A 106963-nucleotide genomic window follows, 5' to 3' on the forward strand; every position below is an offset into this window, starting at 1 on the left:
TGTCTTGGCTGGAGGATCCATTACCTCCCTTGTCCAAAATCGACTCTCAAGAGAGCCATTTCACCGGAGAGATGCACTCTTGCGTCGCCCTCAGACGGGCCGTCTTTTGCATCATTGTTCCTTGGGTAGTTTTCAAAGTCTTCTGGTTAGAGCTTTTGCTGCTAACCAATGTTGTGCTAGTTTGTAGAACCCCCCCCCCCCCCCCCCCCCCCCCCCCCCCGTTGTCTTTGCCCGTCTGGTCCGTAAAAGGCCATTTCACAGTTAAATCCCAAGCAGCAGTCTTGTTTAGGGACGAGGCGAGAGACATCGAATGCTCTGTAGGGGGCCATTCACTCCAGCCAGATGCTAGACCATGAGTTTCCTTGCTTTCGGAAGCTTTTCAATCTCCTTTTTGCGTTGTGCCTCACTTTGCTTATTTTAAACTGCGCTTCATGCAACACGTTCTGATTAGCAGGAAACACTGCACTAGCTCAGATTGACCAGCTCTTTATGGCATGCAGCTAACACGACTATCCCAGTGCGAAAACTGGTCGTTTGAAGCATATAGTTGTTGCAGCAGTAGGACAAAGGATAGCTTGGAGAAAGCTGGAAAGATGATGAGCGGCGGAAGCTTGGAATATGACACTTGTGAGTGACCCCATGTACTACTTACATTTGATCGAGAGCATCTGATGTTAGCTGTATCAGTGACAGCATGGCTGGCTGGGGTAAAGGCCGCTTGTTGCCCCTCAGGGCCCCAGGACTGTCCCTTGACCTTTGGACATTTGGATCATGAACTGTAGGCCCAGGAGAGGCTTGAGCATCCACATAATGGATGCCAAGATACAAGTCAACGAGGAAAGAGTATCCTGCATTTACTTACAAGTGATTTACAAGGTTTTCATGTGAACAGGCATTTTGTTAGAGAAATACTCTGTGGAGGATACTTTTTCCATGACTTGCTTTCTGACGCAGCTTTGCTTTTCCTCTCTCTGTCCCCTGTCCTCTTTTCCTCACAGGCTGTTTTTGTCCGGCAGTTCAGCCTCTGGACTCCGGGGAAAGTAGACGGTTGCCTTGTGCTCCTCATAGCGGTCGATGTGCTTGAGGTGGACCACCATGTGCAGGGCGTAGGCCAGGACCAGCAGCAGGATGAGAGACGTCACCAAACCCATGAGGATGGCCGGCGTCAGGAAAGTGGCGCAGTCGCTGGCCGACGCAAACTTGTCCGACTGTACGTTGAAGGCTTGGATCTGAACGAGAAGTCGGAAAAGATGAGATCAGGCTGAATGAAAAAAGGACAAGTGGCTCTTACTGGGTTTAGCACGCGCAGGTTGAGACGGCCTAGCAGATGGCCGAGCACACTGAGTACAGACAGGCCAACAGACTGCCAAGCATACGCTAAAACAGACTGATGGCACACTAAAGGAAATGGCTGGCAAACACGGACATGCACCAAAGTACAAAATGGGATGGGGAAAAAAAATCCTCTTGAAATATGACTATTTCTGATATTAACGAGGCCAGGCCATGAAAAGTCTTAAAACTCACAATGCTGATTTATTCCAATTGATAGTTACACAAATCTACAATACAATACCATATATCAACACCTCACATTTCTGGAGATAATTACATTTTATCTTTTCATGGGACAACACTGAAGAAATGACGATGTACAGCTTATATAACAGTACACATTTATTCCCTCAAAATATTGACACTGGGAATTTTCACTTCAGGGTGGACTCACTTTTGTTGCCATTGGTTTAGCTGAGTTATTTTAAGGGGACAATAAATGTACACCGCTATATAAGCTGTACGCTGATTATGAAATGAAGTGTCATTTCTTCAGTGTTGTTCCATGAAAAGATACAATTAAATATCTAAAGAAATTCGAAGGGTGTACTCACTTTTGTGAAATAGTGTAGATCAGGTGCCACCAACATGGTGCCCATGGGCACCAGGTAGCACCTAAGGACCATGCACTTGAGTAGCCCATGGGCCTTTTCTAAGAATAGCTCAATGTGTTGTGTGTGTGTGTGTGTTGTTCTAAGAAACCTGTAACCTTTATCAAATGTCATTTTTTTTATGCCATTCGCTTTAAATCACATTTGCATTAGTGTAAATTATTTCATATTAATTTATACAAATTTGATACTTATAAAGCGCATATCAAACTGGTAGAAGCACACTGTAAAAACGTATGAAGAATTAACAGTGAATTTCTGTAAAATTGTAACATAAAAAAAACTTTAAATACAAACCAATGAAGTATTGTGTAATTTACTTTAATATGTTGTAAAACTCTGAACCAAACACAACTGTTGATTTGACAGTATGAAAATGTTGAAAAGATCACTTTTTTGGGAGAATTTACAAATTACTGTCATTTAAACAAAGATAAACTGCAAAAAAAATAAAAAATAACATTGATACAGTCAAAATTAGATTGTAAGAGTGTTTGAATAACACTTTTTTGTCTGCAGGCTCTTAAGGACAATTTTTTTTAAACCCTGTATTTTTTACAAAAAAAATCTGGCAGCTGTGGTTGCCAGAATTATTTTTGTAAAAATGTTGTTTGTTTGTTTTTGCAGTGAAAAGAAAAAAATGCTGACTTTCCTGTCATTTGAAAAAGCTTCTCTTATTTAACTTTTCTCAACACAAGTATTGCTACCAGGATCGGCGAGACCAGTCCCCGCTTTACTAAGTACGGCAGGTGAGAAACTAATTGTTATCACTGGCAGACACTGGTGGAAGCCTGTGATGACAACACCTGCGCACCCTTATGAGACTGTACCTGGAAATCGGTGAAAGTGATGTGCCAGTTGGCGGACGTGTCCGTGTGGGAGCTGGGCACCAGTAGAGTGTCATATTTGTGCAGACTGCTGACGTGTTGGCAGTGGTAGGACGACGTGGCGGGAGCGTAAACCTCGCTGGCGTTGAACGTGGCCTCCTGAGTCCAGTTGTAGTGGATGTGCACACTGTCCAGGGTGAACCAGTTTTGACCTGCTGCCTCGTAGAAGGTGTTTGACATTTGAAGCCTGAGGAAGAAGGCATACTTAAGATATATTTCAGAAACTCAACTCAGGGAAAGGAACAACATAGTTTTGTTTTGGATTCTGCTAGGCTCATGTGACGCCATTTGAAGTTATTAGTAGGAAACATGCTACATTAATGGCAATGCCATGGAATTTGGACTCAAGCCTTCCTGTGTAGAGTTTGTAAGTTCTCTCAGTACAGTGGGTTCACTGGAGACTCAAAAGTCATCCATAGCTGTGAATATGAGTTTGAGTGTACTGTGTATTTGTCTATATTGTACTGTATATGCCCTGAGATTGACTGCTGATCTAGGTGAATCCCACCTCTCTGGGATAGACTTAAACTCACCCAAGCTTGAACATTGCTTATTGTGCCATTGGAACTGAATGGATAATTTTGGGGTAAAAAATTTAGAATAACGGGTATGTGGAAAGATTTTTGATTGGGTGAAATATATCAAATTGAACGCCAAGGTGATTGAGTAAGGTGAACATTTTGAATCGGAACGATACAAGCCCCAACAACTTGAACCCCCAACCTCGGAAATGAGTAAGGAATATTGTTGGTGAAAAATGTGGAATTTTTGCTATGTGGGAATTGGGGAAATATTTAAAATTGATCCCAAGGTGAATTGATTGAGCTCAACATTTAGGTATGGGAGTGAATTGTTGAGCATCCCTCTGGAAATGAATAAGGAATTTTTGGATGGAAAAAAAGCATGGAAATGTGGTATAACTGAATATTTGGAATGAGGAAAGTAGAAGCACATCTGGTGTGATTTTTTGCAACACATTGAAATTACAATGGTGAGAATCGGTCGAAAAATGTGGAAGTAGTAGCACGTCAAAAAGTGTGAGGAAAAAAATAGCATTCTCTCTCTCTCTCTCTCTGTATATATATATATATATATATATATATATATATATATATATATATATATATATAGTATTTGTTGTATTTACAATTGTTGTCATTTTTAACGTCAGAATGATAAATTCACTTCAAGGGAGAAAAAGTTTAATAAAAAGAATAAAAAGTGTACCTGATTACTAGACCTCGCAAGTCTTCCACATCACCAAACTTTAATGAAAGCCTGTAGAAGAACAACAATCAAATGTCAATTCAGTTTTGTAGTCAAACAACATTATCAAGGAAAGCTCTCACCTCAGGGAGGCGCTACAGGTGTGTCATCGCAAGGATGAAACGGGTAAAAAAAATTCCCCACCCATGATCCATCTTAAACTCACACACACGCACTGACCCCACAGATTAACCCCTGACCTTAAACCCTGCTTCCTTTATCCACTTTCTGTGCAACATCCAATCCGTTTAAAACACTGTGCAAAAAAATAAAAATAAAAATAAAAAAATAAAATAAAATAAAATAAAAATAAAACACTGTGCAATATCCATATATTGTGCAATACTATTAAGCCAACATTTCGATTCTTTATCTTCATGCATTTTTATTCATCCTTTGTTGCATTTTATTTTATACACTTGTTTGCACTGGAGAAGGAGTTGATTTTAATCTCATTGTACGCATATAGCGACAACAAAATATATATTTTTAATCTAGTTAAAAGTAACCTTTAACCACATTAGGCATTTCTTCCCCCCGTTGAACGGAGCAGCAGTGCAAGAGTAAAAAATAATTATTCTTTACCAAGAAACTGTTACAGGCTGATAATGTATTTATTTAACAACGTGTGCTAACAAGGTCCTTATGTGCTTATTTGCAGATAAAAACAAAAAAAGAAATGCCACAAGTTGTGGCTACTTACGTGGCCTTCTCCTTGGTGCAGACTGAGCCTTTGGTGTCCACAGGTGAGTTGGCACTGAACACTTTCTCAGTTAGATCAATGAAGGTGTGATTCCTGTAGCGGATGGCCAGGCGCTTTGCCTTGAACAAAATGCAGGTCTTCCCATTGTAGGACACACTCAAGGGGCCGTACGGGCCCATAAGCGACTGCAGTAGCTTCCGCTTGCTGTGAGACATCCCTGCATGATGCCAAGTGAAAGGCTGGGTGAAGAAAGAAGAAATAATGCCTTAGAAGACACTCATTTCATAGTGTTTGTCTTGGCTGCCCCGTTAGGTATACGTTGAATTTTATTTTCCTTTTTTTTTTTTTTGTCAGAGTTTTGACATCTACGTGCTACCATGTCAATGTAATCTGCAGGGCCTTTAGAGTCAGTTGTGCTAGCCAATGTAACTTCGACTGAATCGGCAAGGGCAGTGTTTTTTGTTTCATTTCATTCAATCAGAATTTGAATCCCACTTGCAGGGTCAGGTGGCCAACAATGACCATTAGTTTTCCATCCTCTGATTGGTTGGTCAGAACAAGCCAAGTTCCACTAGAAAACCCATCTTTAGCCATTTGCATACATTCATATTAAACAGATATACTGTTCTGACATGTTATTAGATGAATTTGGTCATGCTAGAATACGAGTCATATCAGTCAGAAATTAATCATAGCAACTGAAACTCGCCTTCTGACCGTTTGAACGTGTCCCTCGGGGAGTCCTGTGGGGGTTGCTTTGGGAGTATGGGGTACCGAGCCCCCTGATACGGGCTATTCGGTCCCGGTACGACCGATGTCAGAGTTGGGTCCGCATTGCCGGCAGTAAGTCGAATTTCTTTCCTGTGAGGGTTGGACTCCGCCAAGGTTGCCCTTTATCACCGATTCGGTTCATAACTTTTATGGACAGAATTTCTAGGCGTAGCCGAAGCGTTGAGGGGGTCCGGTTTGGTGGCCTCAACATTGCATCTCTGCTTTTTGCAGATGATGTGGTGCTGTTGGCTTCTTCAAGCCGTGATCTCCAGCTCTCGCTGGAGCGGTTCGCAGCCGAGTGTGAAGCGGTTGGGATGAAGATCAGAGACCATGGTCCTCAGTCGGAAAAAAGGGTGGAGAGCCCTCTCCGGGTCGGGGATGAGATCCTGCCCCAAGTGGAGGAGTTCAAGTATCTTGGGGTCTTGTTCACGAGTGAGGGTAGGTTAGAGCGGGAGATCGACAGGCGGATCGGTGTATCGGTCCATTGAGGTGAAGAAGGAGCTGAGCCGAAAGGCAAAGCTCTCGATTTACCGGTCGATCTATGTTCCTGCCCTCAACTATGGTCACGAGCTGTGGGTCGTGACCGAAAGAACAAGATCCCGGATACAAGCGGCCGAAATGAGTTTCCTCCGCAGGGTAGCCGGGCTCTCCCTTAGAGATAGGGTGAGAAGCTCGGTCATCCGGGAGGGACTCAGCGTCGAGCCGCTACTCCTCCGTGTTGAGAGGAACCAGTTGAGGTGGCTCGGGCATCTGGTTCGGATGCCTCTTGGACGCCTCCCTGGGGAGGTGTTCCGGGCATGTCCTACCGGCGGGAAGCCCCGGGGACGACCCAGGACATGCTGGAGAGACTTCGTCTCTCGGCTGGCCTGGGAACGCCTTGGGATCCCGTCGGAGGAGCTGGCTGAAGTGGCTGGGGAGAGGGAAGTCTGGGCTTCCCTGCTAAAGCTGCTGCCCCCGCGATCCGACCCCGGATAAGCGGAATTGAAGACGGAACGGAACGGTAACTGAAACTCTGTTTAGTTTTGTCCTGGCTGGTTGGTCATCCTCTGTGACTTAATATCTAATTAGCTATTTGCTAGCTTTTATTTTTGCAAAGTAGTGGTGTAAAATGGACAAAAAGAGTGACACATTGGCAAGAAGCTTCTTCATAAGGCCTCTGCTTGGTTTAGTATGCATCAGGAATACTTTTCCACTGTGTGGAAAGCATGAAAAGTTGACTGACTCATGGTTCTTATTTTCATTTTATTTATTTATTTATTTATTTAAAATGGAGAAATACATTTCATTCATGATTTAAACTGTATTCTTTGGGGAGATTTTCCAAATGAAAGAAATTATGCTGAGCTTCAAAAAATAAATAAATAAATACAATAAAATACAAAAATGCAACGCATTATGCCTCGTACAATATTGTTAGCCCTTGTGAATGACGAGCAGAAATGCTGTCCCACTACACTTTATCCACTAGAGGGCGACAGTAACTGAAACATTCGTGGACTGAACAAGCACAATACTAATACAACTTTTACCCAATTGGAGAAAATTGGTAGACTAGTACTTAAACTAGTTGATTGAATTAATAAAAACTGGTCATTTTTGTTACATTACAATTGACATTGCCATTAAGTTCAATTAATCCTTTGAGAGTTTAATAATTGTCGCCCTAGCTCTAAAAAGTTTGTAATTAATTGACTGTTATAATTAGGGTCTAATTTGATTTCAACAGATGCTTCACTATAACCGCAAAGTGAGAGTGTTCCAATTAGAGTTGGATATGAGTCAGTCAGGAGCAGATGTGTGCTGTGAGGATTCACTGAGAAAAACATGATGTACAGTGCAGCAGCCTATACACCAGGATCTCCTCCATCGTTTTAATCTCTTTGCTCTGAGCCTACATCACATTGGAAGGCATTTGTGCTAATCCAGCACTCTTGTACAAGATATTTACTGCGACTTTTCTGTCATCATTTATGAATTACAGGGTCACGAAGGATAGTCATATGGTCCATATTGTTTTTCATGCCTGGAATAGTCACCTTTGTGAATGCATGATTTGAAAAGAAAAAGGAGCTCCACAGCATCCTTTAATCTATATAAAACAGATTTAAGCGCGGCATCAGTAGCATAGGGCCACACAGATGCGTCATTCAGAATGGTGCTGTGTGTGCGTGTGTGGCACACAAAGACGTTCGTCTGGTGAATGTGACACCAAGGAATATTCTCACATCCAAGGTCACGCACAGTGGGCAGAGTGCTTCGTTTGGTTTTCATGCACATACCAAGACGTGGCCGCACAGATGAAGACAAAACAGCAGAGAGCCAGCAAGCGAGAGGCACAAATGGTGTGGGTGTGTACCTGCAGGATTCTCCGGAGTGGGTTTTCATCTTCAGGCGTCAAAAAAACCTCTTCACTTCCTAAGCCATATTCTCCATCCTGACCTGAAAACACATTTGGCAGGGAAAGGTTACATCAGCATACACATTAAGCTGATCCCAACGCTGCTGTGCAGATTGCAACGTAATCATAAAAGTTCAGTTCAGCCCCCTTTCTCACAAACACACACGCATGCGACTGACACAGATGCACAAATAGATCCTGCCTACACCTCCGTGTTCAAGCTCCTCTCTATTTCCAGTTGTTTTGCGTCATCCCTGTGACTCATCAGCGTTGTTGTTTTTTTAAGCAACACCATTATTTACAAACATCCACATTTGGTTGCATCACTAGATCATCTAAATTGGAGCAGTGTTTATCTGTCTTTTTGTTAAGCCATCTAAATATAAACACGCATCCACCAGATTTGGGGTGCATAAAATAACATGCATCCCACTTCGGTTTGCATTACAGACAGTGAAGCAAAGATGTGTGTTAGGAGCCAAATGCATTTGTCAGCATGGCCGGCTTGATTGAATCAGGCCGTCCATCACGCCATGTTTGTCACTCACTTACTTGATGTGACTCTTGTGGCTTGTTTGGGGTTCTCTCTGCTGTGGAGAAAAAGACAAGACAACATGAGATTCTGAGCGCACGGCAAGAAATGACACAATAAATATTAATTTAAAATGATATTCTGTAATCAGGCATGTGCACAGATAGCCCCCGTAGTTGTGCTCCAGCACCAGCCATTTTACCCTGGAGCAATGTCTTGTAATCAATTTCTATAAGAATAAAATATACCCACTCTGTCATCAAGTTCCCACAAAAGTGCCTGGATATCAGATGAGTACTTTATTTGTATTATTGTGGCAATAGCTGCTCTGCAGTGCACACATGGGTGTGTAGACTTTTTAAATCCACTGTAGGGCTGGATTGGAGAAAACACTGAGTACTGACAAAAATGTCATTCAGTAACTCGCTAGGGCAATTCACAACTTTATATGACAGAAAAAAGGCCTATGTAACAGAATAAGTGTGACTAGACAAACAAAGAGTGGTTAAAACAGTACCATAGCAACTGACAACATCATCATCATAAGTTATCTTTACTTATGTAGCGCTTTCAAAGGGACATAGCAACTGCATCGCAACCACAAATTAAGAATGACTAGGCAAATACATCGTCATCATCATCATCATCACCAGGGACATAACTCCATAGCAACTACAAATATCATCACAATGGACATGGTAACTGCATGCCAACATCATCATCCTAAGGGAATTAAATAAGAGTGACTAGACAAAAAAGAGTAGCTAAAACAGTACCATAGCAACTGACAACATCATCATCTTAAGTTATCTTTACTTATGTAGCGCTTTCAAAGGGTCATAGCAACTGCATAGCGATTACAAATTAAGAATGACTAGGCAAATACATCATCATCATTAGGGACATATAAACTCCATAGCAACTACAAATAGCATCACAATGGACATCGTAACTGCATAGTAACTGCCAACATAATTATCCTAAGGGAGTGAAATAAGAGTGACTAGACAAAATAAGAGTGGCAAATACATCATCATAAAGGACATAGCAACTGCATGGCAACTACAAATATCACAACAGATATAGCAAATGCATAGTAACTGATCATCACCATAATGATCATCATCATATGGGATATAGCAACTGCACGACAACTACAAATATCAAAACAGGTATAGCAACTGCATAGTAACTGATAATTTCAACATCATAACAACACAATGACCCCACGATCCAACCCAAAGCACAGTCATAACATAATTTTGGCAGCGGGTACGCTTTTTTAGACTTGCCCCCATTAATGTCTGAGCACATGCTTGTCCATAATGTTTACGTGTTTTAGCAGGAATCTCAGTCATATAAAGTAGCTGGGCAAACAAAGAAATGTCTAAGTATTGTAATAAAGTGATTTGTGGTAATGATCAAACACGTTGACAACATCGCAAGACCATTTTATGTTTTCTGTACATATAAACTCAGATTATGACATATGACCCTTTCTTTCGGAAAGTCAATATTGCTTTGCATGGAAGCATTTGAGTCTCTGGTGGACTGCTAATTACTGATGTGGTACTGACCCATATATTGCTGCGGGGGCATAGCAGAAATGCGTTTCCTTCACGTGTGTGTCCCAAGCCAGCAGCTGCTCTCAGGCAGTCCTACACTGCCTCAGTCAAGCTAATCCTGTTCCTTTTAACGGTCCAATCAAAGACGTCACACAGAGGAAATTGGCTTACTGGGCGGCACTGGATGGGCTCGGTCTTCTTGTCTATATGCTTTGCTTGAACTCTGTGGTCTTTGCTGGTCTGTAGGTGATCATCAAGGACGCTCGCTAATCCCCACACATTAGCTTGGTGATAATTGACCTCTTAAAGACCTTTCGCAGGTAGCAGGACGTGTCAGCAACACTTCTTTATCAGTTGAAATGTTTATTCAGCTCACCGAATGACAGTAATTAAGAAACCATAGTTGTGCATAAACGCTGTGGGATCAAATGAGAGACATTGCTGGAATCAACGCATGTTGGAATAAATATTCATAACGAGTTCAAGCACTGAAAAGTCAGTCATGGTCACCTGATGTCAAAGAGTATTATCATGTTTAGCTTTATCTAGAGGTGCAACAATTAATTGTAAAATCGACAACAAATCAATCAGCAAATTTATCAACAACAGTTTTTTTTATATCCATTAATCACTTAGAGATCTCATTTTACATAAAATGTTTCCAAATGTTTGGAATTTCAGCCTTACAGAAGTAAATATCCAAAAATTTCTGTAGCCCTCCATGGAAAAAGATGGATTATCTTTGTAGTTGACCAAATAAGACATTTGCAAATGTCTGATTTTACTTTGGAACAGTTGTGTCATGGTCCCTGGAGAAGTGGGTATACTATCAATTTTCACTATTTTTTATTTTTTTTTAAGTAGTCCAGTAAAACGTCCTCTTTTAGAAATGGTGACATGTAAGAATTAAAAATCTGGCATTTGTACTTGCTCACAATAATAAAATTATCATGACTTGTTCAGAACAATTTGGTAACACAAGCAGCCAAATTATATGTCATAAAATAAATCACAATATTTAGTGAACAATGAACAAAAATAGTGAAGGACTGATCAGGGTGTATCTGGGCGGATTTAGAAGTGGGTTTACTCAATACTGACTGAAAAAGAAGTGGGTATACTCCATATACCCGTGTATACCCTGGACTACACCATTGCTTTGGAAGAACAATGATCAACATTCTTGCCTATTTTCTGACATGTTATGGTCCAAAAAAGTGTTAATTGAGTTTGATAATTGCATTTTTTAAATTATGTTTATACAATTATTCAATTATTAAAACAAATGATACAAAAAAAAATATTATACAATAATTGTTTGCTACAGCCTTAGTTTTGTCTCATATGGTGATTTTTACACTAATAGACAGAGCGATATAAGCTTAGTCCATTTACCAATTACCATTTGCCTGGTGCGCTCTTGGAAAATTAAATATATGTGACATCCATTTGTTTTTTTGTCTTTTTTAAATTCTGCTAAATGATGTAGTTTTGGCCACATTCATGGAGAAGAAAATCTTTTGACGTCAGTGAGATGTTTTTTCATTTCATTTCATTTTATAGTTGGTGGGTTTTGCCCAAAGGTTGTTGTTTTTTTCCTGGCTCTTGCATCCAAGTGCTGAGCACAATGACTCAGACACAGTTGACTATTCAGTGTTGTGCTTCACGGATAGGGAGTGTTAGAATTTACCTATAGAGCAGATAAACAGGATTGGGCTTGATGATTTAATTTGCTACATAGCGTGTGATTTGATGACAACACTTGTATTAATTTTCTTTGCATAACAATAGTACTTTTTCCTTTTTTTTTACTGCTATTTAGAACATTTCCTTGACAAAGGCCCCAATTCCATCTGAGGAAAATCAGCCCCAAAGCACGAGGTAGGGTGTTTTTTTGTTGTGTTTTGTTTTTCGCCTAACATCTGACCATGACTCATTTTCCACAAGCGTTTAGGAGATTTCAAGTATGTTTTTGCAAAAATTTCCAAACCAAGGCTGTCCATCTGAAAGAACTGCAAACAGTATCGCAGGGTGCCAAATGTATTCGTGTAAGAGTCTCAGCGGTCTGGGACAGGTATCCGCCCATCTGGTGCAGTTCCCACCTGGGCAATGTTATGTAGTTCGGTGCCAGGTGGATTAGGATTAGTGGTGAACACAGGCCAGGTTGACTGGAGTCTGACCACGGAGAGACAACGGCCACAAGCAAAATGAAGAGATTAACGAAGATTAATGAGTATCCTGGACTGTACGAATGCTAGCTGACCATTTCAAGCAACAATTCAACGGGAAAACAAGCAAAACGTTGCCAGTGCATACATGGCCATGTCATGTACCTTCCCTCCCCAAAGCTTCTTCTCCCCAACCTACATTCACTGGTTTGCCATTAACTCCCTAAGCAGTAGACTCACAATTCAATACAAATACGTGTAGCGTTTTCCCTTAAAATTGCATTAAAATAATGGCAGTTTTCTATTCTCATATTTTTCTCATTTCCAATTTCTAGTGCCTGATCGTAAAACAGCCACCTTACTGTACTGATAGCTTAAAATATAACATGCTTACACGCTAACCCAGGCTGACTTGCATTTCAGCTGCTGCTGAATTAATTCAAAATGAGAACTTACTATCACAAATTTAGGCCCTATATTTTGACTAGGAACGGTGATGATTTAATGCTAGTTGCTAAAACTGGTGTAGAAATGCAGTCCAAAATATTGCTTGTTTCAAGTCAGCCTTAACTTCACTAATCAGGTACTGTAGGTTCCCACTTTGAAGAAAAACAAGCTGAACCATGCCAAGCCAAGGGCTTGATGATGGCTTAGCTGCAGATTGGAGTAGCTCGTCTCAGTCAAATATCAGCTACAGAGAGGAAAAGAAAAGGGAAAAAAAAGGGAAGAACGAAAACAAAATAAAACGTAGCTCTCTCCATCCGTCACACCTAGCCAGGCCTCAGCTGGCCAAAAGGGACCAGAGGAGTGCACAAGTGCTAGCTAAAGCCCTGCCGTTTGTTCTCGTGCCAGTTTTGCGAGGTCAGCAACCCAGGACTGCTGCTGCCGCGTCATTGGCCGAGCCTGTCACACGGTGCCTAAGTGCTGAACATGCCCTTTTATATAATGGACACCACCCCTTTGGCTCACCTCACTCCCTCTTGAATATGTCTCTGAAATTTGAACACGCCCGCCAATGTGCCACCTGATGTCATGAGGATGTTATGATTTGAGCACAAAGGACTCTGGGGGACGAGAGAACATATCTGTCACATAAACGTTCACGTTGTTGCTTTTTGTATTTGAGCAGGAATTTATGACGCGCTGAGAGAAACCTCAGCTAAGGACCCTCGGCATACTGATGAAAGTGTCATTCAGTAACTCTCGCTTAGGACAATGCACAATTCTAAGACAGGAAAAAAAGGCCTAAAACTAGACAACCTCAGAGTGGCTTGCACAGTACCATAGCAACTGCATTGCAACAGACATCATCATCATCGTAAGCGAAATAGCAACTGCAGAGCATCTATGAAATAAGAGTGACAAATACATCATCATGATCATACATGACATAGTAACTGCATAGCAACTACAAATATCATCGCAACGGATATAGAACTGCATAGTACCTGAAAACACCATCATCATAAGGGACGTTAGCAAGTGCAAATATCACAACAGACATATCAACAACGTCAACATCATAACTACACAATGACCCCATGATCCAACCCAAAACAGAATTCATAACATAATTTTGGCAATGGGTGTTTTGGGGACTTGGGCACCATCAATGTCTGAGCAACAATTTATGAAACAGTACAAACATGCATAAAACTTCATAAGTGCTGGACAATTAGCTGACATTTGTCACACACATAACGACCAGAGGGCAAACATAGACTACATTTTTAACAATCCACGAATTATCTATTGCAGTGGTTCTCTAACGTTTTTCCACCATGTAAAAAACATGAAAATGAAGTAACATAAGAATAGGAGTTTATCAAAAGGAGTGGAATTACCCCTAAAAAGTGTATTGTAAGATACTGTAAAATTATGAACAGTTTGAACATTAACACTGCACATAAATATTTTCAGCTATCTGATGATCAATTGTGTGCCAGTACTGTATTTGGTGCAATACAACGCACGCTAGTATCAAGTTCTCTGCATCATTTGTCCATCATTTGATGATGCAGAGTCTTCATTTGTGATTCGGGTCTGATTCAACTCCCTGCTGAAAGTCCTGTACTGGTCATTTAATGAATTTAATACCTATGTCATATTAACAGCTCTACTTTAAAGCAAATGACTACATGAATGTGTCATATAAGCACTCATAATATGAGTTGCACTAAAATTATATGGGGCCACATGGTAGAATATGAGACTAGCATGTCTGAGTGGGTTTTAGTCCCTGCTTTGAGCCCTCTATGTGGAGTTGGCATATGTTCACTCTGTTGAATTTTGAACTCAACATTCCATAGAAATGCATGTTAGGATAATTGAATACCAAATTGAACATGTTTTCCATCCATCTGCGATAATGGTAAGGTAACCATCATATAGGCATAAAACAAAGTCTTGTAGCTACAGGTGTATCTTTCCTCTCAATGAAACAATGATGGATGACTAAAGTGCAGAACCACATTATGGGAGGTTCAATTCTGGGCAATAACTATGAAATCACAAGTATTTCCTCCTCTTAAATAGATCAATCAAGACCTGAAATGCCGTGTTGAACATTTCTTGGTATGGGCTGAATGCTGCCTCACTCCATCATTGAATTGTTCATTTATTTTTATTTTAATACCAGGAAGAAAGTTTGGATCAAATCTCTTTTTCTGTACAGTGTTCCTTCGCGGTTCACTTTCCGCGGCCTCGCTGTATCGTGGATTTTTTAGTGCAATTTTGCATGCTTTTTTTTTTTTTTTTTTACAGTAATGTACCTTTTTTATGAAGGTTTGAACATTGAGAATGTTTGAACAAGAGAGAAATGTGAGAACATGTAAACGCCTCGATTAGTAAAGTGTATAAACTATGTGGTGAGGGGTTTTAGAGCCTTAAAACATTTATAATAAATGTAAAACATAACGCTAACTACTTTGGGGATTTCATTTATTGCGGGTATTTTTCAACAACCCGGCTACAGAAGCTCGCTCTTGGGACACGGAATGTCACCTCTCTGGCGGCGAAGGAGCCCGAGCTGGTGTGTGAGGCAGAGAAATTCCAACTAGATATAGTCGGACTCTCCTCCACACACGGCTTGGGCTCCGGTACCAATCCTCTCGAGAGGGGTTGGATTCTCTTCCACTCTGGCGCAGAGCAGGTGTGGACATACTTATTGCCCCCCCAGCTTGGCGCCTGCACGTTGGGGTTTACCCCCGGTAGACGAGAAGGTAGCCTCCCTCCGCCTGCGGGTGAGGGAACGGGTCCTGACTGTTTGTGCATATGCACCAAACAGCCGTTCAGAGTACCCACCCTTTTTGGAGTCCTTGGAGGGTGTGCTGGAGAGCGCTCCCCCTGGGGACTCCCTCGTTCTGCTGGGGGACTTCAACGCTCACGTGGGCAATGACAGTGGGGCGTGATTGAGAGGAACCCTGATCAGAAACCGAGAGGTGTTCTGTTATTGGACTTGCCCATAACAAACACCATGTTCAAACATAAGGGTGTCCGTATGTGCACTTGGCATCAGGACACCCTAGGCCGCAGTTCGATGATCGACTTTGTAGTCGTGTCATCGGATTTGAGGCCGCATTGTTTTGGACACTCGGGTGAAGAGAGGGGCGGAGCTGTCAACTGATCACCACCTGATTGCGGGGGAAGATGCTGGTCAGACCTGGTAAAACCAAACGTATTATGAAAGTTTGCTGGGAACATCTGGCAGAACCCCCTGTCAGAAAGAATTGCAATGCCCACCTCCGGCAGAACTTCTCCCTTGTACCGGGTCCGAGTGGACCATGTTTTGCGCCTCCATTGTCGAGGTGGCTGATTGGAGCTGTGGCTGTAAGGTGGTAAGGGGGACCGGAGGGTGTGCTCCAACTATAGAGGGATCACACTCCTCAGCCTCCCTGGTAAGGTCTATTCAGGGGCGCTGGAGAGGAGGGTCTGTCATCCGGGAGGGACTCAGGGTCGAGCCGCTGCTCCTCCGCGTGGAGAGGAGCCAGTTGAGGTGGCTCGGGCATCTGGTCGGATGTCTCCTGGACGCCTCCATGGAGAGGTGTTCCGGGCATGTCCCACAGGCGGGAGGCCCCGGGGACGACCCAGGACATTCATTAGTCATTAGTTTCTGGATCAATAGAATAATAAATTTGATTGACAGATTATTTCAACTATTAGCTGTTGCTTTTTTTTACTCTTATGTTTCCACTAATCACAGATTGATCTGATGCAAATCCAAGATTTTTCACATGTAATCTGTTGCTCTATTTAGGTCAGTGTGCCAGTGTTTGAAAGGATAATTTCTAGGATATATTTAAGCACATGTTGACACTCCCACCCCCCCACAACCTGACTAGACAGCAAAATATGGTTTAACACTTAATCTTGACGCAACGCCACTTTGTTGCCCTCCTTAGCAACAAGGGCATGCGAGAGTAAGTCTGCATTTGCAGGTCAGATGTCACACAAAAGTCCTTTGGATGTTCAGTTTCTTCTGGGGGATTTGCTGTCATATAATTGGCTTGTAATTCAAGAAATCAGGACATTCCAACATGCCCGAGAAATGCAATGGATCCAACATTATCCATCATGTTGCCACATTTTGTTTAGTAACACTTTCTTTAGTAATACTTAAGGATTGCGTTTAGAAAATAAAAGCAGCAATTTTTAAATACACGGAGAAAAGCTCAAAATCTGCATAAAATGTTTTATGTGTTATTACTTTTGTCATTCTTAACATACTGAATTATATTTGAAAAATGTGCATCTGTATGTTCTACCACCTTTAATCTGCAATATCTGCATATATTTATACTTTTAATGCCATGACTTTCTCTCTTGCTTCTCTTTCAGCCAATCAGATGCTATTTGGGAGTTTTTAGAAAAAGCGAGGCGCACAAGGCTGCTCTTACATAACAACGTGGTGAGTGTGTCAGAGCTGAAAATGATGCTGCAACTTGGGGACCCGACAAGGAGCTGTCACTTTACTAGGGTTATGCACAATGTTTGATCCCGGACATATGGGATCAAACTTCAGACTACTCTTCACATGAAAGTAATGCAGCAGATGGCTGTGAAAGTTTAAAACAAGTTAGATGGAGATGTTATTCGAGCAATGCCATAAACAAATAATTTCTTTACCATGTTGCAACAGTACAGCACTTTAAGTGCGCATTGTACGGTTGTTGCTTTTACTATGAGAAAATACTGTAGAATGTATGTCATTTTTCATAGCCAGTCAAAAAGAGCAATTCTGGAATCATGATAATCATTATTACTATCAGGACATTATTATTATGAGGCCCAAAATAGGGGCAAAAAAAATACTTTTTTTTTTTTTACATTAGTAAATTAAGGCCATCCGTCCATCAAATTCATTTTCAATACACTTGTTTCTCCTGAGCCACAACAGTTGATTGCAAATAAGCCGCATTGCGAATAAAGCATTGAAAGGGAATTCATCCCACACAAGTTTTACCCAGTGGGGCTCTGAGGTCTACAGACTCGGGTCAATTAGTAAAAGCAAACGTGGTGAAGCTGCATTTAACTTTGTGCTGAACGCAAATGTAATGAACTGCCAATAGAGGTGAAGTTAGTGAGTAGGCTAAATGCTTTTAAATCCACGTTTTTGTTTTTTGGTTTTAAATTGCTCTTTTCTCCCATACCGTTGATTAAGGTATTTGTAAACATTTTTAAATCTTTTTATTTCCTTTTGCTTATTTTAGAAACCAACATTTATTTATTTACTTAAGTCTTCTGTTAACGTGTTTAAATGTTGTCAATGTTCGTTCTTTAAGTAATTTTGCTGTTGTGCTTGTAAATGCATTTAGGTCAATGGATGTTAACCTGGGGTTTGATCAAACCCCAGGGGTTCGGCGGTGGTCAAGTCACCCACCTGACTCATATGATTCGTGATGACACAATGTTGTTAATGTTGCAGTGAATTTGTTTGCTCAATAGTCAACTTGTGGCTGTTGTGATGATACATCATGTGATTTTTTTATTATTTTATAAAAATATGGTGTTCCACAGGGTTCAATTCTGGGGCCTCTGCTGTTTTCATTGTATCTACTGTCCCTGGGTTCCATCTTAAGAAAACAGCACTGGTTGTTGTAAAGTGCTCTGTAAATAAAGTTGAGTTGAGAAATGAAAGTCAGTGTCCTAACTGCATGAACTGCATTTGCAATCGAGCTATCGAGCAAAATTAGAGGAACACTTCTTTAAGATGCATGCAGATACAAGAACACAACACTTGCTTCAAGGTGACGAGAGCCAGATTTGATGAAAAGGCTACTCTCCCTGTTCATTTTGCTCACCAATAAACCCTATAACATAGGGTCTCAAATTTGGAAAAACAAACATTTTATTTTTCAATAAAGAAGGATTTGGTGAATGTACATAAGAATCTAGTGGGGTTGGTTTGGTACCTCCAACAAGTTTAAGAACCAATAGCTTTGATGTTGTCTTTGCTTGCATTTGTTGTTGATAATGTGCTATATAAATAAAGCTTCCTTACTGTGTGACAGTCTACACTATCAAAAGCAACTTGAAGCCTGCCTCTCGGCAAGTATTTTCAATTTTCTTTTGGTCCGCAGGGGGACTTGGAGCGTGACCCTCCAGTTCCAAAGATCAAGTCTCTACAGATCAAGTACAGCAGGACCTGACCTGTCGTGCCCCTTTGTTTATGATGTATCTGTCCATATCGGCCTTTTATTGGTGAATGTAATCGTGTCAAGTGTTCATTCAGTTTGAGGAATTTGTGCCACCCAATTGTTGTAAGCCATCACACAAAGCATGACATAGTTTCCAAAGCCTGACATGGCTTTGGTTCAATACTATTGGTTGTGTCTGTGATGACTGTGAGCAAGCGTGTCCCATAGCTGCCGGCTCAGTCTCGACCTCGTAACACTGTTGTAAGTGCCTCTTGCATTGGCCCCTGAATGTTTGATCCAAATTTGACCTGCAGGATTGCAACATGCAGACATGTCTGGCTACAATTCCCTTCCCCAATCTCCACCCCCCCCCCCCCCCCTCTCGCTCTGTCACCCCCTCCACCTCTACTGCCCCTCCTCCCTCCTGCTTTCTCTCTCTCAATGACTGCATCAGTAAATTGACTCCAACAGACCACCCCCGATGCATCCTCTCCTCCCTGTCCCATCCTTGTTTACCTTCTGTCCATGTCCCACTCTCCTCCCTTTGTATGTCCTCGCAACCCCTCTCCAGCCTCATTTAGTGTCCTCGTTTGGGACCAACACTACTCTACGTAGGACAAGCGCTTCATCTGTGATCGATGAGTGGCGTCTGATGCAGTCCCCAACACTGAGGCAAACAAAGGCTTGCAGTGCAGCCCTCTCTAAACACCTTCACCATTTATGACAGCGCCAAGGTGAGATGGAGAGGCAAAGACAATGAGGAGGAATACAAAGGAAAGAATTAACCTTACATCCCCACAACACACACACACGCACGCACACACATCTTGTGCTCATAGCGATGGAGAGGAGGATGTCTTTACCTTCTGTCCAAGATTTCAGGCACTTCATCGTAGGTGAGTCCCGGCTGCAGCTCTTCCTCGGCCAGAGTCAGAGCAGGCCGGCTGAGAGCAGACAGCAAGGCGAAGGAGCACAGGAGGAATGCGTGTGCAGCCATTGAGACAATGAGAGGAGACTGCCGCTGCTGGAGCGCCGCTTCATAATCTGCTCTCCGAGCGGCGCCTGGTTCCCAGCTCTTGTGAGCAGCACCCGCCGCGGCCAATCAGCGACGAGCGCAGAGCATCGGCGTGCGTCACAGTCCCCTCGCTGCACCCTCCTCCTCCTCCTCCTCCTCCTCCTCCTCCTCCTCCTCCTCCTCAGCTTGTTTCACGCTGCTCACCCTCCCACATCCACTCCTGTGCTCACCATCCACTCTGCCTCCGGCATATACACAGGTAGCTGCAGGCCAGTCCCACATATAGGAAGCGTCTCGCTGCATTTCACAATCCCGTCATACCTTTGCCGACTCCAATGTCACGCTCACGTCACAAAGCCACGCACACGTGCAAAAACCTGTGAAAGTCAAGGTCAGCTCACAGAGGGAGAAGGGAAGATGTTGACAAGGAGAGGGGAAAAAAAGCAGAGCCACGACTGCATGACCTAGATCTCCAGTGTGCTGCCACAAAAGCAGAATTAATTCACTTGATCTATGCGTTGCTGTGAGCCCGCAGCGGAGGAAATTGTCCACTGAGGCTGCAAATATGGATGACAGCAGCAGCTGAGCAGCAGTGGGACGAGACAGGAGGGAAGGTCCGACCCCCGGTGACCCAGACCACGGTTTCAATTCATCTGTCATGAGTTTGCAAAGATCTCATCGTATCTCGCATTTCCATAACCGATGAGCAGAATATCAAGAGCGGTTATATAACAAATATTTTGACCTATTATCGTGGGAGATTTTCTCATCGATGCATGGCAAGTGAGTCACGTTGATTCCGTCTGTCGTTTTTCCTCTCACAAAAGCAGTGCTTGCTCATTTATAATATCAACAATGATACCTATATTGTGGAGATGCAACTTTCAGATATGATCAACAACATATATCCAGAAATGACCAATAGCCTCAGTTTTCTTTTCTAAACTAAAGTTATTTTCCTCACACTTTCAGTTTATATTTGTTCACATTGATTTTTTTGAGTAATATTAATAGTAATATTAATAATTATTATTATTTTAAACTTCCTTGCGCTTAACTACTGTATTTGTCTATGCTTACAGGTGTTGTTTTTCCTTGTGTAAAGCACATTGAGTTACCTTGTGTATGAAATGTGCTATACAAATAAATTTGCCTTGCCTATGAAGCTAATTGTTACAAAATTGATGAAATGGTCAAGTAATATCAATATGTACGGTGTACCTATACAGTCCATCTTCTGCAGCCACACTTTTTGCCAATCTGCATTTATAAAAAAAACAAAAAAAATAATTGTCTTAAAATCATCACCAAGATCAATTCAGTCGTATTTTTGCCAAGAATATTCACTCACCTGCCTTGACCGCTACTTTGATATGACCTTGGTCCTGTCACGTTTGACCATGGTGGTCAACCCAAAAGCAGGGAAGCAAAAGAGGGACAGGTGTGCTCTTAAATAACATCATTTAATTTAAAGAAAAACAAAAAGCAATCAATGTAGTGGGATAATCAAAAATAAATATAAACGATGTCCAAAACAAGATACAAAGTACAAATCACTAATAGGGGTAAACTTATTCACACTAAAAGAAACCAGTGAAGACTCACAGGATCAAGAAATAAGATGTGACAAAGTCAATAAACCGATAAAGACTTAAAAAAAGAAGCGAACTAAATAAAAACTGATGAGACAACTGAGGGAGCTGATTGGAGGACACACGGGACCGGGTTGGCAAACACAGGTTAACACGATTACCTAACGAGAGACACAAACCTAAAACAACTGACCAAAAGCAAAATTCAACAAGACCCCAGATCATGACTAGCTTCCAGCTTCAACAGCTTCCATTCTATCACAAAGTTGAAAACATAATGTGATTAAGAATGGTCAAAAAACGCTCCTAAACACAATCTTAAACCTTGTGGAAAGCCTTCCCAGACCAAGACGAGTTGAATCTGATATACAATGCTCAAATTAAAATACTACCATGCAATACAAAAGCCATATATCAACACCCAGAAATCCTGCGGCTTCTCTGTGCCCACAAAGTGGAAAAGCGTGCTGTGGTCTGACGAGTCCACATTTCAAATTACTTTTGGCAATCATTGATGTTGTATACTCCATGTGAAAGAGGATTGTTGTCACTGTAAAGTCCGACAGCCAGCATCGGAGTAACTTTCATCAGTGAATCTACCATCAATTCCACTTTTACATAAATCCCTTGCCTGGTGAGCCTATTGTGTTGAGAATAAAGAAAGAAAATCATGATAACAAATATTTTTGACAAAATGAGAACATATACAATTTGGTACTCAACCCATTTCAAACTGCAAAATTCTGCATTGCCCTAAGCGTCATTCTCGTGAGATAGTCATAAAAACGTCAATATAATCTCCGCAAACATTAATTATCTACATGGCTGCTAAATGATGAATCCTTTCCTTGAGGAAACTACGATATCAAGCGTGCGAAACGACAACATGAAGGTTCAACAATTTAGTGTTCAAAGAGGCTGGAGTGTCGCGGGGGCCAAGACGGGTCATGTGTGCCTCGCGGGGCTCACAGTAACAGGAAGTGACTAAAGGCTGTCTCAGCCTGCTGCAGTCACTTCAACGGGCCAGTGTGTCAGTCTGCTTGCAGGGAAAGTGCAAAGTAGACCGTCAGCGCTGTCAGCGCAGACTGACGTAAAGCACGTTCGAGAACATCCAGGTTGAACCAGGATATTCCCACCCATGGCTCGCCAAGTCATATAGAAAAGCATAGATTTAGTGTGATGCTTGTGGGTTTTTTTTAGCTTTGTTTCTGTTACTAGTTGTTTTTGAAGCACCGAGCTTCTACTTTTGTTCACCCAACTTTGTGTTTGGCCTTGTCTCAGTGAGTCATGCAGCATTTGCCATTATGAAACAGATCGAACAGAAAAGGCCGAGGGGGGGTCACTATCTATTTATAGGTATGATCTCATATCCAACTTATTATTTTTTTTTAATCCCGCTCTTCATACCCACACAGAACACTCATGCTAGTGGTGATGTAACAGGTTTGTGGCGTTTCACAGCAATGTGTTGATATTAATAGATGACTGCTAATCTTTCACTGACCACTTGTCATCAACGTTCACGCTCAGATGGCGTGGGAGGTTCCGTGCCTTCTAAATGTGCACATGTGCAACAATGATGCAATAAGTGGGAATCAACTTGCTAAGTTCAAAACACAGCAAGACAAAGAGACATTGCTTCATATTTAAACAAACCGTTCCGTTCGTGTTGGTTGCATGCATACATACACCGCACACACCTTAGAATAGAATTAATTCGTTTTTATTTGCTCCAATCGGCAGTGGCAATTCAACAGCTGTATAAAAGAACCTGCTTTTACAAAGATCATAATCTTGTGTTAATACTGTCACATCACTGTCAGAGGGACATTATTAATTTAACAATTGACCATTTTGGGGGCATTTATTGTACATAGCCTGTAATGTAGAACCCACTAATGCTGTTTCTGATATTTTCTGTGGGGAACTGAACAAAAGTAGAGAAATATACTTCTCAGTATGATGCAATGCCGTTGTACTCCACTATTAAACGTATTGTCAAAGCAAAGCCTTAATTACAATAGCCATCAATGGATTGTATTAGACAGTGGAGGTGAACCTAATGTTATATAGCCGGTGAGCTTCATAGCATGTTCTCCTTCCACATGATATAAAAACCCCGACGTAAATTCAAAATTTGCAGAAAAACACTGCTGAGATTACATAACATCCTATAATAAATGCATTCTATACAACAATAAGTAATTAATTGGTTATGTTGCCAAAAACTTGACAAATGACTGCTGTATATACCGACTTAAATAGTCAAGACAAGTAGTGTAAAAGTCCCCTCTGTTTGTCAATAGATACTCCATCTCAACAAACATTCCTTGAATTAAACTATGTTCGCTGATTCTCTGATGTCTAGCATGCTGCTTGTGGTGAGCCAGAATCGCGAATGAATGAAGTGTACAGCTTTGAATGGGCAGGCTCCTCTCATGTGATGCCAATGAGGAAACATCTACGCAGAGCAACGCACACATTTGATTCGCTGAATGCTGTGAATGGTGAACATTAATACTTAACATTCATGTCACACACACGCTGCTCTTTCATTCATTCCTCGGCTCCAACTCGGCACCGTGCCACTTGGGCTCGTATTAAAAAAGCCATCAGCAAACCTGCGATGATGTGAATTTGACTTTAGCAAAACAAGAGCGATGGATATATATATATATATATATATATATATATATATATATATATATATATATATATATATATATATATAGGCACAATCAGACAGACATAGTCTACGATTAAACAAACCATTTAGCTCACGAGCGACTGATAAACAATTAAATACATTCAAATTGATATATGTACCACATAGAATAGAATGTCTTTACACAAATCATCATTATATAGAGCAGCAATAGATGCAACAAGCACATTCAGCCCCACACACACACACACACACACACGCACGCATACAGTACATGTCTCTTATTGTCAAACTGCTAAAATACATTCAAAATGGCTGAGTTAAAAAATAAATGTCTATCCTCTGAGTACAATAATATCTGCCTTCTAAATGTTCTCAATTTCAATGAATTGAAAATGAGATTCAGATACTCATCTACACAATTAGATGATTGTAATATACAGTGATGCCCTCTACGAAGATGATTTAAATCGGAGTTTATACACAGTGCTTAATTGTCACTATAGCCACTTGATACAGAAACACATTCTGACACAATAGACACTAGGTAGTGATGCGCCTTAAATATTATCTGCAAGGTTGCTTTTCTTATACCTGGCAAGAGAATAACACCACAATATCAAGAAGCATTACTCCATGAAACAGGAGTAGGATCAATAACAAATACAGCATCATGCCCAGTGTATGATTATCTGACAGCCAGGATAGCTATTATATGCTGAGTCATAGAATAAAGATCTGTTCCCCTACAGCAGTGGTTCTTAACCCTGTTGGAGGTACTGAAACCAACAGTTTCCTACGCACATGGCACCAAACCCTTCTTTATTGAAAAATAAAAATCATCATTTTTATTTTTTTTTTGGGTTTAGTTTTACTGCAAAAACTAAATTCTGGCTCTCTTCTCCTTGAATTCAGGTGTTGCGTTCTTGTATTTCTCATCTCCATGAAGCTCAAGTTTAGTTAGCTTTAGCTTTAGTTTTGCTAGATGGATAGTTGTGCTGGACTAGAATTGCTCAACTTGGCATTTCAAATGGAAGTTAGGATGCCGACTCCCAAATATTTATAAATCACTTTAAAACGATCACCGCTGTTTTCGTAAGACGGAACCCAGGGGCAGCAGATACAATGAAAACAGCAGAGGCCCCAGAAATGGGACCCTGTGGAACACCATATGCTCCGTTATACATGTGAATACATATTGCACATATTCATCTGACCACTTTCTTTTTTTGCTCGACATTGGGGATTACTATAATTAAAATTAAAAAAACACGGCGTAGCATCACAACAGTCGCAAGTCGACTAATGAGCGCAACAAATTCCCTGCAGCACAGATAGGCCAAGCAATGTCACCTGCAGCCGATGATGGCCAAGCGGGGCGTATCATCACAAATCGTATGAGTCGGGTGTGTGTCTTGATCTCCGCCGAACTCCCGAGACTGACTCACAGAACCCCTGGAGTTCGATCGTACCCAGGTTATGAACCACTGCCCGACAGTATGTGGTTTGATTGTCTAAAAACTAAAACTCAAAGAGAGGCACCAAATAAAGAAAATATAAACTGGTAAACAAATAAAGAGGTTTCTCTATATAAATATAATCTATAGTGACTTTGATGCACACTGATAGAAAACAACAATCCTGGAACAAATATGTAGTCTTTGAAATCCCGCCTCCCTGCTTTCCAACATTTGCCACAAGGCAGGAGAGGTCAAATAAATCTCAGGTCGGTATTAGTTTATAAAAGCGCTTTAAAAGAGAAGGCACGAGTTAATTCGCAGCACACCGGATGAAGTTGCAGGTTAGCAACTGGGTTATTTGCTCAACTTGTTCGACCCAGCCTCGTTCCAGAAAGCCCAAAGTGGCATCCGAGCCTGTCACGAGCTGAGGAAATGACTCAACCAGCAAATCCTGCAAGCATTCCCACAAAAGAAGAAAAGCCATTCAGTGCTACAGGTGAGACGCATGCACGTTTGTTTTCTCCTCTGTCATTTCATGAGCCGCCTTTGTCCGAGGAGCTTCAGATCTTGTCACAGTGACATTTACGACCACGGATCCTTTGCTCTCTGGCCTCTTGGTCTCCTGATTACCCGTGGCTGAGTTTTTGGGGGCGCTAGGTGGATGCACAGGGGTCGCCGCCTTCCCCTGAGGGTGACGGGGCTCTTCTCCGATGTTGACGGTGAGGTTAGTGTAGAGAGGTTCCTGTTCTTTGGAGAGGAGTTCGTAAGTCAGAGAGTTGAGGCCGTCGGAGCGCCAGTTGAGTCTGGTTCTTTTCAGGAGGTCAAATCTAGAAAAGCAGTTTGATATAGAAATGCAATTTTGGCCATGTTAAATAAATGCAAGGGTTCAAATATGATGAGTCGATATCACTATTAGGTACCTTTGAGACTTCACAAAAAAAGTTTTGATGTTCCATTAAACTTCATATTCATTGCATTAACTGTTAGAAATGCACATTGGTCAAGTTCCCATATGTTAAAAAAAAAAAAGAAATAAGAAAAAAAACTACGACAAGTAAACGAATACTATAATATATGAGCTTACTGACAGGCTGGACATTTTGGGCTAATTTTAGCATTTTATGAGCACATGTTGGACCATCACTTTGCAACAAGATTCAGTTAGTAAGCCAACTGTGTACTGTTTAACAAATACAATTTGAATTTCTCAAGTTTTATTTTTATTTTTTTAAAGCAATGGATATTTCACTATGACAGAGTAGACTTTTTAAGCTTGACAAAATCGTAATAGCACTAAAAACATAAAAAAAAATAATAATAATAATTTTTTACCCGCCAATGACAGGTGGGACAGCATTTTCAGAGACACGTGCAAAATGTTCAATATGATTCTAAAAATCGAATAGAAAGTACATAATCAACTGACTCACACACTGCAGCTTGTGCCAACATCATGAAAATCCAATAAAAATGGCATGAAATAAAAATAAATACATTATGAGCGACTCTCACTGTACTGGTATGTGTGTAAATGTTTGGTCACTTCTAATAAGATCTCTAAATTGCATTATCCTGCTACATTTTCAGCTGAGTGATTGCGACGAGGACGCCAAAAGCACTTTTATGATAATACAGATTCGATGACTGCAGCCGTACGTACCTGTGTGGGTTTTGTTCATTCCCTCGGTCTCCTCTATGCTTGATCATTTTGTAATGACCAACGGCCACTGGGGGGCGCACAATCTTCATGCCAGACAGACGCACTCTGGACAATCAAGAAAAACGGCAGAACATCAATACTCATGGAAAACCAGTCAACAAGATTCAGAAATAAAACATTGACTGCTATAACTATTGTCGGTAGCACTACTGCTAAGCGCCGTTTACTCTTCTGACATCTTCTATTTCTATTTCAGATGGGAACCCAACATTAGCTCCTAGATTTAGAGTACATCCTGTTAATAATGAGTTGTTTTTCCTTTCCGTCATTGCCAATTTGATATCTCAAGTGGGGATCTGTTGAGTTCTTTTCCAGTGCGGTCAGGAAGCTACTCAATATGAAGTGTCGAAAAAGTAAACTCGTGTCAAATGTGCACAAAAGGAGGCAGTATTATTATTGCAGCTTGCGTCATATTAAAATGTTTACAAGCTCTTGGTAGTCCCACATGAATTGTTGATAGCTGCAGTTTTGGAACATGGCAGATTTGGTCTCCGGCTGCCTTCATATTCTGCCACCTGTTATCTGTTTATATCTTAGTTGATTTATAGCTGTTGTTCACTCTTAGTGCTCGTGCTGTTTCGTAGGACTGAAAAGCTTGGTAAGGAGTAGGACAGTTGGTTTCCAGGTGTTGCAACAAATTAGATGAAAGGGGGGGGGAACATTTTAGGACAACACATGTCAACCAGTTTGTTACTAATCACCAGTCCAGCTCAGTCAAGGTGGCATAGACAGAGTGTCAAAATATCTGTTAATTAAAGTTCCCTATTGACACTTGTCAGTTTTCCTCGTGGAACAACTGTTTTATCAAGTGCCTAATAAACATGTCATCATTTGCCAGCTGACTCTTGGCTGCACTCGCCTGGTGAACCACTGCATTAAATGTGTCTCCAAGCAGGAAGTCGTGGCAGGGAAGCGGCAAAGGGAGAAAGAAGCCGAACCCACCCGGCTTTTCCATGCAAACATACTCACTGAGACACACAGCAAAGCCACAGCAGTGGGAGGTGATGTGAAGATGAGCGTTGACGTTAGGCTCATGAAAAAATGAAAAGTGGAACATAAAGATACATGCTGGAGTGAAAGCATAAAACAGAAGGCTGCGATGAGTGGCAAAAGCCAAAGATGATCACTATGAGTCGACCACATTTTACCTTGCCGCAATATCATCATCCTCCCCTCCCCAGCCCCAATACTGGTTGGGGAAGCCGTTCATCTTCATGTACTGGTCTGGAGTCACTGCAGAAACTCCACCAAAATACTGTGGGTACGGGAGCCTGGGAGGGTCACACAGCAAACAGACATTTTGATTAGAACACCTCAGCGGGAAATCAAATCGGGTTCATTTAAGCTTATTTATTGTAACTAGTAGACATTTTATGGATTCTTAGGGATGACCTCAACAGTCACTTGTATGACAAGTATATTCTTGTAGGTTTAGGGCAAACGGGCTTGTCACTGCTCAGAGATACATCTGTAAATACTAATATTTTCAGCTGTGTATACAAAATAAAAAAATAAAAATAAAATAAATAAATAAATAACACAAGCGATACCTTGGAGTCCATTAACTTGTCATATGGCAAGGCTGGGAAAATCATTTTCCAAAGGGACCACCTGAGAAACTGTAACGGTTGTTGAGCGCCACTCCAACACGCTAACCTCAACTATGTTCAATATCAATTTCATGTATTCACACGAAGCATTAAATGGTGTCTCATTTTGATAAGATGTTACTTGTATAGTTATGGAATATCAAGAAAAAACAATTACAAGCAGTCATTAAAATTACATAGTTCAGGTGAACGGTATGGGATTTTTTCTAATAGGTCTTTGGTGAGCTAACGAATACACACACACACACTCGCACGCACGTACACAAAAAAAAAAAAAGAGCAATGATGATGACATTACCGAATGAACAATATTGAGCTCTTAAAAAACAAAAACAAAAAACAATTACATAGATACTCATATAAGCGTTAGTTGTTTTGTTTTTTTGCAATATTCACAAAACAATGTCTAAAATGTGACAATTTTTTTCTCTAACTTTAAAGTGTGCTGATATTTTCAGCTCAAGCCACCAACTCATGAGCCATTCATAAACAGCACTCCCAAATGAATCAATCAAAAGTCACTAGTCTCATTTAGAAAAAAGAAAGAAAAGAAAGAAAAAATGGGGTCACTAAATTTTGATAAAATGTTGCTGAGTTGGAAAAAGGTTTATTATGGTTTTGGAATTTTCATTGTAGTTTTTATTTCTTTTTGAGTTTTATTTTTTAAATGTAGTTAGTTTTAATTAGTTTTCAGGGTGGTTCTGTTAGTTTTTATTAGTTTTTATTTTTTAATTATTTTTTTTTGTATTGTTTTGTTTTAGTTTAGTTGAGTTAGTTTCAGTATTAGTTTTCGTTTTTTATATGTATTAATTGTGTGCAATATTTAATAAAGCCCATGATGAAAAAAAGCAACATTTCTTTCCTAGCGTTGCATTTCGGCTGAGTTAAAAGAAAAAGCAGGCGAGCCAAGCCATTGGAGCCAAAAGTCAAGCAGGTAAATTTGTCGCCGTGGAGCAACGTCATCTGAAGGTGCTTTTCTATTGGCTGCTGCTAGATGACATCCTTTCTGTGTGACACATGCGTCTTTATTCCGGTTAATATTGAAATAAATATACTTAAAATCACATTTAAAATAATTCCCAAAGGTATTAAATTAATTACCAAAGACTAAAACGAAGGGCATTTTCGCTATAATTATAGTTTTAGTTCGTTTTGTAAACATAAAATGTAGTTTCAGTTATTTATATCTTTTTTAACGCATTTTAATTTTATTAACGAAATTGTTTTTCAATTATAGTTTTAGTTTTTTTTGTTAGTTTTTGTGAACTACAAGAACTTTGGTTGAAAACACTGTACAAGTCTCTTGCATATACTTATACTATCTACATGTGTGCACAGAAAAAAAGCTCTTATTTTGATTTTGTAAAAACCAAAAAGAAACCGTGGACTGTATTTTGCCCGCACCTGCCATTTGGATGCATTTGTGGGGATTGTAACAAAAGGGGGGCAAAATAAAGTACCCGATGAGTCCTTTACGGATACAACTCAAAAATAATTTCCTGCAAATCGTCATGGTGGACATCTACCTATATTTGAACTTGTCCATGGCCACAGACAGGTGGGTGGGAAACTGCTTGTGGCAAGTGTAGGTATTGTGGTCGTTCTCAGGCAGCAGGTCGACATCATGGAGGAAGATGCAGCTCCAGTCCTCATCTCGGAGAGCTTCCCGCACGCCAACGTTCAGCAGCTTGGCTCTGTTGAAGGTTCCGTTCCCCCACTGCAAGACATAAACACACACACACGCGCAAACATGGGAGAACCGAAAGGTGTAAGCAACACCAATGCAGTCTGTCAACCCACCAGATTGGCATGTGTTTGTAAATACGGGAGGAGCAGACAGAGATGTGCCCGTATGCATAAGCACGTGGCACGGTACTGTGTGAAACCAAGTACCGTTCAGTGTGTTCTGCGCGGGACAATACATTTTTATGGACTGTGTTTTTCAGCAGAGGATTTGAAGGATGACATTTTGAAGAAGCACCAACAATACACCACAACAATAAGGCCGTGATTCTCCTGTGTTTGTATCTGTAACTTCTGCCGGACATACGACAGATGCGTGACTCGAAAAAGGAACAGCGACAAGACGTTAAGGACTGCTCAGCTTCTTTTTTTTTTATAGCCAAACATTTATAAACGTGCTTACAATAGCTTATCGCCTTATTGTGCCTCGGCTGCGGGAGTCAGTGCAATAATGATGTCTTCACCTCCAATTACGAGTAAAAAAACTTGCTTTTTTCCTGACATACATAATAGATCATTTCGAGAGAGAGAAAACAACCGTTTTTTTCGCACAAAGACGTAAAGAAAACCAATCAAACCATGGCATGTGTTTGTATCCATTGCTTCACAATCGTGTTTATGTAAGCTTCATGTTATAAGTATAAAACCAAATGTGATGGGATTTTAATTTAAATGATTGTATGATTATATAAGTAACACCCATTTTAATAAACATGACAACATTTAAATGGATGCTGCAAAAAAAGATGGTGCATTTCTATCACTGAAGCTGCATCGTCAAATTCCGATGTGCATACAGTACAAAATAACATTCCATTAACTCATTCACTGCCAGCCATTTCACTGAAGCAACCCTCTTTCCTCCCGGTTGTTTTACTGGATTTTGACTGATTTTGCAAGGCCCACAGAATATTTTGTTCTGTTGCTATAAAAACATGGAACCTACCCAAAGAAAGATTAGCGTCTCTAATTTCATCAGGAAAAAAAGTATATTTGTATCGGTTTCCATTTTGCAGCAATTAGCATTAGAATACAGCTAAGTTTCATTAATATTCACATTCCTAGTGAAAACACTGACAAAAAGAGCTTGTTCAACATGGCCCTGGCTGCTCTACTGCCACCTGCTGGCCGTTTTTTTTAACTGCCATTGTTTGAAGCCACCTCTACATGTCAGAAGCTGCATCAAAGCCTTCTGCATCCTCTTGCATTGTTTTTGGGAGTGAAGGACAACGTATATTTATATTTAATTTAACACTGTTCATTTAACAATATGCACCAATAAATCATTCTCCTGACCTGCTGCACGATGTAGATGCTGTAGTGGATTTGTTGCCTCTGCAGGAAAGGATGGAGGTGGTAGAGGAGAGCACGAAGGTGCGTCTGCCGGTTCCGGTACGGTACCACGATGGCAGTGTGGTGCCGAGGTTCACAGTCTGGTGGGCGGTAACGTCCGCCTGGCAGCACCAATGGGTTCTTTGTTCTGATCTCCTCCAAAGTCAGAGGTGAGGAAAGATGGACGGACACGGGCCCCACTGCAGAGAAAGGAACATTCATCCCTTACTATTATGTCCAATCAGACTACAGTGGTGCCTTGAGATATAAGTTAAATTTGCTCCTTGACCACATTTATAACTCAAATTACGTATCACAAATGTTTTCGTTTTAATTGCGCTGGTGTTTGTGCTTTGGCCAGTATAAGACAACTCTATATATATATGCTAATTTTAAGCTAATTGTTTGCCTATGGAGTTTCCCCATTGTTAGCATTTAGGTTGCGGAGGCTAAGTGGTTGCTTTAAATTCCCAATGTGTAATTCTCTTTACGTTTAGTTTGACGGTAATTTTCATCTTAGATGGCGATAAACAGCTAAAAGCTTTTTTTTGATGAAATGCTCCCTTTTTGCCAAACTGCCGCTTGTTGTCAAGTGAGCAGAGGAACCATTTTAAGTTTCATATATTTGCCTCCTCACCCAGCAGAGGGGACACAATCTGGCAGCTTTCCAGCGGTGGTCCCGTCGCAGGAGGTCCGGTGCCAGCGTTCCGAGGTGGGGGAGGCGGCGCTCTCAGATGACTAAGGTTGGTGTAGACGTCGTGGGGTCGCGAGTAGTCGAACTCTTGCTCTGTGGTGTGTACCAGGACGGATACCAAACCTCTGAAGCCCCCCAGGGAGAAGTAGAGGACAAAGGCGAACTGGAAGCCCACCAGCAAGGCCAGCGTGCACGGGGAGTCCAGAGAGCGCCCGCAGCATGCCATAATCAAGTATGCTGATTGTACAAACTGAAACAGGATGGGGGCAGTTATGGATTAGGTTGGGGGGGGGGGGGTTCACAAGGAGAGGAAGAGGAGGGGATGGAGGGACAGCAGAAGTTCAGGCGCGAACGAGGAGGGCCACCATCAGGGACAGATGGTAGTCGTGGTGAAGCTCAGTGTGGACTGCCATCACCTCCCAATCTCACTAAGATAACACAAGAAAGAAAACAGTGGATTTTATTCTCCAACTTGTTGTGAAATTCTGTATCGAGGTGGGGTCGATCTCAAAAGATATAAAACCTCATTATTGGTTTTCAATGGAAGAATTGGTCATGTCACACCCAATAATGTAATCATTTCCTGCAAATGTAATAATTTTTCACCAATAATGTAAAAAAAAAAACATCCTGACTGCTATTGTAATAACCTTTTTCCAATTATGTAATACCATATAAATTATATAATATCCCAGAATTCTTTGCAGCAAAGCAGTTCTAATGAAATGGGTGGAGCTCTGCCGAACTGATCAAACACTAAATAAATCAACTCCAACACTGACCTCCATTTAAATCAGACAGTGTAAAATATACACTTTGGGGGTTTAAATCAAAATTTAACACCACAATTTGAACACTCCAATTTTAGCTGTGAATGTATATGTCAGTCTTAGATTCTCAAAACACAAAATGGAGAGAAAAAAGGGGAGGAAGAGAGTGCTACCATAGATCAAAAAGCGTATTAGGTTTTGTCGTGGTGGTAGGGAAAAAACCTATACTCACAGCAGGTGTTTTTCAAACTCGGTCGGCAAAAAAAAGACCTTTGGATTGAAAATGTACATATGTCCGAGCACATTTAATTTATTATAAAAAAACTGTTTTTTTTCATTTTTTATTATTATTTAATATCATCTACATTTTTTACTATGAACTACAATTGAGGACATCTACAGTATCAAGTGATGGTTGGTCACATCACATATTTTCAACTTAAATCCAAGTTATGAAGCCATCGAGAAAAAAACAAGATAGCTAAGCCACACAACAAAAATTATAATAAAAAAATATATTTGTTGGGAATTTTTATTTTATTTTATTCAGGTCATGCCACGTGATTTCCAAATATGACCACTGATGCCAGTTGGTAAAAGGGTAACTTTTAAACATAGTTGTGAGACAGTAAAGCTGCTAGCTGCTCTTATAGGTTCTGCTTAAAATAAATGTCAACATATAAGGTCCCAAATTGGGGTTTTTTCTTTTTGTCCGCACCACTTGATAATTCATAACATGGGCGGTTAAGTGCAAATGTTAACATTTTCATGAAATAATTACATATGGAGGGTGCTACAATCATTTTGTCTCAGCTCTCTTACCATGTCTATGCAAAAGACACATCGAGTCTGCTGCAAACTTAACCTAAACCTTAGCAATGGCATGCAACCTGAAAATAAATGTCATGTCCCAATTCAGCGAGGTGGCATTTCCGTGCGGCTGTGGAGCAAGTGGCGACGCATGACGCCTGCAGATCAAATGACTCGAACGTCACAGCTCTCTATCTAGCAAGAGCAAGCTTCGTATAACGCCTGCATTCACCATACTCGGTTAAATGTTTTCATTCACAAAGCAGCTGTGCAATGGAGCTATGAGAAGAACGATAACAAATGTGTGCAGTATAGCATCCAGATGATTAGCCTTTCCAACACCGTTGCAGGGAAGAATGTGTGTGAATTGTCTCGTTGGTCGCAAGCCAGCTCTCAATTCTGCCGTGTTTACAAGCTCTGCCGCTCGTGCCGACTCACCAGCTAGCCCATCGCTGCTGCGACATTTCCAATCCCAGCCCGAGGCTTGCGCCGACGATCCACAGGCCGCGGCCAGCCTCCCGCAAGCGGCGATGGACCAAAAGATCCAGTTTGCTCGCAGATGCTGCTCGCCCGCTCCTCCTCCTCCTCCTCCTCCTCAGTCCTCCCCTCCTAATCGCTCGTACTGGGGGCGAAATGGGCCGACTGCAGGCGAGTTCACACGCAAGATCATGGCCGGATTGGCCGCATGTCATGCGTGTCCGCGCGACTGACAACACGAGCGAGTGCGCGAGCGCGTCGGCTGCATCATCGCCTAGTCACCGAGCGCCTTTTTTCAAACCCACCAAAACATCATAGTCAAACTATACTAATATAGATGTATGCCCTGTAGAACCCTGTCTATTAGTCTAGTCAGTGGTTCTTAACCTTGTTGGAGCGACTGAACCCCTCTAGTTTCCTATATGTGTCAGGGGGGGGGGGGGGGGGGGGTCAAGTTTGGTGGAGGACCCAAACGCAGGGCAAGGAGGCAGAGGTGATGGACGAAAAATTAATTATTCAAAACAAAAGCGAACTCCAAATGGCAACAATGAAAACAAAACGTGGGGGTGGACAAAAAACTGGCAGCATGACGTGAGGAAAATGACAATGAATCGATGCAGACAGAGGGGAGACAGGAGATGAAATACACACACTAACGACACAACAAGACACACCTGGGGCAAGACAAGTGGCCGAGGGCACTGATTGGTTGACACGAGGAAGGGCAGGATTACACACAAGGAAAAACAGAACCCAAACATGACAATATGCGCATTCACCGAACCCTTCTTTAATGAAAAATAAAATATGATTATTCTCGCGGCATTTGTGAATTCACAAACTCCCGAGAATTGTTTAGGTTAATGTGGAGGACTCCCTTGATTGAATCACAACTATCAGTCTGGCTATTGCCAGGTTAATCGATATAGGCTTTACTGGTTTGGAGTTTGGCTCTCTTCATCTCCATACAGGTAAAAGAGGTGTTCCTTTAGTTTTACTATATAGTGCTGGACTAGAATAGCTCAACTTGGCATTGCAAATCATAGTCAGGATGTTGTCTCCCATTACTCAACTAAACCCTACAGCCTATTTATAGAGCTCTTTAAAACAACCACCACTGTTTTCTCAAGACGGAAGCCAGGGGCAGCAGATACGATGAAAACAGCAGAGGCCCCAAAATTGAACTTTGTGGAACACGATATGTTCTTTTATTCATGTGAATTCATATTCCACATTTTTGTCCGACCACTTCCTTTTATTTGCTCAACATAGTTGAAGGGATTACAATAATAAAGATATCACGATGTACCATCACAACAGTCATAAGCCGACTATTGAGTGCACCAAATTCCCTGCAGCACAGATATGCCAAGCAAGTCGGGTGTGTTTCTTGACCTCTGCCGAACCCCTGTGGTTTGATCGAACCCATGTTAAGATCCACTGTGTTAGTCTCTTGTATTCATGGCAAAAGGTTAAATGTACCTTCTGCCACGAGAAGAGCATTTAATTGTTCTGTGTGTCATTATAAGTCAGAAAGTGACTGACGGTCACTCTGTGTTGGTTGGGTTATCTTTGAGTAATGCACAATGACTAACCTGCTAGCGAACGTCCCTCAGCTCTATAGCACGCGATCCATTTCACCGTGAAAAGAACATGTCTGTGCCATAATTAATCAGTCCCTCAATAAGTTCCTAATAAGCTGTTGAAATGTAAATTTTTGCCAGTGTTCCACTTTACATATTCAAACGACACAAGTAGAGAAGGAGGCTTATGCAAGCTACTTACTCTTTGCTTTTAATCACTTTGCCTGGGTCAAACGATATTAGGGTTTGTGGTGCAACCAGTTTTTGCCATGCACCCAGAATGACATGTGCCATCATGGCAAAAGGCTCTATTGATAGATGAACGAAAATACATTGTTAGTAGTAAATAAATAATAATTTTCTATGATTATTCCATCCCACAATGGTAAAAAAAAACACTATTCTATTCTGTGTTAGTCAAGCAAAATACCAAAAGAAACAAAACACCACCCATGTGCACAATTACTCTAGATTGCGCTTGCACTGGAATTGCACTGGGCATTAAAATAGGGCCGCATCTGTTGAATTGTCCAAAGCAGGTCAGCGTGAATTCTTTTTTTCCATATACTTGCCTATGGGCAGCAGCTTTACCCTGTCATGCATTGACGCATCATTTGTTGTTTAACAATAGAGTGAAGAAAAATGTGCAGTATAGAGCTCATTTAAAATGGATGAATTTGTATAACATTGATGAGTAGATAGTAGGGTGGTACAATTACATGATCGGAATTTGGGGCTGATTGTGGACTTTTCAGCTGATTGCTATGTGATTAAAAAAAATTTTTTAATATATATATATATATATATATATATATATATATATATATATATATATATATATATATATATATATATATATATTCATTTTTTTCATTTTCCTAACTTGTAAATGTCACCAACAGAGCTGTGCTACAGTATAATGCAATATATATTGTAGTACGACATCAAAACATCTACCATACGAAGGTGTCAAACTAATTTTAATTGAGGGGCAACTTTCACCCAAATTTGATCTTGTGGGCCAGACCAGTATGCTTGTGGCCTAATCAGCCGTAAATATTGAAAAATATTTCCCTTTTTTTTGGTGCAAATAATTACACGTACATTCTGAAAATATTCCCATTTTGTTTTCATTTTATTAGAGAGTAATCAGAAATTTCTTAACCAAAATGAGCATACAATTGTGGCATCAAATCCTGAGTAAGAGCCAAATTTCAGAATGTCATCTTAGTGGTCATTAGTGCGACCTCCGGTGGACAAAATTAGCCACAACAATGAATGAATCATTTTAGTGAACACTCAAGTTTGTGTTTTGTCTTCACGGGCCAGATTGGGCTCCCTGATGGGCCAAGTCTGGCCCGCGGGGCGAATGTTTGACTACCCGTGTTTATATCGTTATTTTATTGTGTTTGTGTCAGTTGCTAAGCAATGCGGCGTCCAAGACAGTAAGACTGCAACAAAATCCACTTTTATATTTTATCATCCTTGTGCCTCACATTACACGCATGAAAAAATAAACTCAGATTTGATCAAACTGGTACAATATATGCTCTCTTTTTTTTTTTAGATGGATGGATGGGTGGATGGATGGATGGAAATTAAGATGAAGGAATGGTAAATTATAATTGGGGTCATGGATAGATAATGAATTCAATTGGTAGACCTATGGCTGCAAAATGGCACATAGACATCTTTGACATAATTTATTTGCATTCTGTTGTGTTGGTAATAATCTGTGAAGGTTTACACTGGAAAAAAAATGTACATATAGCACCATTAAACATAATATAGATTTAAATCGACGACAGATTCATGTGTTCAAACCAGTATGCGTAAACTCCAATAAGGACCCAATAACATTTTCTCTAACAATCTAACAGTTAAAATAATAACAGTTATGCTAAATGGTTGATTCATTCTATAAATTCTGCAATTTAATATTGGACCCAGGGGTTGCTCTCTGGCTTAATGCAGCATTTGGAAATGTTTTTATTCACATGCAGCAGTAGCTTGTCAGATTACAGAGTGGAAACAAGACAACATGTCTATAGTAAAAAAGCGCTTTTGCATGACCAAGCAGAAAGAAAGTGAGCAAAAACTGTGCAAAAACAATGCATCAACGCTACTTTAGTTTGCAGCACTATGCGTACACAACACTTTTTTTGATTGTCCGTAAGCAAAGCTGGTATGTGTGTTGCTCGAAATGGGGCACACCCCGCTACTTAAGCGCACCCTCAAGGACTACTTACAGACAGGGATATAGTAATCAAAGGCACACGAGAGACTCTTGACACAGAAAGGCTGTTGACGTTCAGTCGGGTCAATATAAAACATGTTTACTGTTGATAATAGAGGCTGCCCTGTCAAGTGAAGCCCAAGTTGAAAGAAAACATGTTACTGAAGCACCGAAACTTGAATTTCTGTAAGTCTTGTTGTTTCTTGCTAAATGGTGATAAATAGTAACATCTAACACCATCACTTGCTGGATTTAAAGACAAGATCTGAGCAACTCTCCCAAAGCACAACACTCAATCACAAAAAGCAAATGTTTCTAGATGTAAAAAAAAAAAAAAAAAAAATCTATTATGTGGCTTTTCTATTTTCCCATGGGTAATTTTAATACAAAAAAATAAACTTTAATCACAAAAAACAACATTGTGCAAGGGGATTGTGTTTCTGTTTCTTTTTTTTTCTATGTTGGATCGGGCTTAATTAACCTCTCAACTGAAATTGAACAGAGCAAAATCTCAAAGTTTAACTGCACCTGAATTTTTATTCTGGCCACCCGCTTCCCTCCCCTCAAAGAAATACTATAATTAAAGGACATTTCAATCTTCTCAAATATTTTAAAATTTTATTCATTTAAACGGTCTCCATCATTTCTCCATCACTTGCCCCTCATACTTTGCATCCCCCAGCAAACCCACCCCTCTACTTTTTGTAATTTCCGAACTGGACGGCCATTCGGTCGCTGACGCAGCGGAATGTTGCGGGCTGCACCTCCCAGTAGTTGACAGGGTTGGAGAAGAGGCTGATGCCATGGTAGAAAGCTCTCTTCATTCCTGCTCCTTTAGGACAGAAGGAATTCAAATCCACCTTGGCGATGTTGTTATTATGGAGGTACACCACCTTGAGAGCAAAAGGAGAACACTTGTGGAATGGTCTTGAAAAAAACACGACATGGCCGAGGCTTGCTGTAGACTCACCTGTAAGTATTTCATATCTGGGAGGCCTTTGGGAACAGTGGAAAGTTGATTGTTGTCCAGGTGCAGCTCTCTGAGTCTTGACACAAAGGCAAGACTTCCACCCTCGATGTTGCGGATGTGATTGAAACTGAGACCCAACCTGCAGCGAAAAGGGGACACGCGTGTATATGGTACCTCAATTGTGGGACTGTTGCTGCTATATGTTCAACCACTTGTTTTTGTTTGTTTGAGAGGAACAGCAATAATGTCTCCGGGTCACTTTGACCATGATATTTAGTCATCCAAACATGTCATAAATGTGTGTAATCCAAATAGAATATATTATATCTGTGATGTTAATTTCTCAGTGTGTGATGTTCATTTCTCAGGAACGGCAATTGCATCTGGGTCAAAATGACCCGAAGACATATTTAATTGTTCAAAAGTGTGACGAACTCTTCTTTTGTGTGTGAAAATACACAGCTCAAAGACAATGATTTGTTTCCCTGGATTAGTAATAACATCCTGGGTCAATTTGACCCGGGGTCATGTTATTAAATCCAAATGTATCAGGAACATGTGTGTGTGGGTGTGTTTGTGTGTAATCTTGCAAATTCTGGTTCTTTTTCTTCTTCTCAGGAACAGCAATAATAATTCCTGGGTCATTTTGACCCAAGTTTTGCTTAATTACCCAAAGCTTTACAAAAGAAGAAAAACACCCAAGGGTATTTTATCCACACAAAGGTTATTTTAGTTAACTAAAACTAACGAAAAAAAAAAAATTCAACAATTTCATTAAAGAAATGAAATAAAAACTAAAACTACATTTTATGTTTACAAAACTAACTAAAACTAACTATAATTATAGCAAAAATGTCTGCCTGTGTGACCATGATGCTGATCGGTACAAGTGCAAAGGTGGTGCGCAATAAGTCCGAGTTGAATCGAGCAGCTCTTGCTTCTGGTGTCGACCATGCTCTGTGCTTCGTTTTCACTCATTTGGGAAAATCTGACCCCAGCCTCAGCTTCATGGCCAAATATGTGGAATTGCTTCAGTTAGGTGGAACAACTCCACACGCCACACCCATTCCAACTGATGTTGTCACCCAAATGAGAGGAAAAAAGCCCAAATCTTCCTTGATTTAGCCAAGCCCTTCGGGAACAGCAACAGTATTAAGTTCCTTATCACAGCTATGAGCAATAGCAAGTACAAAAGGGTCCAGCATCTACCATTACAAGAATAAGCCTTCCCTCAAGCCGGTCAAGAGCATCACAAATGGATCTCAAGTTTTTTTCAACTTGACTCAACACCTAAACACATTCGAGTGAACCTAAGTGTCTGATTTGTTCTTCCTTGCAGATGCTACTGATCTTACTCTGGACCCAGACATCGACAACAATTACCTTAGCCTGTCTAATGGGAACAAGAGAGCAGCATTTGGATCACGCCAGTCCAAAAGCAATACGAGCAAGAGGTTTGGCTTCTTGTGTTTTCAGGTGATGAGCAAAGAAGCAATGAGTGCGCGGCATTACTGGGAGGTGAAGGTGGAGGGGTATGATTCACATCGCCCTTGATGGGAGATCCATTCCAAAGGATGAAATGGCATACTCTCAGTTTAAGAATAGAGGAAAACTTCAAAAGTTCGAAGCAACTTTGAATTCATGTTCGGTATTGGATGGCAGACAAGCTTGGGTAGAATCCAAAAAGTGGGTGTGTTTCTGGACTGGCCCGCTGGCACCATTTCAATGTACAGTGTCTCCAGAAACACACTTAAGCATATATACACCTTTAAGGAAAGCTTCACTGAGGCGCTTCATGCAGGCTTTGCGGTGCTGTCTACGCATGATTATGCCCAGCTGTGTTCCTTCTAGATGCCTGTTAGCTTCTGTCATTAGCTTCGAGTGCATTCATTCTTCCACTCTATGTCACCTTGGAAAAGTCAACTTCTTATCCAGCGCTCGGTGACATTTAGCTTTGCAAGATGTTTAGCGTTTAGGAGTATAATTCATTTGGTGGTGCAGTGCTTCACATAGTTGATAAATTCATATTACAGTGATATTAGCAAAATCCAATGGAAAACCAACATATCACCATGTAATAAAAACTTTGACTTACAGTATTATTGTTTGTATGAACATTACTAATGTTGGTCTCTAAATTGTTTGAAACCTATGCTTGCAGAATGGTAATTTACAACTAAATTATAGCAATAATGTTTCTCCTTTTATTTGTTGCATTTCTGATTTATGCACGTGTAGGTGTGTGTGTGTGTGGATATATATATATATATATATGTATATGTATATATATATATATATATATATATATATATATATATATATATATATATATATACAAATTTAATATATAACTAATAACTTTTATAAAGTAGCATTCCCAAAAATGTTCTTTAGACAAAGAAGATGAAGAAGAAGCAACAGTAGTCATGACAACTAACTTTCAACCTCTACTTCGTGGATTTTGCCTATTGCGAGTAATTTTTTTAACGTGACCCCCACGATAAACAAGGGTATCACTGTAGACCAAATACAAATTTACAAACTTTTTGTTTTATGTTTATATTGTGGAAAATCTTGAAAACGGCTCTTGCTGGAGATTACCTGTTCAGGTTCTTATAGCGTTTCAGGTCCTCCAGTTCCACAGCCTGGATCTCATTGTGGTCAAGATGAAGCTCATGAAGACTCTCAGGTAGATCTGAAAGGGAAAAGAAACTGCATTGTCTCCGAAAGACTCCATTGAGCTTTTTCACAGCTGTTTGTCATATTCCAATTTGGACCTGTTGACTTTTTTTTTTTTAATTATACTGATGGATAATAAGATTATGTCTAATTTATTTCAGACCAGTGACCCGCATAAAAAGGAAAAAGAATATAAAACGATAAAGAAACAATAATAACATCTAACCAATAACAGTATGAACCAATGAAGGGACCCGTTTTCATTTAAATGGTAATCCCTTCATACAAACTGTCGAGCAAAAGCAAAGTGGTCGGACCTCTGCTATTGTCTTTGTATGTGCTGCCCCTGGGTTCCATCTTAAGAAAACCGCTCTGGCTGTATAAATATAAAGATGAGCTGTGTGGTGGGAGTCAGCGTCCTAACTGCATGATTTGCAATGATAAGTTGAGCAATTGTAGTCCGGCACTAGCAAAACTAAAGGAACACTTCCTTAAGAACACAACACTTTCTACATTCAAGGTGAAAAGAGCTGGATCTGATGCTCTCCCAGTTCAATTTGTTCAAAAGTAAACCCTATACCTATTTATGTCTTATTTATCTTTGTATTTTTCAATAAAGAATGTCTTGGTGAGTGCACATAGGAAACCGGTGGAGTTCAGTACCTCCAACAAAGTTCAGAACCACTGGACTAAAGAAAGGACAGAGAGCAATTACCTTTGGGGACGCCAGTCAGTCTGCTGTCTGATATGCGCAAAAAGTTCAGTTTGAGACCCTTGAAGGCACCAGGCTCGAAACCACTGTTCTGGATGGGGTTTGCACCCATCTCTGCAAGACAGAAGACAAACCTATAAGTCAAAATAAAAACCCTAATCATCAGTGCCTGAGCGAGTAACAGAGTTGTTTTCGTGATCGTTGACCTATGCAGTTCATGTTGCCCAGTCCTGAGAAGGCACCAGAGTGCACCTTCCTGATGCGGTTCTCGTGGATCCTGATCTCCACCAAGGAGACGGGCAAGTTCTTGGGGATAGAGGTCAGCAGATTCTTGGAGAAGTAGAGCTTCTGCATGCTCTGTAGCGGGATGAATGCCCTGGGGTGGACCTTGGAGATGTAGTTGTTTCTCAGAGATAATCCCTGTGAAAAGCAAGTTAGTTAAATAATAGCGTCCAAATAGTCAATAAATAGATGAGTATCTCGAGACTCGGGCTGAAGTAATGAGTCTAAAAAAAATCTTAATGCAGCCTAATTTTTGATGCTAGAGAATGTCTGTAAGAAGTAAGCAAATCTTCTCGGCAAAATGGGAAGCAATGATGACTACTCTTGTTAGGCCTTAAACCTCATTTTTCACACAATTTAAGCTCTCACAGGAAACTGTAAAGGATTTTTTTTAATGGAAGGAAATAAATCTCTTAATCTCCTAAGAATTGAGATCGTTAATGATATTTCACACTACCACTCAAGACATTATAAGAAGAGTGGGTTACACAACCAGCAAAGCTCACTGTAAATGTGACCAGATTGCACGTTTCTCTTACGTATAAATTGATCAGGCCCTTGAAGTCATTCTCTCTCAGCTCGGTGATATGGTTGTTCTGAAGATCCAGGAACCTGGTGTCAGGAGGAATATTACTTGGCACCTCACTCAGACCTGGAGACCAACAAAAACACAGAAGAGAGCCAAACCTGATTAAACACTTCCACAGGAACTTGTGAAGAATGACACTTAAAAGCTGGTTTGTGTTCACTGTGCCACCGTGTAGGATCTTCTGACTTAAGGGAAAATAAGGCGTTGGTGTGTTTTAAGACCTGGGAATTAAACCAATCGCAGTGCCGCACAATGTCAAATGAGCGCTTTGGGGTTCTGAGTCATTATTTTAATGACAGATGGACATAGGCACAACCATGGAGACGTCAAAGTAGCACATAAAGGGTTGGTTGCATATAAAGACATGCACACTTACACACACACACACCCACATACACGCACACACCAGATGGGCACACCAGATGTTTTATGTCTGGTCTTCATTTGACCAAAGTCGCAAAGGCGGCAATTTAAGTACCATCAGTTAAAAGCTTCTGTCAAATGAAAAAGAATCAACACAAGTTGGCACTCTGTTGGCTGTGTGTTATCGTGTGTGTGTGGTAAACTTGGCACCTGGCGATGAAAGTATCTTGTTTTGGTTCCAATATGGTAAATATCACTTTATTTAAATAGCGCTTTTCCACCAAGGCCCTCAAAGTGCTTTACAGTCGACTACTCAGGCATTCACCTACTGATGACGCAGCATCAGGAGCAACTGGGGATTCAGTATCTTGCTCAAGGATACTTCGACATGATCACAACAGCATGGGATCGAAGCCACAACCTTTGGGTTGGAAGACGACCACTCTACCACTGAGCCACGCTGCCCCCAATAGAAAAATAAGTACACCTTCCTTTCTTTTCTTTGATCCTTCCTCGGGTCGCCTGACAACCTTTTTTAATAGGTTTTAGGTGAATTAATGAGTATACTCTCACACGCACGCACACATGCACACACACACGCACATGCATATACTCATGCACATACTCACGCACATACAAAAAAAAGAAAAAGAGAAAAAAAGGAAAGAGAGAGAGAGAGCAATGATGATGACATATCGAATCGGTAAGATTACCGAATGAACAATAATGAGCTCTCTCAGTAAAGAAGAAAAAAAAAAAAAACAAAGAGGAAAAAAAAGACAAATAAGTACACGAAACAGTGACAGTGACAGTTGTTAAGAAAGCTTTTTTTTGTTACTTCAAAATTTAAAATGTAATTATATATCTCTATGACATACTACATCACTCTCACATTCACACCATCACTGTGTAGTAACTGAACCAAAGTTATTCTAGCCTAGTTAACGCAAATTATACGTAACATTAAAATTGGAAAAGCATTTTCGTTCTTCTTCGGAATAAAATAAAAATTAGAATGCTTTTAAGAAAACAAAAACTGCAACTTAGTAAAACAAACTAAAATGACAATTATAGCGAAAACGTCCTTTTTCATCTTTGCTAATTAATATCAAGCATGAGCTTTCAGGTTTGATTTTGAATGTATTCATTTTGGTATTGCCGCACATCTGTAGCTACAGAAGGAGGAAATCAAGTTGTTTGGGAATTGTAATTTATGTTAAAGCTAACAAACGTGCCCCTAAAATCTAATTCAAACTAATTGAGTTTACAAAACCAAATAATAGCTAACTATAATGAAAAATGCAATACTCTTACGTCCCTGAACTGAACTCACGCAGCCTGCACTGAGATCAGGCAAGTGTACCAAGACTAGGGTGACCAGGACCAGGGTTTTGAACCTTGGGTCCCGCATGACGGTGGATTTAGCTAACCCCATTGTTTTGACCCGATATAACGCCGGTCCTACTCCACCATCCCGTGTTTTGCCATGTATATATCAATCACACGGTTGTCATAGCGATTCATACAATAAACCTATTAACTTATTTGTTCCCAAAAACGTATACAACTTTTAAATATTGCCATGGTCCCAAAAACATATTTATACGTTATGTTTTTTTATGCTAGAGCATACAGAAGGCTTTGATGCAGCCTCTGAACTGAAGAGAACGCTTAAAGCAATAGTAGTAATTACAAAAACAGCCGGTAGGTGGCAGCAGAGTATAAGAGATCAACCAGGCCATGTTGCAAAAAGGCTCTTTTCCCCAGTGTTTTAAACAGATTTGTGAATAATGATGAAACTTAGCTCTATATTCTAATGCTAATTTCTGCAAAACGAAAACAGAAACAAATATACTTTTTTTTCCTGATGAAAGAAGTGAATCTTTCTTTTGGTAGGTTCCCTGTTTTTATAACAATAGAACACAATATTCTGTGGGTCTTGCAAAATCAGTCAAAATCCAGTAAAACAGTTGGGAACAAAGGGGGTTGCTTCAGTGAAAATGGCTGGGAGTGAATGAGTTAAAAGGGGATTTTACTATTAAATTCCTTTCAATTCACGTTCACATTCACATTTGTGTTCTCATTGTCATCCACATCTAATTGGTAGCAGGTGAGACCATTACTTCCTACTTCTGTGTCCCTTGTTGATTTTTAGCTAAACTTTAGCAGCCCAGTTTTAGTTGTTTTTTTTTATCTGGTCACAATAAGCACACTATCAATGATTATATTATATACTGTGCAGAAACGTATCTCAAGTCACCGCTGTATTATGATATTAATCCCCACACTCCTAGCATGTTCCAATCTGGTATCAAGAAATCCGCCTCTGCCTCAACATTTGGTCATTTGGGTAAAATGATATTGGGTTGTCTTGATCATTAACCACATCACAAAGAAAGGTCAATTGCTCAAGCTGACCACAAACTCGAAAGTGGAGATCATCCGGACCGCGTGCATGATGCAAGCAGGTCAGCTTGGCAGCCTAGTACCAGCTGTCCCATTGGGATCCAGCATTCCACCAACCACATCTAGCAGCCACAGCTGTCCATTCAGAGTTAAGTTTAGATGTACCCATCCAACCAACCGCACCCTCCCTTTCACCACCAGGGATCGAACGTCGCAGTGCCGTCCAGTTTCGGTTCAAATCCACGCAAGCAATACTGGCAAGTTGCAAGCTAGCCTTAATCATACAGTAAATGCTTTAAAAATTTGTGGGAGCATGAATGTTTCTGACCAGTAGGGCGCTCTGGGATCAAAAATGTTTATCTGTGCCAGAGCAGCTCTCAGCATTGCTTCAACTCACACCCTCAAACGTGGAACGCGGCATCAAAGTCGATCGTCCATATAAACAAAAGTTGAACAACGATTCAAGAAGCACAATGCATCTCCAGCGACCCCAAACCCCGAACCGCAGATTTCACCCGTAAAGCCACACAGCTCAAAGGCTCCACCACAGACTGACAAAACTGGCACCTGGTCAGACCCCAACGCCCCTCCAGACAAATACTTAACATCGTGTGGGGATGCACACGGAGAGGAGACAGACGCCACTGCCGAACACACATCTGTTCTAAATAAGCATCCAGGAAATTATATGCTTCCACATTTATCCTGTGCAGAAACACCAGGCTTGCACAGTAAATACAGAGAGTTCACAAAGTGATGAATCAACAGAACCATTATGTCTAAACAGAAACTTGGAGAAAGTTGAGGATCTTTATACCTGCATGTATGGCAACACTGGCTTGTAAACGTCAATAGAAACATTAGAAAATGGGGAATTCAGTACCTGATTGCATGAACATCATTTTTTACGGGTTTTTGATTGCTTAATGGTCGATTTAACTCTCAGTGGGAATTTTGACAGATAATATTCATCATGTTGACTTTTTATTTTTCATTTAAAAATATGACCATCTCTCCTGGATGAGATGACCCTCGTACCTAAAGTAATGCTAATAGGCTATTAGCATTACTATTAGTAATTCTGTGTTTGGGGCTGGGTCAGTTGGTCATCGGTGACTTTTAGGTTGGGTCATGGGGTCATTGTGTTATGGTGTTGGTGTATTATACTTATACTGTTATTATGCTTATGCATGTCAGTAGGTTATTGTGTTACATATGTATTATGCTTATGCAGCTACGATGTCCCTTATGATGATAATGTGATGATGAGTGCTGCAGTTACTATGTACATATAACGGTGATAATGTAGTCAGTTGCTATGCAGTTGCTATGTGCCTATCTTAGTTTGTCCAGTCACACAGGACTTTATTCTGTGCATTGTTCGAGCTTGAGTTTCTGAATGACACTTTTGTGAGCATGTTGAAGTTCCTTAGCCAAGGTTTTCTCTCAGCACATTTCCTATCCTCCCTCCCTCCCTCCCTCCCAAATCTATACGATTGTTCTGTCTCCACACGTGTCTCATATTTACAAATGACTGAGGAATTAAAACTTGCTCTCTTTGATGACTGTTTTAATGCAAAGCTAATTTTGGATCATGTATCTGACTATAAAGTATCAAATGCAATGGTATTGGCTCATGTATATTGCTTGTTCGAACAGTAAAGTATGTGTAGATTTTTGATTACCCTTATTATGGCAGAGGTGTCATATTCAGTTCTAGAAAGTAAAAACACTGCCACGGTCTGGCTTTAGCCACAGGATTTTTTACGAGCTCCCCGGAAGCCAGTTGAGTAGAATCGCCGATGGCTAATGCGAAATTGTGGCAGGGTTTTTATTTTCTTGACCTGGTTTTGACACCACTACATTACGGTCATCAAAAGGTTGAGGCGAAAGCATCTTCTTGATTGTTGAAAACTTTGAATCCAAAGGGAAAATGAAGTATGAAGAAACCGTTTTTAAGTCAAATGTCTTTAGCTGGACTTGATTTATTTTTGGTGATACTAAGCATATCATCCGCTTTCCTCCCAAATATTTGTGAGAACCCATTGCCCTGAACATGAAATAGCTTGTGTCCTCCCATCATATTCTCTAAGTGTCTGTTATTTGCCCAAGATCATACTGATTTTCTCTCTGCTGCCCTCAATTCCTTCACTCGTTTGATCCCTCTCAATCCATCAACATTCTCCGGTTCCCACCACAGCTCTACTTGGTTTCTGACTAAACCTCATCGTCCACTCGGTATCTGCACACAGAATCTGGAACAGAGAATCCCTGAAAGAGATGCCTTCAGTTGTCAAAATACTTCTTTTTTTTTTAATCTTTTTGATATTAGAACAAAAGACAGCTTCGCTTTGTGGAGTTATGAGAGTCATGCAACGCTCAGACTTTCAGTCAGTGCGTTACTCAGTTGTGTTTTACTCAACACATTTGCTTTTCCCAACGGGCCTGTTTGAAAACCTTGGACATTTGCTGTTGACAAATATCACACATACATATCCATGTTGTACACAAATACACACACTCACTCACACACACAAACAAACACACTCTCACTGACCGAGGTCAGAGCACTGGACCACTTTGAGACGACACTGGCAGCCGAAGGGGCACGTGGGCATGTCAGGGGGGGGCAACTCTTCAATGGCTGATCCTTCTTCCTCATCCTTCATCATGGACTTCAGGTCAATGTCCAGACTGTCCAGGGCAAAATCCCAGAAGCCTTTCTGCTCGAACGGCAGGGCAGCGGACGGGGAGAGCAGCTGGGCCATGCATAGTAACAGCAGGAAGGAACAACAGGACTGCATCTTTGGTTGGGGCACCTTAAAGAGAAAAAAAAAACGAAGCAAAATGAAGAGGAGCAGAAATTGATATACTACAAGTAAGCAGAGGTCGGCAGTTTACAACATGTTACAGTCATTTGTCAGCACACTGCGCAACCTTCCGTCATCGTCAATCCGTCCTATTTTCAAGCCGAAAAAAACTATCATCGTCAGTCCGTCATTTTATTTTAACTACGCTTCCGTCACCACTATTTTAGGATTGACATACAGACATGGGCATTCCATCAGTAGCTACTGAATCGTCAATGGACCGGGCGTCCGTCTGTTACAGACTGTAATGTACTAAAGGACATTCCGTCAGTCCACCTCCGCAAATAAGTCTGAAGTAAGTTTCGCTTTTCGCTAATTATTGTCAACGATTATCAACTGTGGCGAGTGCTTTATGATGCAAAGCCTCGTAAAAAAACAAAACACGGACTGAGCAACGACTGAAGCAGGTTTACGTCCGTCGATCGAGGTCAGTACAGACGGTCCTTCTCATTTTGTGTATTTTTGCAAGGCTTCGCACTCACCTCCTAAATGCGTAAGCACTCTGTGAAAGGGGGGCATCGTCAATGACGGGAATTGACAAATGAAGGAAGTGCCCAACTCTATTGATAATATTTAATAAAGGTTTCAATTATCTGGTTTTGCTGATACTTGTTTATATTCTATTGAGGATGCATTTCTGATATTGTGTCCACCCCATTTATGTCACCAAACACAGACAGAAATATGCACTGGCAACTAAATATAACAAAAAATGACATCATGTACCTGCCTATTATTATAGTCTCCAAAATCTCTACATGGCTGACATGAACGTGTTCCCACCCAAAGACGACCGAAGACGTAGGCCAACAGCAAATGTTTTTCCTTTAGCCCTCTAACAGGTCAATGATTGCTGGTGCTTTGTGAGCTAAGTATAGTGATTAAGGCACTTTGTAATAATATGATCCAGTCTGATGAATCTAGACTACAGCGCTCAGAAGTTTACACTGCACCAAGTGGGACCCAAGAATCCGTTCAGGGAATTGAAGGCGCTCCAACCACCAAATGCCGGCGTCTGCTTCCTGCACACCGAGCTGAGGTCAGGTCTCTTCGTGGCTTTAGAGGTGGAAATTATTGCAAGGGTGCAGCCTTACAAAGATGCAATTCATTCACAGAGGAAACAGGCTAAGAGCAAGTGCAAGTGTGTGTTCTTCTTCTCAAATAGCATGTCAGCAAAACACCCCGTAATGTATGTCAAGCTGCACACGGACTAATAGAGATCTACAAATATGTAAAAGTGTGTTTGATTTATTCTGCCTGTGCTGACTAGACTCACACCCACTTGGGCTAATCTCTGCAAAAATAAGAGTGGCCAAACTAATTGATCCGTAGCGCGGGAACTGTTGATCTTTAGCATCAAGGCTAATCCCATGAAGCAAAGCGCAGCTGGCAAGCATTGTCGCGTTCACCGATTTTTGGATTCCACAGGGCGCTGGAACTGCAGCTTATGGTGCCAAAAGCCTGCGTGCCGTCCGCACCAGCTGCTCCTGCTGGTTTGCAAGTTTCAACAAGTAGACGCTTGACAAGTATCGGGATGATAAGATAGCAAGTTTTAAATTTATGGAAGCGTAGAACTGCCAATGTGGAGAAAATATTTTTGACCGACAAAACTGACATATTTACAAACATATTTGAGCGTATTTAAATACATTTGAGTGAACGTGCAAATATGTTCAAATGTGTACTTGCAAATATGTTTGAATAAATACATTCAATAGTTTTTGCCGCTCAAAATTTTTTACTCCATATTGGCAGTTTCATGCTTCCATCTTAATTTAATCAGGAATAATTTAATCTATTTTCCTATATTCAAGCACAATTTTATTGTTCGAACTTTATAAAGGCTTCCAATATTGTTAAACGTACTCCTTGAGCAACCTGTCTTGTTTTTTATGAACACTGGCTACAATACTGTATTTTAATGTTGGTCATTATGGTGGTACTTGGAGGACTAAGTATTTTGGAGCCTGGTACTAGGTGTAAATTGAATTTAAAGAATTTAAACTGGGTGTCAGGTGATTCAAATTTTTTATTGTAATTAATCGCATTTCTTCAATACTTAACTCATGATCTCAAATTTGACATCTATTCTAAATGTACAATAAAAAGAACAATAAAAATATTTTTTCCCCCAAGTTTTCATACTCTTGTTAACATAGAAGTGGGAAAAAAATTTAAATAATAGAAATATGGCTGCATCTTTTAGTCATTGATACATTAATTTCATAATAATTCAATTGAGTTAAAATTTAAAAGATGTACTGTACTGTCAAAAAAACCGAATGTGATATTTATTTGTGTTGGTCATTTTTCTGCCACTAGATGGCAGAATTGCATTTATAAGATGTTGGTGACAGCTCAGGGAATTTTTCTTTTCTTATTAAGAGCTATCTTTAACATGAAGTAACTTGTGAAATTCTGCAAAAAAATTTAAATTGTGAAATACAACTTCCTATATGCATTATTGGTACATTTATTACAAGTAAATTTTGGTGTGGACGTGTCTGCTGCGTTGCAACTGCTACAGGCTTTCCAAGTTAGGAGCGGACATTAATCACGTGTGAAAAAATTTTTGGGTGGTGGTAAAAGAAACTTTAAATTAACTCAAACTTAACACATACATTTTGACACCCCTAAATTTAAATGATTACGCTAAATAAGGAAGCAAGCTTTTTGCCGACCTGTCGTGGTTTATATCATCATGTAAAAACTTTGTCTTACGCTAATCGCTATTTCAAGACATGTTTTGTTTGATTAGCACGTAAATAACTTTATTGACCTCTTAATTTAAAACATTGCCATTGCCAGTGAAAAAAAATCTTTCGATTTCTGTTACTAGGGACGTGGAGGAACAAAATAACAGTTCCCTTCTTTTACTTTAAATGAGTAAGAAAAAAAAGACATTGCATGACGTGGATCCGATCTGGCCCGGGCAAACCGTTCCCTGCTATATAAATAGCAGCTAAATTATACCGTTTTGCAGCAAAGAAATAACAGCCGTGGCCTTGGCTTGGTCAGAAGAATGAAGCCAACGGGACAGAGCCACGACGACACATTTATTCCGCATCGCACAATGGCACACAGCAAAGAGCTGCAACACAGCACAAACATACACCTACAATTTCAGCACAAAATTATATCACAAATATATTGTCAATCTAAAAATGTGCGCTTTAATCAGAGGGTTTTTGATGGTCAAACCAAGCAGTGGTTTGTCTGGATGAGATGAGGGCCTACAGGGAAAAGAACTGGAAAGAGGAATAAAAGCAAGCAAGCACTTGTAAAGAAATTACTGTTAACTGCATCCCGGCCACTCTGGCTGTGATAACCTGACTTATTTGTTCTGTAAGTCCTGTCATCTCTATGTCCAGTTTAATCCTGAAGAAAGAAAGGAGCCAACAAGACTGGACAAAGATAATACACATAAAATAAATAAAATATAAACTCGTGAGACAATTAGGCACCGATGGGTGAATTCTGAGGTCTGACGGGGAAATTATTGAGCACAAGAAAAGGAGGAATTGGCTGATGAAACACGGGAATAATGTCAAGTTAACCATAATTAACTCCGTCCAAAATGAAACCAATGAATTGACCACGCCTCAGTTATGCATGCAAAGGAAAATGCATGCGTGAGTCTGTGATGCAGTCTCATGATTTTCATCTGAAATGAAAGAACAACTGCACAGTCCAGAGACATTTCCCTACTTGTACTTGCACAAACCCATTAAGGAACTTAGTGATTTTTCAAAGAGAATTGTACGTTGTTATGCACTGTAGCATCCATGCGTAGTTTTCGTTTAAGGTTCTCTCAACCGGAATCTTCGATTAGCTTCACGTTTTCTATCTGGACAATCCATCAAGTGTTGGCGCCTTGTCAGAGCTTCCATCCATCCCTAATATCCGATATTGCTGTCATTCCCACAAGGCAGGTTTTGCCCTTGTCAAGCTCAACATGCATTTACGTTATATGCTGCCTGTGTGGCAAGAATAATCACCCTGGCGTGCAGCCCACTGTGTTGAGTCTTAAGTGAGTCAGGAGAATCGCGCCTGTCATTTAACTCACACTGTCACTCTTTGAAATGAAACCACTCATTACTTAGGATTTAGACTCAAACCTCAGGAAAATGATGATAAAATAGAAAAAAAACGCCTTGTAGGATAAGCGCTTTTCTACCTATAGGATCCTCAAAACTGCGTATACCAATGTAGCCTTGTTCACCCTCTCACACAATGTAAATAATATGTTGCCTATGAAGCAGAGTATCATCATGCACCACAAACAGCTGAGGTTTCAGCAAGGACGCCATTTTCCTGGTTTTCCATGGCTCGGTTGCCAAACCAGCAGAAGATACAGAATGGAAGCGTAGTCAAGAATGGGTCGGGAGTTAAGTAAAAGCTGCCACGTCATTGTTCTCCAACGTCGGGAAAATGGAAAGTCGAGATTTAGGGCAGTAGCAAAGTATTGGGGGAAGAAGTGGTAGGGGTGTTTTTGTTACCATCGCTGGTAATGAGCTGCTCTTCTTTTTTTTTAGGTGGATTTATAAGCAAGGCATAACATAATTGGCTGCTTGCAGAGTTGAGTAAATGAGCCTCCTCTGTAGTTAATTGCTTCTAATTGTTTATTTTTGTTTTGTTTTCTCCTTCTTATATATTCTTCGATTCCTAGCTAGACATTTCTTAATATACAAAGCATTCTATATTTTGTTTAAAAAAATTAAACAGATTGTGTTTAGTGAGGATAAAATGCTGATTTTATTTACCCAAATATTTTAAAAAATAATATTAATTTTAGGGTTGTGCTTTTAATACCGTGATATTTTTGCTCACGGTTATCATACAGTCAGAATTTAATATTGGTCCATGCCTAGTGGGTAGGTTCATAAGACCGTAAGATTACCGGCAGGGCATACAAAAGCAGGGCAGCATTTAGAAGTCAAATCTGAAAACTGATTAACACGCGGGCCCACAAAGTGACCGCAAAGTGCCAATAATTGCAGGCTCAACTTTTTATTGTTATGCGGAGAGAACATCTATTCATGGCCTGGGCTGGACCGTGGGATTTTATGATGTTTACAGAAAGTGTTTTGTAACAAGTCGGTGTTATTCTGAACAGAAATCCAATATAAAATGCAATCCAATAAAGCTAGAACAACACAAACCTAAAACTCGCAAGTATGCGCCTGCGGGCCAAACTCACCAACACTTGCACGCACACTGACAAGGTGTTTTAGTCGGGGGGGGGGGGGGGGGGGGGATAATGAAATCCTCCTTGAAAGGGATTGGTTTCGCTGACCTCTCCGTTTTGCCCGTGCAGGCGAACACGCACAAACGGTTGGGCTGGAAAGTGCTGCTGTTGCTTATTGTTCACATGCACAGATATTATTAGACTTGACTTTTTTTTTTTACTTTTTTTTGTGTGTCTTGCTATCATCTACTTTGCTGCTTGAAAACGTAACTTTCCCCAATGTGGGACTAATGAAGGCCTATTTCTTCTGTTCTCCTCTATCCACTCAAGTCCAATTCAGAGCTAGGCGGGTCCTGTAGCAGGCTCCGGGTGGAGCAAAGTGCCCCAGCGGCTGTAATTTGGTGACTGCTGCCCCTAAAAAAAGGGACGCCTTTGGCAGCTCCTCTGAAGCAACCAAGCTTGGATGTGGTGGCAAACTGCAGGGAGCAAAGCTGCATACAAAAGCACCAGAACAGCCTGTGAGATGATTCCAATTGAAAGTACTTTTGAGCACTGGCAGTGATGAGTATATTACAGATTGAAATTGAGATGGATGCTGGGGGAGACAGGTGAATGGTGGGTGACACGTGGGAGTGTGTGGGGAAAGCCAGACTGACTAATAAGCGGGGAAAGTAAAGAGACAGGAAACAGACACGTTTCATTGACAGTGTCTGACCAGTGCCGCCACACTGTTTGCTCTGTCTTTGCACAGTTAAGGTGACTCAATGGCATGAGTGGCTCATGCGCTGGGCGTGATGTCATGGCTATATGGCCGAATGGGGCCACCGGGGGAGACGGAGTCTCTTTTTTTTTTTTTTTTATTCCTTTCATGCGACACCTGAACACAACATCAACAGACGTATGTAGAGTCTGACGAGAGAAAAAGTTTTGCCAGTTTTGAAACACAGTCGGGAATGAGTGCGTTCCAACCGTCACTATTTTCGCTTTACGAACAGATTGCGCCATCTAGTGTAAATGTGGAATAAAGATTGAAGGCATATGTACTGATTTGTATTTAGGACACTCAACAAGTGACGTAAATTATTACAGTGCAATCATTTAGAGTGACAGTAAATAAATAAATAAATAAATAAATAACTGTAAAACAACAGTGAATATAATCTTTGCCTTTAAAAATAATCAGCAATTTGTTGCATTGTAGAAATGGCACCATGCACTTTAAACTTGATTGTTTCTCAACGATGACAAGAAACAAATAATGTTACCCATGCTTTCCAAATTTCTCTATAAACCATAGAGGTATGCCAAATACAAAGTTACAATTAAACGGTTATGTTACCTGACATAAAAAATAAAATAAAAAGAAGAATAAAAAACATCCCCTACCTTTTGAATAAAAATCTGATATTAATTCCAAATTCCAAGAGTTGGTGGAACAGTGTTGCCTCCCTCTGTGCGTCAGATTATCCTGCAGATTATTATTTATATGTTCATCACATTCAGGGATTATTACAGTATTTCTCTGTGGTCCCCTGACATCCAGCCTCTGCTCCTCCACCACCGTGTGCCACTGTGAGCCCAAGCAGGGCTTCCAGCCCATAAAGTCAACAAGACAGCCTCCTTTCTCCCCTTTTTTGGGATAAGGGAGGAGGAAGAGGAGAAGTGCAGTACCGCGTTTGCTTTGATTCCTGCAGTAGAAAGAAAAGAAAAAAAACTTAGTTTTATAGTTAGTTTTCTTTCCAACGAGAAAGGACGACATTGATGATTGGATGTCTTCTCGGTGCTAAGTTTTGACACCCAAGCAATGGTAAGCAGCATCAAATTGAGCTCTGTGACAGCCAACGGCATGCGGATTGCTGGCTGCAAGTGACAAGACGAGCTCAATCCTAAAACAAGCACAAGGTTTAAAGGGTATTATCATTGCCCATTTTTATTAGTATGCCCACTTGCCCTGGTTGCGAATCTGCCATTTGAAAAATAGCAATGCTCAATTTTGATGAACAATGTCAGGTCAGACGTGAGGAGCTGTACCACATCAAACGTGGATGGGTTTCACATGTTTTCATGGATATAAATAAGGTACTAACTAAAAAATGAAAAAAAAAAATACTATGGTGCCTTGAGATACAACTGACTGGACTTACAAGTTTTGTGAGATAAGAGCAATCCGGCCAATTGAAGTTAAGTCAACTCACTTCACAACAAGCAGCGGTTTGGCAGATTGGGACTAGTTCTTGAAGAAGAAAAAAAAAGCATTTCAAAAAAACTGAAACCTTGATCGTGACGTAACAACGGTCTGGCAAAACATTTGTAGACTTTCCAACAAAATGAATTTTATCCTGCTATTTTTCGTGTTACGTTTTGTATAGTGCCGTATTGAGATGAAGCGCGCTGTACTCTATTTATTGTCATTGAACTGATTAGATTCATGTGTACCTAATATTGTGGCTGGTGAGCGTACTTACAGTAAGTGCTTTGTTTGTGACTCTTTGAAGTCTGTTCTTATGCCAAACAAAATACAAATTCAAGATTTAAAAAATAATAATAATCATAGCTTTACCTATTCTTAATTGCCGATACATGATTGTGTAACAATATTGTAAACCATAGAGAAGACATGTTGTTACCTGCAGGCTCCATTAAGAAGATGGCTCAAATATATTTTTGTGGGACAGTGGTAATTAACTGGCATTATGTCTTCTCAATGATTTCTATTTGATTTTGTTCTGGCAGGATGACTATTCTCATCCAATGGCTCTCTGATTTCTTCTCTGGCTCGCCAGCACCCAGAATGAGGCAGTTAGGCGAGCCGCACCATCTGGGAGCTTTTCCCACCTCGTCCAACAAGCAGCCACACAAACATTTTTCATCTAGCCACACATTGGCCCCCGAGCGCCACCGTTCTGTTCTTTTCAATGTCACATCGTATTATTTAGCCTCACTATCTAGTTCAACAGTGACTTCCTGTCCCTTCTCCATTGTTGCAGGGCAGCCTGGTGCGACAGTATGGTGGGGGATTGGCAGGGATGGAGTTTGGGATCAAATCCTTTGCAGATAACATTCTTTTTGTTTTTCAACTTCCTCTGGCTCTCATTGTGTAGATTCAGGCACTTGCTGTGTTTTTCTCTTGTATTTCTTTTAAATCCCTCTCTGTCCGCTCTCTTACTGTGGTTTTGTTGATTATGGTGTTAGTCTGGAGCTGGAGGGCTTGGCATCCAAATGAAACTATTTTTTCCTCTCTCTCTCTCTTCTGGGTCTCCATGTATTAGTGCACCCACTTGTTTGCTCTTAATTGGATGGTCATATAAAGTCAAGCCCCAAATTATTAATTCCCTGGCCAAATTATGTGTAATGTTTAGCAGTTGAATGTGCCGCATTTGCGTTGCCTAATGTTGGGGGAATTGGTCAGATTTAGGGCGGGAAATGGCGTGGAATCAGCTGCGCACACCGGTTGGGATCGTGTAGCATTTATAAAGGGAAATTGTGCGCAGATGTGCGTCCATGCATGCTTTTATAAATCAAATTTTTCTTCTGCGTACGTGAGTTTTGGGTTTCCTTTGTATGTACTTTTGTGCGCAAGTTTTCACTCGCAGTTTTATAAATGAGGCCCCAGAAGACTCCCTTTAAGTGATGATAAAAATTGCATTTAAAAAAAGAAAAACATCTGCTAGCCAGAATCTTAGCTGCATGTAGGTGTTGTTGTTGTTGTTGTGTTTCTTCAGACGAGGTGTGGTTCAAGATTGAGGATTTGGGTGATGGGGACAAAAGGTGGACAAAAACAAAGGGATGAAGAGAGGCAAAGCAAGACTAAGCTTAAAAAAAATGTAGTCCTATTTACAAAAAAATAGAGGCAAATGAACAGTCAAGACAAGAAGAATTAAAATACTACAAGTCCAAAAACAATGTTCAAAGCAACAGGGAATAAACTCATGACAAAGTGAGACATAACACGACAGGACTAACATGACTCATAACCGCAGCAACAGAGAACAGACCAAAAGAAAGCAGGGAACTGAGACGGAAGCAAAGCCGGCTTCGCTCCTCAAACAAATCTCAAACACACAGAAGCATTTCAAGACTTGCGTGTGTCCAAAAGAAGACGCTGAGGACGTTTAACGGCTGTAATGTATATGCCAAGTCTGGAGTGGCGCTGTTGCGCAGCCACGGGGAGTTAACGGAAAGCGAAGAAGAAGAATCAGCGAAGAAGACGAACCTTTTTTTTTTTTTTTTTTTTTTTTTTACTTTATTGCAATCTGTAGAACAAACATGGCTTTGCATGTATTAAAACAACATGAAAAAGATGAACACAGGAGAAGTGACAATGGCGGGTGATTCAAATACAACACCGCTTGTTGAATGTAGGAATAAAAAAGCAAAATAGTTTGCCGCAAAAGCATAAGCAAGCTAAGGAGGCTGCGCAAAACGACTACGACACAGCTATCCGCCATTGTTGTTGACAGACTGACGGTTCGCGCGTAGTCACGCATACGTCATTGATGTGCGAAAATGCGTCGTCATCAAACTGCGACCATTACGTCATCGCTGGAGGAGTGTCCTGCATATGGTGTCCAGACGGACCTGTACGGGGCGCGTTTTGAAATCGTTTCCACTCCGGAGCCCGCTTTCAAAAGTGATCTGTTTCAAACTCCCAAACTGCACCATCGTAAGGACGAACGGCCTAAACGGTAAGAAACTTGTGAGGATACATTGAAACTGGCTTTCGTGTGGACGGGGCCTGAATATAAGCAAAGTGACCAGACAACGAGGCACACCTGGACAAGATACATGCTGCAGGAGGGAGCTGATTGGTAGACACTCAGGTCAGGACTGACGAGAACAGGTGGAAACGAAAGCCTGACAAGTATGTCAATTTAACATGAGGTTGAAAGAGATTGCTTAATTCTGAAGACAACCGTGTAGAGTACATTTTATAGAGAGGGTGGAATTATTCATCTGCCTTTTGAGCTTTCTTTCCTAACAAACACATGAAGCTAAACATATACGGCATCTGAGACGAAAAGCAGCATGCTGATCTCCTGCTAACTTATTACAGTCGGGTTGGCGATGATATATTAAACATCTGTTGGATGGGATGTGGGTTTATCTGCACTGTCACACACACGATGATGAATGGCACTGGAGAGGCAAGCCTGTCCGATTTGGAAAATACCCAAATGTGACAAGTGGCGAACAAGGAGGCTGGCGGATTTAAGATCAGAACGGAATCGCAGGGGAGACGGCAACGAGTGCTAATTTGCGTTGGTCCTTTTTTTTGCGAAGCAGCTCGCCTCTGCTTGAAAGCGCAGTGACTGCGCAGTTCCTTCGACAGTAATACACTGTTGGCAAGACGACTGTACAATTATGGGAGAATGGAAGCGGCACCGCATGCGCAAGACTGAAAACGAGAAATCTAACATGTGATTACAGAAAGCGTATAAATGTAAATGGCACAAAAGCAGCTCTGTAGCATTTTCAGAGGGGCTGTATTCCAAAGTTGATTCTGCTTCTAAGGATCAGCAGGAGACCGTCTCTAATTTAGAAGAATGAATCGCTTGCATTTACAGTACAATTTGCTGAAAGCTTGCATTTATAGTCTCCTTCAGTTATTTTCCTTTCGGCTTGTCACAGTAGGGGTTGCCGCAGCGTATTATTCTTAATCTTATCTTGAACTTTCCCCCAAAAAACATCTAACCTTGGCTGTCTTTCTGAAGAGCTCATTTCTAATGCTATCCATCCTGGTGACTCCTAAAGAAAATCTCAACATCTTCATTTCCGCCACCTCCAGCTCTGCTTCCTGTCGTTTCTTCAGTGCTTCCAGTCTCTAATCCGTACATCATGGCTGGCCTCATCACGTTTTATAAGCTTTCTCCTTCATCCTAGCAGAGAATATTTTATTACATAACACCCCTGACACTTTCCTCCACCCGTTCCAAACTGCTTGGATCGCCCCCCCCCCCCCCCCTACCACTTTCACCATCGCTCTGGACTGTTGACTAAAGTGTTCCATCCTCGCTATCACTTCTCCCTGTGGCATCACTCTTCCTCCAGCCCTCTCATTCACGGATATTCTGTCTCTTACCTTTGCTCATCTTCATTCCTTTCCATTCCAGTGCATTCCGCCACCTTTCTATGTTCCTCGCCTGCTCCCTGATTTCACTGCAGATCACAAACATCTGCAACCGTCCACGAGGAGTCCAGTCTCCTCATCTGTCAGCCTATCCATCACTATTGCAAAGAGGAAGGGGTTTAGAGCTGATCCCTGGTGCACTCCCACCACCTTAAACTCCTCTGCCACATCACAACAGCACAACTCACTGCTCTTGTACTACTCTAACACACTTCTCTCCAGCCACGGGCTTTCTTATGCACTACTGCAGTTCTTCTCTTGTTCTTGAGATTGACAAAGTCACAGTTTAGCGACTTCTGACACAAATAATGCATCTGCAGTACTTCTTTCCTTGACATGAAACCATGCTGTTGTTCACAAATACTTCTGTCCCGAGTCTTGCTTCCACTCCCCTTCCCCATAACTTCATTGTGTGGCCCATCAACTTGATCCCAGCACATTTTGTTTATATTCCTCAGGCACATTCTCACCCTCTAGAATTCTATTAAAAAACCTGGTCGAAAGCTCCGCATCTCTTAACAGCTATGTCATAAGGACCAGCTGCCTTTCCATTTGCCATTATTTGTAGTTCCTTTCTAAATTATTCCTTACCTTCCATTGTAATTTGAGTTTTATAGCCTTAATCCTACTTTTGAATGATCTTTGAGGAGATGTGCAGATGGTCACGTTGAAGAGAAAGCTGATTTGTAGCGCTGCTTCTGACCACATGAAGTATTTGTTGGATTGACCGCATACCAACTAATTACAATGTCAACCAATGCATGTGATTTTGTTGCACTGCCAGTAATGAGTAAATAGGTCCATCCATCCATCTAGCGGTCGAGTAAATACAACAAGAATGTCAAAATAACTTTTCCTCTTGGGCTTTCACCCAACTTGCTCTTACGGTAACTCCCAATTACAGTATATTAGCGCTATGTCAACATTGAAGAGTCACATGCAGAAAAGTAGACAGCGGCACAGGCAGGCAGTCTCAAAATGAGATTTATTGGAAAAAATGAAAATCTAGGAGTACAGGAGCGAAATATTACGAGGAGCAACCACACGCACACACGGTGACAATCAACCGACAAGATTGAACAAAAACAGAGGATCGAAGAACAAAAGGACCAATCACAGAGGAGGAGGATTTGGATGAGAAACAGGTGATACTCATAACAAGACAAGCCACATCTAACCCAAGGGTGTCAAACATATTGCCCGCGGGCCGGATTAGGCCCGCAAAGGGGTTTAATCTGTCCCGCTAGACTACTTTGTAAAGTAAAAAAAAATATGTCACACCAATTAATCAGCCGGCTACAATCAAAACATACAAATTCAAATTTCAGAAGCAGTCCTCAGATGAGCAATGCAACTTCGTACTGGATGTCATTATTTTACACACAATTTAAAGTTACGGTTTGTTTAAAAAAAATAATTAAGTCATAGACTGACATAAATGTGTTAAATATAAAACAAATTCAATAACTGGTAATACAAATGTATATGACAAGGATTAACGTCCTTAGAACTTAATTAACTGCGCCACACAATGCATTCTGGGAACAATATATATGCAAAACAGATAGATTAAACACATCCAGAACTCATACAGGCAAAGTGTTGCCGCGTTCCATTTTTGGAACAATCTGATTACAGTTTAGGGCTGGCCCACAAATAGAGATAATCTGTGTATAATTGACGGCAATTGTTTTTAGGTTATATACTATATATATATATATTATTTTACCGATCCGGCCCACTTGGTAATATATTTTCCTCTATGTGGCTCCTGAGCTCATATGAGTTTGACACCCCTGATTTAACCAAAACAGAAACACATCCAACACAACCCGAGTGAGAAAAAGTCAAACAATTAGAGGCCAAGCTTACACTCACATCACACAGATTCGATTCAAAATGCCAAAATGACAACTATTCTGAAGTTGCAATGAGACAAAGGGCAGTAAAAGGAGGGAATAGAGCAATGGTGTTGCTGGCAATCTAAATCGTAATACTTTCTCATACAAAAAAAAAATGCTGCCCAACAAGCCCACCAAGACTAATATTTGAAAAATACAAATGAAAACACATTCAATTCTGTAAAAAGGAATTTAATGAAGGAAAAGGTTAGATATTAAAGTTTATCAAAGGTAGTGAAGGCAAATTACTAAATAAATGGTTAATTTTGGCTTTCCTGTATGATGGTGTACTGTAAATAGGCATGGGCCAATTACCGGTTTGACAACTTATTGTGGGTTTAAAAAGTCAAGGTTTAATTTAAATAACCGCTAATACTGGCTGTCTCAGGTAATTAGTTCTGTTCTTTTCTTCTTCTTTTTTGAGGGGACTTTAAAACAGGGAATGATATGATTGGCTACTTGCAGTATTGAGGAAACCAGCTGCCTCTTTGAAGTTGATTGCCTCCCATTAACCCCCCCCCCCCCTCTCAGTGAGCAAAGAGAGTAGTTACACATGGGGGGGGGGGGGGGAGCAAAACAAAAGATGTGCAATCATGGATGCTTTTTTTTTTAGCTCTGTTGATTAAATGTGCATTGCCTTTTATTTCTTCTTTTTAATGGTCCCAGCGGGTACTAGTTAGTCCCAAGGACAGTATGAATAGTCCACAGGACTGTTGTAAAAATAGCTCAGTAGTGAGTGGACACTGTGATTTAAGATTAATTAAAACAGAAGGATACTGTCAACATTTATTTAAACTTAACATGATACGCATTTCTTCCGTACCAAATTTCTATATTTTGCTTAAAAATAAAATAGGTTGTGTTAATTGGGGGGAAAAAATGCTGTTTTTATTTACCCAAATATTTCGGGGGGGAGGGGGGGGGGGTCTTTTAAGAGCTGTAATTTTAATACCGTACTAATTTTACTCAAGGTTATCATACCGTTAGAAAAAAAGAATACACATTAACATTCTTTGAAAATATGTCAACATTACCAATTGCAAAATATCCGCATTTTCAGTGCTAGCACATTCAGTGTATTTTTGGAGTGTGTTATCTTGAGCAGATTCCATCTTGCTGGAAATTGTTCAGTCTTAGCATGTTTAACTTTTGCTGTGGTTTGATACGCAAATCTGGTGAAGTCATGTTGACGTCTAGATTTCGGGAAAATCCCCTCGTTGCGGATAGATAACAAGTCCTTCAGCATCTGTGAGGCAAGTGAAGGCATTTGAGGGAATCTTGTCTGGCACCAACAGGTTATTTTCTAAGTGGACTGAAACTAAGGTGGAGCCAGAATTTTGGGGATGACACACTTCCCACCGCCTCACCAGCCTGCAAACACAACATGCAACAATCGTTATAATAGTTTTGCGTTTTTCATTATAGGTAGTTATTATTTTGTTTTGACTTCTTTTTTTTTTCAGCTAGTTTTAATTTGTTTGTTTTTTAGCAGGTTTGTTCTTTAAATTAGTTTCTGTTTATTCAAAATTGTGTCATTTTAGTTTAATTTTGATTAGTTTTAGTTTCATTAAATAGATGAAGTTTTTATTGCTTGTAAATTAACTCATTCACTGCCATTGACGGCTATAGACGACAAAAAATTATTGTAACTATTTCTAACATGTTTTTCCACTTTGTTAACAAGAGTATGAAAACCTATAATTTTGTTTATTCTACATTTAGAACAGATATAAAATGTGTGATTAATCGTGAGTTAACTATTTAAGTCATGCGATCAATTACTATAAAAAAAAATATCGCCGACTAGATAAAAAAAAACTAAGAAAAGATTATTAAAAATTAAAGGCGTCATGTGATTAAAATGTTTTATTGTAATTAATCACATGACTTCACTAGTTAACTCACGATTAATCAAAAATTGTATATCTGTTCTAAATGTACAATTAAAAAAATTCTAGGTTTTCATACTCTTATTAACAAAAGTGGAGAAAAAATTTTTAACTAAGAAATCGTTCAAATGAATTTTTTGACGTCTATAGCCGTTAATGGCAGTGAATGAGTTAAAAAAAAAAGGAATGAAGCAAAAAAAAGAGACTAAAATGAAGAACATTTCTGCTATAATTACAGCTAGTTTTAGATAGTTTTGTAAACATTATATTTGGTTTCAGTTTCCTATTTTTAAAAATGATTGTCATATTTAAAAAAAAAAAAAATTCATTAACTTAATTTAAATTATTCCGCTAATTTCCGCTAATTATAATAATCTTGCCAAATCAATAAAAAATAATGAATTTGAATTGTCCCAACAGAACTAACTGTTGGAATGGCTTTGTCTAAGACAAAACAAGTCCAAGTTTGTCTAACTGTTTATCATAGCAGATTACAATTAAAAAAAATAATAATATTAATTGCAATCCCACCTGATATAGTTACTGTCCAGCCGCAGGACTTGCAGATTTTTAAACTGTCGAACCCAACGAGGGACCTCGCCCAGATGGTTGTCGTCCAACAGAAGCTCAACAAGCGAGCGGAAGGTTCCGACAAAAGAGCCCCGCTCGAAACCCTCGTCCCGCAAAGCATTGTGGGACAGACCAAGCGATTGCAGGCCAGGCCGCAGGTGGCGAAAGATGTTAGCGGGGATGTGGCTGATGTTGTTATGTCGGAGGTTCAGTTTGAGGAGACGGCGTGGGAGAATCATGGCCATTGACGTCAGCTGGTTGTGAGACAGGTCCAAGACTTCAAGTCTCCTGTGGAAAAAAACAATCAAGCATTTGTTAATTACATACTGGAAGTAGACTGGACTAACTCGCAGCCATTTTCACAGAAGCAACCCCCTTCGCTCCTGGCTGTTTTACTAGATTTTGACTGATTTTGCAAGGCCCACAGAATATTGTGTTCTATTGCTACAAAAACATGGTCTCATCTTTCATTGGGAAAAAAACTATATTTGTACCTGTTTCTGTTATGCATAAATTAGCATTAGAATATAGCTAAGTTTCACCATTATTCACAAATCTGTTGAAAACACTGGGGAAAAGAGCTTGTTGCAACATGGCCCTGGCTGATCTCTTATACTCTGCTGCCACCTGCTGGCCGTTTTTTGTCATTACTACCATTGCTTTAAGCCACCTCTTCATTTCAGAAACTGAACCAAAGCCTGTATGCTCTTGCATTTAAAAAACAAAACAAACAAAAACGTGCAAATACGTTTTTTTGGGGAAGTGATGGACAAAGTATTAAAAAACTTGTTTATAAGTTTTTGGGTTTGAATGAGTTAAGGACCAGGGGCCTCGTGGCACACTAAGTGCAATAGTGCTATCTGCTACTGCATTTTTTGGTCACATGCTGTTGATGGAGCAGCAAGATGTCAAAAACACTTTATTTTCTAAAAAGCCCACACAAGGCAAGTCACTTGAGATTTTCCAAGATAGGAACACAAAGAACCACATAAGTGAAGCCAAGGAACAAGCAAGAGTGAACCAACATCAGAAACTAAATGCACACAGGACACACAAAGGACAAGAGACAGTTGCAGAAGACGCCCGGGAAAAGAAGCGGCTGATTGGCTGACACGGGAGGCGCAAAGCTGACGAGACGAGGTGGAGTCAATAATGACACAACGAGCAGACACGCAGGGCGGGCATCAACACAAGACAGTAACACTAGATTCCAGGTACTCCAGTCCAAACCCAAAACCCGGCACCTAACGCATGTAGAGTATCATGAAAACACACAGAGGGTAAAGTGATGAGAAAATCGTAACAAGTGAAATTGTTTCGTCTACGACCCTGAGCTCAAAGGCGTCTGGGGTGGATCGTCATTTATTTGTGCATTTGTTAGAAAAGTTAATTGCGGTCACACGAAGCGGAATTCGGACCTGTTTTGGAAGAAACGTACGCTGTGGCTGAGTAAAAAAGACTCATCCAGACAGTTCTCATTAACAAGTCCAGAAGCCAGCGTCTGGCATGGCATTTGGGTGTGTCAGTCAGCGCCTTTGGCAAAGGTAATGTTCACTACCATTAGTGGCAAAAGCGCACTAACGTTTTGGAGCAGTACTTTCACACACGTTCATGATTTCAACAAGACCATACGGAAGGACTTTTAGGAAGAATTACTCAACCCTGCAATCGGGTGCATGAGTGAAGCGTTTAATTACTCTCTCTTTACATGGTCGATTTTTAAAATGCTACTGCCCCTATTTTAAATGTAATGGATTTCTGGAATTCATTGTCATGAATGTTAATAGCAACGTGCCACTCAATGTAGTTAAAAAAAAATTTTTTAAAAAGCTCGAGAGTGCCTCGTTGTTGCAGCATAGAAAGCACTGCGATAACCAAGGTGGGACATATTCCAGCCACCAGGCTTTGTAGAGGTTTCCTCCAACCACTAGGGGTCACTAGGGAATTAGTTTTGGATTCATGTCTCGTGTACGTGTAGAAGTTTGCTATTTTGTTTGTTGCCTCCGGGACATGTTTGTGCCACAGTGCTATTCACAGTTCATATTAAGCGTATGACGCTATTCCTGTAAGTCTACATATTTAATTTATTTCTTAGTTTTAGTGCTTTCTACATGTTCCATAAGCTCTCTAGACCAATTATCAGTGCCAATATTCAGCATTTTAACGAATATTGGCCATTTTGAAGAATCATACGGCCTATAATAGATCTATAAAAAAAAAAAGAATTTAAAGTGCTCAGAGACGTAAAAAAAAATCTGGGAACCAATTATTTAAATTTTCATAAATGCTTCTGACCCTGGGAAGTCTCTGCACCACCTCTCTTTGTTTGAAATTAGAACTAAGATAAGTAAAAAATTTAATACTTCAGTAGCAAACAATCGGGAGCTATTTACTTAAGTTTGTATTTAACTTTTGAAGACATGCTACTGCCCCTGGAAAAATCCTGAACTTTTTGCTAGATTTGTAAAACAAAGATGTCTATTGAAAAAAAAATGTTTTTAAACTCCAATATTTTACGAACCCTAAACGTTGTTCAATAAACATATAGTTAAAAATTTTAAATAAAAAAATAACAAAATAAAAAATAAGAGCGGTTTGTTTGTTTTTATGCTAAGTAAAGATAACAATATCCTGTAAGTATCTGTTAAAGCTGCAGCCTGTGTCATTGTTATTGAATTATCTCAAATGTGTATCTTTTTGCAACTTTTCATAATATCTACAGCCTCTCAAGTGCTTGACTGTCTTCTTTTTCTTGTCCACAGTTTTGCTTTTCCTCAACTGTCCCAGAAGCTCCCACTGTGGTTCAGAATAAACCCAGGGAGCAATGGAAAAACCCACAGGAATTAACTATATTTATGCACAACTCACACGCACAAACACATTGAGACATGCAATTGCCCTCGCTCACACACGGCTGCTCAACTCCGTACACATGGTCGTTTTAGGCCTGAGAATCTGTGATCGTGTGTAAGCAAAAGAAGAACATAAGAACATAATTCATAATGACTGACACTGATGATGGGAATTTGAAAAGAGCAACCGTAAGCTCTAATTTGTACTGGTATTTTATTGTGTGTGTGCGTGAGCGTGCACGTGTGTGCGAACGCATAATAGCCTGATGTATTGGCACCGATGTCGAGATTAGCAAATGATCTGTCAGTGAATGTTTCTTTGGATGTGAGTTTATCTGCCACAAGTTTAGACCATGGTCATCTTTACCATAAATCAAAATGCAGCCAGTATAATCATCACATTTCCAAAAGGCACCTGCCTACCCTCTTGTGCCTGACACGGGAACTGCAGTGTGTTGTATGAAAATGCTGTATGTATAGATTAGTGATTCCCAACCACTGTGAGATATCATCAGTTGTGCCGTGGAAAGTTACACAAAATCCCTTAACTCATTCACTGCCATTGACGGTTATAGATGTCAAATATTCATTTAAACTATTTCTATTAGTTTAATATTTTTTTCCACTTTTGTTAACAAGAGTATGAAAAACCTATAAATGTTTTATTGTACATTTAGAACAGATATAAAATGTGTGATTAATTGTGAGTTAACTCATGAAGTCATGCAATTAATTACGATTAAAATGACGCGCCTAATTTTTTAATAATCTTTTCTTTCTTTTTTTAAATCGCAATTTTTTTAATTGTAATTAATCGCATGACTTCAATAGTTAACTCACGATTAATCATAAATGTTATATCTGTTCTAAATGTACAATAAACAAATTCTAGGTTTTTATACTCTCATTAACAAAAGTGGAAAAAATGTTAAACTCATAGAAATAGTTTTTAAGAATTTTTGACGTCAATAGCCGTCAATGGCAGTGAATCAGTGATTTACGGGGGGTGAAAAAAAATCACTTCATCTATTTAATCCAGCGACGTATTGTGACAAACAGGACCATTACATGCTTTTCCACTAAATAAAAAAAATAATTATTTCACCACCATTATTTAAGTATACACTACAGTACAGAGTATAATTTTTGTTTGCTCGCATGAGATTTTTCTGCGATCAACTATTTGCCATGATGACTCATAAAACGTTGATAAACAATGTTTATGGATGGACGTGATTGGTTGGACCTACCGAAGGCTGCTCCAGACCTGTTGAGCCAGGCCACCCTCACGCAGGAGGTTATGACTTAGGTCCAACGTTTTCAAATGACTGCAGCCCCTCAGTGCTTCCTCCGTCACGTCCTCGATCAGATTTTCATCCATTTCTAAAGTCTGTTTTAAAGAAAGACAAAAAGAATGGGGGAAAAAAAGTGCACATAGGAATAAAGGTGCATTTCTTTATCAATTTGGTGTCGTCAAGGTAAGTTGAAGGGGAGGGGAAGTCAAGTCAAAAAATTTCTTGCCAATATGTTATATGCGGTCCCGCTGGTCTAAACATGACATTCTGATTAATATTGTGTTTGCAGCAGATGAATTAAGCAGCAAAATACGACTGTTTTTATCTATATTAGGGGCAGCCATTTTGCCACTTGTCGACTGAATTTTCTTTTTTAATGCTCACCGCCTGAGGTGGATAAAAACATGATTATGCTGCTTAATTCATGTTCCACAAATGCAAAAATATGAATCAGAATGCTGTGTTAAGACTAGTGGGGGCGCGTAGAAGAAGAAGAAAAAACACTTAAAATTCACTGAATGAATTAAATAACAAAAACATATCTGTAAACAATATCTATCTATCTATCTATCTATCTAGCTATCTATCTATCTATCTATCTATCTATCTATCTAGCTATCTATCTATCTAGCGATCAGAACATATCACTCCGGTCCTGGCTCCCAGCCAGCTGTAGATTAGATTAAAAAAATTCTGCTACTGGTCTATAAATCCCTGAATGGTTTGGGTCCTGAATATATTCCAGAAATGCTGATTGAATACAAACCCAGCAGGGCTCTGAGATAAACAGACTTGGGGCAACTCATGGAACCCAGAGTTCGAAGTAAACATGGTGAAGCTGCATTTAGCTGTTATGCTGCACACAAATGGAATAAGATGCCAACAGAAGTGAAGTCAGCCTTGAGTGTAAATGCTTTTAAATCCAGGTTAAAAACGTTGCTTTTTTTTCCACATACCTTAGATTAAGGTCTTTTAAACATTTTTAAATCATTTTTTTATTTTTTATTTTCTTACCCTAAATGTTTTTAAAGTTTGCTATCTAATGTTTTATCAGTCAATGTATGTTCTTTTAGTAAATTTTGTAACCTACTTTTGTTTTGTGTTTGCTCTGAATGTCGTTAATTACTGTGTTGATGTTTATAGGTGTTGTCTTCCCTTGTGTAAAGCACATTTATTTAAAAATAAAAATGAAGCAAATATTAAAACTACTAAAAACTAAAGTGAAGCATTTTCAAACAAAGAAAAACGAATGAAAACCGCAGCACGTGCTTTATAAGCTCATTAAAACTGACTGAATTTGAAAAACAAAAATCAAAATGAAAAAAAAATAATAATAATCTATTATAACTGTGGTGGTGATTGAACTTTATTAAAAAATATATATAAAAAAAGTTTGCACCTGCAGAGCGCGGGGAAGACCGCGGGGGAGAAAACGGAATCTGTTATTCTCCAGTTTAAGGTGACGAAGCCCCTTGAGAGGTTTGAATGCTTGAGGTGACACCCCACCCTCGTGCAGTGTGTTGCCTTCCAGCTCCAGGTTCAAAAGGTTCGTCAGCCCTAGAGGCAGAAAACCCAGAATTTGCATATTGACGCTTGTTTAATGTACAGACACAACGTCTACCTGCGAAACAATGAGGGGCGAGGCCGTGTAGCTTGTTGTTGCTCACGCTCAGTTCTTCCAGAGCCGGCGGCAGCGTGGGGATCGCGGTGAGCTGGTTGCCATCTAAGTTCAGCTTCCTCAGAGAGGTCAAGTTCTAAAGAGCACACATCAAAAAGAGCCGTGAAACGGCCAAAGAACAAAATAGATGCTTGTCTTGAACGCCATCATTTTCATCCTGAAGATGGAATTACAGAGTTGAGAGAAACGAAGCAAGGGAAAGAACGCCAAATAAGTCAGCGCAAGTCGTCTGTATCATCTATGATGTTGTATTTTTGGTACAGCCTATCAATGTGGCATTGAGCGAAAGCCGCCGCGGTTGATGCGTGTCATCTAAAAGCTGTGGACTGGATCCATTGCAATGTCCCTTGAGCCAATCCATCAGTCCTCTGTCATTACTGGGATGTGAGCGGGGGCGGGAGAAAAAAAATCCTCTAAAAATAATTCCCTTTCCTCTACATCATTGGCTGCAGCTGTTTTCCGACAAGTCGGCGCAGCCAATGGCGGCAGAGCGCTCTGGCGGCGGTGTGTAATGATTGGTCGGCCGCTCGAGTGTGGTCAGGATCTTTGTGTGCGTTTGGCCTGTGGTCAATTTGAGGTTGGACCAACGGTTATTCTTAGAAAGGATGAGTTAATGTGATTCCCAGCACTCACTCTCAAATTATTGTAATCATCCAGGATTAAGACTCGCCTTTGATTTTAATGAGATGCAAGGGCCTTTTTGAATTTGACATCCATGAAATACATTGAAAACTTACTTATATGTAACAAGATGCCGCTCCTATGCGGAAATAACTTCATCAGAATGCTGCGCATGCCTCTGTTATCACAAAGTTGCGGTTGGCCTGGTTTGGAATTGACAGTAAGCTTTCAAGGACACCAATTTGACTGGAACTGCTCCGCCAAGACATCATTACTTCACATACGTAGAATTTTTTTTGGGTGGGTGGGTGCTCTATTTTGACTAACTGGAAAGACGTGTAGGTACAAGGCTACTCACAGACAGCGGGTTTCGGCTGAATGAATCATCATCCAGTTGGTTTTTGCTCAGGTCCAGGGATTCCAACTTTGGCACGCCGGAGAAAATGTCTGGAGGAAGGACTCTGATGTTGTTCTCTTGGGGAGACAAAGATGCAGGCCAGTGAGCTTGTGTGATACAGAGGTCGTTGCATTATGCAGGCAAAAGTATTGGGACGCATGGCTATTATGTCTACGGAATAGAAACGATAGTGCCTGTTACTCTTTTACAGGTGAAGTGTAAAAAAAAAAAAAAATGAGTGAACTCAAAATTTCAAAACTTAGTTAAATTTCCACACAGAAGCAAAGCCGGCTTCGTTCCTCAAACAAATCTCAAACACACAGAAGCATTTCAAGACTTGCGTGTGTCCAAAAAAAGACGCTGAGGACGTTTAACGGCTGTAATGTACATGCCAAGTCTGGAGTGGCGCTGTAGCGCAGCCACGGGGAGTTAAAGGAAAGCGTAGAAGAAGAATCAGCGAAGAAGACAAACACTTTTTTTCTCCCTAACTTAATTGCAATCTACAGAACAAACATGGCTTTGCATGTATTAAAACAACATGAAAAAGATGAACACAGGAGAAGTGACAATGGCGGGTGATTCAAGTACAACACCGCTTGTTGAACGTGGGAATAAAGAAGCAAAATATTTTGCTGCAAAAGCATAAGCAAGCTAAGGATGCAGCGCAAAACGATTACGACGCGGCTATCCGCCATTGTTGTTGACAGATTGGAGGTTCGCGCGCAGTCACGCGAGAATTGCCGCATACGTCATCAATCTGCGACAATGCGTCGTCATCGAGCTGCGACCATTACGTCATCACTGGAGGAGTATTATGCATATGGTGTCCAGACTGACGCGTACGGGGCGCGTTTTGAAATCTTTCCACTCTGGAGCCAGGTTTCAAACGTGATCGGTTTCAAGCTTCGAAACCGCGCCATCGTATAGACGAACTGCCTAAACGGTAAGAAACTTGTGAGGATACATTGAAACTGGCTTTCGTGTGGACAGGGTCTTAAATTACTGTTTTAGCCACAAAAAAAGTTGTGCTTTTGACAGCGTGGAATGGCTGAATAATTTCTCGTGTTGAGTTATGCCTGTCAAAAGAACATTTTGCCATTAAAAAAAAAAAAGTGTTAAAAATGAGGGAAATTGTGAGAAACAAAACATCACTCTTTTGGTTTAATATTTGCTGACATGACCTTTGCCAACGTAATGCTGCAGGCAAGGGGGTGAAAGGGTGGGGGCGCATAATTCATTCATAAAACGAAAGAAAAGCTAGTGAAAGAAGCAGCATTGGCACGTATAAGACAGGTCCAATGACGTATTGATAATTGAAAGCGACACACCTCCCACATCCAGCTTAGTGGCCCCCGAGTTGCGGATGATTGGCAGGTGAGTCATGCCGACATCCCTGCAGCTGATTTCACTCATGTCAGTCTGACACTGACCCACGGGAGACTCTGATGAGATGCTCTTTGTTTCAATATGACTGCCAGGAGCTTCAGTGGCCTCTTCTTCCTCCTCCTCCTCTTCCTCCTCCTCTTCCTCATTCCCTTCTTCTTCCCCTTCCTCTTCCTCTTCCTTGAGACAAGCAAGTCAGTAATGTGCATAAGTAAGATCAAAAACAACTTATTTTAATAAGTTTGAACCTCTTCCTCCTCCTCATCATCATCATCATCATCGTCATCATCATCATCATCGTCGTCGTCGTCGTCGTCATCATCTTCCTCCTCCTCCTCCTCCTCTTTCCCCTGCGCTTTCTCTTGATCCATGAGTTGCCTCTTCTCAGCATGAAACTCCTTCAGTAGAGCCATTAATGTGCTGCTCGCCTCATCTCCTTTTTTATTCATCCTCCATCCCGCCAGGGGTCGCCCTAAACCTGCCTAACAACAAAGCAGTGTTTTTCAACCGTCACGTCCGGTCACAACGCACACCACCAAATACAAAAAGTACACGTGTGTCATTCCAGAGATTGCGGACGTTACTTTTTTTTTTTGTCCCGCACATGAAATTTTAAATAGTAAAACAACAACAAAAAAAATGGGTAAAATAGGTAATTGCAGTCGTACAAAAGTTATTCCTATTTTGAAAACACCAAATAGCTCTTCAGCAGCCCATTAAATGCCCCCCCCCTTCTTTTTTTCTTTTTTTGCCCATGACCAATTTACATCTTAAACACAACACAGGAAATTATTTTCAACTTTTTTGGGGACGACTGCTACTGGAGGGCCACACACTTAACAGATGTATGACAAGAATGCCACTATATGGAAAAATTACATTCATACGTGCAAAATACATATATTTATTTTTAGATAATACATTTTTCAATGCATGCATATAAGATCTGCTATTCAACGACAAAAGATTTGGAACAATTAGCAAACAACAATATAACCACATATGTGTCGGGGTTTTCCAATGCAAAGGGCTTTCTTGCATAAATTACCATTCAATCACAAAATTACTTAACATCAAGTGCAATAATAACCAATTTTGTGCATTTTTTTCCCGACAAAAATTAACTCACTGAAAACACTGATTTTTTTTAAAAAAAATAAGCATCTAATTGGGTGTGTAAAAATAAAAAATAATCTTTTTTAATAATTTTGAGGGGGATTTATTTATTTTTTATTGGGATTTTGCCTTTTATTGATTTAATTCATCAAGGGGCCATTCATTCAGTTGCCTATCCCTGATTTATGTAGTTTCACGTTTTGATTAATTGGGTGTGTAAAAATAAAAAGTAATAATCGTTTTTTAATAATAATTTTGAGGGGGATTTATTTATTTATATATATTTATTTAATTATTTATTGGGATTTTGCCTTTTACTGATTGAATTCATCAAGGGGCCATTCATTCAATTGCCTATCCCTTTTCACGTTTTGTAACCAACACACTGAGGACAAGTCATATAACACCCCGTACTAAGGTAATAAATATTACAAGCCGACATTTCTACAGACATATGCAGGCAGATAAGTGATTATCATGTCTTACTATTCTATATGCAAAAGAGTCCGCTGTGGCTGTATGTTTCCTCTTCCACCAGGCGTCTCTTTTTTGTCTCTGAATCTTCAGGTTTTGGGGGTCCTGGTGTTGCTCTTCTGTTTGCATAAGGACATGATCGTCTCCTCTTTCCTCACCTTTGAAAAATAGAAACATTTAAGGTATTTTCTTATTCATTCTTATTATTTCTTATTCATTGGAATAGTATGAGCTTGATCCAGAACTTACCTGCAAGAAAAGACACACCAGAATCTGAGAACGTCATCCTGGTACGAATCCCAGTTTCTGGGGTTGCAGTTTTTTCCAATTTAAGCGACTGTCCTACAACTTTGTCATGTGACATGCTATGTCCGGATAAAAATGTGCCACTCAGCCAAATGAGCACTACCCATGACCGTGGCATTATTGAATATTCCTTCATTTATTTCAGTTGAATCAGGACGTCAGCTGAAGTCCCAAAAAAGAGCATCCAAAAACTTTTGAAAATAAAATGTTTTTTTATTCCTTTGTTTTCCAAACTGTGAGACGATGAACGCTGCAAGGGAAAGAAAAAAAAAAGTTTCTCCGCTATGGTTCACTTTACTGCAGCCTTGCCAACTCAGTGACTGCTGCATGTACAAGGGTACAAGATGGGAAGGAGTAATGTTGTAGGTGGAGAGGGAAAAAAAATAAATCTCACATTGTTAATAGAGGCCCATGTTCGACCAAGCATGAAATACACAGACCCGCCTGACTCCTCCTCGTCTCCTCTCTTACTTCTTCTTCCTACCTCCTGTCTGCCTCACACTTGCTAAAAGCAGACATTTGACCCAGAGGTAAACATGGCATGCATATGTTCATTCTGTGGGAATTATTTATCTATTACATCATTTGGTTTTACACTTGGAAAAGCAATGTTGTGTTTTCCCACTGAATATTGACATACTAGGTGTGCAGTGTGCTTATATTGGGTCTTTTCCCAGAAGAGGTGGATTATTTTCTTTTTTTGGGCTGTGGGTTCAAGTTAAAGTCAACCTTGTTTGGCCAAGTTCCACTAACATCCATGTATGAAAACAAACACCTCTATGCAGAAATGAATGATGACACCGACCATCTTTATGTTCCCAATGGGTGTACTTCATGTGCATGCACACAATTTGACACAGTGCTGCCTCAACTCATCACACCAGGAAGGTGCCACCAACTGGGTACTGTCATTGTGGGTTGACACCTGCCCAGTGCCCACAGGAACACTGCAGTCATCAGCAAATCCACGCACTCCCCCATATATGTCAAAATGTGTGCCCAAATAGTAAAGTCACACAAAACAGATTGGAACATTTGTTGGAAATGTGTATTGGGTCATGTGCGGCAGACAAATGGCAAAATGGAGGAACGCCAGAAGGGGAAGGAAAGTGGTGACTAAAGTGGTTTCAATTTAAAGTTCCTTGAAAAGGCAATACGACTAAAAACAAAGTCTACAATAAGTAAAAAAAGATATATATACAAATCCTCAGATATGACTTCCATATTAGACATCTGGATGGTTGGGCAGAGTTCAATGTGAGACTACTGTATTGTTATACATGGCCCACTAATTGGATCCTTCCTTCTGAATTAGTCATCTATAATCATTCAAATTATGGCAAGCTGCTATCTGTGCAATAATCAAGTCGAGGGACATCAACTCATGCATGTTTGTGCCATTTTTCAAATATTTCCATGTTCTTAATTCAAAGACAAGTGCAGGTCTCAGCAGGGCTTCAATGCATTTGACTCACCAATTGTTTGTTTTGTGATGAGGTCAGGAACCGGGCTATGGGTGTTGAGTAGTTGATTCATGAACAAAAATAATCCCTTCAGCTTGAAATATTGTAGAATATCACAAATAATGCTAATAACGCTTGAAAACCCTTAAGCCAAGAGGCCTGCCTATAGCTTGTCTCCCCTCCCACACACACACACACACAATCAGAGCTAAGGCCGCCATCTTGCTTTTTAAACCTTTTCCCAGAAGGTAGTGCACACATCTAAATGTAGTAGCCATACCTGGCCAGTGGGGGCATATGAAACAAATTACCACACTACGGTTAACTCTTTAAAAACAAAGCTTTCATATTTCAACTTAACTAGTCTTCTCTATGAAATCAATAACTTTGTAATTCTAACTGCCTTTACAGATAATGGCTCCAACAATGCATCTGACTTTTTTGCTTTCTGAAGGGGGGGGGGGGGGTCTTGCTTGGGCAATATGCCATCAGGTTAAAATATTACCTATTCTAATTCATCGCAAACATCTGCCTTGTTCGTGAACATTTTGGCTCACAAGTGAATTCTTACCGTTAATGAACCACATTATAGTTGTTTGTTTTGACTTTGTTTTTTAAGCCGGTCCCCCCTCCCTCCATTATTCATAGATTACTTGCAGCAACAGCTAAATGACCACATTCAAAAATCAACCTGCACGCTCATGTATTATATTGAAATCGGGCTTTTCAACTAAAATTTGTTTAATAAAATGAATGTGGGTTTGAGCTTGTTAAATTATTTTTACCATTATCTACAATAACCTAGATTCATACATCAGAGCTGCACAGCAACCATCAAATTCACTTCATCAAAAGAGCTTGGATTAATCATGTTTATTTCAGCAGACCACCACCAGTAACATTCGGTCAGGTATTGGTATAGTAATGAACCAAACGCATCACGTGTTCTATCCTTAAACCTCAAATTGTCTTACAGAAGATGCCGGCCTAGTGAACTGGTGTGACATGTTAAACAAACGGAATGTGCAGGAAAAACGAGGGTTGGAATGAATCAGTCTCATCTTCAATCAAACTTGACATTTGTAAAAAAAAAAAAATTTTTTACTAAACTATTAATTCAAAAACAGTGTTAAGCAAAGAGGTAACAAGAGTTTATATCTCCCAATTCATTATCTGCAAACAGTAACAAGCTCAGGAAACATCATGATAAGAGTTGAACACCTATGAGACTGCCAGACAAATGTTGGTTAAAAGATGAACAAGCATGATCAGACCCAGCCGAAGGCGGCGCCGTCTCTTCAGTTGGCCAATTCCGAACGCACGGCGTAGACGATATGCTTCGCACTGATGCCGTACAGGTCCAAAAGCTCCTGGGGCTTCCCGCTGCGAGGGACGCTGGTGACTGCCAGCCGGGTCACCATGATGCCCGGCTCGTGGGCCACCGCTGACAACACCGCCTCTCCAAGACCACCTGTGAAAAAGGACAGACCATCAAAGATCCAAACAACAATTTTTTGCAGACAATCCAAGACAAAACACTACCCACCCTCCTTGTAGTGGTCCTCCACTGTGATGATGTGACCTCCTGTGGCTTTTGCACTGGTCAAAATGGTCTTGGCATCCAAAGGCTTGATAGTAAATGGGTCAATCACACGAATGTTTATGCCTAAACAAGGATAAAATTAAGCCAGAGGGTGAGACTGAAGCTGGGTGACTCATTTCTACACAGAACCACTAGGGGGCAGTACAGGCTTACCTTCACTTTGCAGCATGTCAGCAGCAGCCAGGGCCTCATGCAAAGTGACACCAGCTCCAATCACAGTCACAATATCGCTGTCAGACTGGCGTACAACCTGGTGAGAGTTTACTTTCATTAAACAAGGTTCTTTGTATGCACCTTACGCCACATATGGATAACTAATCACCTTAGCGACACCAATCTCAAAAGGCTCCATCGCAGAGTAGAGGATCGCCGTTTCGGGTCTGCTGGTTCGGATGAAACACATACCCTGAGGAAATAAACGAAACGTCAAAACAAAGTTTGACAATACGGCGCGCTGAAGAAAAATATGAGCAACCTTGGTGTTGGCTGCAAGCTCCACAGCTCTTTCGGTGGCCACTGCATCACTGGGGTAAAACACCGTACAAGTGGGGATGGCACGGAACATGGCCAGGTCCTCCAGCGCCATCTGAGAAGGACCGTCTTCACCTAGAATGATACCAGCGCATTGTTTAGCGCTCACCAAGTCATAAAAACATGCAGATGCAGTCATTTGAAAATCTCACCAATAGAGATGCCACAGTGGGAGCCCACAAAGTTGACGTTGGACTGAGAGATGGCCGCCATGCGGATCTGGTCATAGGCTCTGGACAGGAAGGCGGCAAACGTGCTGACAAATACCACAGCGCGGTCCCGAGCAGCGCAGCCAATGGCTACCCCCACCTAAAACAGCAGCAGCAATCAAAGAAAATACAAGTCGACTATGTGCGTCCACATAGTGGAAGAGGATTATGTGACTTTCAATAACAGATTAGACCAATTTGTATTAGGTTAAAAAGTAACAATTCAACCTGCGACAAGTGAAATCCTTAACACACAATTGACAAAGGCATCGTTCAGCGCTGAGCGCAGAGAACTTCAATCTCACTTACCATGTTCTGCTCAGCAATGAAACATTCAATAAAGCGACCCTCGAACATTTTCAGGAAGTTTATGGAGAATGTGGAGTTTTTGGTGTCCCCATCAAGGGCTACCACTCTACTGCTTGAACTGCCCAGCTTGACCAGCGCAGAACCGTATGCACGCCTCGTTGCCACCTGAAAGGGCGGACAACAAACAAGTTAACACAGACCGTTTTAATCAATAGAGCAAAGCAGTCACACAGTATTCTGCTACCACTGTCGAGGTCACCCAGTTACAAATTACAAGCATACCAAATAATGTTAAAACTCTACCTTATCACCATTTTTGTATGTTGGCGGTTCGGACATGGCGATCAAGCTTGGGTCCACAGGTGCTACGTCATCATTTGGCGGCTCAGGAAACAAGGTCTTGCCGGGGTTTTGGATTTGTCCCTGTAGGTCATCCAAGACTCTACCCACCATGTCCTTCGGGATGGGCTTTCCATGCCAGTTCAATTGATCCTCAATACCTTGCAAAGAAAAAGTAGAAAAAAGAAGTCTCACAAAGTGGGAAAAAAAGAAATTGTTGAATGTGCACTACAATACCTGGGGTATTCGCACCCCCCACCTACCTTCAAGGCCTTTCCCCTTGTATGTCTTGGCAACGATGCATGTGGGCCTGTCAGGAGATTGCCGAGCTTCTGAGAACGCTTGACAAAGCTCTTCCACATTATGCCCATCAACAACAATTGCATTCCAGCTACAAAAAGAAAAAAAAGAAGTCACCATAACTCTTTCGCTCCCCAAAACATAAATAAGTTCTATTTTAAATATGACCATGCTCCCAAAGACACATTTATATGTTTTTAATGCTCGTTTGTTTTTGTTTTATGCTAGAGCATACAGAAGGCTTTGATACAGCCTCTCAACTACAAAGAACGGTTGAAGAAATTGTAGTTTTTACACAAATGGCCAGCAGGTGGCAGCGGAGCAAAAGAGATCATTTACTCACAGTTCTAAATAGATTTATGAATAATGATGAAACTTGGCTATATTCTAATGTTAATTGCTGCAAAATGGAAACTGATAGAAATTACTTCTTTTGGTAGGTTCCATGTTTTTATAGCAATAGAACACAATACTCTGTGGGCCTTGCTAAATCAGTCAAAATCCAGTAAAACCGCCGGGAGCAAAGGGGGTTGCTTCAGTGAAAATGGCTGGAGTGAATGAGTCGAGCAGTATTCAAACTTTCACAAACCACAATCTGCGCCATTAGCTACCCATCGGTAGACCATATTTTAAAAATGGTTGCAGTGACAGCAGCATATAAAATAATTGTGATTTTGTTTTTATGTCATATCTTCCACAGCCCTACCCTAATATAGGCCAGAGCCCAAGTAAACAATGTGTATTAAAAGCCAATCTTAAGATCATGCATGATCTTCAACTCAGGAATCTAATACTACTTCATTCCATTTGAGTGATAGAAACCACACGTAGACTTAACAAGTCTTCACTAACCCAAAGGCTTCGCAGCGCTTTCGATAGACCTCCATATCATGCTGGAGAGGCGCAGGATCACTCTGACCGAGCCGATTGACATCCATGATAGCCACCAGGTTGTTCAGATTGTAGTGGGAGGCAAAGGCCATGGCTTCCCACACGGAACCCTCGGAACACTCTCCGTCTCCCATCAAGCAGTACACACGGTAACTAAAAAAAAAAAAAAAAGAAGAAAAAAAAGAAGAAGAATTAGTACAACAAAAAGATTAACGTGCTAGAAAGTAAAACGGTATGGAGTAGTAATGACCAATAGAAGAATTTGTCACAGAAAACTAATTGCAATTCAACGTATCATCATTGATCCGTGGTTGGTTTGGATCAGGCCACACGGTTCGGTTTGTGCACAATGTGCGGATTGGTTGGTGGGGGAAAAAAAAGAAAAAAGTGCACATTCACAGTCGATACCATTCCGATATGAAGCTGAAACGTACTCAACGCAACACGCTAAGCCCAATTTCAAAATAAAGTGTACCAAATACAATAATACATTTACGGCAATGCAAATAGCCTCCTCAGTACACTTTTACTTTGAAATTGTGCCGTGATGGCTAGCTTGACTTCCACCCCCCCCTTTTTTAGGCGTTTAGGAGTTCTTGATCGTAGTTTTGATTGACATTAAAGTTGCGACCAACATCAACACAACGCTATCCCGAACTCGTATTCAATCGACAATTTAGGACGCCATTGTATGTATGATATGGCAGAAGTCTCCGACGTAAGTGGCTAGCGGCTTGCTTTTAGCATTACCGGAGTGTCTGGCTGGTAGCTGTAAATGAGTTTGACAGCTTGTACCCGATGGCTTACTTTATTTAATGCTTTTTCAGTATTCTGGGCCAAGGCTACTTTGTAATTCACTTCATGTTTAAAGGAAGGGAATGTGCCTTAAATTGCACGTTGAAGTCTTATTATTAAAAAAAAGATAAATGGAACTTTGTCTTCATTTATTTTATAAAACACTTTTGCCATTAAAAAAAGAAAAATATTCAACTCAAAATGCTTAGTCGTTTAGATTATAGGAACACAATTTTAAGCCATTAATACTTTATTTTACACATGGGCCATGAATACATTAAAAATGTTTCAGCCTCATATTGCACAAGTTGTGTTGTAAATGGTAACAACTATTAGAAATTTTGAATTGATTTATTTTTATTCAATGAAAAAAAAAAGTATTATGCAAAATAAATAAAGACAAAGTACTATTTATCTTTTCTTTTTTTTTTGCTGATCCGAAAAACGATCTGATATGAGACTCAAACCCGTGATCTGATCCGAACCGTGACTTTTGTGATCCGTTGCACAACTACAATTCATGGATTGTGAAATATTTGTTGAATGTCCTATCAATTGTCACATCTATGAAATTGAGCTGCTTCTAGATAAAACTGTACCAAACAATTGTGGTCAATAGTCTTCCCCAGCCCTACTTTGGACAATCTGTCTTTCTACAGGGAACAGACAGTGCCAAAAATGATCTCCGCAAAATAAAATAAAAACTTCCAAGAAGAAGAAGAAGAAGATGTAGAAATAGTACATATATTCACCTGGCCCGATCAAAACTCTTTGCCGTGTATGCCATCCCACAGGCAGCACTAAGACCCTGACCAAGAGATCCAGTCGCCACATCAACAAAGGGCAGTTTCTGGCGAATAGAAAAGAATACGCGTCAATGTTAGTCAAAGTGAAATGACGTACAGCATGAGGATCTTGGAGCTCTCATCGTACTGGTGTTGGGTGCCCCTCCAGGTCGCTGCCAATCTTGCGCAGGTTGAGCAGCTCGGACTCTTTCACAAAACCCGCCTCGGCCCAGGCAGCATACAGGATGGGCGCAGCATGACCCTTGAAAAAAAAAAAAGAATGGCGGGAGGGTCATACGATAGTTCTTACCTGCTACATGTAATGCTGAGCTAAAACATGCACACATAAATACCTTTGACAGCACAAAGCGGTCATTGGACCGGTGGCCAGGGTCGTCAGCTTTGTATCGCATGGTGTGGAAGAAGAGCACAGACATGATCTCAGCTGCACTGCAGCACGATGTGGGGTGGCTGTGAAAGAATACGACGAATGTGACAATATAATCACACTATTTATTTATTTTAAAATCATGCATGTTACAAAATGGATGCTTTTGAAAAGGTAACAGTCAAAGTATGCTGTTATACTCCAAACATGTTAGAGTACAGTATATTAAAAAATTCGAAGGGGGCACAGTTTTTTTTTTTCACACGATACAACATCACCACCAAATTAAAGTATTGTTAAATTGTCAATTTCCACGCCAGACCTAAAATTAAAGACATGCAAACTTGAGAAACTGTTAGATGCTGAAATAGTGGTCAGAGTATTGTAATCATATTTGAAATGTTATGTACTCAACAGCAGCTCAGCTTCCCTATGTGGCTAGCATTTCAAACAAACTTGCAACATGCCAAATTATCAGAGTACTTTTCCCACAGAAGTCACAATTACCCACTGTGCTCTCGCCAAGTGGTGACCTGGTGGGAAATACGGAGACATTACAAGCACGAACTGAATTACAAAGTTGATGAGATTTCAAACTTGTTAAAATTGCCAAAGCAGAAAGCAGTCTGTGTGAAGGCTTCCTGGTATGTGGGAAGAAAAAAAAAATACTCCCCTGTTCAAATGTCAGGTTTTTGCATTAAAAAGAATTAATAAAAAGATAGATAAAATGAAAACCTTTGTCAACCATCAACCTGACCTGTACCTTTTTATAATATGGTTAATCTTTAAGAGTGAATGAATAAAGCACATGAAATGGGACTTCACAGGTGTGCACACCCACTTAAAACAAAGACAGCACACTAGGGATGAGAGAGTCTAAACTAAGCAAACAAGTGGCAGAAATCAACTGAATTAAGCTTTGTTTGACAAGGAAATACTGTATAAAATAAAACCTGTTTGAGGTGACTTCCGTGAAGGAAGTGTTCGGCACGGCCTTTGCAACAATGGGCAAATTCCGCATGAGTGCAAACTACAAACTTACCCATCGTCTACCAAATCTCATAAACTACAGCAAACTCTGTATGGTTGGTTGGATAATAAAAGAAACATGGACAAATTGACTCAATTGAAAGAAGGTCTGTTAAAAAAAATAAAATATGGCAAAACTGGACAAAGTATAGGGAGCCAGGACACTAATATAGTGTATGGATGAGGACAACTGATAGGATAAAGATATGTATTGACAATTCCGAACATTTCATTTGCTTCCTTTATACGGTGGAAAAACTGTGGATTGTATTGCTTTTGCCTGTAGCTATCATACTAACCACACAGGTTGTTATAGTAGTCAAACAGCTAATTAAAAAAATAATAATAATAATAATAAGAAGAAGAAAAATAATCCTCACAAATCAAATTAAATTGATCCAAAGGTCAAGGTTTTTCAATGATTTGTCAATGAACGGTCAATTGTTGAAAGCACATACAGGCTATAGGTTAGGTGTATTTTTATTATTTCGTTTTTTTCCTCATCACTCTTATTGTGAAGTTTAGTGGAAAGTTGTGGAATTTTTTAAAGCAGCTCAGAAACATTAAAAATCTACACGGTCTCGTTTGGAGATTATGATCATAACTCGATTTTCAATCAATCAATCAATATGTGCGCTATCGCAGCATGCACAGGATGTCAGGTGACATTTCACTAAAGCTGATTGATTCGGGACTCAGTCACGGAAGTAAAATTTAGCTACGCATCTGGCATGCAGCTGGGGCTTCAAGCCAGCACGTGAAATCAGGCGATTCCTATTTGTAAAAAAAACATACATCTCTTCTATGTAAAAAAACATACACACACACACACATAACTATTGCAGTTAATTTTATTACGTCGTCCCTGTAGCCCTATTATCCCTCTTCTACTCATTAACACGACTCGGAATTACGTCACAGTGAACAAATTGTACGGCTAATGACCGCATTTTATTTTATTTTTTTACGAGACATCAAATGGAACTGCAGCACGTGGTACAAGGCCCACAGATGGTCTCGTGACCGTTAGCATGACGCAGGAGTTCGCGTTCGACTCGCACGTAGCGTCTAAACAGTTCAAGAACAAAAAAAAAGCTCTGTTTGGAAAGTTTACCCTGAGTTGGAGGCGCATGTTGCTTTGATGGAGTTAATTCGCAGCTTGTTAGCGACATCTTTCAGCGCCTGCACAGTTATTTGGTCAGGCATGGCTGTCGTTGCTGGGGTTTGCCTTCCTTTGGAGCTTCGCAGTCGCCGAAGAAATGCGTCACAGAGTTCTGCTTTGTCACGCTGGTTCGGTGCTGAACCACGCCGCCGTTTGTTCAGCAGGAGGAGGTGAGAGGCATCGGAAAGGAGGGCATTTAAGTACACTCAAGCCCCGCCCCCCGAATGTCAATCACAAAGCGGAAGTAACCTCTGTGAACCTTGAAGACACCGGAAATGGAAAGTGCCTGAGGTGATAAAAGTGCAAAAAACGACTTTGATTCAACTCCTTGTGAAATTCCTCTAAAAGTAGTCATTAAAGTGCTAATTCATGTTTACTGTCAACTAATACAAGTGTTCCTTGTGGATCCCTAAAGTCTTAAAAGGCATTCCATGTTCATTGGCATTATTATTTATTTATTTTAACATGTGATATGTAGAAATGTCCTTTTTTTTTCCAAAGAGCTCAGTATTGTTCATTCAGTAATGTCATCATCATTGCTCTCTTTTTTTTTTTTTTTGTATGTGGGTGAGTATGTGTATGTGCGTGCGTGCGTGTATTTGTTAGCTCACCAAAAACCTATTAGAAAAAAATCCCATACCGTTCACCTAAACCGAACGCCGCCGTCAGGAGACCCGAGGGGACCAAAGAAAACAAAGGAAAGTGAAATCCAGCACCGACCAGACACCACCCACCGGGCCACCCACCAGAATTCTTCCCCAACCCCAGAAACATCTAAATTCCAACAAATCCCAAAAAATAAAAATCAGGGAGACCTCAAGAGACCGAAGGAGAGACTGAGGGAAGGAATGAAGGACAGACAAAGAGATCCACAGACACCAGCCTCCACCGATTCAATGACCTGAGGAGAAAGCAGATTGTGTCTGAGTTTCGTTAGATGCTGGTGTGGTGAATCTGGCATGCATGAAAATCTCCACCAAAGAGGGGAGCCGTCGACCCCTGCCAGGACAGAGCAAGCGCAACACCTCAGGGCCCCCCAGGCCGCGGCAGCGCCAAAGGACGGCCCCCCCAGGCCACACGGCCCACGTCCCCGACCCAACGCAGCAGGACGGGGCACTGCAGGCCCGCCAGGCACCCCACTGGTCCACAACCCCCGCACCCCCCACCCACCCCCGCCATCCACCCCAACCCAGCCCCAACCGCCCCCCCCCCCCCCCAGTTGTGTGGTGCATTAAGATTGGAGGGGAGTTGTAGGGTGAAGACGGTGTTTCCAACCTACCCCCCCCCCCCAAAGTGTGTTATGTGCCCAATATGTCTATAAAAGTGTATTGTGCAAACCTAGTGTAGTGAGTTAAGAGGAGCGACCAGCGGGGCCCCCCCCAACCGGGCGGGGGCAGGAGGCGCACCCGCCCACCAAGCCCCCACCCACCCCACCGGGACCCCGGCGGGCATATGGGACCAGCCCGGCGGGGCGATAGGGCTCGCCCCCCGGATACTGGGGCCCGCCCGAGGCGCCAGGACGCCCACCGGAGCGGGGCGGACCCAACACCAAACCCCAGCCACCCCCGCCGGCCCCCAGCCACCCCGCCGGTGATATGTAGAAATGTCTGATTGTGGGAACATTGTGAAATTGGCTGTAGGAACATTTGAATAGTATGAATACCCATTTGATGATTCACATTACATATTGCAGGCTGTTGTTTTTATTAAACAAAAAACAAGCTAGTGTTACCGTAAGCTTTTATGCAATTAATCCGACTTGTTTCCAAAGCTTTGTTTAGTGTGTGAACTTAGTACACAAATGGTGAAAGAGTGCTGACGACAACACAAAATACACCCTACTTATGTGAGATTTTGTTTTTCTTCAGATTTAGTCAGAATGTTTAGTTTTAACTTAATGTTTACTTTTAGTTCTTCACGTTGCATTGGTCTTTGCACGGACCAGGGCTGAGAAGGGCTGCCCATCTGAAATAACAGATTTGCTCACATTACATTTGAGTATTGTATTACTAACTAATTAAAGATATTCATCTATGTGAAGACACTTATGTTAATGGTCCTCACAATAACTTAGCTGGGTATAAAACAGTTAAAAATCAATGTGCAACACTTTACTTCTATACATTTCTGCAAGTGTTCAAATGACATTTCAACAGCATGCTTTGGAAATCACAATGTCCCTTAACTGGTGCGGCGGGCCATTCGTTATCCTTGGGGCTGCCTCATGCCCCGTGCACAGGATGTCAGGTCATATTTGTAAAATTCTAAGCACAATTGCACCCACTTGTCTAAAGAGAGATGACAAGTTAATGTTCACGTTTTCACAGCAAGTCAAAATGAAGAGGTATGCACATGGAATCTACAGCATTCATATTTTCACAACAGTAGGAACTGGTAACACTTGAATGTCTGCCTGCGCTTTGTCATCATTACACAAGGTGTGGAGATGGAAACCCGGTCAATCATTGCAAGATTTGAAGCATTTGCTATGCTAGGAATAGACATAATAAAGTAAAAACAACAATAATATAGTGCATCATACGACAATGTTTGACATTGAAAGATTTGAAAGTTTTTACATAGGCATCCATCCCTAAGCAGTCTTTTCCAGGAAGTGGAGCAACTATTGCAAATGTTTTGACTTAGGCAGTTTCCTCTTTGAGTTCCTGTAATGACAAAATACAAACCATTAGAAGAAGAAATAAAGGAAGTGACTGTCCTTGAAGTTGCAATAGTGGAAACTTCTGAGCTCTTCTTTTTTCTTTTTTTTTTACCTCAATTGCTTTCCACACCTCAGCCCTCTCCTCCAGGGAGACAGGCTCTTTATCAAGGCGCTCCAGTTTCGGAATGAGAGTCAGCACATATGGCCGGTAGTCTGTGGTCCCGTCCAGTGGATTCTCGGAGAGGACCACGACTCGTAGGGTTTTGGACACAAGGCCAAGAGCCCGCAGGCCGGTCTCATCCAGGAAGTCGTTGCTTCTGTGGGAGAGAGAGAGAGATACAGGAATGTTGTTTTGTTTTTTGTTGTTGTGGCGTCATATACCTGATATTGAGGTACTGGAGACGTTTCATGTTGGCGCTGAGTCCGTCCAGGTTAGCAAGTTTGTTGTTACGAAGATGGAGAGTGGTGAGGTTCTCTAACGTCTCCATGCCCTCAAGACTTGTAATAAGATTTTGGGCCTCCAATGCAGAGAAAGAAAAAAAATCACTTAAAATAACAGAAGACTATTTTAGCCAAGCATTATAACTGACTTTTTTATTTTATTTTATTTTTTTTTACCAGATATAATCGCTGCAGATTGGGAAGGTTGATGCCACTTGTTGTAGTCAAGCGGTTTCCTCTCAGCTCCAAAGTTCCCAGTTTGGAAAAAAGACAACTCTCAAGGCCATTTAATCTCTGTATGCGGTTGCCTGCATCAAAAGTAAAGGACACAAATGACTTGAAGAAAACAGTATGCTGGTGGTTAATAGCGCTCATTCAGATTAAACCATCAGTCCAACCTGAAAGATTGAGACTCTCCAAAGCTGGTCCTACAAGACCTTCCACCTCAGTGAGCCGGTTTGCTGCCATACTCAGCCACTGCAGGTAGGCCAGCTGAGAAAAGGTTTGCCCTTGGAAGCATGTCACAAAATTCTTGTCCATCTAATAAATAAAGAGTCCACTTTGAAGTTCAGTTAGTGCAATTGTTCTCCAATGTTTTTAAATGGTCACAAAGTGCTTCACGGGTAAAATTAATCACAGATAAAAAAAGAAAAGAGGAAAAAAGTAAAGGTCAAAGAGGCAAGTACCACCAAAGTACTATACCTCAAAAAACAAAACATATCGTTCATTAAAAATGAGACCGCGATTATAGTTAAAAATGATGCATGTTTTTTTAAAATGTACATTATCTTCATATTTAATTATTTCACATATCACAAAGTGGATGCCAAAACATCATTTTTCTAGATAAGAAAAAGCTTGCCTTGAGCCAAAGAAGCTGTGTAAGGGATGCCAGAGGTGAAAGGTCAGAAATGCGGTTGTTGGACACGTCCATGAAGCGAAGGTGAACGTAATTGCTGATCGCAGCCATGTCACTTAGTTTTCTATTAAGTATAAGCACAAAAGTTTGAGGTTTAAGATGGAACACATTTGCTATATTAGGTCATTTGGCTCTCTTACTTGTCTTTTAAAACGACTTTAATGAATGCGTGTCTCAATCCATTTCCTGTCCGGCACAGCAAAGACAGACCTGGGATTATAATATCTTGATCCAAAGGGCGAACCTGTTAATTAAAAAAAGGAAAGGGTTACTACATATATTTCATTGAGGGGTGCGCTCTTAATAATTTATTCACAATTTGGAGGTCATTCATGGAATTATTGAGCCCAGACCTGCTCAAAAACACATTCAGTGAAATATTGTGATTTTTAAAGAAACATCATGTAGTAAGTACAAAGATAATGGAGAAGGAAGGAGAACTTGTAAATCGGCTCAAACGGCACGCACATCCAAACATGCTTTAAACGTTGTCTATGACAGACAATAAATGATCTAAAACAAAATCTCAGATTAAAGTGCAGGACAATGCAATCTTGAACACTGGATCAAGTGAAGAGTGGGGAAACAAAGTGAGTGAAGAGCCTCAGTGAATGTGTCGAGGTTGTTACAGTGAAAGCTTGCAAAAAACGGGAGCTGCAACTTTGCAAACTGCAACGAACAATGAAGTCACAGCGACATGTGCTGGTCTCTTCCAAAACTACATGTATCCCACAAAATAAATACATTGATTTAGTAACTCTTTGGCCTACTAGTGATCAAATTGTGACGGGTTAGCTGTGCCTTACATTTTCAAGCAGACGATTAAATGATAATCGTTTTTACCTCTATTGCTTCTTCGTCCTCATCTTGATTTTCTTCTCCGGTTTCCACATCCGACGACACATCTTCCTCATCCATTTGGGTCAGTCATCTACAATTCTGTCTCAGCTCGAGAGTAAATGTTAACTTTGGACAAATGATTGTCTGTTAAGGCCCCGTTTCCAAGATGGGGCTGCGAGTGTTGTCCGTTGCTACGGAAACAGACGCCGCCAGTTTGTGCAACACGTGTAACGTGATCATGGACATTGTTTTTGTTTTTACTTAATATACAAGGAAGGCACGGCTTCATCTTACACGTCTAATGTTGAATGGCAAAGTGAATTTTAAAGTTTTGTCCAGTATTGTAAACATGTCTACAGTATCCATATTATAGCGTCTATAATAAATAAATTACTCTTAAGAAGAAATATTTTAGGTGGTGTGATAACGCTGCAAAATTGTCTTATTCAAGGCTGACTTGAACACATTTATGTAAATTTTATTCCAGCACATGCTTTCTATCTCAACTGGCACCATACTGTAGGCATCAGCAGGTCTTTTCATTCCAGTTCCTGCCTTTTGCCTCTCGCAGTTAAATTTGTTGACGTTTGACGTGTTGTATTAACAATGTACACGTGGGCTCTAAGTAAATAAACGTGTTGACACATACAGTATTTGCTCTTTTTTTCAAGTTTAGCTTTCTCATAAAAAACACACAAACAACAAAACCAAAGCAAAGTACATATACAATCATATACATTGTTTTGTCACGTAGAACAAAAACATTTAAAAAAAGACAGCCTTCTTGAGAAACAACCATGAATAACAGTTTTCGGGATTCATCTGTAAAGTTACACTTTTTATCCTTAACATCTCTTAGTGGTAAAAATAATGTACACGCAATTAGTATTGTACACAGTACTATTAGCAGTCATTCACTGAATGACAAGGCAGAAAGCATTCAATTTAACAAAACAAAACATGGTGCATAGACTGTTATTAGAAAATGTCATTTACTGCGATTGAGATCAAGCTTGTTGGACAAACAAGCAGAACTTGGCATCGTGAGGGAGAAAGAAAACAAAGAATGGTGACATTCTATGCAATGAATGTCCTGTCATCCACTGCTGGATTGGTTAAAAGGGCCAAATGTGAAGTTAGCCAAATGTGAGAACATCTTATGGACAGGTGAGAGTATTTGTGAAGTGTCTGTCCTTGTCGCTGCAGCGTCACAACTCACTCCATTTGCATATTGCGCAACAAAAGTCCCTTTTTCACACCACCTTGGAGCATTCTGGCACCAAGGCTAGAGCCTGTGATCCCATCCCTAAAAAGAGGGGCGGAGTCAAAGATGGGTAAAAAAGAAAAAGAGAAGGTAACCATATGATAAAATTTGCCTGTGGAAAAACCTGTAAAACATCACACAATGAAAAGTGCCTGCTTACATGGCACTTAACTTCCTCTTCTTGGAATCGGGAGCTTGGAGTCCATCCATTCTTCTCTGTAATAATAATTAAAATAAAAATAATAATAAAAAAAAGACCACTCTGGCATCAATAGTATCTGTGACAAAGGCAATAAAGTTATAATGTTTGACTAACCTCTTTTCCTGCAGTTTCCTGCATTCTTCTTTGCTCAAGATTTTGCTAAAGGGAAACAATATCGAATAAAATACAGCACTAAACTTGACCTTTACAGCTCGTATCTTGAAAACTCGTGAGTCTGTATCGCAAGGCACCAAAGTACTGCAGTTGGACAATAATAGCTTTTGTAATAGTGTGACAGTAAACAAACCTTATGTAATTCAGAGAGCTGCTGGTGCCGAATAAGGGCTTCTTTACTGGGAAACTGTCTCCTGCACAGCAGACAGGCCAGTTTCGCCCAGTCGGTCATCCTCCCTTCTTTCTCATCTCCTTCTTCTTCACTGTCACTTTCACCACTGTACGCTGGAACAAGACCCAGGTGCTGAGGAGGGGGCGACTACACGGGAAAGAAAAAACTTGGTCACACACTCAGATGGAAAAAAAAAAACTGGTCAAAAGTTGACATCATAACGAGACAAATGTCACACATAACATACTTCTGCTTGTCTGAGCTGGTCCAGAAAAATCTGAGGCCGTTCTGAAAGCGCCCCCTGTGGGACAGTTGAAAAACACTCAATTAGATATGCAAAACCTTAAAAAAATAATAAAATAAAAAATAATAATAAACTGCCAACTATTTTCTTCATTAGTTCTACTGAGGCGTACTCATTATTTTTTAATGCCAATGTGTAAGTTTAGAGCACCTTTTTCTCCAGAACAGCATAACCTGCGTCAGCGCTGGCAGATTCTCTGCGATCTGTTGAACCGGACGCAGGGGATGACGAGACAGACCGCACGTTCTCCTTGTGTCGGTTGAGAGTCTTGGCCCAGCGTTCCATATCTTTGGCAATCTATTAATACAGGCCCAACAGGGAGAATACATTTAGTCGTTTAGACGCATGTAATCAAGCTCTTCGTCCGCTAACTCAGGTGTTGAACATCACGTGCATTACTCGATTGATCAATGGAAGGGATAGACTGAATATCGGTGCCGATATTTGTCAAAAAGGCCTTTTTACAAATCTGAAGGCCGATAAAGCTGGTATATCTCAGCGGTGAATACATGGGAGCGTAGCGGCATTTAGGGTTTTCATCAGAATTTCTAAGATGTTCACAGACAATTTTAACTTGTTGCAAAGACACTTTGAACATATTCAGACAATTTTTCACTGTCTGCGAAGATCTTTTGAAATCTTTTACGAACCCTGCCGAAAACCCCAAATTAGCTACACTCGCATGCATTTGTCACTCACTCACTCACTCACACTTTGTCAGTGAGATACAGGACACTTTTCATTTATGGATTTATTTAAATTTCCAGTTTATAAAAAATGATGCTGATATACATATATATGTATATATATATATTAAGTAAAAATAAATTATGTTGAAAGTTTGGAAAAGTTTTTACAGTTGAAAACTTTAGGGAACTATTTACTTGCTTAGTTTTTAATTTTAACACCTGCTGATGACGATGGAAGCTCCCTACAAGTTTTGTTATAATCTTTAAACAAAGCTATCTTTTTTTTTTTTTTACAAGTTTAAAATTAAAAGAATTTTTTTTTTTTTTACATTAATATTTTTTCTTTTACTGCAAATGAATACCGGCTTGAAATATCAATTATTGGCCTCCTTGACAACTAATAATCTGTATCGGCCTTGAAAAAAACATATCGACTATCACTAATCAATACAATCATCAATTCTAAATAGAAAAAGTTAATGTGAGAGTTTATTTTATATGTGAAAACATACCTGTTGAGCAGTTTTGCTCTTGGGCTTATCTTTTTTCTCCTTGCCGGCAAGGTTAGCAAACATCGAGTCCGTAGGGGCTGCATGCTCACCAGTGGGAGCACCTTCTGTGTTTGACTGTCCAGAATCTGCAGGAATATATGTGTGCTTCTCACCCTCCCAGTACATGAACTGCTGAGTGTGTGGGTTGTAATAGTACTGCAAACAAATAAATAAAAATAAATATTAATAGAGTCTTGAAAGGTAAACAGTGGGTCACAAAATAATTGAATTTGATTTACTGAAAATCATGCTCGGGTATTTTATCATTTGTCACAGAGTCTTTACCTGGGAGTTCGGGTCATAATAGAGTCCTGTCAGCGGGTCGTAATAGTAACCTGAGCTTTCATCATATTGGTATGTGTTTACATCAGGCACAGCTAAAGAAAAAAAGAAGAAGTCATAAACATGTATTTGCAGATAAACAAAGTTGATTAGGTAGCGCGTACGATATTGCTGGAGCTCATGTGCAGTGCCTGGTGTTGCAGGCTGACTGGAAGCGGCTGGCTGTGGCTTTCCAACTATCTCAACCTTTAATGGCAAAGCACGTAACAGGTTGATGCAGTTCAAGCAATGCAATAGTACAAACAGTACCACAAACAGTACCTGGGCAGCAGAAGCCTGAGTTTGTGGCTGCTGCATGACCGCTACCCCGGATGCTTCACCTGGCATCACTGCAACTGCATCATGTCAAAAAGGTACATTACACAAATACACAAATCTACAGCATATCAAGTAATATAATACATATGTGAAATGTCCCAGCAGAAGGTAGTAACCTGGGATAGCTGCTGCGGAATAAGCCCCCCTCAGGGGTGCTCCTGTACTTGGCAAAGAAGCAACCCTGGAGTCTGTCCGCATCTGAAAATGTTGGCCATCTGGCAAATTGTAATCATTCCCATCCTGATTGTACGTTATTGCCGCTCCCTGCTGATACATCTCTCGATACTCCGCACTTTGGCCTCCACCTGAACCATTTTGTGCAGTCTGAGGATGAAAAATACAAAGCAAAAACACAAGACTACAATATGTGCTTGAAGAAGGTGCACATTTCATGTACTCTTTTTATAAGAGATAAAGAAAAGAGCTTGGTTTTGTCTTCAACTTGGGCAAAGTCCAAAATGCCAAGAAGACCATGTGCACAAAACCTGGAAGAAAAGCTGCGTTGGCTGCGTTGCCCCGCTGGCAAGTCAGCTACAAGTTACCTGTGTGACAGCCCACTGTGCTGCAGCAATAGCGGTGCTGGCCACTGTAGCAGCACTCACTCGATTGCCATCCGTCAGAAACGCGTCACTGACAAGAAAAAAAAAAAAAAAAAAGTTTACTCTGCGTCTACGTCAGTCTTTCTCAAAAGGGGGGGGGGGGCGGGGGCGTGTGAACCCAGGGAACATGTCTTCCTTTTTTTTTTTTTTTTTTGCACATCCACTACAGTAGGTAGCAGTGGTGGTCTCCTGCAGCAAGCATTAGCTCCTCTGCAGATGTGTACAATTTTATAGACAAATTGTACAATTTTTTTGTTGTGGCGGTGGGGCACGAAATATTTTCTCCTTTTTGTAAGGATTTGCGTAACAAAAAATAATTGCGACACACTGGTTCTACATCCATTTTCTATAGTGCTCGTCTTGATTACGGTCATAAGCTGAGCTTGAGCCTATCCCAAACCACATATTTTTTTGAAGAAAGATTTTTACATGTAGCTAACACAGTGCTTCTCTTTTTTCTTTTTATTTACACCCCCCTCTCAAAAAGCAGAACATTTTTTACCCCCTAACTCTCTGCCATAACGATAAACAGTATCATTTGTCTATAAAATTGTTGTATACTTCTGCCGAGGAACAAATGCTTCTTGTGCACACTCTGACGAGACTGCCACCTTTTGTAGCGGATGTGCAATTACACTTTATTCTGATGAGGCATACAAAAGAAAAAAAGTTCTAGTATATATAGTCGTAGGTCTAGTCATCACTTATTATAATACATGGCTGTAGTTTCACCTTACTAGAGCTGCCGTGTTTCGCCGCAATCTTCCTGCTACGGATGTCCAAAGCACAACTTCGCAAATGTAGTTAACCCAATGGGTCGACCGCAGCTTACCTTCCACAGCTGGGGCCTGCAGGTGGTCATCACTAACTCCCATGATTCGGGCCCATTGCGTGTCACTTTCTGCTTTGCTCTTGCAAGCTTTTACTAGCCATTTATTTTTACTAGTTCCTCCCGCTAGCCGCTCGTTAGCTGCTACGGCTAATTCCGGCTTGCTCGGTCTTTTGGCGTCGCTCACCGGGCTTCACAACGGCTGCTAAGTCGCCGTTGCTCGCCGAGATGCTCGTTTGCCCACGCAAAATAAGAATTGGTGGTAGGCTTGCAAAATATGGTCTCTCTGAGCCACCGTAGTGTGCGCGCTCCTGTGCTTCTAATGCTATTCTTGGACCACTAGATGGCGCTAGGGATCCTGAATGTTCCTTTAAAGCAGGGATGGGCAAACTCAAACGAAGTCCTACAGGTTTTGGATGCATCCCTTCTCCAAAACAGCTGATAAATGATCAGCTCATCAGCAAGCGCTACATAAGCCTGATAATGATCCTGTTGATTGGAATCAGCTTGTGTTGGAAGAGGGAAACCTCCAAAACCTGCCCTCGAGGACAGAGCTTGCCCACCCCTGCTTTAAAGCATATCAGTTACTTTAATTCACAATACTATATTGTCTACATTGCTCATGTGTGACCATGCGCTTACCGCTTGGAGCCTTTGGCAAACTCCACCACAATCACTTTTCCATCAATAGAAAGAGGCTGCTTGAGGGCTTGCAAGATCTGGAGCAGTTGAGATGCCTCCTAATGACAAAATCCAAAAGGGCATGGATGACTACAGGGCGGTCACTTTGAATGGATGAAGCTCTCCACACAATCACAAACTTCTGCTTCCATCCATGCCACATGATGCTGCTTACCACTATGGTGGAGAGCTGCAGAAAAGCAAAGCCCCTGTTGAGATTCGTGTGCTTGTCCTTGATGAGGCGAATGTTGGAAGGTGAAAGTGTGGCAAATGAGGCCAAAGAAGATAAAATGGCTTCTACTGTTGTATGCGGTCCGAGGTTTCTGAGAATAAGAGCTAGTGTTGAAGAGGAAAAGACAATGTTAATTATTAAGAAACATTGAGGTGACGACTTGAATCAGGTCATCGTAACTTACTGTCATTGGCAACATCTGCCTGCTGTGTAGCTGGGCCTGAATGGATGGCGGGAACAGAGGAATGAAAAGGTGCTGGTAGAGGCAGCAAGCCTTGGGCTCCCTCCTGTTGAGGACCAAGCGATGGATCTTGGTGCATCTGGGGCAACTTCAGCTCAGCTTCTGAAAAGCAGATGAGTATGTCATTGACCTTGTGTGACAATATTTGGTACTGGAGATAACACAGATCAGTACATTGTTACCTGATTTAGGCGCACTGCATTTGAAGCACCTTTCCCTCCTTTTAAAGTTTTGTACTCCACACTGTTGAGATTTTTACAAGCCTTAATGTTAATTTTTTTTTAATCCAGAGCCATGACTGTCATTCATTCATGCATGCCATGCCATTGTATCCAAACACAACCTTGTTGCAAAGCCAGTCTTCATTGGCTCGTGGTTTTGGGTTGCTGTAGTGCATCGACACTCGATGCCCAAGAATCAGTAGCATGCCCTGAAAGAAGTAGAGAGAGGGAGGGGGAACAGTGGATGACTATGAGCAAGAATTAGGCCACACGCATCAGAGTAAGGCCTCATCTCAGAGAACGAACGAGGGGGACGAGAGAGGGAGCGAGAGAGAGAGAGAGAGAGTGAGACAAAGAATCCTGACTGAAAGATAGAAGACAAGAGAGAATGGCAACCTTCAGCTTTAGGAAAGATTGTTTGATGTTGTCATTCTGTGTGTTTTGCTCCACTATTTATTAACTTCTCTTCATCACCGCAATAAATAAGAAAATTACATATAGTCACCAAGTCCTAAAGGTAGGTGATCCAGATTAAGTGGTATTTTGCTATGATAGTTGTTCAGATCAGAATAATAGCAGTGTTTAAAAAGCCAGTAAAGCTCAAAATCTTCATAATAGCTTTTCCATACAACAGTTGCATTAAAAAAACACTCATTTTTCTTAATAAACTCTAAACATTTACTCTATGAAATGAAAAACGCCTGCCTAAAGAGCCAATGGCAAAACATTTTTTGGACAAATAAAACTACGACTGATCTTTTGGGGTCTGGTACCACAGAGTTGGTCAAATAAAACACTGAATCCAAGCCACGATACACAGAAGACCGTGATCTAGGGTTGTTCCTCATGCTTAAGTGTATTGTCAGCGTAATACATCAGTTTCAATACAGCTGAATATTTGGTCATGTTTTTTTATATCAAAGAAAAAAATGCCCTTAACATATGTCTAATGTTATGGATTGGCTAACCCAATCACTCTACCTTCATCCAATAGAGCACTTGTGTTTGAGTGGGTACATAAAAATGTGTTTTGCTGTGTCTATGACCAAAAAAAATGGTGTTGAATGTAGTTCAAAGGTCCTAGATGAGAGTATCATTTCAAAGTTGTTCCACTCAGTGCAACACAGATGTGAAGCAGTTCTCAAACAATAACTTCATAGTCGGGGAGCCATAGGAAAGCAGACTATCAGTATGATTCCAGGTAATACAGTAAATGTGTAAAGAAAAAGGAAAACTCAAGCTAATATTGTTTTCTTTACTTTCTTTTAAAGGTGTATGGAAGGATCTTTTGTCGCTGCGTCTTCCGGGTGGATCATCTTAACGATTAGTTCTCGATCCCGTCAATCAATCCGCCGTAACGACCCCTGCGTGCTCATTTCTAGCGGCGCATGCGCACTTGGGAGTGTTTGTAGCATGTAGCCGCTGAGCTGTGGATTCAGACATTCATCGTTGTAGCTCCGCCGATCTCATCGTATACTTTGAAAATGGCTGACGGCCGCAAGAGGACATCCGTCTATGAAGTGAGGCCGGCTGCAGAGACTGATGAAGATGAGCTTGCCTGTTTCCGACGGGATTTACTTGAAAAAAATGTAGTAGTTTCTAGTTAAGCTCCTTGTAAAATTTACTTAAAATTTGCATCAACCTTTACTAGGCCCTGGACGAGCAAGAGAGCTGGTAGGATGGTCTTCAGAATGCGTTTTTTTTTTTTTTAAGTGACAAACGGCCGTTTGACCCCTGCTTTTCAAGAAGATTTTTGAATACACTTTTAAGGAATAACACATTTGATAAGTTTTTCATCATGTTTTGAGCATAGGGAGTATGTATGGAAATAAAAGCTATTGAAAGGATTTTGAGCTTTTTACTCACTTTTTATTGACTGCTATTATTCTAAACATAACAGCACAATCCCATTCCAAAGACTGGACTTTAAACTGAAGAGAGAAAATACGAATAGTAGGATTTTTTTGTTGCCAAATAAGTTATGTTTTGCAAGTTTGCCCCAGAACAGTCTCAGACATGGTTTCTCCATGTGTGAATCCGACGTAAGAATTACCTACCTGTTACTCAAAGTGATTCTTTGTGAGCAAATGATAAGCTATAATCTATCGTGAAGCAGGCATAATGTGACACTACATTTGTCTTGCCCATTGCATATATGTGCGTGTCATGTGTGTATGGGAGAGTGACCTGGTTGGTCTCCATCCAGCGGGTGGCCTCCTGTATGAGATTAAACTCGACGAAGGCGAATCCTCGGCTCTGACCTGGACACCGCCCAGCGCCATGGTTACCGAATAACAACAACAACATAACGCAGTGAGGGGTTAGTGCTTTGTGTACAGAGGAGAGAGAGACCCTGTATCAGCACTAACAAAATAAACAACCGCTCTCCCGTGGAATGAAGAGGCTTGACAGTCAGTCGGTGGTAGCCACTGTTAAGATTCCCTGCAAGGTGACGAGGACACAAGGTCCAGTAAACGCGCTGGGTCACGAAAAAGAGAGAAGAGAGGGAGACTCGTACCTACTCCTCGGTTTAAATCTGAACCACGTGCCAACACAAGTGACACACGCACATCCTCGGCGTTACAGAATGCAGTCACTTGGTGGGGGGGAAAAAACCTCTTGCTAGATGTGGGTGTGGCTGTGTTATTAACTTTGTTAACTGCCACATTAGTCAACTATAATCATACAAAGCAAGAGTGGTTTATCTTTACAAAAATAGATCATCAAAAAGAGAGGGAAAGAAAAGGTAGAAGTGTGCTGAGTCTGATAACACACTGCACAGTTGACCAGTTAGGTAGAAATCGGGAAGCCAGTGAGATGATCCAAATGGATACGTTTGTAGGCTCAAAAATAAATAAAAAATAAAAAGAGATAAGGGACTATGTCATTTCCGGCCTCCATACGGAGGCTTCAGAATCGATACTGCACATTCATTCATAAAAGTTTCCCGGCGCGTCTCTGAAAGCTGCTCCTTGCTATTGCAGTACGCACACATTTTGACCAGGCATTGCGGAAAACTGGAAACATTAAATTAGGAAAATAATTTGGCCATCCAGCAAAATAAATACAGGATATCATTTGGGTATACATATGACTGTTTTCATAAAAATGTAAAGTAATGTATAATATGGGATACGTATCGCCTTGAAGGCATGTATGGGGATACATGTGTATCGCGATACGTATCGTATCGAGGTTGTTGGCAATGCCCAGCCCTAATATTAAGTGAGCTGTGAAAAGAAAACACGATGAAGAAGTCACAGCTTTGTAACTGCATAAATCTTTATTTACCTCTTTTAAGATTTGACTAGATTGGAAAGGGTCCCTAATTACGTGTCTGGGTGAATGTGCTGTCTGCTTAAAAAAATATAAATAAATGATGTGCATGTATTTTCCCTGCATTGAAAACATGTTTGATGCTCAATGTTATAATAAAATTAGGTTTAGAATGTATCCCGATAATAAGATGAATTGGCTAGCAAAGAATACTTGCAGTAGTACCAAGTAGGGAAATAATTGAAAAAAAAAAACCCTCAGAAAAAGAAAACGGATAAGTTTTCTCACCTGAGGATTTGTTCCTCATGAGTCGAACTTCTTTTGGCTGGATCCCCTCCTCTTGAAGTGCTGCCCAGATCTGTAGAATACATTATGACATCACCATGGAGGGGAAAAACCCAAACAGGCCCACAGCATACACATACCTCATTGGCAGTGGCGTTGGGTGGCAGCATGCGAAGCATTACAATGTTGCTGGGCCTCTGATTGTAGTCCAGGTCCCTTTGCTCCAACTCCTCATGAGACAGGTCTGGCTCACAACTACTACGGCCGGGCTCCTCTGGCTCCGCTGGAAACATCTGAATTACCCATGACAAATTAACAACCGAGAATGGGCAAGTAAAAGTTCCCGCTGCTGTGCCGCTTACCCGTCTCATTCCCGCTCCATGAGAGAATCTGCCCTCCTCCCGGTGCCTGTCAAAGTTGTGCTCCATCTGTTCAGAACAGGAACCACCTCGCCGACCCCAGTTTCCTTCTCCACTGCCCAAATGTCGAGTTGAATTCTCAGCAAAGCTTCTACCATGTTTCCCCTTCCCCCTTCTCTCTGACCCAGTCCGTAGCCGTTCAAAATCTCTCTTGGAAATCTCCTCATCAAAAACATCAGTCGAGGATTGAGAGCAAGGAGGCCACAGGGGCCCTTCAGCCAGATGACCACCATCCCCTCTCTGATGAAACCCTTGGCGATCTTGGAGGAAATCTGGTAAAACTTCAGACGCGCATAGATTTGTTTCGTTGTGGGCATAGGGGCTGCCCTCCTCTTTACGGGCATCATATTCTGCGTTTAGCGACTCGTCATCTTCCCCAAAACCACGGTAGTCCATGTCCCGAAAATTGTGGTCATCATAGTTGCTGCCATATCGCCCCATGCGATCACCTCGCCCACCCCTGCTGGACACAGATGACACTTGAAAAGACTTGTCTGACAGCTCCACTCATTCACTAGCAAAGTCAAAGATAACTCACCTCCGCTCAGTATCCATTCCGTATCCACTGATGCTAGTCTCCGTCTATGTTCACCAGCATGAATAACCTGAAGCTACAACATTAAATTGGTTTTGAATGTGAGGCAAGAATTTAATCCAGTAAAAATACAAAATGTCAGCAGACAAATTTGTAAAAGGTGAACAATTTGAAAGGCGATGGGACTGCTGTCTTCAATCACCACTACTGAGGTGGAAAATAGGATTCCTGTATAGAAATTCGGATTCAAAAAAAAAAGGTCACACCTAAAATGTCTACCCCTGTTATTTATTCATTTTTGCATGGATTAGTAAAAAAAAAAAAGAAGAAGATTTTTCACCGGTTTATAAGAGTTTTTAAAGAGTCTTAACCTTCTTAATAGTTCTCACAGAGATACGATACAGCTAGTATCACTGAAATCGTCTTAAATCAACTAATTCTTCAAAATTTTAAACATACCTACCCTACGTAAGGCATATGCACTCAGGTAACCTTACGTCTCGATTTTGTCAACGGGTTAACTGGTGCATTTCTGTACAAAAAAACGCAAGACAAAGGTGCAAACCTGCATCGCCGCGAGGAATGTTAAAAACGTATTGGTAATACAAGCATAGAACCTTTCAAAATATTCAACAATGACGTATGGCGGTCATCTTTTAGCCGACATGCTAACTAGTATGAAGCGTGCTAGCAAGTTGTCCTGTGTGGTGTCAGTCGTCGCAGACATGGCAACAGACAGATGAATTTTGTGGAAAGACTTACCAATTTCTCAACAAGCCGACGCTCACCAAATTAACATATAAGCGCCCCAATTATATTAAATGTTTTTATTTCGAGCGAAAGCTAGAAAATGGCCACAGTGAGGTAACATTTCAGTGGGACGGAACAGTGTCCCACTCTGGCCCGTGATTGGACAGCAGCTAGACTAAAGTGGACTGTAATTGGACGTGAAAGAAGCAACTATGACCTGCCAGCCAATCACCGATACATTGAAAGCCTGTTCTTCGCTGTACTGAGGCACTCATGATTGATGCGGATGTTTATATTTTGACACTTACCGGAATTAAAACAAACCAGGAATGACTATTAGCCTTATTAACGGGGACTGATGTTGAACGGTGCAACTGGTGAGTTAAAGGGGACGTTCTGCATTCTAATCTCAATGTAAACCAGTTTACCTGTCTTGATTACATTTCCGGTGACATGCTTCTGCCATAGTACTCCATAGATTCAGGATTATATTACACTTTTGCTTTGCTCCCCTCCCCCCTTTCTACATACCTTTTGCTGAGATTTTTTATTTATTTTTGCTCACCCCACCTTGGTGAGTTTTCCCCCAAACTGCCGTCCAAAAAGCAATAGTGTGCTTGTAAATTGCTAATTCAGTAAAGATTTCCTCGGTTGTGTACTAATTTCATACTTTATGGAAAGGAAAGCGCTCCAGAGACCCAACTATTAGTATAAAAGCTGTTAAAAATGCCAAACTTTCATATATTCCTTTTAAAGAAAACATGCGCCTGATATAAACAGAAAACCCCAATACCAGCTTTATTTGTGGAAACAAAATATTCCAAGCAATCACGGTCCAAAAATAAACAAGTGACAAATTATATCCCACTCTCCAAATACCTTTCTCCCCAAGGTTGACACCTTCAATGAACTAAATGACACAATGCTTATAACTGAGGATGAGCTAAACATATATCAGGATTAAGAGATAAAACAAAGAAAATTAGTTAACATAAAAAAAAATCAAAATAAGAATGGTGACAAAGGATTCTGATAGTCAAAAGTAAACATCATTAAAATGGCCTGAAAAGGCCTTATGAGACATACAGCACAAATGTATTATAATAAACTGATCTATAAGGAATAATATCCGATGCATTGACCACACCACTCGTGATTTTAACCACCGACACAAACAATCATATCTTAAATGTGTGCACACACAGAAAGGTCCTATAAGTAACAAGAAAATTAACCTGATTGCACCTTTATTTAATATATGTTTTTTCATCAAGTGGAGATTTGAATATCACTCTAGTCTCGAGAGGCTGTTAATTCCTTTACCAGCCGGCGCCACAAAATATGGCTTTCAGGAGTAATTTTGGCATGGAAATAAGGAGTTTAAGTCAGTGTCACGGAATGCCTTTCCATGCACTAGAACGTCGTAGACAATCGAACAATGTACACACACACACACACACACACACACACACACACACACACACACACACACACTGCATGCAGACCTGCACTGGAGAAAACGAAGCACCATATGGCCCGCACACTCAATAAACTACTGTAGTTATGTTTTGTTTTTTCATGTGGGGGATTATCTCCTTACAATCTGGTTTAGGCATCCCCCCTGCATAGCGCCTGAGTCAGAACATAGGCTAACAGGTAAAACACGAGAGTACAAATGAAGAATGATACCTCATCTGAGTTCTGAATGTTTTCCTCTCATCTTACTCAGCCCTACTGCTGCTCTCAAGGCACTATGTGTAGGTGACGCTGTATCATTAAAAACACTAAACGACGTCTTTACTCAGAACACTTAGACATCACTTATTTGAGCAGTCAGATGTCTCCATTATCTTTGGCCTGGTAGACCACTTTCTGTCTTCGTTCCCATCATGGCACATTTGAACCCCTCGATTTAATGTACTTAACCCCTCCCTCCCCATACATCCATCTGACTTGTTAAAAGTTCTCATTAGACCCAAGTTAAATGGTATATACAAACCAGGGACCAAAGCTTCAATGTCAATCAATTTACGCAAAAATCTGCCTGATATTGCTGATGAGTGATCAGAAATTGAGTGTCCGTTTTTTGGGCCCTCCCCAACATCAAATTCTCAATGCAAGCGGTGCATTTGCACTTAAAGGGCAACTTTCCGTTCTGTCACAGCCTATAGCAGAAGGCAGGTGGACTTCTTGCCACGTTTCTTGGCCTGCAACGCAGCTCGAGTTGCCATCTCAAAGACTTCCCGCACACCGTCTTTGGTTTTGGCAGAGCACTCCTGGTAGCCATAGGCACAAATGCGGCTCGCCATCTCTTTGCCATCTTCACCTCTCACTGGCTCCTGCAAAACATTTTAGAGGCAATGTTTACATTTGGAAAATGACAACGAAACAAAAATACTCAATGTTGTTGTGAATTCCTTCACCTGTTTCATTTTCGCAAGCTCCCGTCTAGTGTGCTCATCATTTCGCAGATCTTTTTTATTTCCCACTAGGATGATGGGAACATTTGGGCAAAAATGTTTCACTTCCGGCGTCCACTTTTCTGGAATGTTCTCTGACAGGAGACGAACAGCCATTAGCACCTTATGTTAGATTAATATGGAAAATAATCAGGATGTAAATGTCGACACAAACAGTACCTAAACTGTCCGGACTGTCTACAGAGAAACACATGAGAATAACATCAGTGTCAGGGTAGGAGAGAGGCCTCAGTCGGTCATAGTCTTCTTGACCCGCTGTATCCCAGAGTGCTAGTTCTACCTGAAATGAGAATAGAAGAGAATAAAGAATGAATGCAATTGGTAGTGATTCTGCTCAGAAGCATTAGGGGAAAATAGCATTTATCATAGTCGGAGGAGTATGTATCCATTCGTACATTTTCAAATAAAATAACTAAATATAATTGGCACTCCAGATTTAAAAAATCATTATCTCACCTGTTTGCTATCCACTTCAATGTCAGCCACATAGTTCTCAAACACTGTGGGGACGTAGACCTCTGGGAACTGGTCCTTACTGAAGACGATGAGCAGGCAGGTCTTTCCACATGCTCCATCTCCAACTATGACCAACTTTTTCCTAATAGCAGCCATCTACAGAAATTATTTTAAGAAATGTTAGGCACACAGAACTACTATCACACTTTTTTTTTTTCTGTTTTGAGCCTTAATTGCTGTTGAACTCTTTAACTGCAGTGAAGAATGAGAATTGGATATCACTGCAAAGACGTCTGTCAACACGAGTTATTATTGTGAAGGCAAAATAACTATACAACTATCTTCCGTGTCTTTGACCATGATATCCGTCCAAACGGCAAAATGGTCGTCATATCGGCAATTACGCACAAGTCAGTGTTTTTATTTAATCAAACAGGGCCACCATCGTCCAGCTTCCTACCGAATGCTATCTGTTCTGTTTGCAGACAATTTTGGATCACTTTTTATTGGCCGGAGGCGTGTCGAAATGACTGTCAGTTTCACAAGGAATGCTCGTTTGACATTCCTAAGGTTCTCAGATAAGATTAGACGTGGAATTGTAAGTACGGCGTTCCTGTCTTCAAGTGTAATGTAGCCTGGGCCTGTCAGCCCAGCTAACGTTAGCAAGTATGAGGCTAAAGCTAGGATGGTGGATTTATTGATTTATATAATCGTTATTCAGCGATTACGTTCTGAAATGACTGAAACAAAACACTAGCGCATCGTTGTACTTGTAGTCAGTGTAAGAGAGTCGTGTAAAGTTTGAAAGCTATTGCTGAAAAGAGTTACCTCTTGATGTTTTTGCGTCCGCCTTTCCTCCTCTTCCTGACCGATTGGTTGACTCCGCCCATCATTCTAGCGCATGCGCGTACAACTTGGTGTCCAAACGAAGTATTTTTGGATTATATTTTGATATTATTTTGGAAGAATGTTATTTTTGGTTTTGCTGAGACAAATGAAAAAAAAAAGATTGATTAATTATTTCATCACATTGGTGAAATTCCACATACACAAATGTAATTTTTTATGGGAACCACTCCATAATTTTTTTTGTTGCTTTCTTTAACGAACTCAAGTACGCTTCTTCAATTAGGATTGTATGAAAAAAAATCTAAACAATATTGACAATTTCTGCTCGTGTTGCGTATAATATATTTGTATTTGGAATGTATGTATAATAATGTGTATCCCTAGTGTTATGTTTAGTGTTCATAAATGTAAAATGTTTTTGGGAAGTTTATGGTTTATTGTGAGTTGTTTGTTAAAGTTGAAGAAAAACGTAACCATTTCATTTCATTTTATTTTATAATTGAAGTGGTTTGATCATAGTATTATTTGGTCGAGGCAATTGTTTAATAGCAGAGGAATTGTATTTACTTATGAGGAATTCAATGCTATCAGATATCTAATGCCTAAACGGTTTGCTGTAGTTTTTGATAGCATCCAAGGTCGACTGTATGATACAATGCAGATAATATTTGTATCTGGTTCTGTGTTTGACGCCTATAATACTGATGTTGCTGGGTCCCTGATTGGTTAATAAAGATGTTAAAAAATATATATATACTGTATATTTTTAAAAAGTGTTGTAAAACAAATTACAAAATGTGTTCTTGCACTTAATGTTGGTTCTTTGTTTAGAAATTTTGTGCCATCCTTAAACGGTAATTTAAGCAAGATAGCCTTTGAAATGTATCTTCTACCCAGATTTCGTCATAACTGTTTTCATTTCCTCATTTCCTCAGTAGAGCTTTGTTCTGCGGATGTATCCTTGTGAGTGTTATCGCAATTTCTGCCAGGTGCAGTCATGACTGAATAACCTCCTCTATTCCTCAAATGGGCTTTGGTCTGTGTTTGAATGATGTCCTTGAGTTTTATCTCATGTCCGGTCAACTCCGGTTGAACTGTTTACTGGAAACTGTGTGGTACCGCCCTTCAAGATAGTATAAGAATATTGTAAATCCTCTGTAATCTTCGCACTTGTGAGAAGCT

The 106963-nt window shown here is 40.6% G+C and overlaps 8 protein-coding genes across 10 annotated transcripts; all 8 read right to left on the minus strand.

The window, feature by feature from the left end:
- Positions 1-222: 222 nt before the first annotated feature.
- atp6ap1lb (ATPase H+ transporting accessory protein 1 like b) lies at positions 223-19969 on the minus strand. Its single transcript, XM_086070037.1, has 7 exons — positions 19735-19969; positions 8524-8561; positions 7930-8012; positions 4803-5041; positions 4061-4111; positions 2777-3020; positions 223-1229 (listed from the first exon to the last, which is right to left on the minus strand). Exons 1-7 carry the CDS (start codon positions 19866-19868, stop codon positions 993-995), a joined length of 1026 nt encoding a protein of 341 aa, XP_085926163.1. The 5' UTR covers positions 19869-19969; the 3' UTR covers positions 223-992.
- Positions 19970-23185: 3216 nt separating this feature from the next.
- Positions 23186-34980, minus strand: b4galt3 (UDP-Gal:betaGlcNAc beta 1,4- galactosyltransferase, polypeptide 3). 2 transcript variants are annotated; one of them, XM_086069426.1, is made up of 7 exons: positions 34721-34980; positions 32646-32952; positions 31973-32208; positions 30460-30650; positions 28472-28594; positions 27264-27368; positions 23186-26430 (listed from the first exon to the last, which is right to left on the minus strand). In XM_086069426.1, exons 2-7 carry the CDS (start codon positions 32926-32928, stop codon positions 26094-26096), a joined length of 1275 nt encoding a protein of 424 aa, XP_085925552.1. In that variant the 5' UTR covers positions 32929-32952; positions 34721-34980; the 3' UTR covers positions 23186-26093. The 2 variants fall into 2 exon arrangements, with proteins under 2 accessions (XP_085925552.1, XP_085925551.1); XM_086069425.1 differs by having other exon boundaries at positions 32646-33130.
- Positions 34981-38030: 3050 nt separating this feature from the next.
- Positions 38031-56277, minus strand: bgnb (biglycan b). Its single transcript, XM_086069893.1, has 8 exons — positions 56024-56277; positions 49137-49398; positions 43761-43873; positions 43146-43359; positions 42943-43053; positions 42150-42243; positions 39549-39687; positions 38031-39471 (listed from the first exon to the last, which is right to left on the minus strand). Exons 2-8 carry the CDS (start codon positions 49381-49383, stop codon positions 39274-39276), a joined length of 1116 nt encoding a protein of 371 aa, XP_085926019.1. The 5' UTR covers positions 49384-49398; positions 56024-56277; the 3' UTR covers positions 38031-39273.
- A 5512-nt stretch (positions 56278-61789) lies between these two features.
- LOC147179843 (extracellular matrix protein 2) lies at positions 61790-75599 on the minus strand. The gene is made up of 10 exons (XM_086069286.1): positions 75190-75599; positions 74953-75098; positions 73599-73832; positions 73296-73530; positions 71929-72044; positions 70893-71025; positions 70671-70828; positions 69227-69366; positions 65086-65412; positions 61790-64036 (listed from the first exon to the last, which is right to left on the minus strand). The coding sequence occupies exons 1-10, from the start codon at positions 75380-75382 to the stop codon at positions 63859-63861; spliced, it is 1860 nt and encodes a 619-aa protein (XP_085925412.1). The 5' UTR covers positions 75383-75599; the 3' UTR covers positions 61790-63858.
- Positions 75600-77567: 1968 nt separating this feature from the next.
- tktb (transketolase b) lies at positions 77568-85262 on the minus strand. Its single transcript, XM_086069322.1, has 14 exons — positions 85003-85262; positions 82825-82942; positions 82620-82733; positions 82439-82536; positions 80853-81044; positions 79964-80091; positions 79665-79861; positions 79362-79526; positions 78996-79152; positions 78788-78918; positions 78635-78718; positions 78466-78562; positions 78256-78375; positions 77568-78180 (listed from the first exon to the last, which is right to left on the minus strand). The coding sequence occupies exons 1-14, from the start codon at positions 85092-85094 to the stop codon at positions 78008-78010; spliced, it is 1866 nt and encodes a 621-aa protein (XP_085925448.1). The 5' UTR covers positions 85095-85262; the 3' UTR covers positions 77568-78007.
- Positions 85263-86730: 1468 nt separating this feature from the next.
- On the minus strand, positions 86731-90413 carry lrrc23 (leucine rich repeat containing 23). The gene is made up of 8 exons (XM_086068792.1): positions 89916-90413; positions 89213-89316; positions 89016-89136; positions 88552-88693; positions 88331-88461; positions 88094-88230; positions 87825-88029; positions 86731-87716 (listed from the first exon to the last, which is right to left on the minus strand). Exons 1-8 carry the CDS (start codon positions 89988-89990, stop codon positions 87693-87695), a joined length of 939 nt encoding a protein of 312 aa, XP_085924918.1. The 5' UTR covers positions 89991-90413; the 3' UTR covers positions 86731-87692.
- A 152-nt stretch (positions 90414-90565) lies between these two features.
- rbm10 (RNA binding motif protein 10) lies at positions 90566-102149 on the minus strand. Of its 2 annotated transcripts, none has more exons than XM_086068791.1 (23): positions 102009-102149; positions 101250-101322; positions 100655-101171; positions 100433-100585; positions 100296-100365; positions 98919-98992; positions 96854-96940; positions 96693-96753; positions 96454-96612; positions 96213-96373; positions 95999-96096; positions 94471-94558; positions 94045-94252; positions 93872-93945; positions 93715-93796; positions 93554-93645; positions 93230-93424; positions 92179-92325; positions 91972-92025; positions 91686-91871; positions 91493-91537; positions 91337-91392; positions 90566-91218 (listed from the first exon to the last, which is right to left on the minus strand). In XM_086068791.1, exons 2-23 carry the CDS (start codon positions 101264-101266, stop codon positions 91128-91130), a joined length of 2715 nt encoding a protein of 904 aa, XP_085924917.1. In that variant the 5' UTR covers positions 101267-101322; positions 102009-102149; the 3' UTR covers positions 90566-91127. The 2 variants fall into 2 exon arrangements, with proteins under 2 accessions (XP_085924917.1, XP_085924916.1); XM_086068790.1 differs by having other exon boundaries at positions 100655-101174.
- Positions 102150-102769: 620 nt separating this feature from the next.
- Positions 102770-105835, minus strand: LOC147179847 (rho-related GTP-binding protein RhoA-C-like). Its single transcript, XM_086067577.1, has 5 exons — positions 105761-105835; positions 104933-105088; positions 104636-104756; positions 104420-104550; positions 102770-104335 (listed from the first exon to the last, which is right to left on the minus strand). The coding sequence occupies exons 2-5, from the start codon at positions 105086-105088 to the stop codon at positions 104162-104164; spliced, it is 582 nt and encodes a 193-aa protein (XP_085923703.1). The 5' UTR covers positions 105761-105835; the 3' UTR covers positions 102770-104161.
- Between the last annotated feature and the right edge of the window lie 1128 nt (positions 105836-106963).

This window comes from Leptonotus elevatus, chromosome 2 (assembly GCF_054856555.1).
Source record: "Leptonotus elevatus isolate MCC_2025b chromosome 2, RoL_Lele_1.0, whole genome shotgun sequence".
NCBI classification, from domain to species: Eukaryota; Metazoa; Chordata; class Actinopteri; order Syngnathiformes; family Syngnathidae; genus Leptonotus; species Leptonotus elevatus.

Excerpts from the sequence above, each read along its gene's own strand:
- LOC147179847 (XM_086067577.1), bottom strand. The coding sequence starts at position 105,088 with ATGGCTGCTATTAGGAAAAAGTTGGTCATAGTTGGAGATGGAGCATGT. Across the intron at positions 104,757-104,932 it reads TTGAAGTGGATAGCAAACAG|GTAGAACTAGCACTCTGGGA; the intron begins GTGAGATAATGA and ends TTCTCATTTCAG. Across the intron at positions 104,336-104,419 it reads AGCTTGCGAAAATGAAACAG|GAGCCAGTGAGAGGTGAAGA; the intron begins GTGAAGGAATTC and ends AATGTTTTGCAG.
- bgnb (XM_086069893.1), bottom strand. The coding sequence starts at position 49,383 with ATGCAGTCCTGTTGTTCCTTCCTGCTGTTACTATGCATGGCCCAGCTG. Across the intron at positions 43,874-49,136 it reads GGTCCAGTGCTCTGACCTCG|GTCTGAGTGAGGTGCCAAGT; the intron begins GTCAGTGAGAGT and ends GTTGGTCTCCAG. Across the intron at positions 42,244-42,942 it reads ACTGACTGGCGTCCCCAAAG|ATCTACCTGAGAGTCTTCAT; the intron begins GTAATTGCTCTC and ends TTTCCCTTTCAG.
- tktb (XM_086069322.1), bottom strand. The coding sequence starts at position 85,094 with ATGCCTGACCAAATAACTGTGCAGGCGCTGAAAGATGTCGCTAACAAG. Across the intron at positions 79,862-79,963 it reads CAAGGGGAAAGGCCTTGAAG|GTATTGAGGATCAATTGAAC; the intron begins GTAGGTGGGGGG and ends TTTCTTTGCAAG. Across the intron at positions 78,919-78,995 it reads CCACTGTGGCATCTCTATTG|GTGAAGACGGTCCTTCTCAG; the intron begins GTGAGATTTTCA and ends GTATCATTCTAG.
- lrrc23 (XM_086068792.1), bottom strand. The coding sequence starts at position 89,990 with ATGGATGAGGAAGATGTGTCGTCGGATGTGGAAACCGGAGAAGAAAAT. Across the intron at positions 89,317-89,915 it reads AGGACGAAGAAGCAATAGAG|GTTCGCCCTTTGGATCAAGA; the intron begins GTAAAAACGATT and ends TTTAATTAACAG. Across the intron at positions 88,462-88,551 it reads GGAGAGTCTCAATCTTTCAG|GCAACCGCATACAGAGATTA; the intron begins GTTGGACTGATG and ends CTTTTGATGCAG.
- rbm10 (XM_086068790.1), bottom strand. Across the intron at positions 92,326-93,229 it reads AGAGCAAAACTGCTCAACAG|ATTGCCAAAGATATGGAACG; the intron begins GTATGTTTTCAC and ends CTGTATTAATAG. Across the intron at positions 91,538-91,685 it reads AGCTCTCTGAATTACATAAG|CAAAATCTTGAGCAAAGAAG; the intron begins GTTTGTTTACTG and ends GTTTCCCTTTAG.
- LOC147179843 (XM_086069286.1), bottom strand. The coding sequence starts at position 75,382 with ATGAAGGAATATTCAATAATGCCACGGTCATGGGTAGTGCTCATTTGG. Across the intron at positions 69,367-70,670 it reads GTCTTCCCCGCGCTCTGCAG|ACTTTAGAAATGGATGAAAA; the intron begins GTGCAAACTTTT and ends TCTTTAAAACAG. Across the intron at positions 65,413-69,226 it reads CAGGTCTGGAGCAGCCTTCG|GAGACTTGAAGTCTTGGACC; the intron begins GTAGGTCCAACC and ends TTTTTTCCACAG.
- atp6ap1lb (XM_086070037.1), bottom strand. The coding sequence starts at position 19,868 with ATGGCTGCACACGCATTCCTCCTGTGCTCCTTCGCCTTGCTGTCTGCT. Across the intron at positions 8,013-8,523 it reads AGCCACAAGAGTCACATCAA|GTCAGGATGGAGAATATGGC; the intron begins GTAAGTGAGTGA and ends ATGTGTTTTCAG. Across the intron at positions 5,042-7,929 it reads CACTCCGGAGAATCCTGCAG|CCTTTCACTTGGCATCATGC; the intron begins GTACACACCCAC and ends TTCTTCACCCAG.
- b4galt3 (XM_086069426.1), bottom strand. The coding sequence starts at position 32,928 with ATGGCATGCTGCGGGCGCTCTCTGGACTCCCCGTGCACGCTGGCCTTG. Across the intron at positions 32,209-32,645 it reads GATTGTGTCCCCTCTGCTGG|TGGGGCCCGTGTCCGTCCAT; the intron begins GTGAGGAGGCAA and ends CTTTCTCTGCAG. Across the intron at positions 28,595-30,459 it reads ATGGACAAGTTCAAATATAG|GCTCCCGTACCCACAGTATT; the intron begins GTAGATGTCCAC and ends TGACCCTCCCAG.